General features: G+C 40.3%; 1 protein-coding gene across 1 annotated transcript; it reads left to right on the top strand.

Annotated features, from left to right (window-relative positions):
• Window positions 1-44248: 44248 nt before the first annotated feature.
• LOC149142231 (ABC transporter C family member 14-like) lies at window positions 44249-101101 on the top strand. Its single transcript, XM_089452916.1, is given in 13 exon segments — window positions 44249-44295; window positions 45853-45946; window positions 46178-48320; window positions 54891-55211; window positions 55330-55416; window positions 55717-56373; window positions 56523-56687; window positions 58097-58391; window positions 98725-98939; window positions 99126-99431; window positions 99832-99895; window positions 100023-100262; window positions 100353-101101. Coding segments are annotated over 11 exon segments (4590 nt in total). The 5' UTR covers window positions 44249-44295; window positions 45853-45946; window positions 46178-46181; the 3' UTR covers window positions 100454-101101.
• Window positions 101102-144179: the final 43078 nt, after the last annotated feature.

Raw genomic sequence — 144179 nt, 5'->3', positions numbered from 1 at the left:
ATTCATGGCCGGTTTCCCTAGTAAAACGGGCCTAACTCCTTTACCTGTAAGAGAAAAAGAAGATAGGAGTGAGGGTACTACTTTGGCTGAGTTAAGAAAAGAAATAACAGACCATAGCAAGTCCAAAGCTAAAACAAAGAAGCCAGAGAGGTCTGCAACAGTCAAAGACACACCTGAAGCTAAAACAAAGAAGACTCCTAAGTTAGCAGTTGAAAAAGCTCCTGAAGCATCAATAATCAAAACTTCAAAGTCATCCAAAGTATCTGAAAAGGAAGCTTCTAAGTTATCTCTTAAAGAAACACCAGAATCATCTAAACAGAAGACTCACAAAGGAAAAGATGAATTTGAGTCTAGTAAAGTGGAAAGGGTTTCAAGAGTAAGAACTAGAGGACAGCTAAATAAAGAAAAGGGAAAGTTAGCTCCTGTGGAAGAAAGTCCTGTGTCTAGGGGTAGTTTAAATGATTTGTTGGAAGCTATTGAATTAGAACAAGAGCACCCAATTCAAGTTGAACCCCTTGAAATTGAACAAGATCAATTGGTATCGCCAATGCATATTGATTTAACACTGTCTTCTCCTGAAAGTTCAAAGAAGTCAAAGGCTTCTAAAAAATTAAAGTTTGAAGAACCAGGGGTAGAGTATGCTTTTAAACCCCGTAGACCAATGACTAGGAGGCAAATGAAGGAAGCAGAAAAGGTTCAAAAAGAGAAAGTCTCTTCAGACTTGCCTAGGACAGAGGCACTTGAAATTTTCTCTGAAATGGTCCAAGCAGCTAAAAACAAGAGTAAGGACAAAAAGGTGGTTATAAGTCAAAGTGGCAATGTGATTGCCATCAAAAAACAAGCTGGAGTAAGTAAGGAGATACCTCAGGTCTCAAATGTTTTTAAAGAGAAGGCAGTAAGGTATACCAATTATAGGAAAGCTGTGATGAAAGGTAAAGCAAGAATGATCAGTCAAGCTAGTTCGGTGTCTGATGCCTATGTATGGACAGTACCAGCTTTAAAACAAGCAAAAACTATGAAACAAGTGAATATAAGTCTGAAAGCAGAGAATAAGAAGTTGAAGAAGGAGGTCATCAGTCTGAGAGAAAAGCTAGACAGGCTAGCTAAATGATTCAAGAAGGATTGTGTATTCTCAAATTTTGATATATTTTGGGTCATTATCTTGTCAAAAGTTTTTGAGACTTTTTGTGTCTTTTTGCTTGTATGGAATGACTGAAGAATTATAAATTTGAAGTGATACTGTTTTGAGGTTCATAAAATTGATTTTAATGACCTACAGCAGTTTCGTAGCGCGCTACGAAACTGCTGTAGATGACTGGTTATGATTAAAGCTTGAAATGGAATGCTGAGGTCAGCATATATTTTAACAAATGGTCAAATACTAAGCCTGGGGAGTATAGAAGATCAGTCAGATATTTTGTTAAAGAGGCCAAGGGTAAATATTAAAAAAAAGGGCGAAGTTTTGTTTTTTGCTAAAAAGTCACTTTATCTCCGAGAATTTAGGGTTTGGATAGAGCTGCTGAGGTGTAAGATAATACACTTGTCTAGCTCTGGGATGGCTGGTTCATGAATTCTTTTCAATCAGACGAGGTTATCCAAGGTGTAAGAGGCTCAAATATGGATCATTAATATGTGGACACCGAGGGGGGCAACAACCAAGAATATAGGCTTCATTTTCTTTTCGGTTGTTTGAATCATCTCTGCATCAAGAATCCGAAGCTGTATATACATTGAACATGCTTCTAGTTTGGATATGGTTGTTATGGCAATGATACAGGTGGTGAGCTTTGAAGAACATAGCAGGGTATACAAGGAAGGAGACTTAAAGGGCCAGTATGATGGAATCCCCTGTTTTCGTACCATCATAACTTTTGTAATTAATCAGTTGGTTTATGTCATAGTTAAGGTCATTTATGTAAAAAACACGAGCTCCCTTCATGCTCGTTGAGGAGCCTCGTACAGTAGTTTTTGATAGGCTATATATAGGAAGAATTGATATGTAAAAAAGGTTGGATACTTAATAGAAAAAGTGTGTTGTTTTGGGCCACTGTAAGACCTTTTTTGACAGTAATAGTAAAAACAGAGTTATACTCTTCTCAAGATTCTCGAAGTGTTATCATGGTCAAATGAAGTAATGATGGTTTATGTTTTATGTTATTTTATGGTTTTGTTGTATGCAATCACTCAGAACTCATGATTATATGCTCTGATTTCCTGTGTATACAGCCGACTATATGTGGTGGAATTTGTTTGACTTGTGATGTTTAGAGCCTTGATTTCTATGAGATCACTGTGTTTTTTCTTGTTCACTGGATATTGTAGACTCCATAGCCCAATGGGATTCATTTTGGTGTGTTTCCAACCATTTATGTTTTCATAAAAAGACAAAGAGTTAACCCTCTAGTGTGTGAAGAATTTCATTAAGAGTTTTGAGAGAGCCCTCTCTGATCAAAGAGGCTGATCTTTGGTCTAAAGATAGGTTGAAATAGTTACATGAGATCATGCTTAGTTGCAACCCTCTGTGATGGTTTTGTGATAACACCATACACTGACAGGGTGTTATGCAATGCGCTTGGTCCCTCTTTGGCTTGCGCTAGGTGAATTTGAGCGAACTTCCGTGAGGGTTTGAAGATTCCTTATCCATTGGAAGCCTATAGAAGTTTCTTAATGCCACCTACTCCTTTGAGTTCGCATTTGGATGAGGAATGGAAATAGGAAACATCAATCCCCTATCCCTTCTTCCATGGAACTGATTTCTAAATTTAGAAAGGCATTCATTATCACCATTGATGGCATAACCTCCTTCACTCACCTATATTTTTGAAACCCAACTAACATCGGTTCCACCTACAATAAACACATACCCTGTGCTGCTCCTCCTATTATCTCTATCACCTGCCATATCTGCATCAACATATCCCTATAAAACAATGTTTAAACTACCAAAGCATAATGCCTGATTTGTGGTACCTCTCAAATACCTGAGAATCCACTTCTCTTCCATCCAATGTTCTTTTCATGGATTGTTCATATACTTGCTTACAACTCCCACTGCATGTGCAATATCAAGCCTTGTGTAGACCATTGCATACATTAAGCTTCCAATTGCTGATGCATATGGAACTTTAGACAAATATTCCATCTCTTCTTGACTCTTGGAACACATCTCCTTACTTAGCTTGAAATGGATAGCCAAAGGTGTACTAACTAGTTTTGCATTCTGCATATTAAATATTTCGAACAACTTTTGTATGTACTCACTCTGAGACAATGTTAATTTGTGATTTTTCTTGTCTCTAGTTATTCTCATACCAAGAATTTGTTTTGCAACACCCAAATCCTTCATTGCAAATGAATTTGCCAATTTCTCCTGGAGAACATTTATTTCCTGCATGTTAGACCCCGCAACAAGCATGGCATCTACATACAATAGCAATATAATATAGCTGCCATCATTTTTCCTTTTGACATGAAAACAATGATCAGAGTGACATCTAGTATAACCTTGTTTGGACATAAACCTTTCAAATTTTAGATACCAATTCCTTGGAGCTTGTCTTAGGCCATACAAGATGTTCTTCAACCCACACACTAATTTCTCCTTCCCTTTGACCCCATACCCTTGCGGTTGTTGCATATAGGTCTCTTCCTCGAAATCCCCATTTAGAAAGGTCATCTTTACATCTAACTACTCAAGATGCAAATCTTCTACTACCACTAAACTTAAAATAGTTCTAATAGAAGTCATTTTAACAACAAGACAAAATATTTCATCAAAGTCTATACCTATCTTCTGTGCAAACCCCTTCACCACAAGTCTAGCTTTATACCTTTTTCTACCTCCATCTTCTTCCTTCAACCTATAAACCCATTTATTCTGCAATGTTGTTTTACTTGCGGGCGACTTGACTAAGTCCCAAGTCTAGTTATGTACCAAGGAGTCCATCTCTTCTTTCATGGATAGCTCCCACTTCTTCCTTATTTCTACATGCATTGCTTCTTCATAACGCTCTGGTTCACCAGAGTCAGTCAAAAATACATTATGTAATGCAGGAGAGTATCGTTCAAGGGATATACTTATCCTGGTAGATCTTCTAACACCACTTTCAGGTGTTTTAGGTGCATGTTGTTGTTGTTGTGGTTGTTGATCATTATGATTTTCAGACACCTTTACTTTTTCTGTGATCTCATCAAGCACTGTATATTCTTTGTTTTCATTTTCCTATTTCTTTTCCTGCATTTGATCCTTATAAAAGACCCTTTCATTGAATATGACATCTCTACTCCTAATGATTTTGTTATTTTCATAATCATATAAGTGATAACCAAAATCATTAACACCATATCCAATAAATGTACATTTCTTTGATTTTTCCTCAAGCTTTGTTCTATTTTCTTTATTAATGTGGACAAAGGCTTCACAACCGAAAGTATTTAAAAATGAATAGTTTACCTTTTTATTTGTCCATGTCTCCTCTGGAATACCACCATCCAAGGAACTTGAAGGCCCTCTGTTTATTAGATAAACAACCGTATCTACACCATTTGCCCAAAATTGTAAAGGCAATCCTACATGCAATCTCATGCATCTTGCACGCTCCATGATTGTCATGTTCATCCTTTTTGACACATCATTTTCTTGTTGTGTTTGTTGGGCATGGAACCCCCCACAGTAGGTTTTGGGGTTCAAAGCCCAAGTTTTGGTCAAAGATGTTGTAAAACTCCGCGAATTGCGAGCGCGGAGCGTGAAGTGTACAATTGGGTCATATGGTTGTCTTCCGTAAGAATTTTATTGTAATTTAGTGTAAAGTCGACCTACCCATGGTTCGCGGACCATGCGATTGTATAAATAGAGCAAGGCTCTAAGATGTACAGATAGTTAAGGAATGATGGATAGATGAATAGCGAAGGAATGGTTCAAGCTTAGAATAGAGTTCTAAGTGTCTTTGGTTGTAGTAGTAGGAAGAGGCTCTACAGTTGAGTGCGCAGAGGCCTAGTAGAGTCTGCAACTGAGTGCGCAGACCCCTACAGCTGAGTGCGCAAGATGGTGTCACATTTGAAGCAAGATTGAAGATTAATAAAAGAGAAGTTGATTCATATTCCTTTGTATTTGTTGTGCATTATCTCTTTATGGTTGTAATCATTTATGTATTACGCGCACTCTTATGATTGATGAATATGTTGTAATAACCATAAATCTTACACACACAAGTTAAGTAATTGGTTAAATAACCAGGATATTGGGTATTATATGGGTCACACCCTGAGTAGGGTTGCGCGAAAGTCACACTGCAGATCGCGAAGGGATCACAAGTGTGCATAGCGACAAGTCAGATCGCAGACCTCCAGAAGCCCATCAGACATCCCTAGGGTGTGGAAACCTGGTTCTAGCACCCTCCCATAATACTTTGGGTGAGACCTCAGTCCGCGCTCAGCGGACTGTTTCCGAAAGGGCCAGTAGTACCAGGATTTGCTTGGCTAAATCACCTCTGAACCTGGGTCAGGGCCCACAAAGCCAAAAAATGGTTCCATTGTCGAGACCAGGATCTGCATAAAGGATGTCTAATTTCGTGCCACTGGAACCCTACAAAGAAATAAATTGAAGAGTGGTTGGACAATAACATTCACGAGTTCGCGGTGCAGGAAAACAGAAATCCACGAGTATCTAAGGAGCAATGGATGGATCGTTAGTTGTACACTGAAATCCATGAAATTTTCTTTGCATCTTTTGCATCTAAGTTGTATGAGTGGATCACAAAGCTTGCAGACAGCTAAGGAAGGTGTAGGCTCGACAAACCAATAGTGTGGACTCTGGAACTATTGCACGGGCTAGAAGCCTCAGAAGATAAGATAGTGCGAGTTGTGGACCACTGGCTCGACCGAATAATAGGAGGATTTATCACTGAGTTCACGGTAGACACGATCGTCAACTACAGCGAGGCAGAGAAATGTTTTCTCAAGGGACCACGAGATCTACAGAAGCGGAAGCAGTGAAGAATTAGAAAACCATCCCTTAATTTCACCCTCGCGGGAGAGCAAGGACGAGCTTGCGAAGGTTTCTCTGAGAAGCGCGGTCAGTTTGACAAGGTAGTGAATTCTGCGTTTACCACCTCCTCCTACACTGCCACCCACTTCACCTGCCTCACCTCCATCTGCACCCACTCCACCTTCGCCACCTTCGCAGTTCAGTATGGCAAGTGCGATCAAACTGCCGGTGTTCAGAGGAGTAGGAAATGAAGACCTGGACCAATTCTGGTTCGTGGTAAGAGCAGTATGGGAAGCACAGGGCATTGTGGATGATAATATTAAAAAGGCTACGTTGGTGAGCGCATTGTAGGATCGTGCATTAACGTGGTATATCAAGCATTCTAATTACTACCTGAATTCAGGAATTGCAGAGGTCCAGACCGCGTTGAACAGGGAGTTTAGCAGGCCAAAGTCAGAGATGCAATCAATCGCCGCGTTTAAAGAGAACACAATGCTCCTAGGCAAGACCCCCTTGGGATCTGGACCAAAGGCTGAAAAGTATGATCCGCAAAGCCAATATGACGTTAACTGATGCACAGCATTGCGCATGGTTTGTGGCCTCACTTACGCCACACTTAAGGAGGGCGCTATCACAGCAAAACTTTCCACCTAGGCCGAAGCATTGGAGATGGCAATGAGGTTGCATGAGACCCCTATATAAGACCTGAGATTGGGATTCCAACAGATCCACGTGCAGCTACAAAATCTATGTCTGGAAATGCAGAGTTTGAAACTGGATAGGGCACCTCGGCCAGAGGCGCGCAAGGAAGTATAGTGCATAAAATGCAAAGGCCAGGGCCACGACAAAGATCACTGTCCATTGTTCACGAACTACTTGGTAGGAGGAAGGCAAATACCATTAAGACTGGAGGCACAGGCGGGGCCGAGCATGGCGTCTGCGTTATGGTGCGTGATGTGCCAGATAGGAGGAAAACTTACCACAGATAATTGTCATATGTTGCAGAAGTATATGCAGATGTCCCAGTAGTTGTTTTGTAATTTGTGTAGGTCAGTAGGCCATGACGAACGCACCTGCCGAAGCTATGAACTAATGATGGATCGTACTCCTGCCTATAGGGTGCATGCCCCAAATGCAGGGATGGTGCATTATGGGTTTCAGGGGTGCGGTCGGGGTCGAGGTGGAATGGGGCCAGGAAGGGGTTGTGGACAACTAATCTGTTACAATTGCGGCGGGCCGGGGCATTATGCCCGCGATTGTATGAACTCGACTAGGATATCATGTTGGTATTACAATCATTTTGATCATGAGGTAGAAGATTTCCCTTCGCTGATAGTGAAGATGCACGAAAAGGGGGTACTCTAGCCCTCTCCAACCTAGAATTTACAAATGATGAGGTCTGAACCGTGCGAAGAAGACCCAAAGGTAAACATGATGCTCAGGAGCGGTATGACAATGGGATATGATAAAGGGAAGTAGCTAGAAGAAAGCGCATGAGTTCACAAGGCTTCTACAAAGGAACCTGAGTTTGATTTAGAACACGCGAAGGAGACATCCATGGAAGCTAAGAAGAGCTTCACGGAGGCCTCCACTTCAGGTAGTAAGAATCAACTAGAACCGGGGATGGATCCTTCAATGCTCACTACCTTTCTGGAGACATGCATGAAATTTTTGCACGACAACAAGGTAGTCAAAAGGCTATAGGAACTTATCACTAGGTGCACTGGGTCAGGAGAACTGCACGTGCTCCGAAAACTGGGAAAGCATGCATTGCGCACAGGAAGGGAGAGGAGGTTGACTGCGTAAATAGGCGAGTACGAAATGGATCAGGTAAACCTGGACCTGGGTTCGGACGTGAATGTACTACTAAAGAAAATGTGGGAATGCATGGACAGACCCATGTTGCAATGGTCCCCTATTCAGTTATGGATGGTGAACCAACAAAAGATTTTGCCCATGGGAGGATTGCAAGGAGTGACAGTTGATATTGAAAGTGCAAGCGCGCAGGCAGATTTTGAAGTGATAGAGATTTTCGATGACAACAATCCCTATCCCACGCTACTAGGGATAGACTGGGATACCGATATGAATGGAGTCATAAATCTAAAGAAGCACAAAATGATCTTTGAGAAAAAGTCGCTACGCGTAAAAGTACCACTGGATCTATCCGAAGGAGTGCGACACACTGAACCGGTGCACGATGACGATAGTGATGACGATCTCGACTGTATCTACAAGATAACTGCACAAGGAGAGCATTGGGTGAATCCAACTGCAGATGGAAGGATTTCGTGGGAGTGTGAAATCTCCTGCACTTCGAATTCAGAGGAATAGATAGAGCGATGGAAGAATTAGCTGCACGAAGTAACAACACTGAATTGCAACATGATGGTTAGATCATTGCGTTGCGTAAAGAAAAAAGGCAAGGGAGTTGCTGACATATGATGGATTGTCAGTAGTGGATGAATTTTTGAGCAAATTCGAAAGTGCAGTACTAGAGCAACAGTGGTTCAATGCGCTGAAGTGGGCACTACGTGTAACACCTGCATGATGGTGGGGTACGCGTCAAGGAACTTTTGAACACTGGCGTGGATGCAGAAGGATGATGCGCCTACATTTTGGAAAACCCTTGCTTCGAATGAAAACCAACCAGATGGAGTGGAACAACTTGCCCGCCCATCGAGTACAGACATATGTTGTACAACCAGCACAAGCGCACAGCATAGAGAATTGGAAAAAACCACAACAGTAAGAAGGGTGGCACGCGTTACCAATTCTCCATGACAAGGCATTTAATAGGGTGCGCGGAGTACTGAACAAGGTTTACCAGATGAAACAAACTGATTCGGACCTGCGCGTGCCATCAGTTCGATGGGCCTATAGAACAATGTGCAAAAACCTGAGTGCGTAAATGATTCCAAAGGTGAGAAACAGAGTAGAACCCGAGATTTCTGGAGGGAATACCAAAAGGAATCCACAAGTAGTAGCCCCCGTAGTTAAGATAGCTCGGGAAGACCAGGACAAAGAAATCACACAGCTACGTGAGGACGAACATATAAGGATTCGATAAGCCATTCAATGAGGGAACCTTAGACTTCGTGAACTCGAAGAAGATCAGGTACAATTGAGGAAGAAAAGAATGTGGATGGACGTTGAGCTAAGAATACTGGAAAACGAGGTCACGCAAGCTTGTCTCGTTCATAAACCAAGGATGACAAGGCGAGATACGGATGATCATACCACTGCGTTAGACGATTGTCACTGAGAATTTATGACTCTGCTACCATGGCTGAGACCGCACCTTACCAAACACAGTAACAAGGGGAGCACACCAAATAAGGTAGAATGCGTTGCGCCAACGGCCGCGAGGGAAATCAAGGAGTGTCCACAAACTAGACTGGAAGGCAAATTAGAGTCTCGCACAGATGGTGCGACCACCTGACTGGTCGTAGGGAGCATAGTCTCAGCGCTCCAGACAGTTGAAAGAGAGCACGAGACTCTAAATGAGTCTGTTTGGGAACTGCGTGGTGAGGGAAGTGCGTGCAGAATCTGCATGGTACAAGGTTCACGCCTGCACACGAGGGGCTACACTACCACACGGGTCAACTAGGAAGTAACCGTTGACGTCACTGTTCATGACAAGATGTCCAATTTAAGGCAAAAGGGAGCGAGCGGCGGGTAATTAAGACACGAATTAAGAGCTAGATTTGGGACGATCTATCGATAAGAATGCATTAATGACTTAGAAGTGGGTGGAACGGTCAAATTCAAATTCAAAAGACGCTATAAAACTCCAAGGACTAACTACAAGACAACACTTGGTTATTTGGGATTTGAGTAGTTGCAGATTATTGAGCGCCAAGCACTCTTACTATCTTCGAGTACGTGATAGAACATATCTCGTGCAACCACGATGACTGCTACCAAGCCAGGTGTGAAATTTGCCGAAGATATTGTTGAGGAGCACGGAGATGCGGATGTTGCACCAGAAGTTCCAAAATCACCATGGATGCCGCGGCCAAAGAAAGATAAACAGACTATGGGACTAGTCCGCGTGTCCCCAAGAAACCTGTGGTTCGGCAAGATATCAATGGAAGAAAAAGGCAAGGCCATCACCATTGAATCGAACGAAGAGGAGGAGGATTTACAAGCTCTAATTGATCAAATAGAGGTGCAAGATGACGTGGAGGAGGACATCCCACCAATGCCTTCTGCAATGAAGTTACCCACGTACGTCCCTCCGTGGAAAGGGAAAGTTAGGGTGCCCAAAGACCTGGAGGCCACGAAGAGTGCGCTCCAGACCCCGCTCCTCCCCGATGGAATTACTTTTGAAGGTCCACTCCTAGGCCGAGTGCCTACCCTGAAATTCGAAGATTGGGACCTCACAGATAGTGAGAAGTTCCCGCACCTAGCAACGGAGAGCTTGATGAAGAAAAATTCGAAGGGGCTAGTAATCACGCTGGAGCCGTGAAACTGGTTGCACGGTATGGAGAAGACCGAGTTCCTTCATCTACGATGGATATCCCACTTTCACCGCCCGCCCATCACCATTTTCTTCATCAGGCAGTTGTTGTGCTTGGTGCGTGATGGGCATTTATGGCTAGAGGAGCCTATTCCCATCACGGCAAAGCTTATTCACCAGATTTCTTGACTTCCCTGTAAGGGAATGGACCCCGCGATAGTGGTGGGAAAAAGTAGCGATTTGGCTCTAGCAGAAGCAATGAAAGAAGAAGCAAGGCTATGCAATTGCAAGTTTCAAGGACAAAGACGTGCATGTAGCCACCCAGCTCCTGGCCTGCAAATTAATGCGGAAGTATCGCGTCGATGAAGTAGCAGCACTTGTGGTGTTGCTGGACGAACAGTGCGTTGAGGGGGTTCAATTCAACTGGGTGAAGTTCCTTTGTGAGGAATTTTTTACAAACTGCAAGGAGGCCCTAGAGCAGGGTAAGACCTTCCACTATGTGTGGTTGCTCTTATCCATCCTGTTGATAGCGGGTGAACTATCGGAAGATAGCCAGTTCCCGGATATCGACCAGGACATACCTGAGGCTGCCAAGTATGCTTCTCTCTGGGCCACTAAGGATGCAAAGTGGATTCGTGCCACCAAGGTTTTTTGGGTGCTGATGGAGGTGAGCATCCGAATGTGGATCAATAGAAGAACATGGTTGTCTCCCACAATGTATTCCACTCTGCAAAGCTTTGCAGAGTTTAAAGCAGACATGCACAACATTTATGTCTGGTTGCGGAAGGATCCGGTAAAGGCAGGAACGAAGCTCCCATTCATTGCTACTGATGATGCCATCTTCACAGCGTTGGAAACATGGCCTCCAAAGTGGCGCACCTCGAACTTGGCAGGAATGGAAAGGGCCACAGCTTAGCAAAGGAAGGACGCAGTTGGCCGAAAAGAGGCGCTAAGAAAAAGTAGTAGCAGAGGTAGCTGCACAGAAGAAGCCGACCGATGAAGCAGCAGCAGCACAGACAGCAGAAACAACAACAGTGCCAACAAAAGATGCCGAGGAGGGCCATGAAAGGTCCACAAGGCAGGGGGCTGAGGACATAGACCTGGCCGAAGAGTGCGCGAACCCAGTAACCACCTTGCAACAGTTGAAACTATCGCGCATCCCTGAGAAACCGGTCCACAAAAAGAAGGTTAAGCCATCGAAGATGGCTATTGACCCAATCACGCTTACAGAAGGTGATCTTTTTAACATCAGCAAAATGGTTCGCGATGTCACTAAGGATGCGCTCCAAGAGGTGATGATGAAGCAGAAAACTGTGTTGGGGGTGCTAAGCGCGCAACTACAGGGACTACAGGTGAAAACCCCACAAACAGGAATGATGGCCCCATATGTCGCAATAGGTACATTAGAGGCGGAACAGATGTTGTGCACCTGACTGACAAACAATTTTTTTTCCCTGAGGGTGTGTTAGCAGCATCGATCGAGGTTGACCGAGTTGTGATGGGTAGGATGAAGGGACTGGGCTTAAACTTGGCTTCCCTTCCGCGAGAAACCCTGTACCAGTTACAGGATGGGATCACAGCCAAGCTCCACGCTAGAGAAGGTCGCGCGCTACAGGTATTGAGCGAACAAAAGATCAATATGGAACAGCTCAGCCAGCAGCGTGATGAATTGGTTGCACAGACTCAAGGACTAGAGCAGGCAGTATACAATGCTTATAGAAACGTCTCAGAATCGGTCGTCTCGGCAGATCTACCAGTAGCGGAGCGGATCCACCGATTGGCGATTGGATTCTACGAGGCTAAGGAGGAAGCAGCGAGGGTACAGCTGGACCTCAACCTTCAAATTTTTGAGCTATGATTAAAGGTGCAGTCCTCTACACCCCCGGAAGTTAGGGAACAATGCACTGGTGTTATTCAAAAAGGGCTGGAAGAAATAGGATAGGAAGTACATAACTGCACCGCTATGTTGGAGGAATCCTCCGTGGTCCTTACTTCATTACAGGAGGACCCTAACATACAACGCTTGGAAACAGAGGCGCGGGAGCTTCAGGTGTAGTATGACAGTGTGTACGATATGATGCCGATAATTGTCTTGCCCAGCAGCTTGCGAAGCTACAGTAGGCAAAGGCGTTGAAGGAACAGGTGGATGCTGCGTGGCAGAAAGAGGTGGTCCTTAAAGCGCACATCCAGCCTTGGATTGATGAGGCCTTCCTCATCACTACAGACATCGAAGTAAAGCTTGCACAGATGAAGGTGATGCATGCCTTAAGACAGGCATTTTCCCTTGACAGTGAGACTTCGGCTGAGAGGGTGGAGAAGATCCAGTAGACTACCGATCAGTGCGTTGCGGACCTCTGGGAAGCGAAGGAACAGTTGGAGGGGCTCCGTGCCAAGATCGTCACACCAGTAGAGTGACTCGAGACGAGTCATGATGATTGTGTTGGGGGCCTGTTGGGCATGGAACCCCCCCATAGCAGGTTTTGGGGCTCAAAGCCCAAGTTTTGGTCAAAGATGTTGTAAAACTCCACGAATTGCAGGCGCGAAGTGCGAAGTGTAAAATTGAGTCATCGGGTTGTCTGTCGTAAGCATTGTATTGTAATTTATTATAAAGTTGGCCTACCCATGGTTCGCAAACCATGGGATTATATAGATAGAGCGAGGCTCTAAGCTGTAAAGATAGTTAAGGAATGATGGATAGATGAATAGCTAAGGAATGGTTTGAGCTTAGAGTAGAGTTCTAAGTGTCTTGGGTTGTAGTAGTAGGAAGAGGCTCTACAGCTGAGTGCTCGGACCCCTACAGCTAAGTGCGCACGGTGGTGTCGAGTTTGTAAGCAATATTGAAGATTAATAAAAGAGAAGTTGATTCATATTCATGTGTATTTTTTGTGCACTATCTCTTTATGGTTGTAATCGTTTATGTATTGCGCGCATTGTTATGATTGATGAATATGTTGTAATAACCATAAATCTTACACACACAAGTTAAGTAATCGGTTAAATAACCAGGATATTGGGTATTATACGGGTCGCGCCCTGAGTAGGGTTGCGCAGAAGCTACACCACAGGTCGTGAAGGGATCACAAGTGCGCGTAGCGACAGGTCAGATCGCAGAACTCCAAAAGCCCATCAGACATCCCTAGGGTGCGGAAACCTGGTTCTAGCACCCTCCCAAACTACTTCGAGTGAGACCTCAGTCCGCCCTCCGCGGACTATTGCTGAAAGCACCAATAGTACCGAGATTTGCTTGGCTAAATCACCTCTGAACTTGGGTCAGGCCCCACTAAACCAACAGTGTTCCTAGAACTGTCTTCTCACTGTGAATTCCATGCTCTGAACAACAATTATCAAACTCTTTGCTGCAATATTATCCTCTATTGTTTGATCTAAGATACTTCAACTTATTTCTTGTCTTATTCTCAACTGAAGCTTTCCATTTCTTGAAAGTATCAAATACATCATATTTATTTCGAATACAATTAGTCCAGTTTTTCTCTGGTTGCATCATCAATAAAAGTAACATGACAATGAGAGCCACTGAGAGATTATACCTTAGTAGGTCCCCATACATCTGTATGCACAAGCTCTAATATTTTGCTCTTCTTTTCTTTCCCAACTCTGAGGAATTTTACTCTCTTATGTCTTCCATAAACACAATTCTCCCAAAATTCCAAATCAACATGCTTCAAACCTCGCAACAAATTTCTTGAGTGAAGAATCTGCATCACCTTCTCACTCATGTTCCCCAGCCTATGATGCCACATTGTTGTATCTTCTCCTATGGAGGTTAAAACATTAACAGAATTAGAAATACCATTGCATAAATGCAATGTACCAACCTTTTATCCTTTTGCTATTACTAGGGCTCCTTTAGTGACCTTCCAGGTTTTATCTATAAAAGTAGTTACACAACCTTCACCTCCCAACTGCCCTGTTGAAATTAGATTTTTCTTCAGATATGGAACATGCCCTATCTCCTTCAATAGCCATTGGTTTCCATTATAGTGTTATGAAAACTTTACCCATTCCAATGATTTTACAGGGTTTATCATCACCCAGACGAACCTATTCAAAATGTCTTTGAACATAATGTTACAGATCCATTTGGGCACCTCAACCCCAACTTGTAGATCGATACTATTAGGGCCCATCAACCCCTAGTGCAGTTGTTACATGCCCTAAAGAAGTTAGTCATCAGAATGCCTCACTTCCAAAGAAGTTCCATCACTGAAAACATCCAAAAACTATCTCTAAGAAGATCAGTGCATGTAGGCCTTCATTAGGGTGCACTGCAATGCAAGCCATACACTAACAAGGTGCTATGCAGTGCACTTGGTCCCTCTTTGACCCGCGCTGGGTGAATTTGAGTGAACTTCCGTGAGGGTTTGAAGATTCTTTATCCATTGGAAGCCTCTAGAAGTTTCTCAATGCCACCTACTCCTTTGAGTTCACATTTGGATGAGGAAGGGAATTAGGAAACATCAATCCCCTATCCCTTCTTCCATGGAACTGATTTCTAAATTTAGAAAGGCATTCATTATCACCATTGATGGCATAACCTCCTTCACTCATCTATATAAATCACTCATCTAAGAGATCAGGGGCTGGAAAATATTTAGTTGTAAGGAGATGCTAGTGATATGAGATTAGAATTGATTGCAAGTATTGTAATAGTGTTGAAGTGTCTTACTTGTCATGAGGTGAAGAGGGATTGAATTGGAAGAATGCCACTGGATCGAGCACATATGGATTGTAATCCTTCCTCTTATCAATAAAGTTTTCAAAACTTTTTCCTTATGCTTGTGTTATATGTAATGCTTTCATATGTATATCATGTTCTTGATTCCATGTTATTTATAAGCAATAGATCATTATCATTTGCCTTGATGGGTTTTTGTTTCTGTGTTTGTGCAGGTACTTTCCAAGCAGCTTAAGTACGGAAAGGAGAAGTAAGATCGGTCAAGGGAGACAAGGAGCTAGCGAAAGCTACAAGTAGGTTTCTCTTCTCTCTTATTTTATCTATTGATTATAGAAAAGGTAGAGATTACTTTGTCTGTTGTTTCTAAACTTGCTACTAGATCTAGAGGGTTAGGCGTTTGTCCAAGAACATTAAATATTCCCGAAACAAATTGGCGACTCCGCTGGGGATAATTCATCCATCTTAATAGCTTATTAACCTCTTAAGACATTTCTACATATTGTACTTGTGGTCGTTGATTGAATTTCAGTCTTCTTTCATTGAAAATTGAGTCGAAATTGTGTCAAAATTGCCTTCAGAATGGCTTACTATCATCAGCGCAGTCCAATGAAGGACACAGTGCACTGCAGTGCACTTCCTGCATAGATCCAGCGTTATTCAACACACTATCTCTAACTGCTGCCTGTGCTGATCCGTTGAGGGTCAGTTTCCCATCTAGGAACTGAAAGTTTTTTCCAATTTTCTCTCGTTTGAATGAATTGTTGAATGTCAATGATGTTTTGTCCCTGAAAATAGTCTTTTCATCTCCTTAGCCAACCCTACTTTGATTGGATTGATTAATGTTTCTTTAATGTTTTCTTTATCATTATCAGTCTATAGTCAAAGTTAGTTTTTGGTCGATTGATCTTTATTCAAAAGAAGGTGTCGTAAAGTCGTCTTTTCCTTCAAATATTGAATTGTCATAAAGTCTTCATTCATAAAAGATCGATTGATTTGTATGTGCATATGGTTTGTCTTTTCGTTGAAAGTGTCGTAATTCTTCATTTCTTTGAAATCAAAAGTGTCACAAATTCTTCCTTTCCCTGAAAAGAAATTGTCGCAAAATCGTCATTTTTATGAAAATAGACATTTGATCTATTATGCATATTTCCTTTTTGTTCATCATAACATTAAGGGATTTGAAAAGAAAAACATGCATTGTGGATATTAAAGTTTTTGAATGCTTGAAAGGAATAGTTTAGGGAATTGCATCTAGTTTGTGCTCTTTGTTGATTGATCAAAAAGTACTTGTTTGCTCTATCCCTAGTAGCTAGGAATTTCATTGTTAAATTGAATGGAAAGAATGCTTATCATATTAGTTTCATTTTAGGAATTGCAAACATAAATCATGTGGTGAACCTTGAAAGGGAAATTCTAAAGAAGATCAACTTAAAATTTATCTGAATTTACCTAATGGAGCATTGTCACCTAACGAAAAACATTTAGAGGTCTAGGCTAGAAACGTGTTCCGGTGTCATAAAACAAAGCAGTTGTCACTAACTTGTCTACAATACATCACGAGTGCGATACCTCATTCCATGTATGTGAGTATATCGTAGCTCGTCCACGTACCTTTGGGTATATAGGGTGGTGTTAGAGTACGTAAAGTATATGGGAATGCTCTCACTTTTGCGGTTTTGCATTAGACAACACTTATACAGACTGGGCCTCCACGTACCTTCGGGTATATATGGGAGGAAAACTCTATGTTTTTATCGATCCTTAGGTAACTAAGTCGGCTGCCTTGTAAACTATGATACACTGAACACAGCATTTGAGGAGATTACATGCCCGTACTTCTTGGTTCGCTAGGAGGTATTCTGCAGTTCACAGTTGCTTGGTAAACCTTTTGCCTAGATCATCCCTCTTTTGTTTTGTTATGTTACTTTGATTAAAATAAAATTAATTGACCACGGATAACATCCTCCTCACTCGCTCCTTAGTTGATCTTAGGTTGAAACATATGGCGACAAATCCAGAGTCCACCAATCAAGGAATTCCTTTTGATGGGAATCCTAGTCCTTTTCATCCTTTCAGAAATATTGGTGCTCCTTATATGGCTACATTGTCCTTTCTGAGATTTACCATTGGTGTGCTAGTATGGTTGTTTTCAACCTCCTTGGTTTAAAATGTCGTGATTTCTCCACAATCGAGTACACCTCCAACTGGAAAAAATCAACCTCCAGTTGATCCTAAAGTTGACCCTTTGCCTTCTTTCTCGTTTGTTTCTTCCTCCCCTTCTTCCTCTTCACCTGGTGAAAGTATTGGTACTAGTAACCAGGTGGCTAAGAAGAAGAAGAAAGGGAAGAAGAAGAAGAAGAAGCAAATTCAGCAGAGGGGAAACCAAACAACCATTGTTTTGAATGCAACATCTGATGAGAAACCATCCATCAAGCCTCACAAAGTTCGATATCCATGAAAACTTTGTGCGGGAGACCATATTCTTCGAAATTGTCCTGATATTCCTCAGATATTAGAAGAATGGTCTTCTCGTTCGCATCATCCTGTGTCATCAAATTTTAGAGATCATGTTGGTGACACACCATCAACTCGTGGCAGTAAAGTTCATGGAAACAAGGGTAAAGTTAAGTTTCCCTGTAGGTTATGTGAAGGGAATCACCCCATTCACCTTTGTCCCTATCTAGATGAAGCCAAAAAAGTGTTGGATAACCGTCCTACTTCACCACAGCGACTTCCATCTGGCTACAGGAAACTATCCCTAAATCCTTTACTAGTTGATGAATTAACTGACCAAAATCAACCATCGGTCGAAACCACTCTCTCTAAAAGTGAATCCTATGAGTCTATACCCGACCCAAATCAACAGGTCAAGGTAACAGTTGACTCGATTTCACCTTCAGTAAATCGTACCCTTCCCGAAGAGAGTGAATACGATACCACTCAAGTTCTTTTTGTTTCTTCAAATTCAAATGAGCTTGGGGGTAATCCGCCTGTTCCATCAAGACAGGAGGAAAATCATCCCACTCTTGTAACTCCAGGGGTTAATTCTCCCATTTCTACGATACCCCCTCCAAGTAGTCTGGTCACTTCTTTTGATTGGAATCGACTGGCTAGATTCTTTCTTCCTTCTTATGTGCCTTTCCATATCATAGTACAAGTTTGTAATATGATTGTATCTGGCACTATTATAGATGAAGGTGCATCAGTGACTATCCTTTCCTCAACTTCTTGGCATGTGCTTGGTTCACCACCGATTGTGCCTGTTACATAGAATCTGTTGGGTTTTAACATAGGAACTAATCAACCATTAGGGATGCTCCCTCAATTACCTATTACTTTGGGAGGAAAAATCGTTTATTTAAACATGATGGTAGTCCCAAGCCCTTTAGATTTCGATTTACTTCTTGGGCGCGACTATGTTTATGGCATGGGAGCTATTGTTTCCACACTCTTTCAAGTGATGTTTGTTTCCGCATGAAGGCAGAATTGTCACCGTTGACCAACTTTCATTTCCTTGTCCAAATATGGCTTCCAGTCAACCATATTCCCTAATTGGTCCTTTTGTACCAATGGTATCATCCTCGCCACAGATTAATTATGTGGCAGCCTGTTCCATACCTACATCAACTAATGATCAACTCAGTGATGTTGTACATCATGTAATGAGGGAATTGGAACCAGATCTCTCCTTCATGACCTCTTATGAGTTGTGAAACAAGGAATATGAGGATAGTTCCTTGTCTTGTGTCAACCTCGTTAAAAAGTGAAACAAGGAGTATGAGGATAGTTGTTTTACTGTGTCAACCTCGTTAAAAAATGAAACAGGTCCATGAGGATAGTTCCTGGTCTTGTGTTGACCTCGTTAAAAAATGAAACAAGGGTCTTGAGGATAGTTCTTTGTCTTGTGTCAACCTCATTAAAAATTGAAACAAGGAGTATGAGGATAGTTCTTTTACTGTGTCAACCTCGTTAAAAAATGAAACAGGTTCATGAGGATAGTTCCTTGTCTTGTGTTAACCTTGTTAAAAAATGAAACCAAGGAATATGAGCATAGTTCCTTGTCTTGTGTCAAGCTCATTAAAAAATGAAACAAGGAATCTGAGCAGCATTCCTTGTCTTGTGTCAAGCTCATTAAAAAATGAAACAAGGCCCCAAGTTCCAAGTCGAGTCTTTGATTAGATATTGTAAAATCCCAATTGAGTCTTTCACTTGATCTCGTAAAAGAACCTTCATTCCATCCACCTGATAGCCATGAGTAGTCTACTTAGGTGAATGTAATGAAGCTTGGGGGGCATGCACCTAATGGTAAATTTAAGTTTCCTTGTAGGTTATGTGAAGGGAATCACCCCATTCACCTTTGTATCTATCTAGACGAAGCCAAAGAGGTGTTGGATAACTTTCCTATTTCATTGCAACGACTTCCATCTGGTTACAGGAGACTCTCCTTTTCATCATGTTGGGGGCATGTCAACCAATTTCAAGCATAGTTTTTCGTTTCGAGCTTGTCTAAAAATGAAACTAAATTCAAGCATAGTTTTTCGTTTTAAGCTTGTGTAAAAATGAAATTGAATTCAAACCATAGCTTTTTTTTCTAGCTTGTGTAAACATGAAACTGAACCCAAGCATAGTTCCCTATGGTTCAATCTTGTGTAAAAATGAACCCATTTCCATTTTCTAACCGTCGTGATTGCCATTTTATCAACCATTTTCATCCGATGAGCCTTAGTTGTTTTCATCCCATCGCCACCATCCCTTTGGTCGATCATACGCTTTCACTTGGTTGTTTTACCCTTTTTGAGGAACAGCTGCAATGTGTGCTCTTATTAGCCAACCTCTTCACATAAATCAACATTTTTTGAGAAGTTCCAGCATCACCGGAACCTGTTGCTATCCTAGACACCACTCGTTCCTCAAAATATAGTCCTCTTTAATCTCTTTTCAGAGTCTCTAAATATGAAATGATTGTCGATAACTTGTCTATTCCAACTCATTAAAGGATTGGAAATGATATCTCTCTTGTATTATTTTATGCTTTTTTGGACTTGAGAGATTATTTTACGAAAAATAACTTATGGAGTTTCCTTTTCGTCCCTTTTCAAATTCTCTAAACATGAAAAGGACCGAGTTGTCTTTGCCGTTAAACTCGTTAAAAACATCAAATAGCGACAAACTTGTCCATCTAGACAAGGTCGAGTTTCACCTTCGCTAAACTCGTTAAAGCATCAAATAGCGATGGATTCACTCGAAGTGTGAAATTATACAACAAGAATATGTTATCCTCCTCAAGCTTGATAAAAATAAAGAGGTATTGGTGAGAAATGACTGGGGAAAATGGAAAAAGCTGAGAAAACTTTATGGTAGCAAGTCGCTCTTGAACATGACACTTTCACTTCATCTCCATGACTATTTGGGTTGGGTTATCTGCTTGACAGTTATCATACTCATGGTCTATCACACCATCCATCACTTTTGTTTTGGGTCAATGCTGCCAATTCATTCAAACTATTTGGGTTGGGTTATTTGCTTGATGGTTATCATACCTATGGTCTATCACACCATCTATTACTTTGATTTTGGGTCAATGCTACCAATTCATTCAGTGTTGCCAATATGTTTAAGAGAAGTCATTTAGTTCAGACTTCATCCTTTGCAATACCGTAAACCTTCATTTTCATGACCACCATTCCTGAACTTTGTGTCGTTAGTCGATTTTTCATCTCCAAAATCATTTATCTCGTTTTGTCTCGTAGATGTGGGATACATCAAGGCCCTCCTACAATGAGTTTCATCTTGTCAACATCAGCACATCATCCAAGAAGTTGACTTAGAAACACCCCTTTAGTACCGTGAAGCTTGCGTACATCAATGGCAGGTTTTTCACTTTCGGCGACAGGTTGACATCACTGGCCTTCAACCGAAAGACTTTATATGGTGTTCGACATCAAATCATTTATTCACACCATGCGAAATGTATTGTATTACCTTGAGGGTCATTATCATTATCGGTGATTCCTCTCGCGTCTATTAACGGCTTACATCATTGGCTGGTAATCAGACAATGTCTTCCCATGTTCGACTTCAAAACATCTTTTCACATGGTTAGACTTGTACTTAAGCAAAAAGATTGAACGAGATTCAAGACCCCAGATCTAGTTTCATCCATCCAGGCTGCGATATTTTCAGGAGTACTAAATCAAATGTACAATGGCCTTACATTCATGGTCAACTATTCATGGGTCTATATCTGTAGATGACTATATTTTTTACATGTAATGAAAGTCTATAAGCTGAACATGGGTATGCCTTCCCTTAGCTAGTTCATGAGAAAGATTAAATTATCATGATATATGTATTGTAATTGATTCAGGTCACTTTCCGTTTCGAAACCTCCTCTCCTCGTGATAAATCGTTTCACCCGACATATATATTTACGACTTCATGCTTTAGGGGGCAACTGTTACAGATTCATTTGGGCACATCAACCCTAACTTGCAGATCAATGCTATTAGGGCCCATCAACCCCTAGTGCAGTTGTTACATGCCCTCAAGAAGTTAGTCATCAGAATGCCTCACTTCCAAAGAAGTTCCATCACTGAAAACATCCAAAAACTACCTCTAAGAAGATCAGCACAGGTAGGCCTTCATTAGGGTGCGTTGCAATGCAAACCATACACTGACAGGGTGTTATGTAGTGCACTTGGTCCCTCTTTGGCTTGCGCTAGGTGAATTTGAGCGAACTTCCGTGAGGGTTTGAAGATTCCTTATCCATTGGAAGCCTATAGAAGTTTCTTAATGCCACCTACTCCTTTGAGTTCGCATTTGGATGAGGAAGGGAAATAGGAAACATCAATCCCCTATCCCTTCTTCCATGGATCTGATTTCTAAATTTAGAAAGGCATTCATTATCACCATTGATGGCATAACCTCCTTCACTCACCTATATAAAGATCACTCATCTAAGAGATCAAGGGCTGGAAAATATTGAGTTGTAAGGAGATGTTGGTGATATGAGATTAGAATTGATTTCAAGTATTGTAATAGTGTTGAAGTGTCTTGTTTGTCATTATGTGAAGAGGGATTGAATTGGAATAGTGCCACTAGATTGAGCACATATGGGTTGTAATCCTTCCTCTTATCAATAAAGTTCTCAAAAAAATTTCCTTATGCTTGTGTTATATGTTAATGCTTTCATATATATATCATGTTCTCGATTCCATGTTATTTATAAGCAATAGATCATTATCATTTGCCTTGATGGGTTTTTGTTTCTATGTTTGTGCAGGTACTTTCCAAGCGACTTAAGTACGGAAAGGAGCAGCAAGATCGGTCAAGGAAGACAAGGAGCTAGCAAAAACTACAAGTAGGTTTCTCTTCTCTCTTGTTTTATCTATTGATAATAGAAAATGTAGAGATTACTTTGTCTGTTGTTTCTAGACCTGATACTAGATCTAGAGGGTTAGGTGTTTGTCCAAGAAAACTAAATATTCCCAAAACACATAATCATGAAAATGTTTCCTATCAGATGTGGCATGGAATGAGGCCCCTGAATCTACCACTCAAGGAACAATAATATTTTCTAAATAAATAATCAAACCATCTTGCAACACATCACCTGTGAAATTTGCTTCAGGATTATTTTCTTGTTGTGTGTATCCTTCTTTTCCCTTCTGAGACTTACAATGTTTCTTCAGGTATCCTTTCTTCCCACATTTCTAACATATTGTCCCCGATCTAGACTTGTATCTACCTTTCCTTGACTTACTGTGATATCCTGGGCTCTTTCCTCTTTCCATTTTTCTTCCCCTAGTCTCTGTAGTCAAAGCATTATCTGATGTCTCGCCAGAGATTTTATGTCACATTTTCTCGCTAAGGATGGCACTGATAACATCATCAAACTTTAAAGTACTAGATCCAAATACAGAGTTACTAATGGCCATAACTAAACCATTCCAACTTTCTAGCAATGAGCACAGAAATAACACATCCCTAACTTCATCATCAAAATTTACCCCTATACAACTTAACTGACTGGTAACCATATTAAATTCATTTAAATGATCAGCAACAGATCCACCTTCTGACATCTTCATATTAAATAAATGCTTCATAAGAAATATCTTATTTGAGGCCGAGGGTTTTTCATGTAGTTTAGCCAATGCCAACATTAAGCCCTATGTTGTTGTTTCCTTTGAAATATTAAAGGCTATCGATGTCGCCAGACACAATCGTATTGTTCCAAGTGCCTTTCTGTCGAGAATCTCCCATTCTATGTATGTCATACTCGCTGTGTTCTTCGTTTTTCCGCTCAATGGTAGGTATAGATCTTTTTTATACAAATAATCTTCCATCTACATCTTCCACAACTAACAATTTTGGCCATTAAATTTTTCAAACTTATACCTACCATTATCCGCCATTACTCCCACTCGAACCAGGAACCCTTCTCTTCTACGAGTTTAACAACCAAATAGACCTTCGACTTTGATACCCGTTGTTAGAAAATTATATATTATAGGTCAATGGAACATATAAAATATTGCATAAACACAAACATAAAAAATGCATAAAACAAGAGAGACACATATATATGTGGTTCACCCAATTTGGGCTACGTCCACAGAGAAACAATCAGTCATTTCTTTATATCATGGAAAATTTTAGGGGCGACTTTTCGCCCTTGGGCTAAATTAAGGGGTTTTATATTTTTATTGGGCGAATATTTTGTATCATAGTACATTGTTACAAATCGCCTTAAATTTATTTTATAAAAAAAATAGGTATGGAGGTTAGCCCACCTTATTTTAAGGGAGAGGGTAAAAAAGGTAAATTCAGCCCTTGAAATTAGGAGTTACAATCTTCCGTTCGCCATCATTTTCAAGAAATGTATTTATGATAGTTATAAATAAAAATATAAATACAGTGGAGGTATGGTAAATAAATAAAAGCCCTTTTTATACTTACTCCAAAGGTATGGTAAATAAATAAAACCTCTTTTTATATTTAGTCCATATTCGTCTTTCTATTTAAGAATGCTCAAAAACGAAGTTTCATTTAAGTGAATCCTATGGGCCAAATACCATATTTATAAAAGAGGTATGGTAAATTAATAAAAATATAAATAAACGAGAGGTATGGTCAATAAGTAAAACGTTTTTTTATATTTACTCCATATGTCACCTTATATTTATGAACACACAAGTGTGTAAATAAATAAAAATATAAATAAAGTGGAGGTATGGTAAATAAATAAAACCTCTTTTTATACTTCAAAGGTATGGTAAATAAATAAAAATATAAATAAACTATAGGCATGGTAAATAAATAAAACCTCTTTCTATATTTAGTCCATAACCCTCTTTCTATTTAAGAAGGCTCAAAAAAGAGTCTTTATTTAATGGAATCCTATGGGCCAAATACCATAACCCTCTTTCTATTTAAGAAGGCTCAAAAAAGAGTCTTTATTTAATGGAATCCTATGGGCCAAATACCATATTTATAAAAGAGGTATGGTAAATTAATAAAAATATAAATAAACGAGAGGTATGGTAAATAAATAAAACATTTTTTTATATTTACTCCATAAGCCACCTTATATTTACGAACACTAAAAAAAATGTGTTATATTTAGGTGAAGCCTATGGGCCAAATTATTATTAATACCATGCAAAAAAACATTATTAACCCTAATATTAGTATTAATAAAAATAAAGATGGCACATGGTATTGACCCATGGTATTCACATGGAATGCAGCCTATTTAAAGAGAGGAATTAAATTAGCATATATCCATCTTTACTCAAGGAGGAATTAAATTAGCATATATCCATCTTTACTCTGGATCAAATATCATGATATGCAAACTAACATAGAGTGAAAAAATATTTAATTCCTCTCGGGGCTTGGTAGATCAAGAGGAAAAATGGATCTTGTAATTTAATGTCACTTAAACATTTTAACTTGGTTAGAATAAAAAAAAAAAAAAAAAACAATTATTAATTTTATTAATTTTTATAAATTATTAATAGTAGTTTTTAAGCTCCAGGTTTATGATAACCCATGGTAATACCATGGTATTCATGTGAGCATAGACTATTTAAAGGGGAAATTCTTTCAGCTTAGATCCATCTTAATTCCGGGTCTACCAAGTGCTGGGAGGGATAAATAAATTTAACCCCTCTAAGAGTGGTAGATGTGGAGTTAAGATGGATATAGGTTGGTTTTATGATAATGAAGATATTAAATAGACTTAGGAAATTATATTGTGGTAGATGTGGAGTTAAGATGGATATAGGTTGGTTTTATGATAATGAAGATACTAAATAGACTTAGGAAATTATATTGTAAAAAAAATCTTAAGGTGAATGGTTAAAGCTACATTTAGTCACTTCACAAAATTTAGTAAAAAATATCGATATCTGCATTAATATTGGTTTTTCTGATTTAACAAAAAAAATTCAAAACAATGAAATCTTAACTCTTTCCGCATCACCCTCACAGAAGAGAGATAGTAGTTTCCCAGATTTCCCATCATTTTTCAAACATTCTCAATATGATATCTTCATGCAAAGGTTAAGGTATTGATCTTGGATTAGTTGTTTAAAAAATATGTTGGTTTGTACAACCTTTCATCTTCTCTGCTATTCTTGGTTTGTCGTAATGATCTGTAGGGGTTGGGTCAGTGCAGCATATTGTCCTAAAAGACAGAGATTGTGCACCAAAAAGGAAATTAATCCACATGTTACAACGATGTTAAAAATGGTATGAAGGTAGTGAATTATGGTAATAAGAAATTTAGATTGGGAGAGACGTAATTAAATTTTATTATTTAATTAAATATTTCCACTTAAAATAATAATAAATCTACATTTATATATTTATATATTGATTGGAAGGCTTCTGACAATAATCACTTCTTTCCATTAGATCTCCTTCAGGCCTTTGGGATACCTACTACTTCATTATATTATATAGTTGGGGCTTGCTACTTGTTGGCTTGTTGGGGTAAACAAACTTGATGTGTTTTTTTTATATCGCAGCTCGAGTCTATGGAATAAGAAAAAAATTTGATAGCTTGGCAAAAGTGGTAGAGAAAACATTAATCTCTCCTACCATGACAAACATGGCCACTAAAACTTGCAACATTATTTGTAGGAAGTGAAAATTATGTTTCTTTTTTCCAAACATGTATGTTAGTATATTGCAGTTTAATGAATATATTTTATTATTATCATATATGGTTTCATACTTTAACAAAACAGTCACCAAGACTTCACAATGTTTTATTATTAAATGAAAGATTTTCCAAGATCTTACAAGATTTTGTAATTCAATGAAAGATTCGCCATGACTTTACAAGATAATGTAATCTGGTGAGAAATTCGCCAATATATATATATATATATATATATATATATATATATATATAGTGATAAAATCTCCTCCCATTTTTCTTATGTATCATGGAGATTTGCCCATTTATTATACATATAAATTTAGGGTGGTTCTTAAAATTTTCCTTGCTTTATATTATCTAGAAAAATGAAGAGATACAACCTACAACAGCTCTGTTGTAATTTCCTCTTCGCTCTCACACAGCCTCCTCTCTCTTTCTCGCTTATAATACACATATAAATAACTGCAATATAATTCCCTTATATAAATCGAGGGGTTGTCTTCTAGGGAACAAACCCTAAATTAAACATAACTTCTAGTGTCACATCATCCACCTAATGAACGACTTAGATTGACTAATAAATTACAATATTTTACAAGGAAACTTTTCATTTTGAGGGCGTTGCCCTCGAACCCCCGCCACGAGGGACTCATAAAATCGTCGTGGCCCCCCTAGACCCAATGCGGCGATACCTCTAAATAAAGAAGACAATCATGCTCCACACCCAACAAGTGGATGCTCTTAGGGTTATTATCACAGAACTCAAGCTCTTTAAGGATGTTGCTCCAGATCAAGATCGAATCTTAAAATATTTTGTTATGAAACCAACTCACAAAAAGATAGAAAAGATAGATCAACGACTTCAAAGTCAGCCTCTTCGAGGGGGAAACCTCTTTTACATTACACAAATGAACGATTCTTGGATGATACAAATGATAAGGCCTCCTTTCTATATATAGGAGTCTAAGGGGTCATAATATAATCAAAGCCGACATAACAATAATAATATAAGGGCACAAAAATAACAATAGTGGGCTTCTATGGGGCACAGTAAATAACAATATGGGGACTACATGGGCACAACAATATAATAAGGGGGTTGCACTAATAAAAATAAGGGGTTACACTAGTATTATAGGGACCTAACATGCCCCTCTCCTTTAAAAAGTGTTGTCCTGAATGCTTGAGTAGTTTTGGATGCTTCTGTATAAAATTCTTGTCCTACCATGTGGAATCTTCAGCGGGTAAGTTCTTACACTTGATGAGATACTCTGAAATTGATCGATTTCATAGCTGTCGGGTTCTTGTTTCCGTGATTGCATCAAGTTCCAATATGATTTTTCCTTCCTTGTCAAGTTCTAACAATATTGTTTGAACTGGGAGCTTGTCACCTATAACCTTCCTTAAGCATGAAACATGGAAAATTGAGGGCACTTGGGAAGATGCAGGAAGCTCCAATTTGTATGCCATAGTACCAATCTTTTGCAACACCTTGTAAGGACTGTAGAATTTTGGTGATAATTTATTATCCTTCTTAGCTTGCTTGAGGGACATTTGTTTGTATGGTTGTATTCAGAAAAATACCTAGTCACCTATATCAAAACTTCTTTCACTGCGATGTTGTTCTACCTGTTGTTTCATTCGATTCTGCGTGAAAGTGAGGTTATCATTTTTCTTCTTGATATGTCATTCTATCTTGAGAGTTTTAGGAGTGGTAATTCTTGCCAATGCATTACAAGATATGTCAGATTCATTTCTTCTTTCTCTGGGGTTGGTTCCTAGTGCATATCCTCTTCTTTTAACGTTTCTTGATCCTTTTCTTCCTCCTCTTCACAATTAATGTAAAATAATTTCTTCTCAACACACTTATGATGTTTAGTGTATTTGCTATCACAACTGTAACAAAAGTCAGTTTCTCCTTTTTCTTCCAATTTTTGTGGTGTCAACCTTGTAGGTTGTGGAAGGCTAGGAGCAACAACACTTCCATCTTTATAATTGTGAGTGATAAGATTTTTTGTTGCCATAATTTTTCTTTCAATTTTTCTTGCCAACCTGAATGCCTTCTTCAATGAATTAGGTTCTCAAAGACGAACCTCATGTTGAATTTTATCCTTGAAAGTCCCTATGAAGACATCAATCCTCTGCTTCTATGGAATATCATTTACCCTTATATTCAATTTTTGGAAGTCCTCAATATGCTCTGCCATTGAACCCTTTTGTTTGAGATTTATCAATTGGCTAAAGAAGGTGTTGCTCTGTGTATCCTCATAATGTGCTATTATTTCCCCCGTGAAAATTGACCAGGTGACAAGTCGTTTATGAGAAAAAAGTCCTTCATACCGTAAAATTTGATTCAATTCTAAATATAAAGATGCAATACGTACCTTTTGTAACAGTTGCACATCATGTAGATCAAAGTATTTCTCCATCTGTAGAATTCATGTTATGGGATCCTTGCCATAAAACTTCCTCATATTGATCTTTGGAATATGGTGGGTCTTCAATCGAATGTTAGATTCTATGAAATCATGATTAACATTCATTTTTTTCTCATCATGAGTTTCCTCTACTACCTTTTCGTCATTAGGAGGCCTTTCTTGTAGCAGCTTTGTCCCACCTTCCTTCAAACCTTCCATGTCTTTCTTCAAATCTTCCATGCATTTCTTAAAATATGCTTCCCTACCATCAATATTAGCTTCCATGGCACATATAAAGCTATTTATCTCAGCTTTGATCTCATTCCTCAAATCATCCATCCAATTTTGCTTACTAGGTGATTCAATTTTCTTGATTCGAGTCATTCTTTTTATTGCTTTTAGAATCTCGATCTTGAATCTGTTGTATCTCTAAAATTTTGGATCTCCAAGATTTGAAATTGCAACCTGAAATAGCCCTCTGTGTCCTCTTTCTAAATCCACCAGTCTGATCGAAATTGGATTCTCCAAGAAAGAGTTATGCCCAATCTCCCAAGATGACCTAATTATATACTTTTTTAGTAGAACTAACTTGTATGAAGTACAATGTGTCACTGTTTCGACCTTAGGACCTGAAACCGATACACAGAAAACTACAGGCTATTCTCTTTTTTTAATTTTTTATGAAATTTTAATTTGATGCTCAGAGAGAAAGTTATGACGATTTTCCCCAAGTCACCTGTTTGGGATGTAATCCGGGAGCCTTCAAAAACCCTAAATGTCTTCGACCATATATTCGAACATATAGCTACACAAGATCTGAAATTTGGGCCCGCAATTCACCAATATTTCGGCTCAAATGAGTTTTAATTTTAGAGTCTGAACCTTCATAGAAAAAAATTATAGTGAAACAACCACGATGACCTGTTTGAGATGGAATTCTGGAGCTTGCAAAAAACCTAACTTCCTCAGATCATATCTCTGAAAATATAGCAAGACAAGATCTGAAATTTAGACTCGAGATTCAGAAAGATTTTGGTTCAAGCGAGTTTTTTTTAGCTTCTGAAACTTCGTAGAAAAAAGGTTATAGCGAAAATGCCACGATGACCTGTTTGGAGCAGTGAAACCCTAGAATCCAAAGCTCTGATACCAAATGTTATGAAACTAGCTCACAAAAAGATAGAAAAGATAGATCAATGACTTCAAAGTCAGCCTCTTTGAGGGGGCAACCTCCTTTACATTACACAAATGAAAAATTATTGGATGATACAAATGACAAGACCTCCTTTCTATATATAGGAGTCTAAGGGGTCATAATATAATCAGAGCCGACATAACAATAATAATGTAAGGGCACAACAATAACAATAGTGGGCTTCTATGGGGTACAATAATAACAATATGGGGACTACATGGGCACAACAATATAATAAGGGGGTTGCACTAATAGCAATAAGGGGTTACACTAGTAGTATAAGGAAACAATCAGTCATTCCTTTATATTATCTAGCAAAATGAAGAGATACAACCTATAGCAGGTCTACTGTAATTTCCTCTTTGCTCTCACACAATCTCCTCTCTCTTTCTCGCTCAAAATACACATATACATAGTTGCAATATAATTCCCTTATATAAATTGAGGGGTTGTCTTCTAGGGAAACAAACCTTAAATTAAACATAACTTCTACTGTCACATCATCCACCTACTGAACAATTTAGGTTGACTACGAAATTACAATATTTTACAAGGAATTTATTTTCATTTTCTTTTAGCTTCAAGGGCGCTGCCCCTGAACCCCTGCCAGGGGGGCTCATAAAATTATCGTTTCCCCCCTGGACCCAATGCGGCAATACCTCTAAATAAAGAAGATAATCAGGCTCCACACACAACAGGTGGATGCTCTTAGGATTATTATCACAGACCTCAATCTCAATAAGGATGTTGCTCTAGATCAAGATCAACTCTTGGAAGATTCTAACAAGTGTGATATTGGCCTCAATATGCCAACAATCAAAAGTGATTAATTGGCATGCTAATGCTTGCTACTGGTGTCTTTTCTACTTTTTTTCTATTCATGTCATCCCTCTGAATCAATTTACTGTCCCTGTGTTTATGTGTTGGTTTCGAAACTGTAATGGGTCTCTAGCCTGGTATTAATCTATAGTATGTAAAGGGTCTTTGGTCAAATTGTCCATCAAACAGCTATAGAAAATGAAAATGTAATCACTCATGTATTTGTTGTGACCAGGCACAAATTTAATATATATATATATATATATATATATAGATATATATGACATAGTTAACATTGAAATATTTTGCTTAATAGTGGCATTGGAATATTTTATTTATGGACCACATTGATATATGAAAATATTGTTTTGTTATCAATATATTTATACATTTAAATCAATATTACTCAACTTTGCATATTGAAATATTTTCTTTATGACTCATTATTTTTTTTAATATTATTAATATTTTTAAATGTCATATATCAATTTTATATTAAAAATTGAATTAATTACACATTCAGAATTGAATTCTGAATTAATTGGCGTTTATGATGATAACATGTGACTAAGACCAATATGGTTTATTGTAATATCCTTAATTTTGATTTTTCATTTGCGGGGATTGATGGATCTTATTGGGGAGGTGTTAAGCATAACACAATTTTTTTATTTGGGCATTCAAGACATTTTTGGCGCATGGGACTTAGGAGAAATGGAAAATTATAGCTTTAGTGGAATGTGAGGGGCACAAGAGAAGGAAATTCGACCCAATGGAGCAATTCATACTAGTGAGAAGAGAGAAGAAAGGAAGGGATGCAAATTAATGGAAGGTGGGGACCACCAAGGGAGAGAGAGCCAACAATTATAAATAGAGCTTGGAGGCCTCCATTTGGTATCTCTGATCATTTGACAATTCAACATTAGTCCTCTTGAATTGATTAGCCAAGACAATCGTGTTGTTCAACACAAGAAATTTCCGAGTTGGAATTCCACCCTCATTTCGAAGAACTTCCAGTGTCTCCCTAATGAGGAAATTTGGGGAGCTCTATTCAAAGTTTCCATTCAATGTATTTGCAAGTTATTTTAGCTGGTACATTTTTCTTCCAGGGCGCAAAAGTGGTTCAAATTGCTTGTGGGGAGATCAATTACAGAGGAGCAGAACCGAAGGATTTGAAGGGGGTTTTCCCCCAATTTAGACATAGATTTTGTGGTGATTAGCAGGGATGAGTTGAGAGAATTCTTGGGGCCGAAATTCTACCTTTTTGGAAGTGCATAGGAGCTGGAGGAATAGAGGTTGAGGAGATATAACGTCAGAGATTGAAGGTATTCCTCAAGGGAGAATTTAGCAAAAGTTGGGAGAGATTTCCATTGATGGATTTTAGATTAGTTTAGGAGTATTAGTTTTGTGGGGCATTTTCTGGCCAAATTGGGCAATTTGCACTTGTTGGGGGTCACCGGGGATCAGCGGATTCAACCCAAACGCTTTTTGGGTTTTTGTGGGTTTATTGAGAGGAGTCTCCGACTAATTTTACAGAATTTTTTGGGCGATATTCGAGCCTGAAATTATAATTCTTATATCATGGCGAATTGCTAGTTAGCTGAGGAATTTGCACCATTTTGTGGGTTCGACTTTGGCTTGGAGATAGGCCAAACCTTTTCTGGGTATTTTCGAGTTTGAGGAGAGGAGCTTGTGGCTGCAATTTCAGAGCATTCCAAGAATTATTTTGAGCAGGATGACCAGTTCCATTCAACATTCTACAATGGAGTTTTTGGGCAAGTTCAAGCTATAGATTTGGGCCAAGCCAATTCCAGCACTTGATCCTACACATTTTAACCTAGGGTTTGCGTTGCTTTTTGTAGCAAGCCCATGTTTTATGGATTTCAACCTCTTGTACTTGATTTTCCATGCATAATTAATAAAATGGTTCAAGACTGTTGCCCAAGTTCTAGGGTTTTCTGATTTGTGCTCTTGTTCATATTTTTATTGTTGAGTTAACAAGTCAAGAAAATTGGTAGTTTGACAAATATTTTGAAAATTAGAACACGTGTGAGTAAGAGTCGACCAATCCAAGAAAAAATGTTTTTCATCTTCAACCCCCTTAGTGTCGCAAATGTGACAAACTCTTTCGTCCTAAGGTGTTTTGAGAATAGAACAACGCAGCTCATTTTATTAGAAATAAGAAGTAAATGAAATTTTTTCATTTTTAATTATTCTTCTCTTTAGCCATTGAACTTTTATCTCTCTCTCTCTCTCTCTCTCTCTCTCTCTCTCGCTATATATATATATATATATATATATATATATATATATATATCATTTATTTATGTTTTATATTGAAATATTTTTTAAAAGTTTTAGAATTATACTTCTTCCTCAATGAGTATATATATACACTCCTAATCACTTTACTTTTTTGAAGTTGATATAATATTATGTTACTCAATATAGACATCAAAATATTTTATTGCTCTAAGCTCTACAACTTAGTAAGGTGGAGATGTAGTGTGCCTAGATGAATGTAAACATTTGAATGTAAAAATAATAAAATTCAATTTGTGATATTGTAATTTTGTTTTTATTAATTAAATTACCATTAGTTTATATATATATATATATAGCCTTTAAGTGTGACTTTTTGGAGTTTTTTGCGGATTTCTAGCCAAAAATTAGATGAAAAGAATTGTGGCCAAATTTTGATTTGTGTTACTTAAACTGGTTTTTTGATTGTATATGTGGATTCAACAGCCTCAAAAACCATTAGGGCACTTTGATTTTAAAGATTTCACCTGTCAAACTTGTGATTTCAATGAATCCATGTCAAGTTCTAGACAAATTATATCGGAAAATAAACTGGAAGAGCATAACCATATTTAAATTTAATTAACCAGTGTAGATCATCTTAACTCCAAATCTATCAAGAGCCAAGAGGGATAAAATCTCTTTTAGCTCTAAAAGAGGTTTGCACCTCAAGAGAATTGATCACTCTCGATACTTAGTGGCACTTGGTAGATTTGGAGTTAGATATATTTAGGTTGATTTAATTATTAGTTATAATTAATTTTAATTATGATGATAATTATTAACTTTTTTATTTTACTTTTATTTTTATGCAATTTGTCAAAATATTTACATAACATAATAGGAAAAAACATTACAACATCTGGTAGATTTGGAGTTAGATATATTTAGGTTGATTTAATTAGTAGTTATAATTAATTATAATAATGATGATAATTATTAATTTATTTATTTTACCTTAATTTTTATGTAATCGGTCAAAATCTTTACATAATGTAATAGGACAAAACATTGCAACATTCCAGTTGGCTATCACCTATTAAATCCATCTTAACCCCAGATTTACCAAGCACGTAGAGGGATCAAATCTATTTTCACTCTGAAAGAGATTTGCATACCAAAAGATTTCTACATGAATATCATGGGTTCTCGATAGGATGGGTCATTTTTATTTTAATTTTGTTATTTTAATTTTACTTTCATCTTTTTGTTTTATTTTGACCAAGTTAAAATGTTTACATCACATTACATTAATATTTTTATTTAATTTAATTAATATTTTTGTTTTTATGTAATTTGACTTAGTCAAAACATTAAACATTGCATTACAACATCTTTACCATACTAGGCTCGAAAGCCCCTTCACGGCAATTAGACGTTGTTATAATCATAATTCATTTCACAATCAAAATATTTTATAAATATTCTATTTTAATTTAATTTAATAACATTATTTTAATTAAATCTAAAAGTAATGTTAAAATTACTTTTGAGATATATCTAAACCTTATATATTTAATACTAGAATTGTTTCTATGGATATTCCATAGAGATTAAATCAAGGTTTTAATAAAATTAAAAACGAGAATACTTTTTTATATAGATACGTGAAATTTATATAATAGAAATAATATTATTAAGAACTAGCATAGATCTAGCTTAATTAAGGATCTACCAAGCTATGAGAGGAGAGGAATCAAATCATCAAATCTCTAGGTGCAAATCTTTACTCAAGTTTTGCATTAAAAGAAAAAAATTGCATCTTGAGATATTTGATCTTCTCCATGTTTGGTAGAGCTAGAGTTAAAATGGATCTATGCTAGTTTCTAGGTGAGAGTCACCACATATCCTTTATACGGATGCAATATCAATAATAAACTTAGCACATTAAAAGCTAAGTTGTGTGAGTGGTGAGAGAGATCAAATCTTTGCACCACTTGGTAGATCTGGAGTTAAGATGGATATAGTCTTATTTAATTATTAGTTATAATTATGATGAAGATCATTAGTTTTGTTATTTTATTATTATGTAATTTGACTTAGTCAAAATCTGTACATAACATAATAAGATAGGACATCACAACATCCCATCCATGCTAGGTGCCTCTAGGTGCAATAAACACATAAAAAAATTAAAATACTTACAATATAAGGTATTCACCCCACTTTACCATAGATATCATTCACTTATAGTTAGACTTTGTTAAAATACTATGGGTCAATATCATGGATTATCAATACCACATGCCCCAAGATAGTAACTAATTTAACAATCAAAATATTTTATAAATATTTTATTTTAATTTAATTTATTAACACTCTTTTAATTAAATCTAAAAGCAAAAAAATTATAATTACTTTTGAGATATATCTAAGCCTTATATCTTCAGTACTCAAAATATATTGTGCATATTCCATAAAGATTAAATCAAGGTTTTAATAAAATAAAAAATGAATATATATATATATATATATATATATATATATATATATATATATATATATATATATATATATATATATATATATAATTTTTTTTCCTTGAAGAAAAAAATGACTTTATTCAACTTGAAAACCAAGTAATAAAATTACATTATGTAGATGCCCAAAAGCATTTTCATCATATTAGCCTTTCGATCACTCCCATTTTCATGTATTAGCCTTGCAGCTGATGCACAAAAGCAACAAAAGGAATTACAAAGATTTTACAAGATTATGTGCGATAAAAATTACTTAATTTTCTTTTTATTCCTTTCCCATTTCGCTGATGCACAAAAGCAACAAAAGAAATTACAAAGATTTTACAAGATTATGTGTGATAAAAATTACTTCAACACCTTCCATCATAATCCTTGATTTGGAGCAGTTGCTACTATTGCTAGTTTTGATTTTGACAGCATAAATGCCATGGATCTCACTTTCTCAATCCAAAAATTAAGTGTGTAATCATCTCAAGACTCACACAACTTAGTAAACTTTTTTTTTAATTAAAAGCATTATAAAACACCAATAAATCCACTTTTACTGTGCTAAAGTTTATTGTTAATATTGCAACTTATCTAAAAGGAGATGTGGTGAAATATTTCACTCACTCTTAGCCAAAACCAACATAGATCCATCTTAACGAAGGATCTACCAAGCCATGAGAGTAGAGGAATCAAATCTCTAGATGCAAAACTTTACTCAAGCTTTGCACTCAAAAATAAGTTTACGTCTTGAGAGATTTGATCCCTCTAAGTGCTTGGTAGATCTAGAGTTAAGATGGATCTATGTTGATTTCTGGCTAAGAGTGAGAGTGAAATATTTCACCACATCTCCTTTAGAGAAGTTGCAATATCAAGAATAAACTTTAGCACAGTAAAAGTGGAATTATTGGTGTTTTATAATGCTTTTAATTAAAAGAAAGTGTCAGCTAAGTTGTGTGAATCCTGAGAACACGACACACTTTAACTTAACCTTTGTGTTGAGAAACCACGACCACTACACGCTTAATGTCACGCGCCTACACCTGCGGTAGTCTTTCAACTGCTTATAGCGAGGTGCGGCACTACCAATCGTTTTCTTTTCACCAATACTTGCGATTGTAGACTACGCCTAACATTCCATACTTAGTTTTATTTTTGTTACCTATTATTAATGTGTTCCTTTATACAAGTGAAAGCCCATAACATAATTTCACATAAACAACATTATACAAGAGAAATGCACAACAATATAAAGGGAGGGGCAACTCCCTACAATATGAGTATGCCCGAAACAATATATTATACAATCTTCAATGTTACAAAGCTTTACAAGTTAAATCTTGGGAAACCCCAAATTTACACTTAGCCAATTTTCAACTTCGGCAAACTCGGTTTCCCAGCTCGTCGGCGCCTCCGCACGGTTGCCGCACGACTCACCAACCCTTCGTTCACCTCGTCGCACGATCGTGTTGTTTGCCCAACTTGGGTGCGCCTCCAAGTCGCCACAAACGGGCGCCTCTGCACAAGTCACACCTCCATTCACAATCTCAACACTTCGCCAAAAGTTACATCGTGCACACTTGCACAATGGGTGGGCACTCACCTGAGTCACCCAAGAACCCATGCCAAGTCGTCGCACAAACCGGGCGCCACACCCGTGCACGCCTTTCTCCAATCGGCGGGCGACCCTGCCCGCGCCCTTCACCCAAAACCAAGAAACGCGACTTAGCTTCGTGCGGCCTCGCCCAAGAACAGGCACATCACCAAATTGCGCCTTCCTTCTTGCATCCATGCACTTAGACCTGCGCCTTTCTCCTTTTCATGAGCGAAGATGCTTGATCGATGAGCGATGGTGAAATGACTCCATTGCAAGACTTGTTTATATGGGTGGCAGGGCGGGTTAGCCTACCCAGCCGACTCGTCCTCCACGCCTCAACGCACCCCTACTCCATCGCAATACCATGTCGGCTTGTCTTCAAGTATGGGTCGGCCTCCATAAGTCTTAAAGCATGCCTCCACGCATATATAGCCAGCTCGCCCTCCTCTCTATACACACGCATTATAACATAATGCCATCACATAAGTCTAAGATCTCTCCTCGTTCAAACCGTGCTGTTTGTTCAACCCCCCAACTGCGCGCCCTTCGCGGTTTCACTTCGGGCGGAACGCGTTCAAGACTGTAGGTCCTTACATCCTCCTCCACCTAAAGTCGTTGTCGTCCTCGACAACATGCCATCCTGGTAGCCATCCACCAAGATCATCAATATCTGTCTCATCCATGATGTCAACTCCTCCACATACTGCAAACATCCCTGCAAAATATGTAAAACCACTGTCTCCATCATGTCTCGTCCCAGCGACCATCTGTCACCAAGATCACCATACCAAGGTATACACCCCACTGGTATGTCATACATCGGAAATCATCTCAATCCATGATCATCGATCACCCTGTCACAATCTCCACAAGTTGCTCCCCATCATGGAAGGTTGGTCCTTCCATCCAAGCTACATGCTTCCTGCAACCTGTCGTGTCGACCTCATCATGTGTCGTCCTCATGTGAACTACTGCCATGATACTCCAACAAATGCTAACACATCTCTGTACATGCCGGCCCCCATGTCTGAACTGGTCGGGTGATCAGTCCAACTATCACGCTCAAACCATGAGTATGCACTTCCTCATGCCACCATCAGTTGTTTGTTAGAACATCCCGTCACATCCTCAACTCGATCAAGAATCCATCTCCATATAAGTGTAAGCCATGCTCAGGTCCATGAAGTAGTCCTCATCTCATCTGCAACATGTTGTCCATGATGTTTGGTACCAATGTGCTACCTGAAATCAACCACATCTGTCCCAACATCATCATCCATATGTGTATCTCCTTAATATGAAGAGACCATCTCATCAAATTCCGACTTGATGTGCCACATCCAGGTCCATGAAGCAACCTCCATCATATCTATATGTGCCATGCCTCAAGTCTGTTATAGAAACAAGTATACACCTGTCTCATCTAACCATGTGCTGTCCATGATCATAGATCAATCAGCTCCCGTGTGTCAAAATTGGTTAAGTCTCGGCTCAACCCATGCCAAAGTGTTGCCACTAAGGCATCATCATCATTGTAACTCCATCACTCCAAAGTGTCTCGTACCGATCATCCACATAAAGTCACTGTTTCAAGCCACACCCATACATGTACTTGAAAGTATGCACCCCATCTTGCATCAAAGTCTCTGACCTCAGCTCCTCAATGCATCAGATCCTATAAGTCCACCATATATGAAGTCCCTAAAAGTCACAACCTCATGTCATCATGAGCTCCAGGAGTCATCTCCAACCAACACTCTAGCAAGCATACAAGTCTCAGCCCAAAGGTCTCTGCAAGATGCCTCAGCTCTTCATGTAGTAGGAATGCTCCATACTCTGCTCACAACTCCATCCAAGTCCATGGCCTTGTTGTACAACAGTGCACAACCTCTCCATTGGCTCATAAATAATAAGTCTCCATGTCACACCAGCAAATCTACCTGCACAACTTCCTTGCCTTGGCACTCCTCATTGGATGCCCATAAGTGACACCTCTACAAGTGCTGCTGCATAATGTCCTTGCATAAGACTATCATGCTCCATGTCTCCAACCTGATGTCCATGGCTAAGTTGCCCATGTAGTCCAACTAAGTAGACCCATCACAACAATCGGTCATCTTCATCCAAGTCTGCAATCTTCGATCTAGTGAACTCAGTCACCCAACCATATTGTCATCACGAGTCCCTTCCATCATAGCTCCCCACTAAAGGTTCCACCAAGACTTGCTCTTGGTCTCGGCCATGAGAAGTCCATCCAAGTATACTCAAGAGTGTGCCCTCCAATCTGTCTATGAGTCATGCCGGGCACTTAGCCAATTCTCCATGTGGCTAAAGCATGACCCAATCCTCCACAACGATCATCATGTTCCTCCCTTGTCACGGGCCTTTGTACCTTCTACCATAAGGTCACAATCAACCTCAACAAGTCCCGCAACAATCAACAATCCTTGCTTCTCCATACAAGGTCTCATCATAGACATCCATGGTAAGATGCTCCCTTACATCGGCAAACTACTTTTGCCCTTCCCTGCATATGGTTCATCTACCAAATGCTCAAGTGAAACACAAGTATTAATAGTACTTACATCATCATCATGAGGTTCCTCCATAGGAGTGTCCTCATCCATCCATGTCTACAAACCGCACGATCCTGGTTCAACTTGATCAATCTCAAGTTCATCCTCCATCATGGTCACATCTGCAACATCCTCAAACATCACGACTTCCTCTTCCTTGTCAGCACAATCTGCAACTTCATCTTGCTCCATTGTCCAACCAAGTTGAAGAAGTTCGTCTTCGACATTCCTTTCCAAGACTTCAAGTTCCTTTCAAATCCAGGGGTTCTCTTCTTTCAACTGCTTCAACCTGTATAAGGTAAGCAAGAGCTTCCCTTTGCATTCTTCTAAACCTGACATGCCTTTTCGTTCAACTTGGTCCAAGAACTAAGCTTCACCTCTGCTAAACCTATTTCACCATTCACCTGAATCACCCTGATATTCCACCTGTCACCTGCAAAACTTGAACTCCCTTTCAAGTCTTCGGTCTTCATAGAATCAACTCCTTAATTCAGTTCACCAAGTTTCCTGCAAAACTTGGACCAGCTCCAACCGAGCTCTGATATCACTTGTCACGAAGTGCAGGTGTATATCAGCTTCAACGCTTCAACACCAGCACTAGATCTGATACCAACTGTCACACCCCTACACCTGCGGTAGTCTTTCAACCGCTTATAGCGAGGTGTGGCACTACCAATCGTTTTCTTTTCACCAATACTTACGATTGTAGACTACGCCTAACATTCCATACTTAGTTTTATTTTCATTACCAAGTATTATTAATGTGTTCCTTTATACAAGTGAAAGCCCATAACATTCACATAAACAACATTATACAAGAGAAATGCACAACAGTATAAAGGGAGGGGCAACTCCCTACAATATGAGTCTACCCAAATCAATATATTATACAATCTTCAATGTTACAAAGCTTTACAAGTTAAATCTTGGGAAACCCCAAATTTACACTTAGCTAATTTTCAACTTTGGCAAACTCGGTTGCCCAGCTTGTCGGCGCCTTTGCACGGTCGCTGCACGACTCACCAACCCTTCGTTCACCTCGTCGCACGATCGTGTTGTTTGCCCAACTTGGGCGCACCTCCAAGTCGCCACACACGGGCGCCTCTACACGAGTCGCACCTCCATTCACAATCTCAACACTTCACCAAAAGTTACACCGTGCACACTTGCACGACGGGCGGGCGCTCACCCGAGTCACCCAAGAACCTATGCCAAGTCGTCGCACAAACCGGGCGCCACACCCGTGCACGCCTTTCTCCAATTAGTGGGCGACCCTGCCCGCGCCCTTCACCCAAAACCAAGAAACACAACTTAACTTCGTGCAGCCTTGCCCAAGAACGGGCGCATCACCAAACTGTGCCTTTCTTCTTGCGTCCACGCACTTAGACCTGCGCCTTTCTCCTTTTCATGAGCGAAGATGCTTGATCGATGAGCGATGGTGAAATGACTCCATCGCAAAACTTGTTTATATGGGTGGCAGGGCAGGTTAGCCTACCCAGCCGACTCGTCCTCCATGCCTCAACGCACCCCTACTCCGTCGCAATACCATGTCGGCTTGTCTTCAAGTATGGGTCGGCCTCCATAAGTCTTAAATCATGCCTCCACGCATATATAACCAACTCACCCTCCTCTCTATGCACACGCATTATAACATAATGCCATCGCATAAGTCTGAGCTCGCTCCTCGTTCAGACCGTGCTGTTCGTTCAACCCCCCAACCGCGCACCCTTCGCGATTGCACTTCGGGCAAAACGCGTTCAGGACTACAGGTCCTTACACTTAACCTCGACCTAGGGCATCTAAGCCCCTTTAGCTTGAGAAACCATGACTTAGGGCATCTAAGCCTTGATCACACCAAGCTGGTGCCACACCAACCCTTAACATTAGTGGATTTGTGCCCAGTGAGTTTGAACATGTGACTTTCACATCAGGGAGGGTCCACACCCTGTAGGAAATGGTTTTAATTAAAATTAACCAATTATGCATATACATTATTTTTTTATTATAACTGACATTATTTTTTATTTACAAAGTATTTTATTTCAGGCTTTTGTGATCCATATTATGAATGTTGAGAGATTTTTTTAGTAAAAATCACATAAAAAAAAAAAAACTTTATTTTTTATTTACAAAATATTTTATTTCTGAATTCAGTTTTTTGTTTTCCATATTATGAATGTTGAGAGATCTTTCCCTAAATATCACATAAAGAATTATCGTTAATTAATAAACATTTTTTAATTAAAATGAAGCAATATATGGAAATTAGTTGTAAATAAAGAATTCAATTAATTTTATTATTATTATTTTAATCAAAATGAAGGTCAGTAATAATAAAGTCAAATTTAGTAATTCTAAACAATAAAATTGAAAAATAGTAATAAGAAAATGAAAAAAATAAAATAAAAAATAAATAAATTAAAAACAAAATAACAATAATAAAGTCAAATTTAATTATTCTAAACAATAAAACTAAAAATAGCAATAAAAAAATGGAAAAACAAAATAAATAAAATATAAATCAAAATAATAGATTAACTCAATTTTATTATTTAAATCCAAAAAATAAAATAATATGGTTAAAAAATAAAAAATAAAAAAATACCAACAATGCCATTAAAATAAATAAATAAATAATATAAAAACTTATGAACAAGTACAATATATCTTAATATTTCAACTCATCTTGATATTATAATAATTCAAAAAAAATCTATTTTTTTTAAACAAATAATAAAATTGTAAATAAATAATTTAGAAATATTTAACCATAAAATTTAAAATATTTTTAAAATCCAATAAACCAAGTTTGCTTTTCATTATTAACCATATAACATTATATTTTATTTAAAAAAATATTAAATTCAAAATATTACGTTGTTTACAATATATTTTAAAATATATATTAATTACAATATATTTTAATATATATATTATTTTGCGCAGGGGGCATTTTAGTGACAGTAAATGAATGCATTGTTAAAACACTCTTTGCGATAAATCACTAGTTCAAATCCCATAAGTGGTTACTTACTCTCTATATATATATTATTTTAATAAAATAATAAATATATATATTATTGAGTATATCTCAAAATACATTAGATTAATAATATTACCTAAAATATTTACATTTAATATTACCATATAAATGTCTATATTATTGGGTATATCTCAAAATATATTAAATTAAATAATATTACCTAAAATATTTAGATTTAATAATACCATTGGGCTGTTAAGATTGTTGACTGCAAATAAAATTAGCGGCAACAATTCAATGTATTTACTGTTATTAGAGATCATTGAATTCCAAGCAATCATTTCACTCGGTCATAGAAAACAGGCTCTTTGCGTTGATACTGCTGAAGTGGAATGTCCTGGGCTTTGTGCGATTCCAGTGAAATAACCTCACCTGGTACCATGAAACTTCCCCAATACGTACTTTGATCTTTCTTCCTGGCCGTGGACGAGTTTTTTTGACCAACTTATAGTACTTTGAAGATTTGGTGATGGTTAGATTTCCAAAATGCCAGCTATCTGAGAAGGTTGGAAAATAGAATCTTTCACTTCAGTCCGATTTTCTTCCATTTTATAATGGAAAAAGAGGTCAAACGAGGCGTTTTCACAATTTTAAAATAAGATATGGTTGAGGTAGAATTTCATCTGCAAACGCAACTCAGATTTGGAAAATCCAAACAATCAGAGAAAGTCCAAACAGAAGCATCTAAGGAGAAGGGGACCCCAAAAAGAACACAAATACTTCACTGGTGAAGAGGATCACTTCAAATGCTCTGAATCCATAATACAGAGAGAGCTTTTCATGTGATGTATAAGCTGAGCATGCATTGAATATTCTAATACTTAAATAAATGAAAGATTAAGTCACAATATATTAAAATGATTTGAGTTTGCAGTACGTCACGGCTTACGACTGGAGAACTGCCTTGCACTCTTGAAATTATTTGGTGGGGTTTAACATGGAGAAACGTCATCATGCTTGGTCAGACCGGTTGGCTTATTGTGGGAGTCTACTGATTCTCTAGCTTTGGTCACATATGCTTTTCATAATGATTGATACTAATATATAGAGCAAGACATGAGAGGCTTGAAATATGGAAAATTTGTAGGAAAATCAATAAAATGCATTTTTATTTTATTTTACTTGGTAGCCAAGGCCAAATCATGAATTCGGACTTCAAGCAATTTAGGGTCCAACCTACCTTTCATTCGTTGTACGTATTTGACGGTGATAAAGGAGCACATGTATAGAAATTTGGTTTCGCTAACATGTGACTAATCACGACGGCAAAAGTCAACTTTCCTATGAAAATATATATTGGTCTCTATATGATTTTAATGCGCGTGTGCACTCATTAATACTAATAATTTTTCATTAGTTTTCAGGTTAAACATTTTCGATTTGTTTTTTTGCAACAATCGTATCCTTCATGTACCAATAAGTTTCCAAGATATCCATTGGAAGTTTCCAAGATACCCATTTGGCCAATGGATTGGTGCTGAAGAATACGCCTTGAAACCCCTCCATATTCTTACCGAGAAGAGAAGGACAAAGAGAAGTGTGGTAAGAAGCTGCAATTGAAAGTGAAAGTAAGTGGAATCGGAAAGAGCAGGCCACCTTCATAAAATATGCCATTTGAAATCTAACACCTGTCACGTCTTGTTTTCAGTGTTGTTTGGAATATAATAAATATATGCTCTATACTCCATTCCTCAGTCACTCTGCCATACAGAAGCTTACAGAACTTAATTTGGTCTCAATTTAGTCTCAAGCTTCAAAGATAACTACTGCTGTTGAAAGGTTGTACCTGCCTATGAAATCACACCCACAGTTCATAGATTTATGAATTATATTTCTGCACAGTGCAAGGTAGCTTGGTCAAATCCAACACCCCATAGCCCATTTTATGTGATAAAATTTCCTCAGAGTTTGTTCTTTCTTCTCTTAATATATTTTCGCGTACTTCTCCTCATCTCCTCTGTTTTTGTTTTGGATTTGATGAGGTTTGTTTAACACTAGAAAGAATGAAGACTAATGCATAAGAATACTTGTAACATATTTTTTTCGACTTGCTCCAAAGGCCAAGCTACCGACAGTGCTTTCAAGGAACTTTGAAAAATAAGTAATCTTTCCAAGGCATTGGTTCTCTTTTATAAATGTGATCTAAAATAATGCAACAGTCGTAAATTTTGATGCATTCTTCTCGGCAATGTTTCCTTTGTCCATGGTTTGTGATAAAAGCGAATAATTGTTAGTAAGAACAATTCCACATAGTTTGTTATGTGGGATCCCATTTTTGGGTACTACCTGCATTAATATCGTTCCATTTTGGGTGAACGGTTTTCCACTTTGTTTTGAGTTTCTTTATTGCATTTCATTGGAGATACATTAAGTGCATCTCTTCAATATTCGTTTTCATTGATGGCACCTCTTTACAGTTTTTAGTCACCCATTTAGGTTTTTTGGTCACATTTCTGAACATTAACATAATTTCTTTCGCATTATTTGGGAAAACCCAATTCTGTGAAGGGCTGTGTAAGATTTTCATTGTATTATAGGCTATTAAATTTCTTTATTTCCATATTCCCAATGTTTAACCATGAGATGTGAAGTATTTTGCTGTTCTGATACAATGAGTAAAAGTATGTATCTTCAAACTGTTTCTTTATTTTGACAACCATCCACTGTCAGAAGCCGAATGTCCTCTGGATTTAAAAATTTAAATCTCTACATAGGGAAAATTAATATGAGTGCTGGTCCGAATAGGCGTATGTGTAGCCATCCACTTATATGATCAATTCCACTTCAATCTTTTTGCTTTCCCAGTTATTGTAATTTCTCATGCTGAAATGTCAGCGAAAGATGATGGCCTTGCTAAATTTAAAAATGGCGTATCAGAAAGTTTTGTCTTAGCATGGCCCAAGCCACTGCCACTGGTCTGAGGCGTTTTGAAATATTCTTTACTTACAAGAAAATATCCTGCTTACTCTGTTTTGTTTTCTTTATGCCGCTGCAAGCACTTGTCAGATCAGAACTTCAAGACAAAACTCTCCTTGAACATCACAGATTTGCTGGTAGTAATTATGTTTCAGACAGATTGATTATTGACTAATACCAAGCACGCTTTTGTTGATGTGAATTTGCAGATATAGTCATTAATTAAACGCATACGTGATTCCACAGACATCTATTATAACGTGGAGTCTGCACTAACTTATGCAGAGCAACGAGTTACAAGAGGTGCATAGCCTCCTTCCTCTGAAATATTCCTCGCTTTAAATAATAAATATAAGTTCTTTTCAGTTTTATTGTTGTTCGTTTAGAAAATGCATCACCCCCTTTATGCTAATCCGAAAGGCCAGAAGGATTCATATCAGCGCCATCAGTTACAGTACTGCAGTACACCATGGTCTCCACATGCATGCCAACAAACAAAAATATCTCTGGCTAAACACAAGACTTTTGCTGCAGGGAAATGACCAGATCAGAAAGCTTCTTTTCATCAGCCTCAATGGTATGGATCAGCTCAGATTCTTGTGGTGGTTATCAAAAATCACCGGGCAACGAGTATTTTCTTTCCAAATTTTTTGGGTGGCTCAGATATGTGCTGCTGGCTCCATGTCCCCAACGTGAAATTGTCATCCTCGTCAACATTGGTTTCTTATTGCTTTATCTGGCATTCTTAGTGAAGAAATTACTGTGTTCACGAAAGATATCATCAGAGGAAAAATCACTCCCTAAAAACACCAATCTCCAGGGCCAGAGCCAGAGCCTCAAAGTTAGTCTCAAATTCAGAGCAACTTTAGTTGTCACAGGAATTGTAAGTTTATTGCATGTTGGTCTCTGCATTTGGAGATTTGGAAGACTAGGCCTTAGAACAAAATGGGCTATGCTTGAGGTAATATACACACTAGTCCAAGCACTTTCATGGATTGTATTTGGGGCAATAGTTGGACATGAGAAGAAATTCAAAGCTACAGCACATCCAAAGTCTCTATGTCTCTGGTGGCTTATCAATTTCATTCTGAATACGCTATTCTTGATCTCTGCAATCATCAGGTTCACGTCCACAACTCCTAATCCAGATAGTATTCTCCCTCTTGATGATCTTTTTGCATTGATAACGTTCCCTGCCAGTGGATTTCTGCTGGCATTAGCCCTCAAAGGGACTACAGGCATCACCATTGTTGAAGAAACAGAAGAAAAATTACGCGAACCTCTTCTGGATGGTAGCACTCTGAATCCTGGCACTGAGAAACAATTAATAACCCCTTATGCTACAGCAGGTATTCTGTCAAGGGCTACATGGTTATGGCTGAATCCTGTATTGAACAAAGGTTACAGAAATGCTTTGCAATTGACAGATGTTCCTGCACTGGCACCTGGTGATAGCGCTGAAAATATGTTTGAACTTTTTAAATCAAACTGGTCTAATGACATAGTGGAACACCAACACCCTGTACACCTTACATTGCTTCGATGCTTTTGGCCAAATCTTGCACTTACTGCATCCCTGGCCATTGCAAAACTGTGTGTGATGTATATTGGCCCAGTTTTGATACAAAAATTTGTTGATTTTACATCTGGAGATCAGAGCTTTCCTTATGAAGGCTATGTGCTTGTATTGATACTATTTTCAGCAAAATCCATTGAGGTTCTTTGTTCCCATCAGTATAACTTTCAATGTCAGAAGTTGGGGATGCTGATAAGGTCTACTCTGATCACAACTTTATACAGAAAGGGTTTAAGATTGTCAAGCTCCGCTAGGCAAGCTCATGGTGTTGGACAGATTGTAAATTACATGGTTGTGGATGCTCAACAGCTTTCGGATATGATGTTGCAGCTTCATTACATCTGGATGATGCCTCTACAAGTTGGGGTTGCTTTATCAATCCTGTTTGGAGTTTTGGGCATTTCTATGTTGTCTGGTTTTGTTTGCATGGCACTGATAATGGGCATTGTAGCTTGGGTATCCAAGAGAAATAGGAGATATCAGTTCCAATTAATGAAAATGCGTGATCTTCGTATGAAGGCAACTGATGAATTTTTGAATTATATGAGGGTTATCAAACTTCAGGCATGGGAAGACCATTTCCAAACACGTGTAGAGTCTTTTAGGAATTCCGAATATGAATGGCTCTGCAAATTTATGTATTCTGTTTCAGTGAATATAATTACTCTATGGAGCACGCCTTCACTTGTTTCAGTAGTGACATTCACTACATGCATTTTTGTAGGAGAAAAACTTACAGCAGGGAAGGTGTTCACTGCAACATCTATTTTCAAAATTCTTCAAGAACCCATTAGGAACTTTCCTCAAGCCTTAATAGCTATCTCACAGGCAATGGTGTCCTTGGATAGGCTTGACAGGTATATGACCAGCAAGGAGCTTGATCCTGAGGCAGTTGAAAGGTTACCGCCAGGCAAGGAGATTGCTGTTGCAGTGGAAAATGGTACTTTCTTTTGGGATGAAGAGGAATCCAAATCCACTCTTCAGAATATCAACCTTGAGGTTCAAAGTGGATCTTTGGTGGCAATTGTTGGCACAGTCGGATCCGGGAAGTCCTCTTTACTGTCATCCATTCTTGGGGAGATGCCAAAACTCTCTGGCGAGGTATAACTACTATTCCTACTATAATATTTACTTGCATCTCCATCTTCCTCTTTAGTCTCCACTACATTAAAAATATGTATTTATAACTTGATAACACTATCAAGATAATTGTTACAGAATTTGTTAGAGTTTCGTAGTCAAACTCAGGCCAGCAGAGAAAACAAGCCAAACTGACTTGCTGGCAAGTCAAACTTGCTTCTTGGCGAGTACAAAATTGCCATTCTTATGAGAAAAAATTAGCCTAGTTTGCCTGAGTTTTTCCTGTGTTTGAGCTGATCACTTACTCTCCAGCCTCACCCAAGTTTTCATGGAGCCAAGTTTTGTAACTATAAGAACCAAAACATGGGAAGGCTCCTCCTGCCAGAGAAATGTGGGATTGCAATAGGTACAAATCAAGGACAAATGGATATTGAAAAGAAGAAACTTGTACCCATCAGAAGTTTTGATTTCGAAGGACTCATATGACCAGTTGTTCTTAGTACAGTAAACTTAATTCATTGCAAGATAACCGGATGAAAGAAACAGTAGTCAAAAGTAACAGAACAGTAGCTGACTCGAAAACTGTCCCTTCAGAGGTATAACAGACTTTTTTTCTGTTAATTAATGATTCATTGATTCATCAAACATTATTTGTTCTCTTAGATTTCTTTCCCCCATTCAGACTAAATAGGTCTATTAGATTGAACAATAGTTCTCACCAATTTTGTCAGAAATCACTTAAATCTGGGATCTCTGTCTCTTCAACAGAAACACAATAAGGCTCCACATGGTAGTATAGTGTGAAATCAATATATGTAAGTGGCCTTGTTAAAGAAGGTCCAGTAGTTAGTGGTTGAGGCCTCATTAATGGAAGTCCATTAGGTGGTTAGGGTTTTCGTCAATTAGAAACTATATATATATCAGTGTTGAAAATATCGGTATCGGCAAAATATCGGCAAGGGTCCAGAAAATATCTTATCGGCAATATCGGCAAAAATATCGGCAAAATATCGGCAAATATCGGCAAGCATAAAAAATATTTTTTTCAAATTTTTAAATATAGCCGATATTTTGCCGATATTTTCAAAATATCGCGATATTTTGCCGATATTTTCCGATATTTGCCGATATTTTGAAAATATCGCGATATTTTCAAAATAGAAAATATCGCGATATTTTCTCGGCGATATATCGTTTTGCCGAAAATATCGCGATATTTTCGAATATCGCCGATATATCGCCGATATTATCAACAGTGATATATATATATATATATATATAGTAGTAGAAGCTATGTAATGGGTTATCAAGTGAATACTGTAGTATTTGGAGCTCTTCTCATGTTGGAGATTGCCTCCTAGAAAAGGCAAGTGAACATTGCATCTAGTTGGGAATATCAATAAAGGATTTCTTATAGTGTTATTTTCCAATTTTAGTTCTATTATTTGCTTTGCACAGCTGTATTCCATCTATCTTATTTAATTGCTTCCTGCATTTATATTATGCCTGTTTTGCTCTAAATATTCTATATCAACTAACAAGAAACACCACAAGTGGTCTTAGAGCACTTTCTCATGACAACACATGCTCCAGCTTTAGAAAAACATTATCTAGGTTAGAGATGTGTTTCAACATCTTTAAATAACACAAATATCTATCATTCAATGGGAAAACCTATAGTTGGGGAAGAATACATGTAGAAAATAATAGAGGCATCACCTTGTTGAACACCTTTGTAACATCTGTTGGCACCCCTTTGAGTAGCACTGCATCAAATAACATCTGTATATGGAATTATTTTCCATGTTCCTTCAGGTATATCAAAATTCCCCTATGTACACTTGAAACCAACCTTACATAACCCTATTAGTCATCCTATTGCCATAGTACATGGAGAATAACACTTGTGGAGATCACTCTCACATACTAGGGAATTGGGTAGTATGACTAAGGGTATAATCTATCCTCGTTAGTTGGTGCCATGAAAGGTTCTGTTGAGCACTATTGATGGAAAACCTAGGTATATTAAGAGCTATAGAACTTGACACTCCTCTATCTTAGGACCCTACAAATCCTAGCCTCTTTCTACAAACCATAGCTTTTGCAACACATGTAACAAAGTCCCTATACATTTCTTAGTATCAAGAGTTTTGAAATTTCATCAATGCAGTAATACTCCCCTCAAATTGAAAAAATGTCTAGGGCCTGCCAATACCATTACAGGAGACCTAGCTCAACAAAATCCTTGTCCAACATCGATTGCTGTGGTGTCTCTTTACAGTAACTAATTTTTCCTTTCTTGTGGACCCACTCAACCATTAGTTGTGGACCCTCTTAACAAATTTCTTTTGGTACGCTGATTATATTGGGCTAAGATTTGGCTAACCTCTTTGATGGACCCAATGGTCCCATGACAAACACCCGTAGCATGTCAGCCATGAGGAAGTACAGAAAATAGTTGAGTCTTTCACCTAGTCAATTAGCAAAATGGAAACCAATGTCTTCCCTCACATTTCACATATCCCTCATTTTCAAGCCAATGACCCCTTTTCAAAAGCTTTTCCATACAATGGTAGTTGATTATTTCTGTAGTGGTTGCTTTGATATCTTTGAGCATGTAGGAATTGCCATTCTCTTGGAAACTCATGTATAATTCCAGGAAATCCATGGTGATAGGGCCTAGTGTTCTTACCCATTCATCACCCAAAAAAAAATCACAGCCACCCATTTCAATGGCAAGCATGTGGCATCCTTGTGAGGGAAGACATACTGGTTTCCGAACAATTCCTTGTAATCAAGGAGGAAGAGGTGAGAATAATACTAGGTGACAAGTGGCAAGTGGAAATATATCATAGTGTATTTGTAAAGTTCTAATTGTAACTCCCGTGTTTAAGAGACAAACAACCACCAATGACCCCATTGATTTCTCCTTCAATTACTCCATTGATTGACTTCATTATATTTTGGATTTTATAGAATACAATATATCTACATTTGTGGCATTCCTCTCTTGTAGTCTGCCTCCTGTTTTTTAAATGCCACTTATAATACTTCAAGGAAAAGGCACAATTAGTTACATGTGTTATAATCATCTTATTTTCGTAAGTCTTCTCATCTTTGTTTGTAAGAACATGTAAGATATTGGGCCAAATCTTGCCATCTTCTAGCAACATTTTGATCGATTGTCAAATGATTAGCACAACCTAATGTGCATCTTTGACCCATCTAAGCTAATGTGAGTTGGGATGAGTTGAGGTTGGGAACTTAAGTTCCTTTTCCAATCGAAGCAAGAGAAGGTCATTTTCGTTGCGATTATCAATGACCATATATGCTAGTTTGTGCTTGATTTGACAGTTCTATGTGAAAAGAGCTTCCTTGTTGCTGGCAAGGCTATCTCTGGGCATTAGCATTAAGTGTGGAATGTAGTTGGGATTGTTAACATCAACATCTAAGTCTCCAACCTCTCAATAATGCTTAGAAAGGAAGTATTTTTCCTTTTGGAGCTCTTTGGCCAAAATGTTTGACATTCCTCATTGGAATGGATTATGGGCAAGCTTTCTATTATAGGTGCCATATTTCTTCTTCCCACAGTGGGTAGAGGATACGGAATTGGTTTCTCCTTTGTTCTACCCAATATTGTTGGGCTGAGTAATTAGTAGAAAGAAAATGAGGACGAAATTCCCTTCATCTAAAAGAATTGAATGGTCTTATGTAACTTGGCTTCAATCTTGGATCCAATTTTGTAATGTTCCTAAACAGGAATATAAGTGATATATAAAGCATGCAAACAATCCAATGATCAGAAAAACGAAATAGACACACCCATGGAAACACTAGAAATAGAGAACTACTGAGCCATTTTATTACTTCTTCGAGAGAAAAATACAATAGTAAATAGAATGGTGCACCTAGGCTTGTCTCAATGCACAAGCATGACAAAACCTAGGTGAGAAAATGTTGAACTGAAGGCTGCTCCAACTGCTGCACCAAACTGAACTGCGCTGCCCAAAAAACTGCTCTGTCTGTTGACTTCGAAGGGCTGGAATCCCTGCTTCCCGTGCTCAAAAAATTATGATATTTCAACTCCTTACTCCATGGCCTAAACCAAGAAAAACCCACGAAGGAATTGAGCTAGTTTAGACTTCTGAAATTCGACCCCCAAGGAGCCCAACCTCAGCTGCAACTGCAAAACTCGGCCTGCTGGATTGAGGCTGTAAAACCTCCTGGAAAGTGCCCCAAAACTCTGAGATGATCCCTCCTACAAATATCATGACTTCCCGGATGAGCTTCTGGGTTGTAGCTCTTGCCCTCAAGATCCATGAAATTTCTGAACTAGCCCTTTGCACTGTCTCCCAGGCCTGGAATTCGAACTGCTGGGTTGCTGGCTTCTCTGGCTCCAAAACTCACACTGAATGTTGGCCCAATACTGTCCTTCAGGTTCCTTGGCTCCTCCAGCAATTGGTTGATCCAAGGTGGCTCTATCTCCCTCTGCGTTGTTCTCATTGTGACCCAGAAATACGCACTTCTTGAATGTAGCTGAGTGACCGTGCTGTGGATACTCCCCGGAACTCCTGAAAATGCTTGTGGAACTGCCTTCCTAGGGTGGCACTCAAAGTCCCTTAAAGGTAATGTTGAATCTTCGGCTTGAGAGATTCGTGGCTGAACAGCCAATTGACTCGGCTAAGCAACTCGAGCAAACAATAAAGTAAATTCAATATACAAGGATGAATGAATGAACCAAATGAGAGCCTCCTCCTCCTTATGACTTTGTGGGCCTTCCTTGCCTCATGTGGGCCCTTCCAATCAGCTATTTGAATTCCCTCCAAGCCATTCGAATGGCCTAGTTCGAATTCCCACGTGGGTGGCCCCCACCTTCCACTAGCAATCTAATTTAGCCACAATCTATCCTAAGTCCCTAAGTCGAAATTGCTGGGTCCTTTTCCTTGGCCAAAAATGTGCAAAATTGTGTAGATATGAACCTGTTACAAATGTATTTGGGAAGGGACATGACAAATTTGCATAATATGCTCCGAGGAGGAAATAGAAGAAACTCTAACTTATTTCTAATACTAGGGAACAACTCACAAAAGAATTTGATGTAGAGGGTATATTTTGGGCCCTTTGAGGCTCTACCTTGAGTTGGGAAAGAGATCCATATCTGGCTCTCCATTCCTATAAAGATCTGGCCTCCTTGGGTTATTTTGGTCAAAGGAAATATTGAGACTTTGAGGCCACATTTTTTCTTCATTTTTCCATTATCTCCATTAATTGACTCCCTCCTTTATAGTTACCCTTGAATGCTCCCCCCCACCTCTCCCCCAAGGAGAGGAATAATGAATCAATCAACGAGGGCATTTAATGGCAGTACATTCTAATCACTTGGTTTTCTCCCTCACAATGTCTTAGATCTAAGCTAGCATTTTATGCTAAGCATTTTTTGCAATTTAACAATCTGATTGTTTGTCCAACTACATATGAAGGCACTAGTCCCATGGACTCAAGATTCCCCTCATCAACTAAGACCGTGCTCCCACCATTTACGTGTCAAGATATGTATCATTAGATTCCCTGAGAGGACAAGATTTGTTGACACTCCTTCTAGGAGGTGGAGACTAAAGAGCACTTCATGTTTCAAGTGCCCCATCTACTAAGAGATTCGAGGGATATTGCATTGCTTCTATGGCGACTCTAGCAAGTCCCTTGCAACCTTTCTTTAAAACCCAAAACATAGATGCTTATCCTGATAATGCAAGATGTAGTTAGTAGTTACTAATAGACAAGTTTCCCTACAAGGACCTTCAAGGCCTACTTGGTTGACAACTCCACCTCTCAACCATCAAAGGCATGAAGAGACTGGATACAGGTTGTCGCTAGCATGGACAACAATAGATTATTGAAACGGAGACCATCAACATGAGATATCATGAGACCACTTCATCCCACTGCTCTCCACAGTCTTGGTTGATTTCTAGAGGACTTGTCATGGTGCAGTGCTATCATTGGGTTGTTTTAACTTTTCTTCTCCTAGAGAATTATCTATTTCACTTTGTAAGATTACCCTTTAGGTTCCCTCCATGTTTCTATTTTAGATTTCTGTCTACTCTTTCTCGTGCTTTTCTTTTTTTCCATAAACTCAGATTTTAGAAATGCTTAGGGGATGCTCTACTTCTGTTCCAAATGTTGTTATTCCTAGTCTTATTGACCTATTTTGGTTATTAATCAACATTAATATAATTTCATTTCATTTTGAGTTCATTTGTTTTTTTGATGTCCACTCATTAAACAGGTCTATTGGTTTGGACTGTAGTTCTCAGTTTTCTGTAATACTTTTCTTCAACCTATTATCTCTGTTGTTGAGTTTGCTGTTTCATAAATTTTGTCTATTGCACAATGCATATAACTCTTCAAAAGTGTCAACTGTCATCCAACTTATATTCACCTAAATCACATAACAGTGGATTCTTTTCTTATTCACAGTGAATAATTTCTTGCTTTGTTCAGGTTCTTCTCAAACTTATGTTTCAATCAATTTGCTCAGATGTTGTCATCTAATATTTGTTTGAACATTTCTTTTCATTACTTGTCATACAGGTAAAGGTGAGTGGTAGCACGGGGTATGTGGCGCAAACATCATGGATACAGAATGGGACAATAGAAGAAAACATTCTATTTGGATTGCCCATGGACTATTGCAAGTACCAGAATGCAATTCGAGTGTGTGCACTGCAAAAGGATTTAGAAATGATGGAATTTGGAGACCAGACTGAAATTGGGGAGCGAGGGATCAACCTTAGTGGTGGACAGAAACAGCAAATTCAACTGGCATGAGCTGTTTACCAGGATACAGATATTTATCTTCTTGATGACATTTTTAGTGCTGTGGATGCCCATACTGGTTCTGAAATTTATAAGGTAAGAACAATTAGATTGTCATGTATTACTGTCTATTTACCTGCCAGGTTGATTTACCATATAGAAGAATTCATTGGGAATATTGGAGATTCAATCTTTCTAATTATTCATTTCGCAGGAATGCATACGAGGTGCTCTAAGTGAAAAAACAATTTTACTGGTTACTCATCAAGTAGACTTCTTGCATGGGGTAGACCTAATTTTGGTAAGATTCAATGCTACCTTCTCTTATCCTGTAACTAATAAAACCACATGCAAATCTTCTATTATTTTACTGTTCAGTAGACATATATTATCTCAGAAAATTTGTTTGCTTCTCTGATTTTTAATTCTGATTATAACAAAGAATTCCCGAGAGCAATAGCTGTATACATCAGATTAGCATGACTGGCAGTCTGGCATTGGTGGATACACAACTGTTGCTAAATTGAGTAGTTTAACATGATGTAGCCAACCTCTCGAAGCTCAGCATGATCTGTTTCATTTATTCCTGATTTACAAACAGGTTATGCGAGATGGCATGATAGTGCAAAAAGGAAAGTATGATGAACTTTTGGAGTTGGGCACAGATTTTGGGTTACTAGTTGCAGCTCATGAGGATGCCATGGGATTAGTTGAAACAGGAAATGTATCTACAACTCATACTGCTGAAAAAGAGCTGGAAACCATTCCAGAAGGGCAAATCAACGAGCACAGAACTAAATCCAGAGACCTTGTCCAAACTGTGCCCAATCAATCACATACTCCTGTCTCAAACATCAAAAAAGGAACAGCAAAGCTTGTGGAAGAAGAAAAAAGAGAGACAGGGCATGTCAGCTGGAAGGTTTACTGGTTGTATACAACCAAAGCATACGGCTGGTACATTATTTTAGCATTGTTTACAGTTCACATGGTATGGCAAGCTATTCAAGTGGCCAGTGATTATTGGCTAGCACATGAAACGTCGGATGCAAACAGTAAATATTACCAACCAAAATTATTGATAGAAATATATGCCCCGCTTTCAGCAGGAATATGGTTCTGTATATTTTTGCGAACCATTTTAGTTACGAGATTTGGACTCAAAACCACACAAATATTTTATAAACAAATGCTCGGCAGCATTTTCCATGCACCCATGTCTTTTTTTGATACAACACCATCGGGAAGAATTCTCAGCCGGGTAAGCGTTTATCATGTGTTGATGATTTTGATTCATTCAAGTAGTTCGGGACTAGGAAAAATGTCCCAACTTCAGATTCAGCAATTAAAAATCAGAGATTTATCTAGTATCCAACCTGTCTCATTTTCTGTTTTGTTTTGTTGTTGCAGTCATCTACAGATCAAACTTCTCTTGATCTTTTCCTTCCTTTCTTTTTCGGGACATGCTTCTCAGCATACTTTACTACGATTACCATTATTGGTGTTACATGCCAAGTCGCTTGGCCAACTATTTTTGCGATAGTGCCACTGGCTTGGATAAATGTTTGGTACCAGGTAAGCACTGTATATTGTAACCGATTTAATTCTTCATAGAGGCTGCTTTAGTTTTTCACGCAGCAAGCCAAATTTTGGACTTGCATATTCTATATGCTGTTAATGGTGGCCGCAAAAGCAAGCTTACACCTCAAAGGAAAATTTTTATGGCTAATATTTGCTATGCAACTATTCCATTTCACACTATTCTAGAAACAAAGTTGCCAATTGAACATGATAAAATATTTGCCTCAGCTTCTAAAGAAAGGTTTGAACTTGTCAAAGATTTTGTAAATGACATCAACAGTTTGAAAACTTGCTATTAAACTCCAAATCATCAACCCTCATATTTGGAGAACAGTCAAAATTCATCATGATTTCTGTATTTAATAGAAAATAGGGTAACCAGTTCGTCGAACAAATTCTGACAATGAGCATAATAACGAAAGTATAATCAGACTATCCTAAAAACAAAGCTGCCAATTGAACACGATAACATTCGCTTCAGCTTCTAGAAACAGTTTGAAAATTTGTCAAAACAGTTTGAAAATTATTATTAAACTCCAAATCATCAAACTTAATATCTGCAGAGCAGTCAACATTCATCACGATTTCTATATTTAATGAAAAAAAAGGTTAACGTTTCGTCAAACAAATCCTAACAATGACGATAACAAAAAAATATAATCGGAGTGAAGAACTGCTAATCTTTGAGGAAATCAAATACCCAATGCAGAAATGCAACTCTGGTTGTGATCTTGTATTTTGATGAATGTAGTGCTATATGCACTTTTTGAGATCTTATTCTCTTGTTCATTCATGCATACTACTTCTTGGCTATGCTTCTTGGCTGTGACTGCTATCTTGGGTGTTTAAACAAAGCCATTCAATAAAGGACTTCCCCACAGTACCTAGTTCTCCAGAATATAAAAATAACCGTCCAGATAGTGGAAGCTTGTGGTTCCCGTAAATAATAGTTTATTTACTAAATCAATGTGCTCATTTATTTAGTAAGATCTCCGAGATGAATACATCAAACCCAAAATGGTGTAGAAGCCCTTCAATTCATTTTGAAAGGACTAGAGTTATATTATCAAATGTGATAAATAGGGACTTTAAACTCATTTTGAAATGACTCAAGGTATATTATCAAACGACAGAAATGGATCATTACAAAATGACATTAGTATTACCAACCTTATCCATTTGGTCTAGTTTGCATTTATTCCATAAGACAATTGGCATGGTTATATGCAATTTCCGTACTTTGCTTTTATTGCCGGTATTTTTCTCTGACTTTTTACTTTTCTGTTTTTTTAATAACTATTGAACATACGTATTTTCCTGTTTGTATTCTGTGACTATGATTTATACCAATAGATGATTCGTGGCCATTTATCTACCTTAATCAAATGATGTCCACTTTGCAGAGATTTTATATCGCCTCCTCTCGAGAGCTGACTCGCCTTGACCAGATCACTAAGGCTCCAGTGATTCACCATTTCAAGGAGTCCATTGCAGGAGTTGTTACGATCCGATCTTTTAAAAAGCAAGAAATCTTCTCACAAGTGAATATTGACCGTGTAAATGCTAACCTACGAATGGATTTCCATAACAATGCATCAAATGAGTGGCTTGGCTATCGCTTGGAGATGATTGGAACCACTGTTCTATGTGCATCTGCGTTGCTTTTGGTTTCTCTACCAAGTAAAATTATCAAACCAGGTAATGCTAAATATTTTCATTTAGTTATTTTGGTATGCAAACTACTTAAGCTCACTCTGATTTGCAGATTGATCATGCTTGTAATGACCCACCTACAACTATAAATAAAATACGAATATTAGCATACATATGAGACCTCCATACAATAGCTACGAATGCATGGACCCGCATGTATCACACTATATATAGGCTGGTTACTACAAGAAGAGATACAACTTAAGGCAATGAATTAATACCTCACCAGAATATCATATATATCAAATTAGGTAGGTAATACGTATACCACCTTAAATACACACACATATATATATATGATAAATCCTTAAACTAAAAGATGTTAATTTTAATTTACAAATTTAAATTTAAAAATTAAAATTAATAAAATAATAATATTAATTAATTAAAATTATAAATTAAATAAAACAAATTAATTTATTAAAATAATAATAATCTTTAATCAAATGAAATCTACGTATCCAAATAAAATCAACAAAATCAAATGAGATTTGATTTTATAAAAGTTTCACATAACAAAACAATGACACGGAGATGGGAGGAAGGCGGTGGACGAGGAATTAAAAGGAGGAAGGAAATCTTGAGGAAGGGGGAGGAAAACCATTTTTAACATAGAGGTACAGACATGAGAACAATTTTTAACACAGAGGTACAGCCATGAAGGAGTCTTGGGTCTTGATTGTACTGAATTTTTTGGGCACGGGGATCAGATTGCTTCGATTGGAAAGCATTCTGAAACTGAGTACCTAGGTTGTACCCAGTTTGGCAGGGAGGTTTTGGCCGTTTTGGTAACGCAACCAGACAAGAATTGCAGCAGAGCAGACAAGTTGGTTTTCATTAGATTAATTATTTAAATTCGGTATTTAAATTTCATATTCTGGTATTTTGAAATTAGGGCTCTTACAATGTTGTTCTCTGTCCTTGAACAGTCTATAAAGTGCCGCATTGCAAAGCAGGCAAAGTTTTATGTGCATTTATAACCTTTTAAGCATTTTTTTTTAAATAATTTTTTCCCATCACCAAAGTTTCTAGTTTTTTTTACCTTGTTCTTTTTCTATTTAAGAAATTTTATGCTTATCATATTGGAAGGTGTGTGAATTCGATCCTTTCTATCATGTCTCTTCCTAAATTAATTTGGAACAAGACTAATTACTACATTTTGGGGCTAATTTTGGAAATAGTGGGGCCCATTCGATTTTATTAGGAGATTAGACTAGGCAAAATTTATTTTTGTTGTGGTTAAATTACACATGGGGGCTACCCACACTAGGAAATATGCACTCCCTAGTTCAATTTGCATGGAGGTTGTTAAGTGAGGGCCCACGATGGAGATAAAATTCGAGGGAAAAGTGCTCCACGAAATCTATATAAGAAAGGCAACTCTCATCATTTCATTCATCTTTTGGCATATCAATTTCTCTTTGGTTGCTCAACCTACTTAGTCGAGTCACTTGTTGTTCAGCACGAGTTCGTCCAGTGAAGAGCTCACCCTTTCTTCGGGGGACTTCAAGTGCCACCCTAGGAAGGTTTTTCTTCATTCTTCCAAATGAAGGATTTCGTTGTGGTTTCTAGCAGTTGTATTCATCTTCTGGTGGTGCATATTACTGGAGGACGCAATGAAGAGTAGGCTGAGTTTGCTTGTGGTGGCTTGCCGTGGAGTTTGGCTAGAGATTTTCCAATGAGGAGGCCTAGGAGATTCGCTGTCATCTTGGAGGGTTTGGGAGCTGGAGGAGAGTGCTTCTTTGTAGTGTGATTTTCGCACTTCCTAGGCCAGTGCAAAGGCAGCACTTGGTGCACACGTGGGAGGTAGAGTATCAGCGTTTGAGGCTGAACTTTGTCGAGGAAGTTAAGGGAAGAATTTGTGGAGGCGATTGCTTCATTTTTAGATCTTGGGAGGAGGATTTCGTTGGTGTCCCTTGCAGGCCGTATTCTTAAGCAGTTTGGACTCTGGAGGGTGTGGGGCATATTGTAGGTTGATTTTGGAAGGTCAAAATCCAACCAAACCATTTCTGGGTTTTTTGGGTTTTGTGAGAGGAGTCTGTGGTTAAAATTTCAGAATTTTTCGGGTGATATTCAGGTATAAAATTCTCATTCTTATAACAGGGCGAATTGCTAGTCACTAGGGAATTTTGCACCATTTTATGGGTTCGACTTTGGCTTGGAGATATGCCAAAACCTTTTTGGGTTTTTCACAAGAACCTCATAAATAAATTTGCAGAATTTTCTGAACACTGGTGGTGGGGTTTTCTGCCATATCTTTGCAGTAGACAATGCATTTGTTGGGGCAACGCGGAGCAGCAGTTGGACAGTTTCTGGGTTATCATTGCTTCACCTGGGCATTTCTCTGCTTACCAAAAAAGGCAAGCCCAGGTGTATACCTTCCATATATTTGTACTCTTCCACTAGTTATAATAAAATTAATGGCAGAAGTGTCCTCAGACACGTAATTTTATTAATCAGAAAAAACAATTACATAATTGATTTGCAAGAGCTTACACCCGAACAACCAAACACTCTTGCAATGAGCTATTTATAAGCTCCATGTCCTAACTACCTCTAATTATGGATCACTTATTAAATAACAAGTGTCCATTTACAATAAATGCTATTCAAACCAACTAGCTAACTAATCTCCTAAAATAGAGCCTAAGATACGACACATTTGGAGAGTCATATCTAGTTACAACAATATGCTAATTCTAAAAGTCTCCATTAAATAATTAAACATTCTAGAATAATAATTATTAATTTAATATCTTAAATTAATAATTATTTTATTCTAATTTTATAACCTATGATAAAATTTGTATTTTTGGATCATCTAACATTCCCCCTATGATCCAAAGATACATTACAACAGATACCAAGTTCATCCCTGAACTTAGTAAATTTTATTCTGCCAAGCGGTTTCGTGAAAATGTCGGAGATCTGATCTTCGGAAGGACAATAAACTGGTTTGAGGACATCTTTGGCAATGAGAGACCTGATATGATGATACTTGGTGTCCACATGCTTTGTCTTTGAATGAAAAACTGGGTTCTTGGCAAGTTTGATGGATGACTGGCTGTCAATGAACAATGAGGTAGCTTCTCCCTGAGAAATGCCCAAGTCCTGCAAAATTCGGCGCAACCAAACAATTTCACATGCTGCTTCCCATGCTGAAATGTACTTTGCTTCTACTGAAGAAGTGGCCACTGTAGCTTGTTTTTTACAACTCCAAGATACTGCTGCTGACCCCATATTCATTAAATAACCTGATGTTGATGCTCGATCATCAATACTCCCAGCAAAGTCGGCATCAGAATATCCACCAAGTATAAAATTTTTAGTCTTTGTGTAAAGAAGACCAAAATCTTTTGTTGCTTGGATATATCGAAGAACTCTTTTGGCTGCATTCTAGTGGTTGTCTCGTGGTTCCTGCATAAAACGTGAAAGAATATTGACTGCATAAGATAGATCAGGACGAGTATTTGTCAAATAAATCAAGCTGCCAATCAACTGTCTATAAGTTGTACTGTCCACCATTTCCCCCCCTTCAAATTTTGAAAGTTTCAAGTTTTGCTCCAATGCAAGTGTTAATCGGATGGTGTTCCATTTAGCTGTTGGAGCAAAATTTTCTTCATAATCAATGCCTTCCTGCTGCACAAACCCCTTTGCGACAAGTCGTGCTTTATACTTTTCAAGTTCACCCTTTTGATTATACTTAATTCTGTAAACCCATTTGCATCCTATGGGTTTAACATTTGCTGGACAATCAACAAGTTTCCAAGTGTTGTTATCAATTACTGCTTGATATTCTTCAACCATAGCTTGTTGCCATTCTTTATGTTTTACTGCCTCTTTGTATGTGGAAGGTTCAGTAAAATCATTTGCGTTCAAGGCAAAATTGCCTTCACTTCTATGTGCCCTTCTGGTGCCAGTTTGATTTTGTTCATCAGGCTTTACATCTTTTAAAAGTTGAACTGCCCATTTCGGAAGTTGGTGCTCACTTGTTTGCGCTTCTGTAAAGTCCCCATCATTGTAAAGAGGATTAATATAAACTGATGTTCGTCGTTCAGGTGAAGAATGTGGAGACTCACTGTCTGAAGAACTGCTGCTGCTTGGAGATGCGGATGAACTGCTAGAAGACCCAGATGATGTTTTTGGATCATCTAACAAATAAAATGGCTCAGATGCTTCCATATTTCTGATTGTTCTGGGTGTTTACTAAATTGTTTAAAAAAAATTGTGTAAATTTGCTATTTGCTTGCATATCATTGTTTTTCCTGTATCAAAGCATGATCCTAGCCTAGCTGTGGGTAACCAGTAATATCATGGGAGATTTGGGCATGTATGCACATTGACGGGTTACACCATACACCACCCATGGCTCAAGGGAGATTCAGTATGCAGGAATTCTGGGGTGGAATCCACTGGAATGACGAGAGGTTGGCTCAATTGAGGAAGGTGTCAGACCAGATCCATCCTTGTCTTTACTGCAGAGACAGTAGAGGTGCACAAGCCGTGGGAGTATAGCCACCTACACCATGTGGGGAAATTCGACAGAATCTGGGCACTAGATCTCCTAAAAAGGAGCACACAGGACAGGGACAGTTAGAGGGTGAGACCAGGGGGCACTTTTGCTGGTGGAGACCTGAATTTAGATATTAGGAGCCTGAGGAGAAGGTTGAGCATGATGCTTAGAGCCCACATGATAGGGAAGAGCATATCGATCTACCTAGTGTGTTGCAGGAGTCACCATTATTTGAGACCTCTTTGATAGCCCCAATTGACACCTTGGTGGAGAGGATAGAGCCTACCCACACAGAGCCATCTGTTGAGGAGGAGCCACCCATGGATGAGATGTCGATAGTTGTTGAGGTATCAAGAGCTATGACTGAGTCTGCAGGTGATAGATACCCATGGCAGTTTCATCAGTTCCAGGCCAGCCTTCTAGCATTGAGAGAGAAGGTCACCACAATACGAGACGCCATTCTACAACAAAACAAGGAGCTGGAGGGCATGAGAGTGGATTTTGCCGAGTCAACGACCAAATTGACTTGTGTTGGGGAACAGTTGGATTCCCTAATGGTACCACTAGAGTGCAATTTAAAGCATCAGAGCAGCCCTCTTCAGACATACATAGATGGGTCTTGTAGCATCAGTAGTTTGCCTCTGCACATTGGAGAGAGAGAGGCAGAGCCACTTCGACATATTTTATGTGTTGACCAGGCCGATGAGATGAGGCGACATGAGTGGTGCAGGGTGCAGCATTCGTCGGATGGAGGTCTTGTCCTACATATGAGAGTTCGTACATTCAATCCCTCTCTTGGGGTTGTGTGGCAAGAGATCCTGAGTTGGTACCCAGTGCATTGGGCTATGGAGATGGTAGTGGACCGACATGAAGCTCAACAGGAGCTTTCATGCATTGGGGATACCGAAAGCCCAGACTGGCATTGGGATCTAGGTGGGACTACCTATCATTCCCCGGATATACCGGTTGACTGCAACCGTGGTGGTGTAGTTGGCCTAGTGGTTGAGCACACACATTTGCTAGGGGAGTTTTGGCCAGTACTAGCGGCCAACCAGTTTGTGGGTAGACTCCTTGGGTTGTCTTGGTATGATAGTTATGCATGGGATCACACGACGATCATCATACTCTGGTGTGAGTTTGTCGGAGGAGGTGGCATCGATAGGCCACCAAATAGTGCCTTGTATGGAGCTGGGGATTCTTCACATTTGTGTGGGGCACGGAGGACATGGAGGAGCAGAGCAGTGGTGGCATCGTCACTGGTACCTAGGGAGATTCACTTCTTGGGTCTCTCGGGGAGGATTTGGAGGGGAGATCCACTCATTGGAGACTATGGTGATACGACAGTGGAGGTGATGATACAAGTCAGGGGCAAGCCGACGCATATGGACACAACTTTAGGCCATCACATCCAGGAATGGGTAGGAGCATCTAGCGTGGAGCAGTGGTCTGCAGATGGGCATGGAGACGCATGGGGGTGTGTCATAGTATGTTGGACTACATTGTGGAGTAGGAGTGCCTCACATCGCATTGAGTACATGTGTGGAGTGACAGGTGCAGTGACATAGGTGGGACACAGGATGGTATAGTTGTAGCCGGGGGTATCTAGTGGTGTACCAGGACAGGTTGCGACGTATAGTGGCATGTCGAGGAGTGCGGCCATACTAGGTGGTATGCAATGGCAAATGATGTGGTGCAGCGGGTGCGTGGAGCGTTGCCTCCTAGGAGACTTATGGATAGGGGCACTACATGTACCATTGGATGCAGCCCACCAAGGATCGATGAGGACACTGTTCAGCATTTGGGGACACCATGTTTAGTGGAGTCAGGACTTTGAGGGGGTTATCAGCAAATCCGAGACAGAGACGCGGTCGTCAGTAGGATCACTCTCGAGCATTCTAACTGACTCTTGATCATACCCATCCTCCTCCGATGTTGTTTATAGTTGCAGAGTGTTTGTTTGTTTCCCTTTGACACTCTCCATTCAGGAAACAGGGCTTGGGAGGCTCACCCTAGGCAGTTGGATGAGACACCTCGTGTCATGAGTGAGGAGGAGACTCTCCAATTGAGACACTCGATAGGTGCACGAGTTGACAAATATAGGCTTAGGGATGGCATGGTTGATTGTCGAGGTAGCATATGTTCCACCCCTAGGCTCATACTTGGGGAGGTGACCGAGAGGGAGTTACATGGTGCTTTTTTAGTTGGACAGCTCGAGGCGTCAGGTGAGCATGAGGTGCGGAGGACGACAGTCCTTGTTGGCAAGATGAGGCCTAGGCTTCTTGCGGTACCCAGGCACATGATCAGGAGCTGGGATAGCAGATCTTGCTTTGTGATTTGGCAGGCACAGAGCAGCTGGATATTTGTGGCACAATTTCTTGATGCTCGGTGTCTACCTATTGGATACCTATAGGAGACATAGACGGGCCACATAGGGGTCCCAACAGCTAGCAGCATAACACAGCAACAGGCAGAGAGGATTTGGGGTTGTGGACCTCTAATATGGTTATGGGATCCAGGGATCTAGTGGATTGGTGGGATACTCCACTCCTTAGTGAGCCTGGTCAGAATAACAAGAAAACTAATTCATTCATAGGAAAACACATGGAGAGTCACCAAAGCCCTCACCATAGGGCGAGATAGATTGTTGCTCAAGATTGAGGCCAACCATGGGGCAATAGGTGCTGGCACTATTGAGGTGCTTTGGTAGGTTGGGCCTAACCTCGATCATCGCATAGATTGTGGTCGAGAGTTATGCAAGAGGAGGTTATGGTACGAGCATGCTAGATAATTAGTGATGACCAAGGTGTCACGGGGTCAACAGGATAGTTTCTTACTACGTTGGGCAGGGGGGCCTAGCATCACAATACTTAGCGGTTCAGCTACCCATAGGGGTGAGCTGGTCTCTACAAGAGAGGGTCATCCAAAATTTCCATCGGGTTTCTATGATTCACTGATGGCATGGGAGGCTTCATCAACATGGCAGGATGGCGAACAAGACGATTTCAGGAGGAGCTCATGCAGGAGAGGCTTCAATGCATGGGAATTGAATTGTATCTTCAGGGGCCCACAATCAGAGTGCATGGGGTGAACTATTTGGTAGGGTAGCTTCATGAGGATTTGGATGAAGTTTTACATCTTCAAGATGCTCTACTTATTGGCAGTAGACAGAGGGGTTCTAACGCCCCTATCTGGCACGATAGTGAGTGGAGCAAGGGGTGCTCCACGTTGATCAGGCTGGCTTGGGATCTTGGTATCGAGAGACTCCTTCTCTATAGGATAGTACAACGATTAGGGACAATCCAATGGCATATTTGGGACCTTGGTGAAGTTTGTAGCGACAGTGGGGATCCATAGCCAGAGAGGGTGCTTGTTCAGGCACTGCTTGAGGAAAAACAATTTTTGGTGCATTGGAGGAGCTTGCCAGATGAGGATGCTACTTGGGAGGGTGAGCACATACTTGAGCATCCAGCATTGAAGTTTCTTGGGGACAAGCAACATTTAGGAGGGGAGGACTGTCATGTCCCTTCCTAAATTAATTTGGAACAAGACTAACTATTGCATTTTGGGGCCAATTTTGGAGATAGTGGGGCCCATTCGATTTTATTAGGAGATTAGACTAGGGAAAAGTTATTTTTGTTGTGGTTAAATTACACATGGGGGCTACCCACACTAGGGAAATACACACTCCCTAGTTCGATTTGCATGGAGGTGGTTAAGTTTTGCATGGAGGTGGTTAAGTGAGGGCCCACGATGGAGGTAAAATTGGAGGGAAAAGTGCTCCACAAAATCTATATAAGGAAGGAAACTCTCCTCATTTCATTCATCTTTTGGCATATCGATTTCTGTTTGGTTGCTCGAGCTTCTTAGCCGAGTCACTTGTTGTTCAGCACGAGTTCTTCAAGCGAAGAGCTCACCATTTCTTCCGGGCACTTCGAGTGCCAACCTAGGAAGGTTTTTCTTCATTCTTCCAGAGGAGGGATTTCGTTGTGATTTCCAGCAATTGCATTCATCTTCTGGTGGTGTGTATTACTGGAGGATGTAGTGAAGAGGAGGTCGAGTTTGCTTGTGGTGGCTTGTCGTGGAGTTTGGTTGGGAGATTTTCCGGAGCGAAGGCCTAAAAGATTTTCTGTCATCTTGGAGAGCTTGGTAGTTGGAGGAGAGCGCTTCTTTGCAGTGTGAATTTCGCACTTCCCGGGCCAGCGCAGAGGCAGCACTTGGTGCACACGTGGGAGGTAGAGTATCAGTCTTTGAGGCTAAACTTTGCTGAGGAAGTTAAGGGAAGCATTTGTGGAGAAGATTGCTTCATTTTCATAGCTTGGGAGGAGGATTTTGTTGGTGTCCCTTGCAGGCCGTATTCTTGAGCAGTTTGGAGGGCGTGGGGCATATTGGAGGTCGATTTTGGAAGGTCAAAATACGGCCAAACCATTTCTGGGTTTTTCTGGGTTTTGTGAAAGGAGACTATGATTAAAATTTCAGAATTTTCCGGATGATATTCAGGTACGAAATCCCCAATTTTTATGACAGAGCGAATTGCTAGTAGTTGGGGAATTTGCACCATTTTATGGGTTCGACTTTGGCTTGGAGATAGGCCAAACCATTTCTGGGCTTTTTTGGGTTTTTGACAAAGACCTTAGAAATAAATTTGCAGAATTTTCTAAGCATCGGTGTTGGGGTTTTCAGCCTTATCTTTGCAGCAGACAATGCATTTGCTGGGGCAGCGCGGAGCAACAGTTGGACAGTTTCTAGGTTATCATTGCTTTACCTGGGCATTGCCCCCCTTGCCAAAAAAGGCAAGCCCAAGTGTATTCCTTCCATATATTTGTACACTTCCACCAGTTATAATAAAATGGCTCAACAACCTCAACTGCTTCCATATTTCTGATTTGTCTGGGTGCTTACTAAATAGTTTAAAATTTTCTGTGGTGTAAATTTGCGATTTGCTTGCATATCATTGTTTTTCCTATTTGGAACATTAGACTTTCAAGGAATATAAAAGATGATATCATTATCTAAGATTAGCTTTTCTGTTGCCTATTGTATCATAGTTTTAAAACTTGGTCAAACTGGCCAAATTAATAGGCCACCAAGTCAACTTGGCCTTCAACTCAGCTCATGGGTAACTTGATACCAAACCAGCCCAAACGATTCGAGTCAATCCTAGTTGAAAATTGAGTCATTGAATCCGAGTTAATAGGTCGCTGAATCAAACTCCAAGTCCGAGTTTCAAAACTATGATTGATATAAGTAGATAAGATAATTGTATTATTGTCCAACAAATGCCGACAAAAATAGAAAAACTACTATGATTTGGAACCTATATATAGCGTACAACAATCTTTTTTTATGGCACATATTCTAATTGAACTCTAGAGATTATTCCATGCAATTCATATATCCTTTCTCAATGAAAATCTTTAAAGATCCTAGAACAACCTTTTTCCTACGAGAAGTGAATAGTGTCCAATTTGATTTCTTTCGCTCCACATAGATTTATGACTTTAGAAGGGATCTCAAAAGTATTTTAATTGGGACCAAATATATATCTTCTTCACAAAATTTATTATTTGAAAATGCATGTATATATTTTGTTTCCCAGAAAATTTATTCTCAGCTTAAAAAGCATCACTTCCTCTTGTAGATAGTTGTGTATACCCCCCGAAAACTTGAGAAGTCCATTTAGGCTCTTGGGAGAGACACACAACATGATGTTTGTCTTCCTGAACTCAATGGTGTATTCTTATACACTCTACCCTTGCCTCTACTAGAAGCAATGCCATTGGATCCATTGGTCCTCTATATACTTGATAGGGTAAAATTGGGACTTAATGAAAATTTTGAAGTCTTTACCCTTAGTGCTAGAAGATCACACTCTAGCCTAAGTGTTTCCATATGGATTTCCCACTAAGTCAAAGCATATCACTCTAACTTGAGTGTAGCAAATGATAATTTCCACTCTTCACCTATATAGTGAACACTAAAATAAACTTCTGATTACTACAACCAGTGATTCAATTTTAATGCATTGATCTCACCTTGGTATGGCTTTATGTCCACCTTCGCGTCCATCTTGAATAGGAACAATTATCAATCAAATTAGCAATGTTGCTAAGGTAATGGCAACTTGCTAGTTGGGCACACGCAAGGCAGGGACCCATTGTCACCTTGGTCCAAGTCCCCGCTATTTAAACCTAACATCTCCTAAACAACTAAGGGAGGAGTCCCTAAATTATCCCCAAATATTCCGGTATAAGACCAGTGCCTTGTGTGGAGTCAAATGGGGTGGAGGTGTTCACTTTGTACTCGCTGCCTAGCTATAAAATCGTCATTGTAGTAGCAGAATTCTAAACAAAAAATTATTAGTTGTCAAAACTCAATAAACATATAGCATGCAACCTTTGTATTTTGGTCTACTCCTAAGTTGCATGAAACTAGAAACATTTGGAAGTTTCCGAAACAAGGATAACTTGAAATGTGAGACCCCCAAAATGGAAACATCAGGAAAAACATCATATATATGTATAGACTTATGTATGTACGTACACAATTTTTCTTACAAATAAGTTAATAACCAAATAGCCAACTAGAGGTAAGATTTGAATCCTTCAACCCTCGACTAGAGTTACAAGTTTGAACCTTCTAGAATCTTCTTCAAAGTCCACACATGGCTGTCCCCATATGCATGAGCAATAACGGTTGACATGGCATCTGCTCATACCATGATAGTCAACATGGTAGGTCAACTCGATCAATCGCATCACAATATCGCGTCGGCATATTTCAATGGAGCGGGGCCGATAAAACAACGACAGTGATAGTTGAACCCGATAAGATTATAGGCAATATTCTATATATTTTGAAATCCAGAAAGCGGCAATTTCCTTTGTATTTCGCATTTCCGCCAAATGAATGGATTACAAAGGAAATTCCTCCGATGCGATATCACAGACCCGATGGAACTTATAGATGCGGCATTATAATATTTGAAGTCTGTCCAAAGCCATTTTTCGGGGATTTTTCAATGTTTAATGTATTTTTAAATATAAAAGCAAACTATGAAAACCAACGGGATTTCGGGAGAGCCAAAGACGGTAAATGGTTTGGGCCGGGCTCCGCACAATCCCATACAATGGCTGCCACGTGTCTAGGCTGAGGAGAGAGAAAACCACCCTCATTGGGCGGTTAACCCCCATACAAAAGGGCCACCCAAAATGAACCACAGTCGTTGGATCTGGATCCCCCAGATCAACGGTGGAGATGCAATGTCGGTATACAGGCGGACCCGATAGGAGTATAAGGCAGATTGATGGATATTTGAAGTCCGATAAACAGTGTTTGGCGGACTTTTCCTGTGTTTGAACGTATTTCTCTGTGTAAATAGAGAACGACGATTTCAAAGGATTTCAAAGGCCCGATGACCCATTCTGTTATAGTACAGGTGGCCACCATCCCTAAAAGCGTTTAGCAATGATTTCTAATGCTCAAAGGGGGATCTGAGCGGACAGAGGTCGGGAAGCTAGAGAGCCCGAGAAGAGGAAACGAATCGGCAATGCCGAATAGCTTTAAAGCCACAGATTGATAGAAAACAGACAGGCAGTGCTGAGACAGAGAAAAGACAGAGACAAAGAGTGATAGAGAGAGTCTTTGTACTTAGAGAAGCTTGAGGGGTTCAAACAAAACTCTTGTTGTTGTATCTGTTGTGTGTTGATACTAAAATTGAGCTCATACTTATGTAAAACGTTGTTTTTGAAGACATTATAGAGAGGTCACCACTGAAGGCTGGACCAGGAGACTTAGCCTAGGAGTGTTGGGTGAACTCCTTATTAAACTTGTTGTGTTTATGTGTGTTGTCTATTATGTTCTTTAACTGCTTCATTGTCTATGTATTTCGCAATCTTATCGATCCATTGCACAAAGTAACATAGGCAAATCCATGCACATGAGTCTGTAATACCTTAATAATTGTCTAAGATCTCACAATCAGATCAAGTGGTATCAAAGCTTTAGGTTTGCTAAGGTTAGAAAAGCTTGTGCTGGATTGTTGAATGCTAACTAGATCAAAGCTCAAATTAGGAGAAGGAGAACTGGTTGAGACTAACCCAGAAATAGGAAGAATCTATCCTAGGAGGAAAATGGCAGAAGAAATTCCCTTGGAATCAGACTCTCATTTCATGGACAGTTTCATGACCATGAGAGCCATGGTAGAAGATGTATCGAGAATTTAAGAAAGGTCGAAACGAAGATACTTCAACCTCCAAACAAGACAAAGGAACAGAGGAACCTCTTCTAGATGGCCATTCAGAAGGAAAAGGGAAGGGAAAAGAGCCTCCTCTATCAACACCTCCTTCTAGCCCTTTGATTAAATTAGATGTAAAATTTGATTTGCCAATATATGATGGAGAGTTAAATGCAGAAAAGCTAGATAACTGGATTAGACAGATTGATGTATATTGCAGGGTGCAAAACATTGATTCAGAAAGGAGAAAGATTCAACTGGCCAACCTTCGCCTTCGAGGAACTGCCCTAGTGTGGTGGGAAGGCAGGACACAAGCTAACTTGAAGAAGCATGGTAAAAAAATTTCTACCTGAAATGAATTTGTTTCTGCCATTCAAAAACAATTCTATCCACTAGCTTATATGCAACAAGCAATGATGAGTTGGAAAACTCTTCGCCAATTAAAGGGGCAAAGTGTACAAAGCTATACCCAGGAATTTAGAAAAAGAGCTTTAATTCTAGGCATTTCTCTAGACTCACTTGAAGCTTTGTTGAAGTATATAGGTGGTATACATAGCTATTTGAGGCACACCATTCTCATGTTTAACCCTACTAGCATAGATGAGGTATCAGTTCAGGCTACACGTCTGGAGGCTAGAGGCAAGAATGTGAACCCAGAGATTGAGGGATCATCAAAACCCACTACAAACAAGAACAAGGAAAAGAGGAAGCATAAATGGAAAGAGAGGAAGGAAAACACTGTACAAAAAGACAAACCTTCATGCACTCACTGCAAGAAGGATGGACATGATGATGAACATTGCTAGTCTTTGCATTCGGAGCTGAAACCCAAGAAGTTCGATGGCAAGAAGAAGAAGGCTACTGCTACTTTTCAGAAAGATTTGGGTTCAGACTCAGGTGACAAAACAACAGTCACAACCACAGGTATAAAAGGTAAAAATTCTGAAGCATCTACTAGTAATTCTACACAATCTATTGATAATGAAGAAAATGAGAGGAAAATACATGAGCTTTTTCATATTAGAGTTATTTCCAAGCATCAAAAGATTGACACTTTATTTGATAGTGGTTCACAAGTAAACTTGATTTCTGAAGCAATTGTAAAAAAGTTGGGACTACTAACCGCACCTCACAAGAAGCCATATCCATTAGGTTGGATATGTGATAAAGCAAAGCTACAAGTGACTAGATAATGTAAACTTAAGTTTGCTTTTGGGTCAACTTTTGTAGATGAGGTCGAGTTAGATATAGTTCCCTTGGATATATGTGGTATTGTTTTAGGAAGTGCTTACTTGTATGATAGAAAAGCCATTCTCTATAGAACTGAAAATAAATATCAACTCACAAAAGATGGAATAGAATATATTGTAAGAGTTCATCAACTCAAAAATAACTACACTCTCATTAGCTCAAGGCAGATGAAAAGAATTGTAAATTCATGAAAGCAATTTTTACTAATGGTTGTAAAGGAAAAGACCCTTGATAAAACCAATGCATTTGAAGGCTGTGATGCTAAACAGAAAGTTGATTTAGAAAAAGTTGTTTCAGAATATGATATCCTATTTCAAGAATCTAAAGGTCTGCCACCCAAAAGGGAAAGTGTACATGATATTCATTTGCAGCAAGATGCTCCATTGCCTAACATCAGAATGTACAGGTTATCCGCTTTAGAGAATGTAGAGATCAAGAAGCAGGTACAGGAGCTGCTCGAAAAAGGGTTCATAAGGCCAAGCACCTCACCATGTGGATCTCCAATTGTCCTGGTGAGAAAGAAAGATGGCTGGTGGAGGATGTGCATTGATTACAGAGCACTGAATAAAATAACGATCAAGAATCGTTATCCTCTTCCTCGCATAGATGATCTATTAGATCATCTGAAAGAAGTTGTTTACTTTTCCAAGTTAGACTTGCGTAGTGGCTACCATCAGGTCAGATTTGCAGAACAAGATGCATGGAAGACTGCTTTCAAAACAAAGCAAGGGCTGTATGAATGGCTAGTTATGCCTTTTGGCTTAACTAATGCTCTTGCCATTTCATGAGAGTTATGAATGATGTACTCGGGCCTTTTATTGATGATTTTGTAATTGTATATTTAGATGACACTCTTATTTTCAGTAAAACATGGGAAGAACATTTAAAGCACGTAAAGCAGACTCTAGATGTTTTGAAAAAAGAAAATCTCTATGTTAAGTTATCAAAATGTGAATTTGGAAAAACATCTTTGAATTATTTGGGTCATATTGTGGGGGGTGGTGAATTGAAGATAGATCCCTCTAAGGTTGAAGTCATTGTGAACTGGCCTAAACCCAAATCTACTACAAAAGTTAGGAGCTTCCTAGGAGCAACACAATATTGGAGAAATTTTATTGCTAACTTATCCTTGATTGCAACTCCGTTACATGCTTTAACAGGATTGAACAAGGTGTTTCAGGGGGGAGGCAAACAACAAAAAACCTTCGACACCTTGAAAGAAAAGATTAGTACAACACTAGTACTAGCATTACCAGATCTTCAAAGACCATTTGAGATTGAAACAGATGCCAGTGACTATGCCATGGGAGCAGTGTTGATGCAACATGGTAAACCCATATGTTATCATTCTGAGACATTTAATTCTGCAGTAGTTAATTATCCCACATATGATAAAGAATTGTATGCATTAGTACAAAGTGTGAAAAAGTGGAAACATTACCTAATGGGCAAAGAAACAGTTATACATACTGATCATTAACCACTTCAATATTTACACTCACAAACTAAATTGCAGCAATCATGACACTATAGGTGGATGGGCTTTCTACAACAGTTTCATCTTGTCATCAGATATAAGAAAGGCATACACAATAAGGTTGCAGATATGTTATCCAGACCAATTTTAAATTCATCTACCATACCTAAGCATAACTCAGTTTTGCATGCAAGCTACATTGAACAATATGCTCAAGATGTAGATTTTAAAGATGTATATGCAACTTTAAGTCATGGAAAACAAGTAGAAGAATTGGATTATCATGTTAAGGACCAACTCTTGTATCATTTGGGAAAGTTATGCATTCCTCAAACTGAAAGAGTTAACATAATCCGAGAAGCACATACTTCTCTAATATCAGGTCATTTTGGTGTAAGTAAAACAGTTGCACAGCTACAAAGGTTTTGTTATTGGCCAAAAATGCATGAAACAATTTCTAGATATATTAAAGGGTGTACCATGTGTGCTAAAAGCAAGCCTAGCAATAGAAAACTAGGCTTGTACACTCCACTTCCAGTTCCTTCTCATCCTTGGGAAAGTGTTTCCATGGACTTTGTTGGGGGACTGCCAAAATCTAGAAAAGGTCATGACTATTTATATGTTATTATGGATAGGTTCAGCAAAATGTGTATTTTAATACCTTGTAATAAGCAGATTACAACTGAACAAATAGCAAAGTTGTTCTTTCAGCATGTATGGGTTCATTTTGGGTTACCCACTTCTATTGTCTCTGATCGAGATTCCCGATTTGTTGGGAAGTTTTGGTCAAGTCTATGGGAGTTAATGGACACCAGATTGAAGAAGAGCACAACATTTCATCCACAAACAGATGGCCAAACAGAGGTGGTCAACAAGACAGTGATCCAGTTGCTCAGGGGCTATTGCAGCAAGCATCCCAAGCTTTGGGATGAACATTTATGTTATGTGCAACATGCTTACAACCGTGCTAAACATTCTTCTACACAAAGATCTCCTTTTGAGACTTGTTTTGGTTTTATACCAAGGTCTCCCTTGGATTTTGTCTTTAGTAAAGACATAGCAATTGATGGACACAGTGATGTGGACAAAGCAACCAAGTTCATTGAACAGATCCAAGAAATTCACCAGGTAGTGCAGGAACAGCTGGAAAAGAGCCAAGCCAAGTACAAGGCAAGGCATGATAAGCATCGAATTGAGCATAGCTTCCAAGTTGGTGATCAAGTCTGGCTATACATCAGCAAAGATAGAATGCAAGGTGAAGGTAAGAAGCTGAAGCCAATAAGGTATGGGCCTTTCAAGATACTTGAGAAAATTGGTGAGAATGCTTTTCGCCTTGATTTGCCAACTTACATGCACATCTATTCAGTAGTTAATGCAAAGAACTTGAGACTATATGAACCTTCATTGATTGAAGATCCCGAAGAGCAAAGTCAGTTGCAACTTGTCTTCTATTGACGATCTGTTGCCTGAATATCTCAATGAGTTGCAGGAAGATACAGTTCTGGATAGGAAGGTGAAAACTACGCGCAGAGGGATGTTGAGTACCTCAGAATCGGACTCAAAGGTTCAAAACCAAGCAGTGCAAGATGGATAGAGATTAGGAAAGTGAGGAAGCTGTATCCTTACTTGATTGATGCTTAAAAACCAACTTTTGGTGGTCCAAAAACCTTTCTCAGTGGAAAGACGTGATCCAAATGGATCCTAAAAACCTCTAAGGCTTCAAACATTCAAACTATCGCATAAGAAGAACCTGTTAAAAAGTCGGATAACACTATCGGGAGGCAAAAACATAGAGAAAACATTGAAAAACAGGCTTATCGACGATCAAAGCAACTTTGAATCAAAGCTATCGGATCTGGCTGATCAACGGTCCAAATCCGATCGGTGAATCGCAATCGGCAGTGGCAAAGGGAGGCTATTGGTGGAGACCACAAGGAATACGCGACAGGGATCGGTGGGGTCAATGAGGACCGTTGATCAAGCATGCAGATCGACGGCCCAAGTTGCATCGCAGTATCGCTATCGACAAATACAAAGAAACGCTTACAACGATCGAGGTATGTGCGATATGTGATTGCGATCAATCGCATCGCAATATCATGTCGGCACATTTCAATGGAGCGGGGCCGATAATAACGATGAAAGCGACAGCCAGACCCGATAAGATTATAGGCGATATTCTATATATTTTGAAATCGAAAAGCGGCAATTTCCTTTGTATTTCACATTTCCACCAAATGAATGGATTACAAAGGAAATGCGCCTAATGCGATATTACGGACCCGATGGAACTTATAGATGCGGCATTATAATATTTCAAGTCTGTCCAAAGCCATTTTTCGGGGTTTTTCAGTGTTTAATGTATTTTTAAATATAAAAGGAAACCATGAAAACCAGTGGGATTTTGGGAGAGCCAAAGGTGGTAAATGGTTTGGGCCAAGCTCCGCCCAATCCCATACAATGGTTGCCACGTGTCCAGGCTGAGGAGAGAGAAAACCACCCTCATCAAGCGGTTAACCCCCGTACGAAAGGGCCACCCGAAATGAACCACAGTTGTTGGATCTGGATCCCCCAGATCAACGATGAAGATGCGATGTCAGTATACAAGCGGACCCGATAGGAGTATAAGGCGGATTTATGGATATTTGAAGTCCGATAAACAGTGTTTGGCGGACATTTCCTGTGTTTGAACATATTTCTCTATGTAAACAGAGAACAACGATTTCGAAGGATTTCAAAGGCCTGATGACCCATTCCATTACAGTACAGGTGGCCACCATCCTTGAAAGCATTTAGCAATTATTGCTAACGCTCTGAGGGGTATCTGAGCGGAAAAAGGTTGGGAAGCCAGAGAGCTCGAGAAGAAGAAACGAACAGGCAGCGCCAATTGGCTTTAAAGCCACAGATTGACAGAAAACAGACAGGTAGTGCTGAGACAGAGCAAAGACAGAGACAGAGAGTGATAGAGAAAGTCTGTGTACTCAGAGAGGCTTGAGGGGTTCAAGCAAAACTCTTGTTGTTGTATCTGTTGTGCGTTGAGACTCAAATTGAGCTTATACTTATGTAAAAATCTGTTTTTGAAGACATAATAAAGAGGTCACCACTGAAGGCTGGACCAGGAGACGTAGCCCAGGAGTGTTGGGTGAACTCCTCATTAAACTTGTTGTGTTTATGTGTGTTGTCTATTATGTTCTTTAACTGCTTCATTGTCTATGTATTTCACAATCTTATTGATCCATTGCACAAAGTAACATAGGCAAATCCATGCACATGAGTCTGTAATACCTTAATAATTGTCTAAGATCTCACAATCAGATTAGTTAGGGCTTGTAGAGATTGCGTCAAGGGCTTCATACTAGGGCTCCTTTACCTTCTGCATTTTAGGGCTTCCTCTCTTAGATTTCTCTTCCACTAAAACCCAAAACAATTGGAGAGAAATCAAGAGTGAAGTGTGTGTAAAATGACTCTCAAGTCATCTCCTTTTATACTAAAACATTGAGCACATGTGGGGTTTATTTATTTGTTGTCCGACCTTGACGAATTGTCTTGTAACACAAATAAATTTATAACTCCATGAATACTTATCGGAATCGGATGATCTTTAGACCATTCCTACACCTCTCGATGAGAGGGATCCAAGAAAAATATCAGCTACCATAAATAAGATGACCCACATGGAGTTTGGCCCTAGTTTCCAATTTTAACAGGGGATGTAGGGTACGTGGGTTTTTTTTAGGGGGGATGGGTTCCCGTGCAAAATAATTCAATACTAATTCCATACCCTCGTAAATGAACAAAATCCAATGGAATCATTGCAATCCTCCCAATCTTGAAATACTGAAAAAAAATCAAGTCTATTGGGTTTTGAGTGAGATCTAAACATCTACTTTCTCCATATAAAATTCAATGAGGTTAGAACCACTCTCAAACATTCTGAGTCATTTCATGGTAGTGTTAAAAATTTAAGTAAAATGATGAAAATGAAAGATAAAGGAGAATGTCATTTTCATTTTAAGAATTTAACATTACCATGAATTGCATAGCAATACTAAGGCAATGGTCTTGAATATTAGGTTGCCCTACTCAAGAATTCTTGTTTAAAAAAAAAGAAATTTCATTAGGAACATCTTTGGTCAAGTTGTATAGAACCGGGCGATTTGGTACAAAACTAGCCAGCTTAGTGAAAAAAGTCTGGTTGGCTCGGTTTCATTAAGGAACCGGCTGGTACAGGTACCAACCAACCATTTCCCATTGCATACCTCAAAACAGACTGGTTTGACCACCAAATCAGTTGGACTGGCCAGTTCCACCGGTTCCGATAACACTGGATAGGAGTTAATTTGATAACAAAATTTGATCCAATAAAAGATATAACAACAAAACTATATTGAGGACTAGCAAAGAAAATACTCAATAGATCAAGGAGATAAGCTTGAAAGTGCCACAAATTGAGAATATAATCTTCTTACCACAATAGGAAATAAATTAGAAGTGTTATACATGTTCTATGTGGATGTAAGGAGGTAAACTTATTGTTCAAACCTATAAATTTTGTAACTCTGAATATTGCACCAGGACAGTGAGCAAAAGGCCACATTAGGGGACTGGAACTAGCTCTTGATGGGCCTGAAACTCAAGAAACTTGGTTGGAAGTGTTATTATTATGAAAATCAGGTATTATTATGTGTTTTAGGGTGATTATTTTGTTATTTCTTGGATTTTTCTCTAAACTCATTTCTTTGGGGAAAGTGGAAATGTTGATTCTGTTGGTTCTATTGATTATTCTTTTGTTGGAGAATCTTTTCTTGCAATGATGCCTGACTCTTAGTGACGTTGAGTTCTGATTCTTTGAATTTATTGACTAGGAATGAATTGGGTCGTTCGATGATCCTGGTTCTTCCTTCTAGGGCTTGTGTTTGGCTTCAACCTTTCTTATTAGTCCCAAAAGATTGGTCCTTCTTGCTATCATTCAACTTTCGTCCATACTTTTTGCTTTGGCCTTCGCTTGATCAAGTGTGTTAAGCTTTGATTCACTGGGAAGAAGTTGAAATAACCATTGAAAGCATAAAAATAATAGGTAACTATGGTATCTAGAGTAGGATGATGTGATGTTGGAATCTCGTTTAGTGTCCTATCAAATCTCTTATTAAATTCTTCAACAGTTTCATTGTTGAGACGTTACATGTTAGTAAGAGCATTTAAAAGTAAATGAACATTTTCTTTTCAACTCGTTTTTCAAAGATTTTTTTCTGACAAGATTCTAAAGAGTTAAAACAATTATCGTGCAAACTCATAAACCATTCTTATGCAACTTGTGTAGTGATCTAGGGCAATGTTTCTTTTGGGTTACTTAAGGAATTATGGCTTCCATCAGAATTCTTTCCGTTATTCAACCATGAAATAGGTAATAACAATGCAATTGAGCTAAATTATAGTTCTAATAATCTTGACTAATCACTCACCAATAAGAAATATAGTATAATATACCTTATCCAGGATATTCAATACCTTATCTAGGGTTTCCACTGAAATTTCTTTGTTCATTCAATGATAGAACCAACAATTCATTTAATAACACAATATTAGAGGAATTCTCATTCATCAACCACCGTAACACTGTTCATTCATCTACAATGTCATTTTTCTAGAGGAGACAATGAATTCACAGGAAACAACCAATAATTAGTTACACATCCATATATCAATGACTTGATCTCGTCTAATAGACTGAATGAAATACCCTCAACTTTGAAGTTGTCGCAGGGGGGAGCTAATGCCAACTTGTGAATTCCTTCTATAACCACTCCCGCACTTGCCTCAAGAATTTGGCCGAACCAATTCAGGACAGATCGTAGGTATTGGAGGGCTTCAATTATGTTTCAAAGGCTTCAGACTATTCAGATCCATAAGTATCTTCGCATCCCATAAATCTCATACCAGAGAGCGATTTGGTAGTCTTCCTCAGAGCCTGCACTTTTGTTACAATGCTCACGCTTAGTTACCAAACATTGGAACACGAGAATAACAAGTAATTGTATGCTTCCGTATGCTCGGTTAACTAGCAATGCCAAGAGTCCCACTCTACTTTAGAATGAATACGGATCACAGCCTTAATGATTCAAAGCTTGCCACAAATATAAACCTTAGATTCCTAGTGTGCTCTGCTCCTGCGGGAGGGTTTCAGCTTGCTGAGAGAGCTCTGTTCTTGCACAAATTCGGCCTTAAGAAATGTCACCGCCCAATAGGATTGATCCACAAGAAATTTGTTCTTCTCATGATTCTCGCTCTTCCCAAACTCAGAAAATTCGGTCAGTTTCAACGATTTTTTACTGAGATTAGGCCACTAGAGATCTATCCAGAAATTATCCTTTGAGGAATTTGTTCGACCTTCAACTTCCCTTGAGATACATTGCCAGACTAGGTTAATAATTTTTTCCTATGCCAGAAAAAGTAGAGAAATAGGAAAATAAACAAAAAAAAATAGCATTATCAGCTAGGGTGGAATCTTTCACCACCAAAATTGATAGAAGAAAAGGGGTCTTAAAACCCTCGAAGCGTCAGGCTAAAAAAAAACCAAAGATAGTGATTCAATACAATGATGATCCAAATGAATTCAACCCTTTTGTATTTATAGATTTCCTAGAGGGGATTCTCGCTTTAATTGATTGAGTAAAATTCACAACAAACCCCAACTTTGGGTTTCTTTTCCCAAGTACCCCAAAAATTTCCCAAACATTGGGTATTTTGGGGTCTTCCCCTTTATCAAGGACTGTAGCCTATAGGGATCAATAGGCTATTTCTAGCCTTAAGCGATTAATTTCTCAGGAACATTACAGTGCCCCTTCCCAACATTTCTTGTCCTCAAGCAATTACAAATTCTATTGTTGTGTTTCTAAAACAGGAATCTAGCCTACTTTACTCTCCAAATCCTCTAACTTGGTCTCGAGTATAACCTCCTTTTCATTTGATTTTTTCAATGAAATTTCATTTTCCTGCAAATTTACAATAGTCATATGTAATTTTTGCTCATGTTCTTCATCCTGTGTTTCTATAGCAGTAGATTGATCCAGTTTACCCTTAAGATTATTCAAGTCAATAGTGAGTATTTCCACCCATTCTGATTCTTTCTTCCAGCCACTTTCTTTCTATGATATTGGAACATAAAGCTCATTTTTCATGCTTGAATACTTTCCTGTCAAACTGTTATTTTCTTCCATCACAAAGGAAATTTTTGATTGATGTAGTTGTCTTTCCTCAGAGAGTTGTTCAGTCACATCATCTACACCTTTTAAAGAAGAAGCAACTTGTTCCGAAAGTGACTATTTCTCATTCTGGACTTGATGGAAAGTTTCTGTAAATCATCTATCTGGCTCATGAGGCTACCAAATTCTTCATTTAACTTTGAATTTTTCTCAGCCAAGATTGCACATTCTGCTTATGATTTTTGCACCTTCTCTTCTGTAGTCAACAGTTGCGCTTGAAGGTCTCGTAATCTTGCCTCCATCAACGACAACTTGGCAGTCAATTCTTGCAGCTCAACCGCACTCACTAAAGCTAATGCAAATGCTTGTGCAGCTTGGTCTCAGGGGTTTTTTCGTCTAGACTTCAAGAGTATTCAATTTCTCACGAAATCTCTTGGCTTCCAAATATGCACGCATATAGTTTTCCTGTGCTTCTTGCAACTTCACTTGTATTTCCTTGCCCTGAGATTCCAATAATTGTTCAAGATCCAAGCTCCTAGTTAATGCTAACCTTATATTACTTTCCATGTATGCCAATTGCTCCTCAACTTCCTTCATCTTGGCTTGAAGCTCAACTTCTCTCAAGTTAGCACTCTTTAGATTCAGTTCAAGTGCAACAAATTTATCCTATACTTCCTTAAAATTGACTTGCAAATCCTCAACTAAGTCCTCGACCTCGAGTAGCCTTTTAGATGAGCTAGTAGCTTTTTCCTTTTCTAAGTTCAAGGTTTCCTCTAGCTCTCGTTCCTTCTCTCTGGATGTAACTTCTATCGCTTCAAGCTCCCTCACTCTTGATAATGTGTCCTCCAACTTCACTCTGATTTCAGATCCCTGCTCAGGGAGTTGTTTTGCTTCAGTTTCAATTTCAATACACCTTGTTTTTGCCAAACTTAGTTGTTCTTTGAGCTCACGGGTCCTTTGCTCTTCCATTTCCAAATGTTTCATCTCTACCAGTGATTCTCTTCCAATTTCCAAGTAAACTAGATTACTCCCATCAAGGTAGGGAGTTACCACCTACCAGGGGGCAGTTAGCAATGCCACAAAGGCAGAAATACCATGGAATAAACAAAATCAAGAGTAGCCATGGTCGTTCACACCAAGGATCCAAGAGTCACTTTCAGAAATTAACACACACCCACATGGCTTTACAGGTCTATAAGGCATATCCTATGGGCTTATGCAGCGTGGCCAAAACGTTCTGAGTACCCTTGCTAAAAGAGGGGTATCATCTAGCTCTAATTGTGGGACGAGTGCTCTTCTGGGAGCGCTTGAGAACCTCAGAATCTCTAATCCATCACTCAAAGACTTGCATCCATGACACCAAAAAAAGTATCAAATTCTACGAAAACAAATAAACAAAAATAAAACAAAACAAACTAATCTAGCATGTAATGCAATAACATCAATGACTCAAACCACACAAGTATGCAAAGAGATAAAAACACCTACTCTACCAGAGGATGCCCCGAAGGCATCAAATATTACCTAAAAAGAATAGTTTTAAGGGTTGCCCATTTACAGGAAAGGATAGCTTCTCACGGTCCAGATGGCACAGATGGAAAGAGTTAGTACCTATAATCTCATTAATCATATAAGGTCCTAACCATAAGCTTTCAAACTTACCATGATTACCTAGTTTTTCACCTCTTTTGTTCCACAAGAGGACTAATTTCCCTTTTCGAAAGTTTCACTGCTGAGCCATCTTGTCGAATTTTTTTAGTGTTTATTTGACAATGCCATAGGAATTTGTAGAATTTCTTGAAACTCTACAACTACTTAGATGAATCTACTGAAAATAAAATCACTAGTATGGTAATATACAATGCCCCTAGACATTAGGACTCACCCAAGGCCTCACCATCAAGCCGCACTCTAGCTTTGGGGTTATGCTTGGAGCAAAAAACTCAATTAGTTATTAAGTCCTCATAAGGATATGATAATTAACCAAGTGAAAAAAACCTCCCAAAGTAAACTCACTTGATGACAACGTCCCAAGTTACCTAGGCCTGTTACATGACTTAACTCCTCATACTCGTATCACCTTTACATTGTCCCCGCAGGGCTTGTGGAATTTGAGTACAATAGAAAAAGATGAGAAGAAGAATTAGAGTTGAAAAACTCTAGTGATATGATGATCTATGATGGTACATGAAGTCTCTAATACATCCTTGGGCATGGAGTCTTCAAAAAATCTTCAAGTGCTACTCCTATGGTCAACAAGACCCAAACAAGGTCAAGGGTTTGGGATGAAACTTCAAACAAAGGAGCTTGACCAAGTGAGGGAGAAGAAGGGGTCAAGGCGATAAAATTTGACTTTAATGTTTAATGCAATGATCCTTGATGAAGCCACTAACCAAAGGCAAGCTAGCGAAATGGTTTTCAAGCTAGGGCTTGGGATCTCTCGAGATTCCATCGTCGAAATGACCTCAAATTTGGAGGACCTCTTGAGGACTCACCAACATAGCTCTCTACAAAGTTTCATCAACTTTTGATGGCTAAAAAATGTTTTGTTTGATGCCCTAGTTGACCTACTAGGGTTAGGGCATAGAAAGAGAAGAAAGGAGGTGAGAATGATTTTCATTTTATGATCACCTAGGACTAGACCAGTGCCTAGCCTATTGGGAGAACGGAGTGAATGAGATTCAATGTTTAGATATCATTATACCCAATCAAGGAGTTCCCCAACAACTTCGCATGGCCCTAGAGGCAACAACTAGGTCACTAGGAAAATTTACACTTCTTCGATGCTGCAATTGATGACTTATCAAGGTAACTATGAACATTCATATACCCCTAGGATATTTATTCACTATACTTTGCATGAAACATATGAAAAAGTCCTCACAAAGACAAGATTAACAAATTCACATTTCATTAAGGTAGCTTCACCAATTTCATGAGTGAAAATTTTCATACATTACATAAGTGACAAAACATGAGACATAAACCATGAAAATACACTTACAAGTATAGCGAAAATCTTCCAATCATCAATAGACAAGAAAATCAAAGCTCCAAGATCAAACACAAGCTCTTCCAAACATTGAAATGCATCAAGATCCAAATTTGTCCATCAATAAGGCTAGCAAAATTCTCAACAAGAGATACAAGTCGAAACCCAAGTGATGATCAAATGAAATGATCATCACATCAATATATATCCTCCCTAAGGGGTTCGATTTGCCTAATAAGGCCTCATAATGCCCCAACTAATAAAATAATGTGCAAAATGCAAAAATAACAATCCTTAGCGACAAGCCCACCAAGATATCTCCATAATACAAAAATAAGCCTCCCAAAAGGGAAATAAATAAGTACAATTGGTCAAAGGGCCATTGAAGAGGCCTAATGGAGTCTAATGTGTGCCAAAGTGGAAGGATGGGCTCCAAACATAGTGATCAAGGGGTTGGCCCCTTGATAGGCAAGCAAATGACCTGTTGTGCCCCCAAATGGTTGTGGGGGCATAATAACATCCTCATGGGCCGCCAAATGAATCAAACAAGCATGTATCCCATCTGTACGGGCTGGAAGAACGATGCAAGCCCTCCCATTGTCTCCCATGATGAGACACATCCTCATCTGGGCCTTGGATCAATAGTCAAGCGTGTAGTGCAGGATTGGAGCCGTTTGGGTAAGGTGGTCTAGGTACATCATCATCGTCCAATAGGTGGAACACGAGCAAGTCATGAGTGACGCTGAAGGATCCCATGGAGTCGCAATCTGCTCTTTGCTATGGTGGAGACCCGTGGCTCTCAACACTCATCCTACAAATGCCAATATGGCCCACTAGAAGGCTTGAACCCCGTATAGGGAGACCAAAACCCAGATGAAGACCCACCTACAATCCTGTATAAGATCCAATGTGTCCCCTCACCTTCCAGTACAACCAATCATTAATGCAATTGAGTAAATGAGCTTACAAATCATGGAACTAAGTGGACACTTCATAGTGGCATGCCCTTCCATAATGGGCTTCAAAACGAGGAAGTGTCTCCAAGTTCAAGAAGAAGGTTAACCAAAGATCCTATTAGGTGGTTTCAGCCCTTTAGGGGGTGGCATGTCCATGGTACATCCGTCAAATGGCAAGTGGTATGTGAAATAATGATGGAATGGAGTGGGGCATTAGGGGAAGGCTCCAAGCCACATGCCACAGTAAAAGGGTAGCTAAATAAGTGAAGCCCACCCTTGGGTATATGAATGTAGGAGGGACCAATCGTGGTATATGAGTTACCCCGACCATTGTTTTTCCACCCTTCTACATATGCCTTTTTCCTTTCATAATTTTTTCTTTTGTAACTACTCGAGGCTCTAAGGAATGGGAGCATGATACGTAAGATATAGCAATAAATACCCCCTTTAAGGTGGGGCAGTTCATCGCCCACCAAGGGTTGGATCTATGTTGCAAGAAACGTAGGGCAAGGGGGCGTTTCTGTACGGAAACGAGTACGAGACGCTGAAACGCGTGTGGTACGGCCCTGAAACGCGTTTCAGGCCGTACTGCCATGTTTCACGAAACTGAAACGTGGCCAGTATGGCCTGAAACGCTTTTCAGGGCCATACGACTCACTTTTCAACTTTTTACTTGTGTTTTTTTTTTTTATTTAATTTGTTTTCTAATTTATTTTTAGGTTATCCTAGTGACTTCTAGTTGCTTCTAGATGCTTGTCTAAAGTTATGAAAGTGAACTTTTGCCCTAGTGTTGATATGCAGTTCATCAGGAAGTTTGAGGCATATGCAGTTCATGGTAATGTTAATGAAAAATAAAGGAGAATATCACTTTTACTTAAATTTTTAACATTACCATGAAATGACTCAGGATGTTTGAGAGTGGTTTCGCCCTCATTGATTTCATATGGAGAAAGTAGAATTTTAGATCTCACTCAAAATCCAGCAGACTTATCCGTTTTTTAGGATTTCAGGATTGGGGGGATTGCAATGTTTCCATTGGATTTTATCATGTACCACGGTATGGAACTTGTATTTAATCAAGAGAACCAAGCTCTCTATGCAGGTGAGACTCCCAATAATCAAGAGCATGTAGGGTACTAGGGTATGAAACTTATATTTAATCAAGAGCACTAAGGTCATTCGACTATGTAGGAGGAGACTCCCAATCAAGCACGAGACAAGAAATTAGAAATTTCTCGTGGCTGATTTTGGATATTTCTATTTTCATTATGTGATCATTCATGAGTAAATGTGATGTAAATTTAGAGACTTATAGTTTATGCATTGACAATTGACAATTTTATCATAATGTAATAAATTAGAATGTATCATATATGCTTTATGATTGCACATATTTCTTAAATGTCCTAATATATATATATATATATATATATATATATTCGCATTTCCCCGTTTCCAAAATTTGGGAAGGTCACGTTTCGTATCAGTTCCCATTTCGGAAACTCGTACCCATTTCCCCGTTTTGTGCAACCTAGGTTGGGATAATCATGGGTTCCCTAATGATGTAAGGGGCCAATATGAGGGGCCCTAGGAACCAGGGTGATGGCCATAATTGCGCCGAGAGGCACTCTACAGCCCAGTATAGGGTAGATGTGTAGGCGTAATGTCAACATTTTTACATGTCAGCTCAATATGTTGAATTTATAAAAGGTAAAATATTTGTAAACATTGCTCAATTAAATAATGATAAAATGTTAAAACTAATATAGAACCCAGTGTGGGCTAGATATTGCAGTGTCCGTAAAATGTTAAGAGTAATAAAAATAATAAAATTCAACTTTTTTATGTTGTAATTTTGTTTTTATTCATAAAATTATGAATAGCTTTTTGGATAAAAAAAAATCATAATATACATATCACATTAAAATATATAACATATAAATAGTAGCTATAAGTTAAGATCCATTTACCTTATAAATTAAAATAATAATTATCTAACCATAGGTAAATCTAATTAATAAGCATATAAAAACATTAATACTTACAATAAACTTCCAATATAATAATACTTTTAACCATGGATATTCATCCCTGCTTTACCATAGATATTATGAACTTGTAAATAGGCTTTTTTACAATACCATGGGCCAATACCATATCTCACCAATACCACATGCCCAAAAATCATCTCTCATTTGACAATCAAGATATTTTATAATTATTTTCGAGATATATCTAAACCTTCTATCACATTAAATTATATAAAATATAAATAATAGCTATAAATTAAGATCCATTTCACCATATAAATTAAAATAATAATTTTCTAACCATATTCGACTTTCATTAATAAGCACATAAAATCTTAATACTTACAATATAATAAGATTTTTAATCATGGATATTCACACTCATTTTCCTATGGATTTTATTAACTTGTAAATAGGATTTGTTATAATATTGTAGGCTAATACCGTGGCTCATCAATACCATATGCCCAAAAACCATCTCTCATTTCCCAATCAAAATATATTATATATATATATAATTTAATTTTATTACATTTTTGCATGAAGAGGCACTCTCCAACCCAGTTTGGAAGAGATGTTGTAATGTCCTGTTATGTTATGTTATCAAAACATTTTGACTTGGTTAAATTACATAAGAATAAAAATAAAAGTAAAAAAATAAAATTATTAATTAAAACATTTTGGCTAAGCGAAATTACACAAAAATAAAAATTAAATTAAAATAAATAAATAAACTAATAAAATGATTAATTATAGTTTTTAATTATTAATAGTTAAACGAGCTTAAATCCATCTTAACTATGGATCTATCAAGCTCTAAGAGGGACCAAATTCTTGAGGTGCAAACCTTCCTCAAGTTTTACACTCAAAAAGAGGTTTGCACCTTGGGAGATTTGATCCCTCTCGGCGCTTGATAGGGCCAAAGTTAAGATAGATCTAGGTTGTTGATAGGGATAGAGCTCATGTTTGGTTTTTGCCCACATGCTGAATTTGCATGTCCTAGCCATCTTTTGCATTTTATGGTTCATTTCCTATTGAGAGTAGCCAAATTATGCTTTTTCTTTTCTTTTAGCTGCATCAACCTTTGGGGCATTGTTCCAGGCCCGACCCAAGGTATGGACAAGGAGAGGGGGAGGCTAACTCCTTGTGGACCCAATGGACAAATGTGGACCTCGATGAGAAATATGGTGAATAGCGTTATAATGACCCAAGGGGAGTGATGTATATGGTGTTGGGAAGAGCGACCACGCAACCAAAATTGGGGTTTCTCATGTCGTGCCACCCCTAAAGCTAGTAGCCAATAAAGGAGATCCCACAAGACTAGGATACAAGGTTAACCATCAAATCAGACAAAGAAGACAAGAGTACAAACCAAGCCCACTCTTTCCGCCAAATACGCCCACTAATTGTTGAGATTTGCAACAATAAATGCTAAAAATAGCACTGCTATAAATAGCCAGGCTATAAATAGCAATTCAGCCATTGGAGATCTTAGCAACAATGGGTGAAAAGTGAAAGTGCTAAAAATAGCTTTTCTAAAAATAGCATTTCAGGATCCCTTCTTATTTTAGTCAGTCCTTGGACTAAACATAGGAAGTAAAATTCGAATTTGATATCAACAGCAGTTTGGAAATTAATTAATTAATTCATCTTGAGTTAATTAGTTAAAAAAAATCAAACTTGAAGTCTATGTGAGGACATGCAACAGTTTCTCCTTTGATTGAGGAATTTAACCTTCAATTAAAGAGATAAGGATGAGTTGTAATATTGAGTTGTAATTAGTTGACTTAGTTTAACTTAGTCAAGTCCAATTAGATTAATTTAACAGTTTGTTAAATTAATGAGAGTTCAGTTAGTTAATGCTTGCATACATGTAACTATTGTAATTCAGATAAATGAAGATTCACTCATGGATAACTCATGCATGTCAGTGCAGTCAGAGACCCAGTTGAGATCAGATGGAGGGATAGTGTACTATCAGTTGCTAGGATATTCCTTGGTGAATATTCCTTGCATGCAGAAGGAATATTATTCCTTATGGATTGTGCAGTTGGACCTGAGGTTACAGTGAGTGTGATGAGGCCAATTCACACATGTGATATCATTGGATCCCAATCAAAACTGCGCAAGGAAATAGGAGGCTTGGAGGGCTTGAGGAAGATATATTATATGTCTATTGAGTCTGTGAGCTGTATTGTTTGAGTGCAGAGAGATCAGGATAGCTTGAGAGCTAATTCTTTTTGTAACTTGAACAAGATTTCCACTTGTATGATAATACAGAGTTGAGGTTTTAGGTTGGTGCTTTCCCTAGTGATATAGCTTCTGTGTTATGGTTGATTACTTCTCATTCTCAATTATATCTGTTCATTCTTGATGATGCTCATGTTCGATTAAGCTTCCGCTAAATTGTTTGTAGAAGTAGATCAAGTGTTTTGCTTTAGTACATTGCATTACCAAGTGATCTATAGTGGTAAATTCTACATGGTATCAGAGCTAGTTGATTTGTAGAAAAATTCTACATGGTATCGGAGCAAAGGTGATCAAGTCAGAACAGTATACAAGCAGGAGAAGTACGAAGTTTGGTTTCTGAATATTAAATTGAGTTCTTATCACATCTATTTCACCGATGGCGTTCAGTGGCTTAAGACTCGAATATGCCCTTGATGGCAGTTCGAATTATATAGCCTGGAAGGATCGCATGGAGGCAGTATTAGAAGATAACGGCCTAAAGGACTTCATTGATCAAGAAGTCCAAAAGCCGACTGATGCTACTCAATTGGCGGAATGGAAAAAGTGTGTGGCTAGAGCAAGGAGAATCCTCCTAGAGGGAGTTCGAGATCACATTGTCTCGAGCCTCCATGGGAAGGAGACTCCATTTTCGATGTGGAAAACATTGAAAGATCTTTATCAGAATAGCAACGATCAGAGGAAGCTGGCGCTGAAGGACAAACTTTGCAAGATCAAGTGCGAAAAGGGCGACACAATCTCTACGTTCTTGAACAAGCTCACCACCTGCAGGGATGAGCTTGCAAGTGTAGGGGTCGTGACTACTGATGACGACATGGTGAGTCTAGCACTCCTCGGTCTTCCTAAGAGCTGGCATAGCTACCAGGACTCGGTTAATGGAAGAGAGAAACTGCCAGATTGGGAACGACTTTGGTCGGACCTAATGCAGGAGGAGATAAGGTGGAGCACCAGGGATGGATCTTCATCAAAACAAGATGATGAAGAAAATCTAGCTTTAGCGAGTAAAGCTAAGAAAGGGAAAGGGAAGGCATCCCAATCCAAATCTTCTCATGGTGGGAAGAAGGTTGACAAGTCGAAGGTGCGATGCTTTCATTGTCATGAAGTGGGCCATTATGCTATGAATTGTCCACAGAAGAAATCCAAGAAGGGTTCCTCAAAGGGATCTGATGGTGATGCACTAGCTTCACAATTTGAGCTGGATTTCTCGCTTATCACATGCATGGTTTCATCCATGGTGGGATGTGTTTGGTACCTGGACAGTGGAGCTTCTTTCCACATGTCGGGTGACAAGAATATTTTCAGTACATTGGAGGAGAAGGATCTCCAGATGCGGATCGAGATGGGCGATGATGGAAAATACTATGTCTCCGGTGAAGGTACAGTTGTGTTTCATAGGGAGCATGGTGCTCCTCTCACCCTATCTGCTGTTAAATATGTACCAGGTTTGAAAAAGAATCTTGTGTTTGTTGCTATGCTAGAAGATAAAGGCTATGATGTAGTCTTTAGTAAAGGAAAAGTGTTCCTGAGGCATATCGGCACCAGACAGACCAAGCGAATAGGGATTCGAGTAAAGAATCTCTACAAGCTGGAGGTAGATGACTATGCTGCACTGAGTTCCAAAGCAGAGGTGGTGCAAAGCCAAGATGTTGGCGAGCTATGGCATAGGAGACTGGGCCACTTGCATCACGGGGCCTTGAAGATCATGCAACAAATTTCTACCGGCTTACCCAAGGGAAAAATGGAGCAAACAAACACATGCAAAGGATGCACCCTGGGAAAGTATGCGAAAGCTTCCTTTCAGGATCGAGATAGTAGAGTTGGAGCAATCCTGGAGCAAGTTCACTCAAATGTATGTGGACCATTCTCTATAGCCTCCACCGCTAAACAAAGGTACTATGTTATTTTTATTGATGATTTTTCTCGTAGATGTTGGATCTACTTTATGCAGAAGAAGGATCAGACCTTGAAGTTTTGTGAGTTTAAATCCTCGGCAGAGAAAGAATCTGGGAAGAAAGTAAAAGCCCTGCGTAGCGACAATGGTGGAGAGTATATGTCCCAGCAATTTAAAGACTTCTATGCAGTAGAAGGAATTAAAAGGAAACTGACGGCACCCCATAACCCACAACAGAATGGGGTGGCCGAAAGGAAGAACAGATCTATTATGGGAGCAACTCGAGCGATGTTGCATGACCAAGGCTTACCACTTCATCTGTGGGCGGAGGCATGCAATACAACAGTGTTCCTTCAGAACAAAAGTCCTCATCATGTTAAGGGAATGAAGACACCCATGGAAGCTTTTTCAAGGAAGCGACCAGATATGAGTCACTTCCGCATCTTTGGATCACCAATTTTCTGTCATGTGACCAAAGATGCTCAGAAGAAGCTAGACCCAATAGCTGAGTTGGGGATACTTGTGGGGTACACAAATACACCCCACAACTGTCGTGTGTTTCTGCCTGCCAGTCAGAGGGCCGTAGTGCGGAGGGATCTGAAGTTTGACGAGTAGAGAGCGATGCGAGTGTCACTTGAGAGGAAGCTCAAGTTGCATGGCGATGAGGAACTTTTGGTTCCAAAGAAGGAGGAGCCTCCTGATGATGTGGATCAGCCACATGCAGAGGATCCAATAGTGGAGACCACCACTCCTGGAGAGTCTTCCAGAGACGGGCGGAAAAGCTCACGGGAAGCTGACAAATTGATGTAGGATGCAAGAGAGAATGTGGGGCAGCCATCCTCTCATCACAGACAGAGGAGATCTCCCGAGAGATACACTGGCTACATGGCCCTGGTTGGGGAGTGTGTAGCAACCAAACCTTCTTCTTTTCAGGAGGCAGTGCAACAACCAGTCTGGGTTGATGCAATGGTAGAAGAGTATGATTCTATCATGCAGAACAGTGTGTGGGATGTTGTCCCTAGACCTGCGAACAAATCAATGGTTAGTTCCCGATGGCTTTACAAGGTAAAGCAGGCAGCTGATGGCAGTGTTGAGAAACACAAGGCAAGGTTTGTTGCCCGAGGTTTCTCACAGGTTGAGGGGATCGACTACGATGAGACCTTTGCTCCTATAGCAAGGTACTCATCTATCAGATCGATGCTAGCTCTATCAGCTCAGATGGGTTGGAAGATCCATCAGATGGATGTGAAGACGACGTTCCTCAATGGGAAGATTGAGGAAGAGGTATACATTGAGCAACCCAAAGGATTTGAGACCTTCGATCGCGAGTTGCATGTCTGTCGACTCAAGCGAGCAATGTATGGCTAAAGCAAGCACCCCGTGCTTGGCATACCAGGACCGACAGCTATTTCACCGGGTTGGGTTTCACCAAGAGTGAAGCAGAGGCGAACCTATACCACATCATGGTAGATGGTAAGCCCTTGATTATTTTACTTTATGTCGATGATCTGATTTTGACAGGTGATGAGCAGCTGATACAGTCTTGCAAGGAGGACCTTGCAAGAGAGTTTGAGATGAAGGACATGGGCCTCATGCACTACTTTCTAGGCATGGAAGTGTGGCAGAAAAATGGAGAAGTATTTGTGTCTCAAGGCAAGTATGCCAATGAGATACTCAAGCGCTTTCACATGAAGAAGTGCAAACCCATGTAGACTCCTCTAGCTGGGAACTGGAGGAAGGAGGATGCTACTTCAGGTGAGGTAGTAGCTGCTACTATTTATTGGCAGCTGGTGAGTTCACTCATGTATTTGGTGAACACACGACCCGACTTATGCTTTGCGGTGAACCAGCTAAGTCAAGCTATGGTTCAGCCTACCAAGCTGTTTTGGAAGGCAACAAAGCATGTGCTGAGATATCTCAGAGGCACTACATAGTATGGATTATGGTACAGATGGACAGAGGGAGTGACACTGCAAGGCTTCACAGATGCAGATTGGGCAGGTAGTCCATCAGACCAAAAGAGCACTTCTGGAGGAATCTTTAACCTTGGTTCAGCTGCAGTTTCTTGGTATAGCAGGAAATAGAGATCAGTTGCACTTAGCTCAGCAGAGGCTGAATACATGGATACCAGTCAGGGAACATGCGAGGCCATTTGGATGTGGAAGATTCTAGTGGGATTATTTGGTCAGATGATGGATCCTACGGTGATATACTGTGATAATCAGAGTTGCATAAAACTCTCTGAGAATCCAATGTTCATGACAGGTCCAAGCATATAGATATCCGTTACCATCATCTATGGGACTGTGTGGTCAAGAGGATCGTGATGTTGTAGTATGTTTCGACCGAGGAGCAGGATGCAGATATTTTGACAAAGGCATTGTCAAAATGCAAGTTCGAGTTCCACAGAGACAGGATCGGGGTTGCTGATAATCCCTTTCTTGTTGAAAGGTAGTGTTGAGATTTGCAACAATAAATGCTAAAAATAGCACTGCTATAAATAGCAGTTCAGCCATTGGAGATCTTAGCAACAATGGGTGAAAAGTGAAAGTGCTAAAAATAGCTTTTCTAAAAATAGCATTTCGGGATCCCTTCTTATTTTAGTCAGTCCCTGGACTAAACATAGGAAGTAAAATTCGAATTTGATATCAACAGCAGTTTGGAAATTAATTAATTAATTCATCTTGAGTTAATTAGTTAAGAAAAATCAAACTTGAAGTCTATGTGAGGACATGCAATAGTTTCTCCTTTGATTGAGGAATTTAACCTTCAGTTAAAGAGATAAGGATGAGTTGTAATATTGAGTTGTAATTAGTTGACTTAGTTTAACTTAGTCAAGTCCAATTAGATTAATTTAACAATTTGTTAAATTAATGAGAGTTTAGTTAGTTAATGCTTGCATGCAACTACTGTAATTCAGATAACTGAAGGTTCACTCATGGATAACTCATGCATGTCAGTTCAGTCAAAGACCCAGTTGAGATCAGATGGAGGGACAGTGTACTATCAGTTGCTAGGATATTCCTTGCATGCAGAAGGAATATTATTCCTTATGGATTGTGCAGTTGGACCTAAGGTTACAGTGAGTGTGATGAGGCCAATTCACACATGTGATATCATTGGACCCCAATCAAAACTGCACAAGGAAATAGGAAGCTTGGAGGGCTTGAGCAAGATATATTCTATGTCTATTGAGTCTGTGAGCTGTATTGTTTGAGTGCAGAGAGATCAGGATAGCTTGAGAGCTAATTCTTTTTGTAACTTGAACAAGATTTCCACTTGTATGATAATATAGAGTTGGGGTTTCAGGCTGGTGCTTTCCCCAGTGATATATCTTTTGTGTTATGGTTGATTACTTCTCATTCTCAATTATATCTGTTCATGCTTGATGATGCTCATGTTCGATTAAGATTCCGCTAAATTGTTTGTAGAAGTAGATCAAGTGTTTTACTTTAGTACATTGCATTACCAGGTGATCTACAGTGGGAAATTCTACACTAATCCATGCCCAAAAGTGTCCATGATAAGTAAACAAAAATACCCAACTACACAATGAAAAGCCATACCTTCGGGGTTGGAAGGCTCACCTTCAAACATACGATCATAATAGATGGGCGAGGGAGCATATGGCTGGCTCAGGTGGTGGAGATAGTGGCACATCGAGTTATCTAGTGGCTACAAAGGTTTGTTGGCTTGTCGGCTGAGGACCATCTAGGAGAAAACATTTCTCCTATGGATACTACCCATGGGTGGTGGGTAACAATCTCCATCCATTATCCTCAAGACTTTCACAAGGGGTTGGGTTAAGCAAAGAATCTTAGGGACTTTCTCCCACAAATCCTATTTGAAGAGAGACACATTCACAGCCACGACATTTGGTTTTGTGCTATCTTTCCAAAATAGCCATTGTTGGCTACAGAACATCTGTCTCAAAGCTTGGTACTCATTCAAAAGGCTTTGGAGGGAAAGGAAATTAGTGATAAACCATGTGACAACAGACCAACTGAGCTCACTATCTATGAATTCTCTCATAAGACTCAACACCCAAGAATGGTTATAAATGCACTTGGTTATTTGTTTGCACTATGCAACAACATCTTGCACCCATGACAACTTCCCGAAGTCTTTCAAAATCAATTCTATGCAATGGGAAACACATGAGCTCCAAAGATGGTAGGATATTTTTTTGTTAGAATTCTTCCAGTTGTCACATAATTTGCAACATTGTCCGTGCTTACTTGGACAACAATTTTTTAGCCCAACTTCCTCTAGAACCTTTGACAACATTGAAAAATCAGATTTGCATCCTTTACATGTGAAGATGCATCAATGGACTTTAGGAACATGGTTCCTTTAGAGCAAGCAACAATAAAGTTGATGATTGTTCTACCCCTTTGATTTGTCCACCCATCTGACATAATTGTGCACCCAGTGGTCTTCCATGAGTTTTTAATGCTCTCCAACTATGCCTTGACACATTCAAACTCCTTATTAAATTTTTTCTCCCTAAGTGAATTATGAGAAGGTGTTTTGTTGCTAGGGCTAGCACATGCAATTGCATCTACCATGGGCTGAAAGAAATATGACTTTGCATAGTTAAATGGGAGGCTATCATGATACCAAAACCTCCTCATTGCCATATTTTCCTACTCCTCTCTTTTTTCATTGAAATTTTCCAACCTTGGTTAAGATCCAGACCTGTGCGAGGAAGGAAGAAAGGAGAGGTTATATGAAATGCATTTCTTAAAAAATTTGATGAGCCAATACCTATAGAAACATTTGTGTTTGAGATCCACCCTTGCTATAGTGTCACCCTTCATTCTTGCTCTCTTAGCATTATTTTCTTGAACGACATCCAAATTAGCTTGCATTTTGGCTGTGACTTTTGGAGGATAGTGATCACAAACTACCACATCTTTACACACTATTCTATCCAAGTGGTATTTCAATTTATCCATGCCCCCAAACACCACAGTTGGACAAAAATTGCATTTGAGTCTCGCGTCAAAACTGGGAAATTCATAGGAACCATATTCCCAAGCTTCATCAAGAGGCCTTCTAGACTTGGATTTAGGAGCCATGGAATTTATGGATCAAGATGACAATCTGATTTTCGAAAGAAAAATTATATTAAAATAAAATATAATTTTTTTAAACCGTTGAGGCCTACAACAAGAAATGCGAATTACAACAAAAAAAGTCCCCATAGAGGCCTATAACAGCCATAGTGTAGTTGCAGCAGCCAGACTACGGTTGTTGCAAGTCTCTGTGGGCCTGCGTCAGGGCCATAGAGGCCTGCAACAGGTCCTTTGCCTAGACGGGGAGATTGTTGCAGGCCTTTGCGGCCCTAAGACAAGCCCACGGGGGCCTGTCTCAGGCTTGTAGAAGCCTGTAATAGGCTTCTGCAGGGGCCTCCATTAACAAATTTAAAAAAAAATGCAAAATCAAATGAAGTACTATCAATTGATGCTTACCTAAAGGATCGATGCTGGATTGTGAAGGTTGGATGCTGCAGGAGAGCTTGATTCTAAGTGAAGTGAGTGTGAATAAGTAGAGAAGAGGTTGGCTTTAACAAGAAAAAAATACAGGAAGGAAAAAATTGGTATTGGGGACAGGGTCGAGTACCAGTCGAGTGTCCACGAGTTTCACCCAATGTTTTAAAAATCCGACTCCGACTCCGAATCGGCTGAGGGTCGACTCCAACTCCGACTCCGACTCGGTATCGACTCGGTCGGCTCGATTTCAATGACTAGGACGTCGTAAAAATTACATTAAATATTGTTTTTTTTATAAAAAAAACATAATCTTAAAGATTTTCATTCATGTTTCCAAACACACAACATTATAATATAGATAGAAGACGACATATGATCAAAGTAGGCTCATGAATATATCCATTATATCAAAATAGCACCCAGTGCACTGTCCAATACATACATGATGATGATATAGAGATCAAAACAAAAACACATAACCAAGGAGGCTAGAAATGGCATTATCCTCCAAAATAGATTGTAAGTCATCAAGGAACTAATACAAGGGTCCAAGAGTGTTCCTCACTCCAAGAAAGTCCCAAAGTGCATGTGTACATCTTCAAAAGGTGCATCCTCCACCATGATGTCATCTAGGAGAGACCCTATGTCACCCTTTTCAAGCATGTGAGTGACATGGCACCCCTAAGGGTAAGCATTCGCATTAAAGAGGGATGTGCTAGCCCTCCTAAGTCATCTCAATGATAACCATCCTCATCTGTGCTTTGGAAGAAGGCACCATCCACCAAAACAAGGTCAAGGCCAACCAGGGCGCATCTTTAGTCCATTTGGGCATATCATCAAATAGTCCAACGTCCAAGCTTTTAAGTTTAGTGTTTTAGCATTTGGAGGCTCATCAAGGGGTGTAGCGTCACGTGGAATCAACTCAAGGCTCGATGCTCATCTTTGGAGGGCCAAGGTTGGGGCCACAAAGCTAGGTTTGCTTTAAGAAAGGGGCAAAGAACCTATTGGAAGGTTTTGAAGAAGAATGAAGCTATCCCTTAAGGAATCTCTACTACATATGTGATACCACCTAAACAAACCTCTCAAGATAAAGCAAGATAAACTTATTTAGGGACAAAAAACCATTAAAGTATCATAGTGAAAACTTTGGAGTCCCCCAAAAGCAAAAAAATAAAAAAAAATCGTTGTTTTTTAGTTCATAGGTCGCTATCATCCAACTCGGCCGAGCCGGCTAGGTTAGTTATTACCGAGCTGGCCAAGTTGTTAGACAACTTGGCCTGCTCGGTAATAACCTGGTCGGCCGAACTAGTTCATTGGCCGAGTTGACCCGGTGAGGCCTTGACTCGGACCAACTCGGCCGAGTCGGTTCCGAGCCGGCTGAATCTTAAAACACTAGTTTCACCAAGTCTAGCAAGTATTGGTGAGTGGCAAGTATGTGGGCCACGTATGGCTGAGTCACTTGCTTTGTAGCATACTCAGCCATACTAGGCCCACTCAGCAAGTACTCGCCAAGTCATGCTACACTGGTATATACTACAGACTACTATGCTTACAAGCAGCTACAAATGTCCATGGTGAATTCTGAATTTTGCGAGATATATATATATATATATATATATATATATATATATATATATATAGTTTGTCCTCAACCTGCTGTCCCTTGAAAAATTTTGGAGTGTGCTCTAGTTGTCCCCACCATTTTCCCATCCCAAAAACCGATGTAGCATATGTGCTCATTGATCCTGAGGTATAGCTTTTGTTACAAGGCTACAATTCTTAAGGTTTTTGTATCTAGTCCCACCATGGTGCATGTTTTCTTCGTATTTGGAAACTACTCTATATTAAAAGGAAATACTCTACCACGTTGTAAATTCAAATTTGGTAGCAAGCTTGTTGTCTAACTTTCTCATCAGTTTGAGCTGTGACAAAAGAGTTTGCAAAAAGCTGTTTGCTGCTCCAGCATTTACTTTATTTAATCCTGTTTTTTTAAACAACTGAAGTTAATGGTTTTGATGTTTGACATTGCAGAACTTGTGGGATTATCATTGTCATATGGCCTGTCCCTCAATTCAGTGTTATTCTTTGTAGTCTGGCTCTCTTGCCTAGTGGAGAATAAGATGGTTTCCGTTGAGAGAATCAGACAATTTACAACTATCCCATCTGAAGCAGCGTGGACAATTCCAGACTGTGTGCCATCTCCTAACTGGCCCCATAATGGGAATATTGAGTTGAGAGAGTTACAGGTAAGTGGGGAACTATGGTCATGTACTTCAAAATTCATGCCTTATTTCTTGCACAGCACTCATGTCACATGAAACAAGCACAATTGAAAAATAGATTTAAGAATGTGAAAAGACAACCTGAGAGGAGAGAAAGAAATGACAAAGACATTGCATGAAACAAGGCTAATCAGTTTTGGCTGTGGATAGGTTCGTTACCGTTCAAACACTCCTCTTGTTCTGAAGGGCATCAGTCTGAATATTAAAGCTGGGGAGAAGATTGGTGTAGTAGGTCGTACTGGAAGTGGGAAATCAACCCTGATTCAAGCTTTGTTTCGGCTTGTTGAGCCTGCTGGAGGCAAAATAATCATCGATGAAGTTGATATAACCAACTTGGGCCTTCATGATCTGCGATCTCGTTTTGGCATCATACCACAAGAACCTGTTCTTTTCGAGGGAACTGTTAGAAGTAACATCGATCCTCTTGGGCATTACACTGATGATGAAATTTGGAAGGTAAAGCAATCAATACCGAGTTCCATCTTTCCCTGTTGATCATATGCCATGTACCTCTCTCACAGTTAAAGCATACATATTTGGAAATGGATAATAGAAAGCAAATCTGTATCAAACATGTTTAGTTAGTCCTAATGCTCTTGAATTATTTCTGCAATTTGATAATAGACTAACATGAACTCCATTGAAGAGCTTTGATCCCTCCAATATCATATTTGGGAATTTTCAACATGTGGAGTAAAAAGGATATGCTTTTCCCAGAGCTAAATGGGGTGGTACAGCTACTTGTCTAATATACAAACACACATTGCCCTAATTTCAATTTGCACAACTTATTATGAATTTTCTTTCATTTTGACATAGACTATTCATGACAAAGCGATGCATTTGCGTCTTACAGAGCCTTGAAAGATGCCAGCTCAGCAATGTTGTTGCGTCAAAAAATGAAAAATTGGACTCTCTGGGTATGTTGCAACCAGAAAACAAGAAACTTTACTTGAAATTTGTTAATAATAATAATTGCATCTAGGATCTGTTTTTGTGATTTTTGGATGACTTTTAAGGCTATTGTTTGGGCTTTCCTTTCTGCAGTGGTCGACAGTGGAGACAATTGGAGTGTTGGGCAAAGGCAGCTTCTTTGTTTGGGCAGGATTATGCTGAAACGCAGCCGCATCCTCTTTCTAGATGAAGCAACAGCATCAGTAGATGCACAAACAGATGGTGTGATCCAGAAGATCATACGTGAGGACTTTACTGCTTGCACCATAATCAGCATTGCTCACAGAATACCCACAGTCATGGACTGTGATAAAGTTTTGGTTGTTGATGCAGGTGAGGCATCAATTCCGTAAGTGTACCCACTTCAACATCAAAATCAAGGGATCTGTGATTGACATGTTTTACATTTCTTTCATTGAACAGGAATTGCTAAGGAGTTTGACAAACCATCTAAGCTACTAGAACAACCATCATTATTCGGAGCATTAGTCCAGGAATATGCTACTCGATCATCAGATACATGAAACTTGAAAAATCAAATCAAGAATTCTTGTCCCTCAGAAGACTGGAGTTGTTATTTGAACAAGGCAATATAGATTAGATGACAGCTTGGAAAATCATAATCTTAAAGTTAGCTCACCATATTTCACTTTCTGGAATCATATTCCGCATATTCTGCTATTGGTGCTCACTGCTCAGCCTATATGAATCCAGTGGCCCTGGCGTTGATAGCTGTCAAAAATTGAATCAGATTTTAATGACTTGCATAATGCAATGTGTGCCTTGTTGTTTGGACCTTGAATAGCTATTGGGTGGCAGAGAAGCTGCCCAATGTGCTTTGACATTCATGTTGCTATTATTGAGCTAGAATCGAGTTAGTGATACATCATGTAATCAGCTCACATCAGGAAAGATGGCTATCTGTTAGTCATATATAGTTGGAAAGGCAAAATCCAACGTAAGGAAATATGCCTAGTTTCATAAAGAATATCTATTCTCGATATTGCATTATGCTAAAACAATAGTTTAATGATATTAAAGATGAAAAACAGATATCCGAACACCAGGAGCAGAATTGCTTTATTGATGGATAAAAAGATAGCTTGTACAACTGTTTGGTACATGAATTTTGAATATATCATTGACTGTATAACAGTGTTAATGATTCCTCAGTCTTCTTGTTCATATTATCTTTCCTTTTCCTATTTTCTTGTTCAGTATAATTTCAGATATAATATGCATAAATTTAAAAAAGAAAAAAAGAAAGGAGAGAAACCTGTATGGCCTTGTTTCATTATAGAAATATAGTGAAATCCTTAAAGATGGTTATCTTAGTGGATACGATAGCTTGCAATCATACTTAGGATGGGGAATATCACCTCCTAAACTTGGAATTAGGTGGCAAAAGCCCAATCCACATATACAAAATTGAGATAACTATTATTAAAAGTTGTATCACTGTCAGCTAAATACAACCTCCTTTTCACTTATGACCAGCTCTACAAAGGCCAAGGGGTTATCTCTAAACTATCTAATGATTATGAGATCCCAAGAAAGAAAATATTAAGATGATTAACCACAAATACAAAGATTCACTCTAATAATAAAAAAATTAACCTTGTTGCCGCCTCGCTTACACACCTAAGATAATGTAGGAAAAATCCTCAACCCCACTAAGTGTGACTATGGTGGCAAAGCTCTGAAAAGCGGCTGTCACCTAATCCCAACTCTCTGTATCTAAGCTCTCTCCTAGCTAAAGCCAAGGGGTGTGGACCTTAGGGGAGGTTTCCAAAGAAAGCTTGTTAAACTAACAAGTCTAGGAGATAATTTGTAAATGAGTTAGATCATCAACCATTCAATAACATGACATATGTAACTTGAACCAGTGAGCAAAGAATTTAGAAAGTATGCAATCATGAGCATGTAATCAAGATCAAATGTAAATTAACCAATATGACTCAATGATATATCTTGCAAGGCAAAATGTGAGTAGATCAGTGCCAAATATAATCTTGTAAGAAATGTAATGTATGCTCAAATAAACAAAATACTCGCATATATGAAAATGTCTTCAAGCTACAACAAGATCAAATGGAAAGAAAGCTGCAAAGAAAACGTTAGTGAATCAAACCAAAACTATAAAACAATGATACGATTTTGAAAGGAAAACACTTAAATAAAATTGGGAGCTTGCAAATAAAGATTACATGTACTTGAAAAAATAAAACGTGCTCACACACAACAATGATATAAATCCTTAAATTTTATCCAAACGAGCATAAATGAAGTACAAGAGTAAAATTTCAAGTAAATGAGACGTAAGTGCTTTCTAAGTCTATTGTGTGTATTTGAGAATGAAGTGTTTCAATGAGATCCCAAAGTAGAACAATTCAAGATTGTAAAGTGCTTGTGTGCTAAGGTGTTCTTGGTTGATTTTAGTTAATTCCTATTATACGGTTCAACATCCCTTCAATTCCTCAAAACTTGGTAAAGAGTGAGGTGAATCGTAATAAGGCTAGGATGAGGAGGCACTTGTCCTTCTTTAACGATAACCACCTAGACTTAAAGCAACCCACATGCCTTCGTTGCTACAAAGAGACTAAGCCACACAAGATAATTGCGAGGGGTCATGCGCTTTACCTTTGTTCAAGACTCAAGTTTATTGAATTGAATGACATTTAGGGAAGGTTTTCCTAAATTTCTATCAACCAAACTTATGGTTGGAGGTTAATTTTAGAAGTGCAAATGGTGATGCAAAGATGTGTCTTGCAAGTAAAAATAATGTCTCAAGTGTGAAATCCTTCCAAATGTTTGAAGTGAATATGTTCATTCACAATTAGGACAATAAAATACTTGCATAAACAATGGAAATGAAACCCAAATGATGTCAAAAGATAGCTGCAAATTAGATGTTAAAATCAGTGTTGTGAAAATCGCGATATTATTGTTTTATCGCAATTTTTTCCTGAAGCCGATATTATCGCGAGTAATAATCGCAGATTTTTTTATACCCGATAATTTCGAAAAAATCGCGATAATTTGTAAAAATCGCAATTTTTTCCCAATTTATCGCCGAGGGTCAGGGCAGCGCGGTTTTATAAGGGATGCTAAATGTTCGAAACGCAATTTTTTTTGAAAGAAACAAATAATTTTTGAGTGGGGTAGCTTAATGATCAATTCTAGGCCCTAGTATTTAAATGCTACTCAGGATGTTTGAGAGTGGTTCCGGCCTCATTGGATTTCATATGGAGAAAGTAGAATTTTAGATTTCATTCAAAATCCAGTAGACTTATTAGTTTTTCAGGATTTCAGGATTGGGAGATTGTAATGTTTCCAAGTGACACCACCTGCCTAGGCTACCCCTACCACCAGTAGAGGACGTGGTCTACCTCCTATGGCTCCTACTTCTAGTTCTTTAGCTTCTAGAGCACAACAGACTCCACTGCGAACTCCACCAACACCAGCATTTACATCTAGAGGGAAAGGGAAAGCTGTGGCATTTTCTCGCAAGAGGGGCAGAGGAAATCAATAGGATTAGACTTTAGTTATTTTCTTCATTTTATTGTATATGACATTATGACATGATGAGATACATTATTATATTTTTTGTTGATATTTTGAGGCTGAGTTGGGACTCAAGAGTCAGGACTTACTATTCAGGACATGATTCAATGTTATGTGTGATTTTAGCACTAGAAATGATATTAAACATCTTATATATTAGTTCTTTTATCATATTTATGTGTCAATGTATTTATTTTATGTTGTAGATGGTTTAGATATTAAAAAAATTGAAAAAAAATGAATATTTTTGTACCAAACGATTTTTCCCTGATTATTTCCCGATAATTACAATTTTTTTTCTGATTTTTTCCTCGCGCCGATATTATCTCGATAACGATTAATGCAACATTGGTTAAAATCATCAAATTAACATGAATATAGAGCAATGTTAGCATGTGAAAATGATAATGAATGAAAACTATGAAATAGGTGCATGAGAGGACATATATATCAGCAACTAAATAAATTATATCAGCTGCAAAAATCAGATCTAAAATGCTCAAATGAACAATGTAAAGAGAGAAGAAAAATCACTAAATTAGGCCAAGTAAGAGTGTTAATTGCTAGATCTATAGCATGCAAAAAAATGAGAATAGAAATGCTAGAAATTAAGCAAATTAAATCTACTTTAAGGAAAGAAACAAAACTCAAACAACAAGCATGCAAAGGATCATCTCCCAAAAAGAGGGGTGCGGTGCCAAGAGGATAATCCTCAAGACCCCTCAAAGAAAATTTATTTTTATTATTTAAAATGAAGCCATCTAATGGGAATGAGGGACTTAGGCTTTGAGAGGAGCTTACAAAGAGCTCAAAGAGAAAACACTACTCAAATAAACTTAACGAAAATAGAAGAAATACAAAGCCTATAGCAAAATACAACAAGAATGCCTCCAAGAGGCAACTTGCTTTTCCAAAAGAAATTTACTTGATGATTCCAATTTCCAATCTCAAGGAGAAATCCTTGCGCAAATGAGAAGAGGCAAGCATAGAAAAAGGAGGTTTGAAAGATGGAGAAGCTTCAATGATGTATCTTTACTCCTCAAGTCTTCCACATACAAATCCTTCAAGTGATCTTTCCCAAACAAGCCTTCAATCCTTCACTTGAATTGTGGAAGGCATGGAGCACAAGAGATTAGTTAATAGAAGAATATAATTCAAAAGAGACTAGTATACAATAAAACACACTTGCATGCAACAAAAGGAAATCGAATTTCTCCCTTTGCACAAGCAAGAGGTAATGAATCCGTCACAAGATCTCAAAGCTAGATTAAGCAAATATAGTGCATAAAATAGATCAAGAGTTGAATTTGAATTTATGATCTTAGCAAGCCACGGTAAAGAAAACCCCCTTCTTCAAATTCTTTTGATTAGATCCTTGAGAGTAGCTTGGTATGGGTCCTTCCACCTTTGTCTTTGAGAGTGGGTTAGTCTAGCCAAAGAGTTACCCCACGCTCAAGCTCCTTCAACAAATCGTTAGATTTCTACACACTTTAAAGGATGTTAGCACTCACAAGGGATTAAATTGTACAATGGAGGAGAAGGCTAGAGATTCAACCGAAAATCTTCTAGTGCTCCTCTTCCTAGAGTATTTCTTTAATCCAAAAATTATGCAAGGTAACTTACATACATTAATCCAAATAATGGCAATGTGAAAGCTAACACAATCTAGAATCCATGTAGAAAATAAAGCATAGAGAGTTGAAGTAATATCACCTTACAATCATAGAAGGAGAACACCAACACAAGATTGAACCCCCAAAGTCTTTTATATTAGCATGAAAGAAGTGATTACAAATTTCAAAAGAGTCTCCCCAAGCAAAATAGCTCGTTCCAGGATGTAATGTTCCAAAATAGGAAAAACAGTGATATGCAAGCAAATAACATTTTTTCTCCACAGAAATTTCAAAACAATTAGAACACACCCATAGCAATTAGAAATATGGAAGCAGTTGAGCCATTTTATTATAAACTGGTGCAAGAGTACAAAATATGGAAGGAATTAACCTGGACTTGCCTCAAAGGCAAGTGGAGCAAAGCCTAGATGAAGTAATGACAATCTGGAGCTATAATCAATTGATCAACTACTGCACTGCGCAGTCCCCAACAATTCTACACTGTCTGTTGCAAAGATATGGCTGAAAACCCCACCTCTGGTGCTCAGAAAATTTTGCAAAATTATTTCTAAGCTCATTGGGCAAAACCCACAAAAAACCAGAAATGGCTTGGCCCTGTTTTGACATTCCAAAATCGACCCCCAAAAGGCCTTACACCCTCAAAAACTGCTAAAACACATTGTCTATAAATACAACAACAAAATCCTCCCCAAACACTTCGGAAAGGTAGAAATCACCTCCACTAACACTTCCCTTATTTCTCCTAGCAAGGAATAACTCCAATGGCTGAGTCTCCACTACCCACGTGTGCCCAATCTCTTCCTTCTGCGTTGGGCCCATGAACTGTGAAATCCCCACTGAAGAAAGCTATTTCCTCCAGCCCAAAAACTCACCCAAATGGCAGCGAATCACCAGAGCTTCTCTCCCGAAATTTCTCCAAACAATAGCTTCTCTGAGGAATGCAAAATATCTCTACTCTATTTCTCCCACTGCGTCCTCCAGAAATACGCACCACCTGAAGACACTTAATAAAAACGCTTGAAAACACACTAAAAATCACCTACGGAAGTTTATGGATGAACCTCTCTAGGGTGGCACTCGAAGTTCCCTGAGGAAAGGGTGAATTCTGCACTTGGAAAACTCGTGCTAAACAGCAAGTGACTCAGTAAGTAGTGTGAGCAACTAAGAAGAAATTTGCTATGCCAAAGATGATCAAATGAAGAGTAGTGCCTTCCTTTTATAGATTTTGTGGAGCCTTTTTCCCTCCTTTTTGGGTCGCTCACTAAGCCTTTGATTTACCCTCTCATGCATTTCGAACCATTGGCTTAGGGAGTGCATATTTCCTTGTGTGGGTGGCCCTCACATGTTACTAACAAAACCCAAAATAACTGACTTCTAACTCCTAAGTCTTCTAATAAAAATCAAATGTGTCCCATCTCCTCCAAAATTGACCCCAAAATGTAGAAAGTAATCCCGTTCCAAAATAATTTAGGAAGGTACATTACAGTCCTTCCTTCCCAAATGTTGTTTGTCCCCAAGCAACTCCAATGTTGTATGCTCAAGTATGTGCTCACCCTCCCAAGTAGCATCCTCATCCGGAAAGCTCTTCCAATGCACCAAGTATTCTCTGATTATCTTGCTTTTGAGCTTCCTTTCCTTGGTCTCCAAGATGGCTTCTGGTTCCAAAACCAGATGCCCCTCATCATCAAGTGGAGGCAACTCCACAATTGTTGTAACTTGTTGCCCCAACACTCTCTTGAGGCATGAAACATGGAAAATATTGTGGATCTTGCTCCCTGGCAGTAGCTCCAACTCATAAGCTACCTCTCCAACCCTCCTGATCACCTTATAGGGCCCATATAATCGTGGTTGCACCTTTTCGACCCCCTTCTGTTTCATAGTGGACAGTCGGTACGGCTGCAATCGAAGGTACACCAAGCCCCCCTCCTCGAAATGCCTCTCAACCTGATGCCTGTCAGCATATATCTTTTGATGATTCTGAGTTGTCTGCAAATTATCCTTAAGAGCCTTGAGGACATTTTGGCTCTCCAGGATCCAATCTTTGGCCTTTGGGGCCCGAATGTCTCTGTTACACAGTAATTTGTGACTGTCTCCCTGTCAGTCTTCTTACTGTGTCATAAGTCCAATTCATCCATGCTCATGCTCTCTAATGTTTCCAAATGACCCACTTTGCCAAATTTTTTGCTATCATCGCGACTGTTGTCAAGATAAACGCGCTGACGGGTGCTCCATAACAGACGGAATGCGCTGCCAGTGTGGAAGCACACGGGTTTCCCGCGCTGGTCGAATTTCATGTGCCAACGCGTCTGTTATTCATACCTGATCATGCTGACATGACTTTATTTGTTATTCAGCTGCGATGTCAGCGCTCCAGTGCAGTTATGGACCCGCGCTGATCCAGTTTGGGCGAGTTTGTTCTAACAACCGCCCTTCCAGATGACTCCAGACCTGGTTGTTGGCCTTGTAAATGTCGCCCTCCCTTCTCTGGCATGTCTGTTTCGTCATTTGAGCCACCTTCCTTGGAGATAAGCTCATCCTCCCATCATTTGTGGAGACTCCTTCTCCTACTTAAGCCTCTACCATTGCCATGAGTAGCTAGTTTTGGAATTGATAGTGCTTAGAGTGTTGCTGCTAGTGTGTGAACTTGATAGGTAGTTGGTGTGACAAGTGTGGGATTGCTAGAGAGCTTAAGGAAGGTTGTGAAGTGTTTCTTTCTTGTGTAAACTTGTGTGAGAGAGAGTTTTTGTCTTGGGAGATCTACCTCCAAGGGTGAATGCTTGAGAGACTTGCTGGCTGGACCCTCTTGAGAAGGATTCGACGTCAGAACTTTGGTTGTACTCTTCTCTGTTATTTATTAATAATAGATGACTATCATTATGGTTCCACTCTCATTGTTTCATGTTTGATGTCGAGTTATATCTTTTCTGACTGATATATAATTGCATCTACTAGATTTTACGCTTGTTTTCATGTTGTTCTTTGCATGTGCAGGTATCTAATCACGAAGATCATGTGGATTGTGACCGGCCAAAGCAAAGGAACGAAGGCGACATCTCTTCGACGGACACTATCATTGGAATCCAAGTAGGTTCTCACCATCTACTTTTCATTTGCAATTAGGAACTTGCGTGATAGCATTGTGTGATTGTTGCTAGACCCGGTCCGGGCTAGTAGGGATTGTCTCTATCCGCAGAGAGGATTTACCTCCACAACAATTTGGCGACCATACTGGGGAATTTCTTTACCTTGTTGTTTGATTTGTAAACTTTGGACGGAGCCTGAAGCACGGCTAGGTAGCCTTCAAAACGCTATTGCTCCGCATTAGCGAAGTAGATCAAAGCCACTTCAGTCCATCTCCGGTTTGGTTTACAAACTGAACAGCTTGGAGCTAGCTTTTGTCTTTTTGTGTTCATGTTTTGTCCTTGAGTTTGATTTTTGCTCTCTTTTCAAAGATTGGGGATTAGTTCTCTGTTTTTGGATTTCCTGGTTTAGTCTGGGAGGTGCCTTGAATGTTTAAAGAGTGATTGCCTTGGTTTGGGAGCTTTTGGCTTGATTGTGCCTATTTTTTAGCTTCAGCGCAGTTTTTAATAAAACAGTCACGCTGCCATCGCATAGCTGTTTCTTTGATTTCGTGATCATCACGTTTATACACTGAACAGTCGCAACGGTTCTGAAAATCGGACCAGCGCGGTTAAGCCGTGTACTTCCGCGCTGACAGCGCTTTGTTGCTACGCGTGGTTTCTGATCAGCGCTTTGTTGTTGTGTATCACCCGCGCTGACACCTGTAGAATTGAATTTCTTCAATTCTTCCTCCTGAGCCTGTCGGTTTTGCTATCCCCTGCTCTTTTCACTTGGTTTATGACTTGATTTCTATTGTCTGAAGATTGAAGCACTTTCTTGAGAAGTCTTGTTGAGTGGATCTTGATTTTTGTGTCTTGTGACCTAGTTTTAATTCCAATTTCGTTGGATCAGCTTTGCTTGGTTACTCGCTCACAAAGGTCCGTTTACTGCTTGCTTTTGGTTTTGCAAAACCTTCCTCTTTGCTTGCTTTTGCTTGGTTGTTTAGGTGATTGTTATTGCACCAGTCTTGTATTGTTTCGATTACTTCTCACTACCCGGACACGGATCACAGTTGTTTGGTGTCAACCGGTTCTTTTCACATTTGTTTGTGGTTATTTCTCAAAAGTTTGTTTAGTGCACTTTGCCATTGAAAAGAAAACGAACAATCTCTTTTGCGTTGAATTAGTTAATTGAGATTAGAAGCTTTTCATTGATTAAGCAATTTAAAACAAAGAAAAGTTTCGTTTATTTGTCATTAGCTGCATTAGAGTAGCTCTTGTTTGTTTGTGGTCATTTTGTTTGAAAAATCCTTAACTCTCTCGTAGTTAGTATTCATCGAACGAAATGATATTCTTTGGCATATAGTTTGCATTCAGGAAATTGTGAGAGATTACATACGGTAGGACCTAGAAATTGAAACTTAATCGAAGATCAACCATAAAATGAACTGAATGAACTTAAAAACGCATTGGAACATAACGCTCACTGATTAGAGGTCTAGGCTAGAGACGTGCTCCGGCGTCGTTAAACCTAGTCACTATTGTTTCACACTACGGTTGGGTGATTCCTCCTTTTTTGACTCGATAGTGGTCTAGCACGGACTTGAGCTCCCACGTACCGTCGTTTATATAGGGGAGACCCCACTAGGTTATCATCCTTTATCCACAGGAAGTCGTGTCTGCCGCCTTACAAGTCGTAACGCACCGAACACAACATTCAGGAAGATTGACTGCCGTACGGGAAGTCCTTGGTTTTCATATGATTTCCAAGGTGTATATGTAGTTTTACGGATTTGTTTGGTAAACCCTTTGCCTAGTCTCTCCAGAGTAGTCACTTTTGATCCTTTTCGGACTCCTTAAAAGAAAAGGCTCACTTGAGCAGTTTGTCACTTCGGGCTCACAAAACATTCGAAGGTGACTAGAGTCACCATTTTGTCCTTTTCTCGACTCTTAAAACATGAAAAGGTCAAGTTGTGTCCTTGCGTCTTAAAATTCATTTGGCCACGATAAACATTACCTGGTTAGATCTTGTGTGCGTTAGTTTGAGCAGGGTCCTTTATCGTTAGATTCCCTTAGGTTTTGTTCGAAGTCTGTCATCCCGGCTGAACCGTCGACTCCCATTCCAAGTGAGCAAGGGTCTCCGTCCTCCACTGCTCCTGAGGTACCGGTTGTAAGTGATACTCTTCCTGTTATCCCGAGTATCCAACTGATCAACTCTCGCGCTCTGAACGACGAAGGTTACAAAATTCATTGGAACCCCATTTGGGAGCCTGATGAGGACGATATTCCTTTTACCCCCCCTGGTGTTTCGTCTCCAATGTCTACCTCTCACATGGATGAGACATCTCCTAGAGTGAGTGAGACACCTGTGTTGTCGAATATCGACACTCCTATCCCAGCTACTTCTCCGCTCCCCCCACGCTATCAGTCGTTGAGGGATAGGGTAAGTTCCAGGACCCCCGCTTCGACCATGTGGGATCCTCATATCACTCCCACCACGGGATCTTTTGTTTCACAAGTCCACACTACACCTGTCACTTCAGTTCCAACGAATCCAACTATTTGTGTAGCGCATTCAACTCCGGTTGTTAGTGCCGTAACAACGTCTTCAGCCTTGAACACTGGTGCTGGTCCCCCTCACGGTCAAGTCAGTAATGGCCAGCCGGCACTCTCGCCTAGAGTTGTCCACCCTGCACAAATTGCTCCACCCTCTTCTGGTCCCGTTCCAGGAGGGGGGCCATATGATTCCTATGGACAAGCTGTTCAAGATCCGAATGCGCAAGGTCCATTCTTTTATTACGATTCTACTGGTCAATACCTTCAACTTTCTCAACCCTTGACTACTCAACCTTTTGTTGAGGTTTCGGTACCATTATCCGTTGCTTGGAACGCCACCTCTTTCCATGGAGGCCAAGCAATGCATGCACAGCTCCAAGGACCGCCTAACCAAGGCCAGCCATCTTATGTGCAAACCCCCCAAGGGCAACAATATTATGACCAGTCTTACCCAGGACAATCAGGGGGCCCACAAGGACAACCCTATCAGGGACAACCTTCGGCCGCTGGTGGTCCATCTTTTACTTATCTGAATCAACCTTTTGGTTATCTGGGGCAACCTAGTACCTAGCAAGGTTACTCGTCTGGACAACCAGGACAACCTTACATCCAACAAGGCCAACCTGGTATCCAGCAGGGTTATCCCTCTGGACAAGCTGGACAAACTTATATTCCACAAGGTCAACTGGCAGTCCAACAGGGGTATCCTTCTGGGCAAGGGGGGCAGCCTCACATACAACAGGGCCAACCCACTGCTCAGCCTAGTCATCCTTCTGGGCAAGCGAGTCAGCTTTCTGCACAGCAAGGCCAACCCACTGCCCAGCTTAGTCATCCTTCTGGACAGGCTGGCCAACCTCAAGGTCAACCAGCCGTCCAGCCCACTCAACCATTTGTTCCGCAAGGACAACCCTTGGTTGCTCAAGGACAACCTGGTACCCAGCAAGCACATCCTTCTGGGCAAACAGGTCCGTCCCAAACCCAACCAGGCCAACCTTCCGGCCAGATGGTCCAAGCTCAACCTGTTCAAGGACATACTTCTGGGCCCCAGACTCAAATTGGTTATCAAATGCAAGGTGGGCCACGACCCCAACCTTCTTACCAAGCACAACCTTCTTATCAGGCTCAGTATGGAGCTCAACAAACGTATGGCTACCAGCAACCCCAGGGGCAAACTCAGTTTACCCCTTATCAAAATTATCAACAGATGCAAGTCACTCCTTACCAGAATTATTAGCAGCAGTACGTTGCACCTGCAGGTCAAGTTGCTAATCCATGGGGTGCTGGGGGGCAGACCCAGGGTCAACTGTCTGCATATGGACAGAATCCTTATAGACAAAATCCATATGGACAGAACCCCTATGGAAAAAATCCTTATGGGCAGAACCCTTATGGGCCAGGCCCGTCCGGACAAAGTCCTTGGGGGCAACCACCACCTGGTTGGAACCCTGCTACTACCTCTCTTCCACAGCCACAAATGTCCTTTAATCCTCAGTTGCCTTTCTTAGCGACGTTGGAACTTCCAGATGTGTCCAAGTTGACGAATGACCCCATTCTTCATAATCCATATTGGCCACCAATTCCAACTAAGATACCTGGTGATTGCTCGAAATTCGATGGCAAAGCTGGTGAGGATCCTCAAGCCCATGTCATGACCTATCACCTTTGGTGCTCATCCAACTCATGGCTTGATGACTCCATCCGGCTCCGCCTCTTCCAAAGGACTCTCACCGGCTCGGTCGCTGGCTATGGCATTCCTAACTCATTTTCAGTTACCCATTCGGTATGAGACAGGGACACATCTCCTTACATCTCTCAAACAGGACACGACCACGCATATATCCGATCATATACATGAATGGAGACGGCATCGTCGCTTGATCAAATTTTGGATTCCTGATCAGCTCCTGACTGATTGGTTCACGACTTCCTTTGTCCCTGCAATTGCACGAGACATCGCCATGGGAGCTTGTGTAACTGAAGAGCAAGCTATCACGCGTGCTCAGTACCTTGACTTAGTATACTCTCAGTCAGGTACTTTATATGATTATTTGCCAGACGCCCTGAGACCCGGAACATCCAAAGCTCCGCCAAAACCATCTGTTGACGGTGTTATTGGGAAGCAAAAACAAAATGCTTCTAATGGAAACACTTCTCAGGGTCAATCTAATTATGGAAGTACCTCTGAGGTAAACGCCGTTCAGTCCACCACGGCGGATAAATCCTCAAAAGGGAAAAAGAAAGGGAAAGCCAAGAATAAATCCAAACAACCCAAACAGGACTACCCTAAACCTCCACCCGAGGAAGGAGCCAAACGTAAACCTAAGTATCCTTGTCTTATCTGTGATGAGGATCACTATACTAAAGATTTCCCCAGGTGGTCCGAAGTTAGTCGATTATTGAAAGGTGCTCCTGGGACTCCTGCTATGCTTAAAGAACCTTTCCCTTCACAGTAAACTCAAATGGTGGCAGACCCATCGCAACCCTCTTCTTCATTCAGCTCTCAAGTCTTCATGGCTGGGATGATTTCCATCCATGTCACTACTCGAGCAAAAGAATATCCATCTCATGCCGGGAAAGAGCCGGAGGTCCCCTCCAACACTCCTCCGTCCAGTTCTAGTCCTCTCCACATCGAAAGACCTAGCACTGAGACGACGATCCGACCCCCTCCAAAAGGTGTACTCCAGAAGTCTTCTTACAACCCGAATGCTCGTGCTGCTCAGCACTACAACATTGTTGAGGACTTAGCCCAGGCTCCGTCTGCTATGTCCGCTCTAGAAGTCCTCCAGAGCTGCCCCTCCCAGAGGAAGTCCTTGCTATCGGCCATCGGTGGCATAGACCCGGCTGACTCGGATCTGATTTCTTTTAATCTCGAGGGCTATACGCTGAGACTGCCTCACCAAATCGCTTTCCTTATACAGGTCATCATCAATGGTAAAACGATTCATCGTACAGTCATTGATGAAGGTGCCTCAACTTGCATCATGTCTCTTGCTTGCTGGAAAGCTATTGGTTCTCCAACATTGAGCCAGTCTCCTACGACGTTAGAAGCCTTTGATGGAAGAGAGTCCCGTCCTTACGGTATCCTCCAATGCTTGCCCATCTCCTTGGAAGGGAAGACGGTAGAAGTGGAGGTCGAAGTTGTCAACGCTAATATTACCTACAACGTCCTCCTCAGACGTAGCTGGACATACGCCATGCAAGCCGTGGCTTCCTCCCTCTTCCGTGTAATTCGTTTCCCTCATCAAGGGAAGATTGTCACGGTGGACCAGCTCTCCTTCTTCGCCTCTTCTTCCGAAGGTAATGTGCCATTCGTGGAGCATACCTCCAAATCATTCGAGAATGTGGGAGCTGGGCTCTTTAAGGATCTCGCCCTAATGGGTGTCTTTCCACTCCCACCTCCGAATCTCGCCCCTATTAACATGATTTCCGTACGTTTTGATCTATGGGTCCTTCCTCCCGCTAATCAGATAGAATCCTAGGGTGAAATGATGCCATTGAGTCCTGCCGAGCTCAACTACATCAAAATCGTTGCTGCATCGGCTCCCCCTCCCAAACCTGCTCTTCCGAGTGGTGTTCCTGATTCATATGTTCATTTCCCTTGGCTTGGAGATGATGCTACTCCGGATCCATTAAAGGAAATATTTCCTTCCGATGAAGCCATCATAAAGACCATGTCTCTTGAGGAGCCCCCTTGGTCCGATCATCACCACCGTTCCTCGTTTCTCCCTGCCCATCAGGAAATGATCGCATGTCTCGAACGGTTTGTTGTTGGGAAAAGTATCTATTCAGAACGCCCCTATCCCACTCTAAGGTGTGACAATGCCTTAGCAACAAACAAGGAAAACTACTTTAGTATTCTTCTTTATGAAATGTAAACGAAGAGGAAGGATAAACTAACCTGTGTCTTGCGCTAGTTTGTTGATCCAATCGCTCCTCTCTTCAATAGCTTCCAGCTCCCTGCTCCCTTACCGGCCCAGCTTCACCAAATTCCTACAAGATCACAGAGGAGAGAAACTACACGAAGATATAGATTTACATTCATAAAAAGCTTAGGATCAGATTAAGCTAAACATGCAAATATAACAAAACATCATTGATACACAGCATGTAGGAGAAACTCAAATAGTTTTATTGATATGATAAGAAAGTCCAAGAGGAGATACAACCAAGTGAGTCCCGATCCAGCATCTACCTCCCAGCAAAGGAATCCCTTCCTCACCTCCAACAAAGCATAAATCACCCAATGTACTAATCCCAATCTCAAACCAACAACAATTCTCTGCAAAGTACAAAATTCTAGCCTCTGGATCTCTGGGATGAGGGATCCATATATAGATGTAAGCAGAGAGGATGAGTCAGCTTATGTTTTGACTTGTGGCCTCTCTCTGTCAGTCCTTACTTCCACTTGGAGACTGAGAGCCTCTTACTCATCACTGGTCGAATTCAGTGAGGCAAGTGTCATTAGAGAAGATTCTGGAAGCTTCCATTGTCTGTCCACCTCGTTGAATGACTCTGCCACTTGTCATTTCCCGCTCAACGCACCTGGGTAGTGCATTCAAGTGCGTTGCGACGCACCTAGCCAGTGCATTTGGGTGCTTTGCAACGCAGGCAGCTAGTGGAGCTTCTGAATTGATCCTGATTTGACTAGTTTTGAGCAGTTTCTGGTGGAGAACTTCTGGGAGAAGATGTCATTGGTTGACCTTGTTCCTTTAGGGGCAGGAACAACACTTTTAGGGACTTTGGATCCCTTGGATTATTGACATTTCATGCTTATAGCTGTAAGGCACAAAAATGTCTATAACAGTTGCCCCCTAAAGTATGAGGCCGTTTATCGGGTGAAATGCTTTATTAGGAGGATCCGAAGTTCTTTCAATGCTGGGAGGAGACCTGTAATAAGATACAATACAATACATTATTTTCATACTGTTTTCATGATCTAGCTGAGGCGGGAATTCCCATGCTCAGCTTTATAAATTCATTTTTATGTACATAGGACAGACAATTGTCTGATGGTAGACTAATGATTCTGATGAAATCATCATCTTTTTGGTAGGATGATTATCTGTTCTGCAATGCTGTACATGTCAATGTATTTATTTTTCTTGAATATATATCGCAGCCCGGATGGATGAAACTAGATCCGGGGTCTTCAATCTTGTCCGATCTTCACTCTGAGTACAAGTCGATCCATGTGAGAAATGTTTTGAAGTCGAACATGGAAAGACATCGCTTGATTACCAATCGATGATGTAAACTGTTAACAAGCACAAGAGGAATCACCGATAAGGATGATGACCCTCAAGGTACTGCAGTGCAATTCACGTGGTGTGAATAAAGGACTTGGCGTCGAACACCACGCAAAATATTTCGGTCAAAGGTCATTGATGTAAACCTGTCGCCGGAAGTGAGAAACTTGCCATTGAGGCATGCAAGCTTCAAAGTACTGAAGGGGGTGTTCCTAGATCAACTTCTTGGATAATGAGCTGATGTCGAAAAGCAGCGATCCGTCAAAGGAGGGCCTTGATGTATCCCACATCAATGAAACGGAACAGAGTAAATGATTTTGATGGAGGTGAAAACGATCTGATGATATATGGTTCAGGGTGGCGGTCATGAAAGAATGAAGTATAATGTATGGTAGTGGATGGGACACGGGTGACTTCTCTGGATGACTTCTCTTAAACATGTCGGCGACACTTATGTGATGGATCGGTAGCATTTACCCCAAAGGTGGATGGTATGGCGAGACCATGGTGATGTGACCGGTGAATGAAACAACCCAACCCGACTCAGGCACGGAGAGGAAGTGTCATGTTCAAGAGCGACTTGCTACCAATAAAGGTTCTTTGAGTTTCTTCCCAATTTTCCCCAGTCATTGCTGACCAGTACCTCTTTATTTTTGTCAAGCTTGAGGAGGATAACATATGCTTGTTCTATAATTTTCCCTTCGGGCAAACCCATCGCTATGTTTTAACGAGCCTAGCGATAGTGAAACTCGTTCTCGTCTAAAGACAAGTTTGTCGCTATTAATGTTTTTAACGAGTTTAAAGACAAAGATAACTCGGTCCTTTTCCTTTTTAGGGAGTCTGAAAAGGAACGTAAAGGTAACTCCAGAAGTCCTTTTTCATCATCTAATCCCTTAAGTCCGAAAAAGTATAAAACAATACAGAAGGGATGAAATTTCGATAGTTTTAACGAGCTGAACAAAACAAGCGCTCGATCTTTTTGTGCAATAATCCCTCAGGTCCAAAAAATATTAAAATCTAGAGGAGGGATAGCACTTCCGGTCGCTTTAACGAGCTGGAAGGCCAAAACTCGGCAATCTTTTCATATTTTACGAGTCAGATGAAAAGATCTTAAAGAAGACTCGTCTTTTGAGGAACGAGTGATAAAACGAGTAGCAGCTGATTCTAGGTAAGGGTTGGAATTTTCCAATCACGGCAGTGTCACAAGGATGGCTAGTGAAATCACCCTTCGCAGCTGTTCCTCAAAATGGGTAAACAATCATATGGAGGTGAAGGATCGGCCAATGGAAAAGTGGAGGTGACGGTGCAAACAAGACCAAGGCTTTAATGGCTGATAATGTTATATTCACGGTGGTTATTTAACGGAGGATAGTTCATTTTTTAACGAGCTTAAACGCGGATTGAAACACTTGCTTGGTCTTATGTTTATTTTTTAACGAGCATGAACTATGTGCTAAAATTGCTCGATGATAAGTTTGTATGCCCCCAGCATAATAATGCAAAACGAGGTGCATGCCCCCCAAGCTTCATTGCATTCAACTCGGTGGTTGGAATGAAGGTTTACCTTTGAGATTTGAAAAGGGGATTTGTTTCATTTTTTAATGAGGTTGACACAGTAAAAGAACTATCCTCATGACTCCTTGTTTCATTTTTTAACGAGGTTGACACGAGATAAGAACCGTCCTCGGAGTCCAAATCCATTAGATATAGAAGGTTTCATATTCCACTGAGGCCACTTCCGCCAGATTACTCGGAGGCAGTAGGGAAAAAGTACCCATTAAGGCAAGGTCTTTTAGGAGACCTACTCCGATGTTTTGGAGCGAATGATTGCTTCCATGGATCATTGGAATGCTTCCAGTAACTTGAGAACCATTGGGGAGGAAATTTTGTTGGTCGAAGATTGTGATCCCTCCTTGAAAGGGAAATGCAATCTTTCTAAAATAGGTCGACACAACAGCTGCCATGGCATATATCCATGGTCTTCCTAGTAGGATGTTGTAATCAAGATTCCCATCGATGACTTCAACATCTATTTCTACTGTTTTCCCCCCTAGTTCAACTTTCAAGTTATTTAGGATACCATATGGGGTATATGTCCTACCATCGAATGCTTTTAATGTTGTCGAGGATCGCGACAAGGTTGGAGATCCTAAAGTTTTCCAGCAACTCATCGACATAATACATGTAGATGCCTCCTCATCAATAATTGTTCGATGAACAGTTTTGTTGAGGGATTTTACTTGGACAAGGAAAGCTAGTTGAGCTGGTAACTGAGGATCGTATCCTTTGTGGTCGAAGGATACAAGATTTGAATCCTTAGGATCAACCCCACCAATGGCTGATAACAAAGCCTGCCTTTGGGATGGGCAATTTTGTAGTACTTCAAGAGTCGACATAGCGGATGGCGATTGGGCCAAATCTTCCACTATGTTATAATGCTGCGCCGCTCTAGCGCTAGGATTAAATGTTGACTTGTGTACTACTCCCTTTGGCGGTTTTATTGTTAATTCAGGAATGATGGGTGGTACAACTTCTGTCGAAGTTGTTGTCGAACTACTTGGTTGATCTTTATCCTTGTTGTTTGACAGCTGCAGATTCCCATAATCTTTGTTCCTTGTCGAAATCAAAGCATCATTCTGCTGTTTTGAAATCGACAACATTAGTACTTGAGACGGGGAAGCATTTCCACTCTCAACCAGATTTGCTCCTAGATTTGGAAACGGATCTGTTAACACTGCTGAGGTTTTCGAATTCTTAAAGAATTTTCTAAGCTCAGCTCTGTGTGGACAATCTAAAGTCCGATGATCCTCATCGCATATCATGCATGGATATTTTTGTTTCCTATTTCCAGGAGGGTTTGAATAAGACTTTTCAGGTGATGATTCATCCTGTTTCTTCTTCTTCCCTTTGCTCTTCTTCTTTCTTCCTGGTTGTTTGGTTTCTTTGCCCTTATCTGTCGATACGGCATTTACTTCCGAAGCAAGAAGTTCGTCTTTTTCATTTTGATCTGAAATCTTACGGGCCTTCTTAGATGTAGCCTTTGTCGATTTCGTGTCTGTTTTGCCAATCACGCCATCGCCAGCGTGAGAGTCATTGTTCGATTTAGTAGGAGGAGGAACTGAGAATTCTGGTCTAGGGGCATCAGGTGTTTTGTTGTAGAGCGTGCTGGACTGAGTATAGACCAAGTCCAGATATTGCGCACGAAAGATAACTTGATCTTCTGTTACGACCCCCCCCCTTTTCCACATCTTCCGTGATGGTAGGAAGTAAAGACTTGATAAACCATTCAGCTAATAGCTGATCGGGAACGTACGTTTTTACCATCCTGCGACGACGTCGCCACTCATGTATATGATCAGATATGTGAGTGGCCGTTGTCTGTTTGAAGTTGGTAAGGAGTTCTGTTCCTGTTTCATACCTTATCGGTAATTGAAAATGGGTTAAGAAGGTTGTGGCTAAGGTACTGAAGTTGTCGAACGAAGCTCTAGGAAATTCAATATACCATTTTGCCGCTGGACCCGTTAACGTCCTCTGAAAGAGGCGAAGCCTTATCGAATCATCATTCAGTGTGTTTGATGAACACCATAGATGAAATGTCATCACGTGATTCGATGGATCTTCACCCGGATTTCCATTAAATTTAGGAATATCTGATGGAAGTTTGTGTGGAATTGCTGGCCACCAAGGGGCGTAAGCAATTGGATCGTTTGTTAACCGGTGTAAATCAGGTAACTCTAAGGTTGCCACGAATGGTAATTGTTGATTCAGGTTAGGTGAAGCATACCCAGGATATGATGGAATCGCCTGAGCAGTCAACCTTTGCATACCAGCATAATGCAGTTGATGCTGGTATGACTGATACGGTTGGTGGGCATGACCATTGTAAAATGGTTGATTTTGATCGTTTTGAATGTACGGCTATCCACTGTTCGCAAAGATCTCCTGCTCAGAACCTTGGTATACTTGTTGGAATTGTGGTTGTTGGTATTGCACCAGCCACGGTTGTGAAGCCATGTTCTGTTGCGCTATACTAACCGTTGGACCAAGGTGTGGGGTAATTGTACCCGTCTGGACCTGTGTCGCCCCACTAGTTGGCGATTGTGGTTGAGTCACAGGGTCAAGGGGCTGTTGCATTACAACCTGAGAAATCTGAGGTTGGCATACAACAGGTGTTGTGGGGAAAAGTATCCGACTCGGATGACCCTATCCCTACTCTAAGGGTGACAGTCCTTAGCAACAACTGAAAGCAAAGCTTTGATTATTTTCCTTTATGAAAGTACAGAGAAGGAAGAAAAGATTGACCAACCGTTGTCTTTCGCTTTTGTCGATCCTATCCTCTTCTCTTTGTCTCTTGTTCCCAGCTCCCTGCTTCCTTTGCCGGTCCAGCTACACACAGATCCTGCACAAACACAAGAGAGAAACTACAAGAAACATGTACTCATAACTGATGCATGGATTAGAGTGAATCAGATATACAAGTAAATACAATACATCAATGCAATACAAGTATATAGGAGAACATTCAAAGCTTTATTGATAGAAGTAAAAGGGTTCTGAGAAGGTTACAACCATCAATGGCTCCAATCCAGCAGCACCTCCCCAGCAGTAAGAAATCTCCTCTTCACCTCTAGAAAGCAATCACCCAATAGCTCTAACTGTAAACCAACAGCACCTCCTTGCTTTACACAAAATTCCAGCCTCCTTAGACCTCATAGAAGAGCTCTATATATAGGAGAGAAGAAGAGAGGATGAGTCAGCTTGAGACTGACATGAAGCTGCCTTGTGTCCTCTCCCTCTTCAGTTAATCTTCAGTTCTTAAGTCCACTTGGAGATCCTTGCTTACACATGGAGATCAAGTACCTCTTACTCATCACAGGGCGAATCTCATGAACCAAGTGTCAGTTTGGAAGCTTCCTGGGCAGTTGACACCTTGCAGAATGACTGTGCCACTTGGCCAATCTCGCCCAGCGCAGGTAGCCTTCATTAGATTTGACTCTCAGCGCAGGTACAAGGAGGAGCAGTTGCATTCCAGCGCAGATGCTCAGTGGAGCAGCTGACATGATCCAAAATTAGCCTGTTTTGAAGTGTTTTCAGGTGGAGAACTGATTGGAAGTGCTGTGGTTTGCTGACCTTGTTCTTCTAGGGGTAAGAACAACATGTTTAGGGACTGAGGATCCCTGTAATTATCGACATTTCATGCTCCATGCTGCGAGTTACAAAAATGTCTATAACAGTTGCCCCCTAAAGTATGAGGCCGTTTATCGGGTGAAATTCTTTATCTAGAGGGTCCGAAGTTCATTCCAGTGCTGAGGGGGCGCCCTGTAATACAATACAATACAATACATTATTTTTCATTTTGTTTTCATGATCTAGCTGAGGCGGGCATTCCCATGCTCAGCTTTATAAATACATTCTGGTACATAGAACAGACGATCGTCTGATAGTAGACTGACAATTTTCTGCTGAAATTATCATCCTTTGAATAGGATGATCATCTGCTGCAATGATGTACATGACAAATGCCTTTATATTTCCTGAATATATATCGCAGCCCGGATGGATGAAACTAGATCCGGGGTCTTCAAACTCGTTCGATCTTCACTCTAAGTACAGGTCGATCCATGTGAGAATTGCGCTGAAGTCGAACATGGAAAGACATCGCTTGATTACCGGCCAATAATGAAAACCGTTAACAAGCGCGAGAGGAATCACCGATAATGATAATGACCCTCAAGGTACTGTAGTACAATTCACGTGGCGTGAATAAAGGACTTGGCGTCGAACGCCACGCAAAATCTTCTGGTCGAAGGTCATTGATGTATACCTATCGCCGGAAGTGAGAAACTTGCCATTGAGGCATGCAAGCTTCAAAGTACTGATGGGGTTGTTCCTAGATCAACTTCTTGGATAATGAGCTGAAGTCGACAAGAAGCGATCCGTCAAAGGAGGGCCTTAATGAATCCCACATCAATGACACGGAACGGAGCTAATGATTTTAGTGGAGGCGAAAACAAACTGTGACATATGATTCAGGGTGGCGATCATGAATGGATGAAGGATAATGTATGGCAGTGGATGGGACACGGTTGACATTTTCAGAATGACCTCTCTTGAACATATAACGACACTGATGCGATGGATCGGTAGCATTACCCCAAATGTGGATGGTTTGGCGAGGACCATGGTGATGAGACCGGTGAATGAAACAACCCAACCCGATGTGGTACGGAGGAAAAGTGTCATGTTCAAGAGCGACTTGCTACCATTAAACTTTGATGTTCTCCCAATTTTTCCCCAGTCATTTCTGACCAGTAGCTCTTTATTTTTGTCAAGCTTGAGGAGGATAACATATGCTTGTTCTATAACCTGCCCTTCGGGCAAGCCCATCGCTATGATTTAACGAGCCTAGCGATAGGGAAACTCGTTCTCGTCTAAAGACAAGTTTGTCGCTATTTAATCATTTTAACGAGTCTAACGACAAGGAAAACTCGGTCCTTTTCATTTTTAGAAAGTCTGAAAAGGTACAGAAAGTTAACTCCATAATTCCTTTTTCGTCAGCTAATCCCTTAAGTCCGAAAAAGTATAAAACAATACAGAAGGGATGAATTTTCGATTACTTTAACGAGCCGAACAAAACAAGCGCTCGATCTTTTTGTGCAATAATCCCTCAGGTCCAAAAAAGATTAAAATCTAGAGGAGGGATAGCTCTTCCGGTCATTTAACGAGCTGGAAGGCCAAAACTCGGCAAACTTTTCATATTTTACGAGTCAGTGAAAAGAGCTCAAAGAAGACTCGTCTTTTGAGGAACGAGTGATAAACAGGGATAGCAGCAGATTCCAGGTACAGGTTGGAATTTTCCAATCACGGCAGTGTCACAAGGATGGCTAGGTGAAATCACTCTTCGCAGCTGTTCCTCAAAATGGGTAAACACACATATGGGGGTGAACGACCGGCCAAATGAAATGGAGGTGATGGATGAAAACACGACCAAGGCTTTTAAGGCTGATAAATTTACGATCGCAATGGTTATTTACCGAGATAGGTTCATTTTTTAATGAGCTTGAACTCTGGTGGAAACTTTTGCTCACACTTTTCTATTTTTTAACGAGCATAAATTCCGTGGTAAAACTGCTCGATCTTGCGTTTTTTTTTTTTTTTTTTTTAACGAGCATGAACTATGTGCTAAAACTGCTCGATGATAAGTTTGCATGCCCCCAGCATAATAGTACAAAACGAGGTGCATGCCCCCCAAGCTTCATTGCATTCAACTTTGTTGTTTGGAATGAAGGTTTACCATTGAGATCTGGACAGGGGATTGTTTCATTTTTTAATGAGGTTGACATAGTAAAAGAACTATCCTCATTTACTCCCTATTTCATTTTTTAAACGAGGTTGACTTGAGAAAGGAACTATCCTCGATCTTTCAGATCCGCTAGAAACAGAAGGTTTCATATTCCATTGTGGTCATTTCCGCCAGATTATTTGAAGGCGGCAATGCGGAAGTACCCATTAAAGTAGGGTCTTTTAGGAAAATGACTCCGATATTTTGGAGAGAGTGATTCTTTCCCTGGATCATAGGAATGCTTCCCGTAGTAAATGGTGGCACAACTTTTGTCGAAGTTGTCGTCGAACTGCTTGGTTGATCATTTCCTTTACTGTTCGACGACTGCGGATTCCCGCAGTTTTTGCACTTTGTCGAAATCAAAGCATCATTTTGCTGTTCAGAGGTCGACACCATTAGTACCTGGCACCGGGAAGTATCTCCATTATCAACCAGATTTTGACTTGGATTGGGAAACGGATCAGTCAATACAGCCGGGGTTTGTGAATTCTTTAAGAATCTTTTAAACTCGGCTTTATATGGACAATCTTTTGTCCAATGATCCTCTTCACATATCTGACACCTAGAAGGTGGTTTCCCTTTCCCGGGAGAGTTTGAAGAATTTTTCTTAGGGGATGATCCACCTTGTTTATTCTTCCTCCCTTTGTCTTGATTCTTCTTGCTTCCTGGTTGATTGGAGTTTTTGCCTTTATCCGTAGATACAGCATTTACCTCCGAAGCAAGAATCTCTTGATTTGCTTTTTGATTCGAAGTCTTACGGGCTTTCTTATTTGAATCCCTTGTCGACTTAGCGTTTGCAGTTCCAATCACGCCATCACCGGCGTGAGAGTCACTATTCGATCCGGGAGGAGGAGGGATTGAAAATTCCGGTCTGGGGGCGTCAGGTATCTTATCATAGAGCGTGCCTGACTGAGTATATACTAAGTCCAAATATTGAGCACGAGCAATAACCTGCTCCTCTGTTACGACGCCTCCCTTGGCCACATCTTCTGTTATAGCAGGAAGAAGCGACTTTATAAACCACTCAGCTAATAGCTGATCTGGAACGTAGGTCTTTACCATTCTGCGACGACGACGCCACTCATGTATATGATCTGATATATGTGTGGCCGTTGTCTGCTTGAAATTGGTCAAGATCTCTGTTCCAGTTTCGTACCTTATAGGTAACTGAAAGTGTGTTAAGAAAGTCGTGGCTAGGGAACTAAAATTGTCGAAGGAGGCTCTAGGTAATTCAATATACCATTTAGCCGCCGGACCAGTCAATGTCCTCTGGAAAAGGCGAAGCCTTATCGAATCATCATTCAAGGTATTCGACGAACACCACAGATGGAATGTCATCACATGATTCGACGGGTCTTCGCCAGGATTTCCATTGAATTTAGGAATGTCCGAAGGAAGTTTGTGAGGAATCGCTGGCCACCAATGGGCATAGGCGATTAGATCGTTTGTTAATCGATGTAAATCTGGTAATTCTAGGGTCGCCACGAATGGCAACTGCTGATTCAGGTTTGGCGAGGCATACCCAGGATACGATGGAATCGCCTGAGCAGTAGGCCTTTGCATACCAGCATAATGCAACTGATGTTGATATGACTGATACGGCTGGTGGGCTTGGCCACTGTAAAGTGGTTGATTTAACCCGTTCTGAATATAGGGTTGCCCACTATTCGCAAAGATCTGTTGCTCAGACCCCTGGTGCACCTGTTGAAACTGAGGTTGTTGGTATTGCACCATCCATGGTTGTGAAGCCATGTTTTGCTGTGCGACACTAACCGACGGACCAAGTTGCGGGGTTATGGTTCCCGTTTGTATCTGTGTCGTCCCGGCAGTTGGCGATTGTGGTTGTGTTGCAGGGTCAATGGGCTGTTGCATTATAACTTGGGGTTGACATACAACAGGCATCGATTGAACTTGCGACACGGTTACAATTGCTGGCGTCGTCGGGATACTAGACATAGGTACACACTGTTGCATGGAATATACAACTCTTGGTTGTTGGGGTAACATAGGTACCCAACCACTCGTCATTACTTCAGTCAAACCTGAATGTTGTTGAAAATTGCCGTATGGGTATCCCCCCGGAAGGGGAAGTGAAAGGGCATATTGCCCCCCATACGGTAACAATCCGGAGCTCAAGGGTATAGATTGCCTTTGAGGACTGGATGGCCCAAACTGATTTCCAAAGGGATCAATTTGTCTAGTTTCAACATAAGAATTACCGGGTATTATACCGGAAGAACAAACTGGAACAGACCAAGTTGTCATAATAGTCCCTGGGTGGACTCCTTCTAGCTGATGAGAGCTAGTTGGGACAGCTGGTATGCCAGCAAACATCGTTGGGTTGACGGCAGGAACTTCTGCTGTCGCTGTGTCATTTGGCACAGTCCTAGATGTCGACGGTTGTTCAGACATTTTAAGTCTATCCAATAAACTGCCTAACGATTCTACAGGAACTTCCTGTGGCGATGGACAAACTTCTGATGCAGAAAGAAAAAGAGTGGTGCCTACTCCAAAATGAGTTGGAGTATTTGCTTGCTGGTCCTCTACGATTTCCTCTATTGCAATCAAACCAGGAGGAAGAGGAAGACCGTCAGGTCCGTAAAAGATTTCTGATGCCGAAGAAGGGGTTGCTTCGACAGCGACAGTTGTTTGAACAACAAGACTCTGTGGACCGGTTTCAAATGGAACTGGTTCAGTTATGCAAGCACTTGTCTTCAGACTAGGATCAGTACAACTGTCCCTCTGTTGCTGTTGAACTTCTTCACTAGAGGCAGGGATTCCAGAAATATCAGGAGTGACCAGAATCTCAGATGTCGTCGGAACTGTTGTTCTAACTTTAATGGGAGATTTTGACCCGGTCAAGCGAGTTCTCTTTGTCCGTACTACTCTCGATTCCGGAGACAAAGACGGTTGACTCGCGAGTCTCCTCGAACGACGGAGTTTTAATTGTCTTTCCTCCACGGTTGCGGATTACTTGATCAACTAAAATACAAAAAGGGGAATTATGTTTCCGTATTGAATGAATTTTATTAGACGCTTTTAGACACAACTTTGCTTTTTCATGTTTTAAGAGTCGAGAAAAAGCTAAAGATGACTCTAGTCGCCTTCGATGTATTAACGAGCCTGAAGTGACAAATGCTCGGTTGGACCTTTTCAGTTATAGAGTTTGAAAAGGGCCAAAAGAAACTGCTCTGGAGATCTAGGCAGAGGGTGTGCCAAACCTTTCGCGAAACCACAGAATACGTTTTACGGTACGGGTGGTCGATCTTCGTGAATGCTGTGTTCACTGCATCGCGATCAGTAGGGCGGCCGACACGGCTTCCTAAGGATAAAGGATAAATGCCTATAGGGGTCTCCCAATATACGCGACGGTACGCGGGAGCACAAGTCCGTATTAGTGCTATCGTCCCTCAGGAGGAATCACCCACCTTCGTAGAGATCGACAGTCACTACGTTTAACGACGCCGGAACACGTCTCTACCTAGACCTCTATTGTGAGCGTTATGTTACAATGCGTTTTTAGATTCATTCAATATATTTTAAGTTGATCTTGTTTAGCAGTTTGTCTTTCAGGATCACCACGAGATGTATTGGTACAAATTCCTAAATGCAGCTAAAATGATAAGCAAGCTTTACAATCTTTTTAGCTTTGAAAATCCTAACTACTGAGGGGAGAGAAAAACACTATCTTTCCACACAGAGCACAAAGCACAAACTAATGCACTTTCTCCTAGATCAATCACGCAAACTTATCAAAAATGCAAATGCAAGATGCATGTATTTCTTTTCTTTTCCCTTAATGTTGATGTAGACAAAAGGAAACTGTTGTATAATTTTTGAATTCAATTTGAAGCGTAAACAAACAAGTTTTGTCTAAAATGAAAAGACACCTTACAGGTACTTGTTTCAACACTAAAAATGTATTAATTCAAACCATAAAATGAAAAACAAACAAACTCAAACAGCCATGAACAGTAATAAAACTAGCTCTTAAGATCACAAAGACACTTTTACAGTTCAGGATCTAAGAGGCCACAGCTATACTGGTTTGATTTTCACAATGGGAGACTGTAACTGAAACAAGAAATACTGAAAGAACAATCACAGTTTCATCACACAACTGAGGCGGAATAATGTCAAGGAAAGTTGGTTTACAGCAAGTACAATGACCAGCAATCAGCAGCAAAAAATCAGTGAAAACAGGGCTAAGACACAGTGGAAAACCTCTGGAAGACACTGGCTAACAGGTCCAGCGCAGGCTCTGGTCTGTCAAATTGACTTCCAGCGCAGTTCCCGAAGGGAGTACCTGCGCTGTAATGCAGACTGCCTGTGGACAACCTGCTCTGGGACACGAGAGTTGCGTTTACAAGGATTTCCGGGTCATAAAAAGCTCAAAAATGCACTGTTTTTGCTGAAATAAAAAGCTATAGGTCAAGTACAAGCTAAGGGATGATCAAGAGGATGAAAAGCTATCACAAAGAGTACAAGAGTCTTTTGTAGATCAGCTCTTCAAATCATGAATCTGCTAAAAAATGAGCAAGAGTAGCAGCCCCTCTACTTCGCTTTTGATATAGTCAAAAGCTTTTCGATTCGGTACTCTTTGGTTCAGGAAATGAATAGCAAAGATACTACAAACACCAACAAGATACTAGGCTCCCCAGTGGAGTCGCCAGTTTGTTGTGGGGAAAAGTATCCGACTCGGATGACCCTATCCCTACTCTAAGGGTGACAGTCCTTAGCAACAACTGAAAGCAAAGCTTTGATTATTTTCCTTTATGAAAGTACAGAGAAGGAAGAAAAGATTGACCAACCGTTGTCTTTCGCTTTTGTCGATCCTATCCTCTTCTCTTTGTCTCTTGTTCCCAGCTCCCTGCTTCCTTTTCCGGTCCAGCTACACACAGATCCTGCACAAACACAAGAGAGAAACTACAAGAAACATGTACTCATAACTGATGCATGGATTAGAGTGAATCAGATATACAAGTAAATACAATACATCAATGCAATACAAGTATATAGGAGAACATTCAAAGCTTTATTGATAGAAGTAAAAGGGTTCTGAGAAGGTTACAACCATCAATGGCTCCAATCCAGCAGCACCTCCCCAGCAGCAAGAAATCTCCTCTTCACCTCTAGAAAGCAATCACCCAATAGCTCTAATTGTAAACCAACAGCACCTCCTTGCTTTACACAAAATTCCAGCCTCCTTAGACCTCATAGAAGAGCTCTATATATAGGAGAGAAGAGGAGAGGATGAGTCAGCTTGAGACTGACATGAAGCTGCCTTGTGTCCTCTCCCTCTTCAGTTAATCTTCAGTTCTTGAGTCCACTTGGAGATCCTTGCTTACACATGGAGATCAAGTACCTCTTACTCATCACAGGGCGAATCTCATGAACCAAGTGTCAGTTTGGAAGCTTCCTGGGCAGTTGACACCTTGCAGAATGACTGTGCCACTTGGCCAATCTCGCCCAGCGCAGGTAGCCTTCATTAGATTTGACTCTCAGCGCAGGTACAAGGAGGAGCAGTTGCATTCCAGCGTAGATGCTCAGTGGAGCAGCTGACATGATCCAAAATTAGCCTGTTTTGAAGTGTTTTCAGGTGGAGAACTGATTGGAAGTGCTGTGGTTTGCTGACCTTGTTCTTCTAGGGGTAAGAACAACATGTTTAGGGACTGAGGATCCCTGTAATTATCGACATTTCATGCTCCATGCTGCGAGGCACAAAAATGTCTATAACAACAGGCAGCGTTTGAACTTGTGACACCGTCACAATAGCTGGTGTAGTCGGGATGTTCGACATAGGTACACATTGTTGCATTGAATATACAACTCTTGGTTGTTGAGGTAGCATAGGTACCCAACCACTTGAGGTTATTCCAGTATAACCTGAATATTGTTGTGAACTACCGTATGGATATCCTCCCGGAGGGGGTAATGAAAGGGCATACCGCCCCCCATACGGTGGTAATCCAGAACTCAAGGGGATTGTCTGCCCTTGGGGACTGGATTGCCCAAATTGACCTCCAAATGGATCAATTTGGCGAGTCTCATCATAAGAGTTGCCGGATATTATTCCGGAGGAACAAACAGGAACGGACCATACTGTCGAAATAGCCCCTGGATGGACTCCTTCTAGCGGTTGTGAGCTAGTCGGGACAGATGGTACGCCGGCAAACATTGTCGGAGTGACGGCAGGGAGTTCTGCTGTCGCTGTGTCAGTCGACACAATACTAGATGTTGACGGTTGTTCAGACATTTTGAGTCTATCCAAAAGATTACCTAGCGATTCTACAGGAACTTCCACTTGTGGTAGACTAACTTCTGATGTCGAAGGAAATAGAGTGACCCCGACTCCAAAATGTGTTGGAGTACTTGCTTGCGGATCTTCTACAATTTCTTCTATCGCAATCAAACCAGGTGGAAGGGGAAGACCATCAGGTCCGTAAAATATTTCTGGTGCCGAAGAAGGGGTTGAATCGACAGCGACAAATGTTTGAGGAGCAAGACTCTCCGAACCGGTTGCAGATGGAATTGGTTTAGTAACACAAGTGTTTGCTCTCAGACTAGGATCAGTATCACTATCCCTCTGTGGCTGTTGAACTTCTTCTGTAGTGGCAGGGTTTCTAGAAATGTTTGGAGTAACCGGAATCTCGGATGTTGTTGGAACACTTGTTCTAACTTTAATAGGAGATTTCGAGCCGGTTAAACGAGTTCGCTTTGTCCGTACTGTTTTCGATTCTGGAGACAAAGACGGTTGACTCGTAAGCCTTCGCGAACGACGGGGTGTCAATTGACTTTCTTCCACGATTGCGGATTACTCGATCAACTAAAATACAAAAGGGGAAATATGTTTCCGAATTAAATTAATTTTAGACGCTTTAGACACAACTTGTTTTTTCAGTTTTTAAGAGTCGAGAAAAAACAAAAGATGGCTCTAGTCTCCTTCGATTTTTAATGAGCCTGAAGTGACAAGTGCTCAGATGGACCTTTTCCGTTAAGGAGTCTGAAAAGGAACGAAAGGGACTGCTCTGGAGATCTAGGTAGAGGGTGTGCCAAACCAATCGCAAAACCGCATAATACTTTTTAGGGTACGGGCGGTCAATCTTCCCGAATGCTGTGTTCAGTGCATTGCGATCAGTAGGGCGGCTGACACGGCTTCCTATGGATAAAGGTTTTATGCCTATAGGGGTCTCCCAATATATACTCGACAATACGTGGGAGCACAATCCGTACTGGCACTTATCGTCTCTCAGGGGGAATCACCCAACCATCAGTGAGGCCGACAGTCACCAAGTTTTACGACGCCGGAACACGTCTCTAGCCTAAACCTCTATGTTGTGCGTTAAGTTACAAAGCGTTGTTAAGTTCATTCAATTTATTTTAGGTTGATCTTTCTTAGAAGTTTGCCTTTTTGGATCACCACGAGATGTAGATATAATTCCTAAATGCAGTCTAAAGATGATAAGCAAGCTTTTATCTCTTTTCAACAATGAAAATCCTAGCTACAAGGGGAAAAGAAAGACACAATATTTTCTCAAAGAGCATAGAGCACACTGTAAATGCACTTTCCCTAAATCAAACCATACAAACTGTCAAAATGCAAATGCACTTGTGCATGTATTTGTTTTCACTTTCTTAATATTGATGCCTAAAAAGAAAGTTGTTGTACAAATTTGAATTCGATTTCAAGTGAAAAACACAAACAAGCTTCTTTTCAAAATCAAAAAGACGATTACGACACTTTATGATTTTGAAGTAAACACTTGTTTCGACACTAGAAATTCACAAATTCAATCCAAAAGACAAAAGTAAAAGCGCAATCAACTGTCAACAGCAAACACACTTACTCCTAAGATAAAAACAACACTTACGACAGGTCTAGATCTAAGGGCGACAGTATGACTAGTTTACTTTTGTAATGGGAAACTGCAAATGATGTAACAAATACACAAAAAAAAAATGCAGTTTCTTTTATACAACTGAGGCGGAATTAAGGCAAATAAAAGGGGTTTTTAGATAGGTACACACACTGATAACAGGCTGCAAAAATCAGAGATAAAACTGAACAAAAAGAAGCAAAGAACCTCAGCTGCACAGGGCAAGGGCTGATCAGCGCACCTGTTGTACAGAGAAACTGAATTGCAGCGCAGGTAGCCCTCTTGGGACCTGCATTGAAATGTAGAACCTCTTCATAGAGCCTGTGCTGAAGTAGAAACGAGAATTTTCTCTGGGTTCTGGGTCACGGTTTGTAGTTTAATCTATGGTTTTTGGCCGGATAAAAGCTATCAGTAAGGTACAATTAGAGGGATGATTTAAAGGAGGACTAAGAGCTATCAAAAAGGGCAATTAGAGCATTTGTGGATCAGCTGTTCAGATCATAAACAGGCCCAGTGAATGGACTAGAGTAGCAGATCTCTACTTTGCATTTGTAAATGGCAAATGCAGTTCGATTCGCCACTCCTAAGTTTATGAGAAGAACAACAACAGAAACACAAATAAACTAACTAGATACGATCCCCAGTGGAGTCGCCAATTTGTTGTTGGGAAAAGTATCTATTCATAACGCCCCTATCCCACTCTAAGGTGTGACAGTGCCTTAGCAACAAACAAGGAAAACTACTTGAGTATTCTTCTTTATGAAATGTAAACGAAGAGGAAGGATAAACTAACCTGTGTCTTGCGCTAGTTTGTTGATCCAATCGCTCCTCTCTTCAATAGCTTCCAGCTCCCTGCTCCCTTACCGGCCCAGCTTCACCAAATTCTTGCAAGATCACAGAGGAGAGAAACTAAACGAAGATATAGATTTACATTCATAAAAAGCTTAGGATCAGATTAAGCTAAACATGCAAATATAACAAAACATCATTGATACACAACATGTAGGAGAAACTCAAATAGTTTTATTGATATGATAAGAAAGTCCAAGAGGAGATACAACCAAGTGAGTCCCGATCCAACATCTACCTCCTAGCAAAGGAATCCCTTCCTCACCTCCAACAAAGCATAAATCACCCAATGTACTAATCCCAATCTCAAACCAACAGCAATTCTTTGCAGAGTACAAAATTCTAGCCTCTGGATCTCTGGGATGAGGGATCCATATATAGATGTAAGCAGAGAGGATGAGTCAGCTTATGTTTTGACTTGTGGCCTCTCTCTGTCAGTTCTTGCTTCCACTTGGAGACTGAGAGCCTCTTACTCATCACTGGTCGAATTCAGTGAGGCAAGCGTCGTTGGAGAAGATTCTGGAAGCTTCCATTGTCTCTCCACCTCATTGAATGACTCTGCCACTTGTCATTTCCCACTCAACGCACTTGGGTAGTGCATTCTAGTGCGTTGCAACGCACCTAGCCAGTGCATTTGGTTGCTTTGCAACGCAGGCAGCTAGTGGAGCTTCTGAATTGATCCTGATTTGACTAGTTTTGAGCAGTTTCTGGTGGAGAACTTCTGGGAGAAGCTGTCATTGGTTGACCTTGTTCCTTTAGGGGCAGGAACAACACTTTTAGGGACTTTGGATCCCTTGGATTATGGACATTTCATGCTTATAGCTGTAAGGCACAAAAATGTCTATAACACGGTTTGCTCCGTGTATCCCATTCCAGCCTCTTCAAACACCTATCCAAATTTACCAAGTGTCTTCTGAGGGCAATATGGGAAACATTACACAAACCCAACCCATCGACATCTCTGTGAAACCAGGGATTGTTGAGCACATTCATGTTGGAGTCACTTGCACTCCAGAGGAAGTTCAACTCTACATTGACCTATTTCGCGAATTTCGTGATGTCTTTGCTTGGTCCTACGAAGAGATGCCCGACATCGACCCTCGTATAGTGGTGCACGAGATACCTACGTATCCAGGTGCTAAGCCTGTTTTTCAGCGCCTACGCCCTGTGCACCCCCGAAAGGCCACAGCCATCAAAGCAGAAGTCGAAAGGCTTCTCAAGGCTGGTTTCATTTACCCCATTCCACTGACGGATTGGGTTTCTAATATAGTCCCTGTGAACAAAAAGCAGGGCACTATTCGAGTCTGTGTTGATTACCGTGATATCAATCGTGCCTGTCCTAAGGATAACTTCCCCACACCTTTCATCGATCAGCTTATTGATGAGTGTGCAGGAAGCGAAATCTACTCGTTTATGGACAGTTTTTCTGGATATAACCAGATCAACATTGCGCCCGCTGATCAACATAAGACAGCTTTTATCTGTCCTTGGGGCACTTTTTCCTATAATAAGCTCCCTTTTGGTTTAAAGAATGCCAGCGCTACCTTCCAACGTGCAATGTCCTATGCCTTTCATGACATTCGTCACATTGTACAGCTGTACCTGGATGATCTTCCAGCTCATTCAGTCAAGCGTCAGGACCATCCTTCCCATCTTCGCGAAATCTTTCTCTGCTGTCGACACTACCGCATTCGGCTCAATCGTCATAAATGTGTCTTCTGCGTTGAATCAGGCCGACTACTCGGGTTTGTCGTCTCCCGAGAAGGCATCCGTCTGGATCCCCTCAAAGTCGAGGCCATTCTGAATCTTCCTCCCCCTGCTTCTTTGCAGCAGTTGCAGAGCTTGCAGGGCAAAGAAAATTTCCTCAGACGATTCATTCCGAATTATGCCGAGGTAGCTAAGGGTTTTACACGATTACTAAAGCGAGACACACCCTTTCATTGGGATGCTACTGCCCAGGAGTCTTTCGAGCGTCTCAAGGGTCTCCTTGTTTCCGCTCCATTATTGAGACCTCCGAACTACCATCGTGATTATACTCTCTATCTGGCCGCCACAGATACCACTATCGGCATGGTTCTAGTGTAGGATGATGATGACGGCAATGAGCACATTATCTATTACCTCAGTTGCAACCTCCCGGATACGGAAACTCGCTACGCTTACATTGAGGAGTTGGCATTGGCCGCTGTGTGCGCCGTCCAACGTTTCCGGCATTATATCCTGTTGTGCACCACGACTGTGATTTCTGACTGCAACCCGATGACGTACATTTTGTCACGTCAGTTGCTGGGGGGCAAATACTCAAAATGGATCGTAATCCTCCAAGAGTTTGACTTGGAATTTACTGCTGCCAAGTCTAAGAAGTCTCTGGTCTTTGCTGAATTGCTCTGTTCTTTGCCATCTCCTTCTGCACCCTCTCTTTCAGAGGATCATATCCCAGACGAAACTCTTTTTCTGATCAGCACCCTCGATCCCTGGTACGGGGATATTATTGTTTATTTACAAACGTCCTCTTTCCGCCCCGCTGTATCCAAAGATTCTCAGCGGCGGATCCGCCATCAATCTCAACCATATCGGATCATAGGGGACACCCTGTACCGTCTCGGCGTTGACTCTGTTCTCCGCCGATGTCTTACCCTCGAGGAGGCTGAGAGAGTCCCGAATGACTGCTACTCTGGCGCCTGTGGTGGCCACATGTCAGGATATGCCACAGCTCAAAAAATCCTTCGCGCTGGTTATTTATGGCCCTCCATTTTTAAGGATTGCATTCTTGCTGTCCGCTCATGTCATGCATGCCAGATATACCAGAGGAAGATGCGTGCGCCACCGGCCCCGCTGCACCCTGTAGTGACCGTAAGCCCTTTTGCAAAATGGGGCATTGATTATACAACCTGTAAGCCTCGCTCGGCTGGGGGGCATGGGTTTATTATCGTTGCCGTTGATTACTTTACAAAATGGGCTGAGGCGATGCCCACATTAACTGAAGACGGTCATACAGCGGCGCAGTTTTTGTTCAATCATGTTATTACACGGTTCGAAGTTCCACAGGCCATCGTCACGGATCACGGAAAGCATTTTTGTAATCACATGATGACTGAACTGACAACCTAACTAGGCTTACGGCATGATAGTTGGACCCCGTACTATCCTCAGTCTAACGGCCAGGTTGAAGCCGTTAACAAGATTTTGGTTACGATGCTTCAACGTACTGTTGACATGCATAAGTCTAATTGGCATCTGATGTTGTTTTCCGACTTGTGGGCCTACCGAACCTCTGTGAAGGATGCCACCGATTTCACTCCATTCCAACTAGTTTACGGACTGGAGGCTATCCTTCCTATGGAATGCGAAATTCCTTCGTTGAAAATAGTCGTCAAGTTGCTTCCCAACACTACTACGCTAGAGGAACGGCTTCTTTATCTAGAACAGTTAGACGAGACCCGTCGCTTAGCCTCTCTAGCCATCGAAGCTCAAAAGAAGAGAGTCAAAACTCATTTTGACCATACCATTCATCCTCGTTCCTTTGTTGAGGGAGACCTTGTCCTGCTATACGACCAAGCCAATGACAAGCTGGGGGCAGGCAAACTCGAGCCCATGTGGCTAGGCCCCTATATTGTAAAAAGAGTATTGCAAAAAGGGGCGTACGAGCTAGTTGACTACGAAGTTATTCCTCTTGATAAGCCCCGCAATGGGCTGTACTTGAAAAAGTACTATGCATGATTCATGCACTTCGATTTATACATGCGTGTGTCTTAACAAGTGTGTGTGTATGTGTATGTTCGCATGTTTTTTGGCTTGGTGTGAAAAGCGTGATTGCTCCTTATTGTGTTTTTTCTTCTTGTGCAGATGTCAAGTGCACCCTATATTGGTTTCGCTGATGGTGCTTGCCGCAACACTCGCAATTTGTCCTCTGCGGCGTGGGTGATCTACGATCCTCACGGTGAGTTGATAGATCTTCAAGGTGTGTGTTTAGGTTGTACTACAAACAATGTCACTGAATATAGTGTTGTTATTGAATTATTAGCTGAGGCGATTAATCTCAATATTCGTACATTGGTTGTTAACCTAGACTCTCAACTTGTCGTCCATCAGCTCAATGGGCGATATTTCGTCAGAGACCGTCACATTTTAAGGTTGTACTTACGTGTTAAATTGTTAGAAAGGAATTTTGATTTTATCACATATCAGCATATTCCACGACAATTAAACACATTATCTGATGCATTGGCTAATCATGTATTAGATAGACATTTGCGTAATTTATAATCAAAACATCATACAAGCGAGCACATAAAAGCACAATAATGAAACCATAGGAATATGTATATATATATATCATGTGGCGCACCAAGGCGCTCAAAAAATAAGTGTATATGTCTAGATAAGGCCTGTGTTCTCGGTACATCTGAGACACATGTCTCTCAAAAAACCATCAGTAGGAAATAAAGTCCTAGATGTCTACTGTGGTGGGTTATGCTCTCTATAGTCTGCAGCTGCTCGCACCACCCACCTCAAAAGGCGGTGCATCCTGGGTTCTACCCCCACTGTATGGATCTGAGATGCTATGGGGACCTCCTCTATCCCCTGGTAATCTGGAATCCCTGCTAGTAAGCCCTCAAGGTTCCGTATCACAGTCTCCATCTTATCGACTCCTGGAGGAGCCAGGGCCAGAGCTCCGATGCCCTATGCATCCCTCCGCGCCTCTGGGGCCAAACCAAGGGGTCTTGCCGGTCCTACATCTGCATACCATAACATTCATCGTTAAGACATGTACATGAAAAATCAAAAACATTAACAAAAATAAAAAATCAAAAAGAGATCAAGTGGCTTACCACCATCGTCCCACTGCTCTCCAGCAGGCAGCGGCATGTCTGGGTCTCCACGGAAGTCTATGCCAGCATATGGCCAGTCCTCCACAAAAATAGTCTGCCGATCCAGTCACTCTCGGAAGTATACTCCCCATGCCATTGGTCGACCACCACCTCCTCGTGGCATGACATGGCCCCATCGACTGGCCCTCGTCTCTCGGGGGCCTCTGGGTGGATCCACAACCATGTCCTGTAGCTGTAATGCCGGTACCCGCTCCAGCATGAGCGGGACTAAAATCGACCCATAGCCAAACTGCTTCGACTCACCACGCCGACAGTTGGTCAGCTGTCTCTTCATACTGGTTGTTACCGCTACTGCCCAGTTGAATATAGTGGGATTTAAACATTCGAGAGCCAATAGAAGATGGGTCTTCGAAGCCTCGTGATTGGCCAAGGAGCCCGCTGCCCAAGTCACCATTAAGAGTATGGTTCGAAGGACGATGTCGTCCACCGTAGGAATAGCTACTTTCCCACTCCGCGTCTTGCGTGCCTGTGGGCACACCCGGGCCATCAGCATATCCAGAGTTTCACCACTAGGTCGCTGCCCCTCCAGAATGGGCATCTCACCTCGACGTGATAACCCGGTCAAAAAATAGATATCTGTATAGTCGAACTCAATGTCTCGGCCTCGAATCACAAATTTCCCATCAGTGGGATTCCAGGCTCTGATCAGGAACTCGAGAAGGTCAGGCTGTTCTCGCAGGCGCAGAGTTAGGAAGTATTTGAGCAACCCGCATGCCCGCATTGCATTACGGCACCCAACATCGGCAAATTCCGCTATATCATCATTATCATGAGCCCGCTCCTGCCAAACGAATGCCATTTTACCCTGCACGATCACAAAAATTCATTAGGGCCATGTCCATAAAGTTTTATACGTTTAATTTGTTAAAAAGCTTGTTTCGCGGCGTTAGCGTGACTGTTTTTAAAACAGTCGCCCTGATCATGCCCTTTGATATTTTTCCTAGGTCAGCGCGGATGTACATCACTCTTCTGCGCTGATCCGGGGGTGGTCTGTGTAAATGTTTTTCGATCAGCGCGGACCCGATAAGGAAATCCGTGCTGACCGAGAGCGAATTGAAGTTCAAAAAATTCACCCAAACTAGCACTTCCCACCGTTAGAATGCAGCTAAAATACTTCTAAATGGAGCGCAGAGGAGGGTGAACCTACCTGGAACAGACTTCAGGATGGTTGATGTGTGCACGGGATGGAATTTGGTTCGTCAACCTCGCAGCTCCACCACGTCCTCCACAGCTCCAAATGGTAACAATGGTAAAAAACTTTTTTTACCCCCCTATTTATGGTAAAATTTCATAATTAAGTATTATTTTTCATAAATGTGGGTTTTTTGTGATGATTTTTACCATGTGCTTGGTGCCAATATAGTTTTACTATGTTTTTATGCGTGTGGTCCTTATTATCTCGAACAGGTTTACACGTGCGGTGTTTCTTGTGCAGATTCTCATGCCGGTGGAATTACAATGGTTCTATACACACTTGGTCCCGGAACATCGTCTTTAAGCTCTTTTTCGATGTGAAATAAGAAAAGATGGCCGAGCCCCCCTCTCGGCTCGTTAAAAAGAATGAGAGGCGGTCGCCTTTAAAGCTCTTTTTTCGACCATTTAAACTAAAAAATATTGCCGGGTTTTTGTCGTTTCGAACCCATTGTTGGCTCCAAAACGACGTACATCTGACCAATTTTCTACTTTTTTGGGTCGAAGTCACTGCTTACGAAAAGTACTCCTCGATCATACTGGTCGGGCGGTTCTTTCGAGCATTGTTTTATACTTTTTCGGGCTTGAGAGACACAACTTTATGAAAAAGGACCCCCCTGGAGTTTGCTTTTCTGCTGTCTTTTCAGACTCTCTAAATAGGAAAAGACGCCGAGTTCTTCCTTTGTCAGACTCGTTAAAACTTAATGACATCGGATTCCGTCAAAATGATGCCTTCCAAGCATATCCTATCCCCGTCAAGCTTGTCATCAAAAAATAATCGGGGTACTCGCCAGAAATGGTGGGGAAAATGGATCCATAATTATTGTCGTGTCGGCAGTATGTCGCTCTTGAACATGGCACTTGTCTGCATTCGTGTCCGGGTGGGGACATCTCATCTTGTTTTACACTAGCCTCCGTGGGTTTGGGTTATCCTATTTGACCTCTCATCTGCTCATTGCCTTGTCACCATGACCTCTGCTCATTTGATGTCAGATACTGCCAAGTCCACTGTCGTGCCGCCGATATGTTCAAGAGAAGTTGACCTCTGCATAATTACAACCTCCCTCTGGTACCTCACATAATTCTGAATCACCACAACATTCTTCCTCTGTCTCGTGTCAATGATGTGGGAAACACTATGGCCCACCTTTGATCAAGGTCACTTCCTGTCGACTTCAGCTCATTATCCAGGAAGCTAATCTAGAGACTCCCTTTGGTGCCTTAGAGCCTGCATGCCTCAATGGCAGGTTCTTCGTGTTCAACGCGAGGTTTTCATCATTGGCCTCCGATCGAATGATTCTGCGGGTGTTCGACGCCAGCTCATTGATTCGCATGCCGTGGATTGTACCTATAGTACCTTGAGGACCATTGTCATTATTGGTGGTCCCTCTCGCGTCTGTTAACAGTTTTCATCATTGACTGGTAATCAGACGATGTTCTTGCATGTTCGACTTCAACTCCCATATTCACATGCTTGGACTTGTACTTTGTTTGGGTCGAGATGGAGCGCAAGACCCTGGATTTTGTCTATTGCAATCCAGGTTGCAATTTTGTGGAATATTATGATCATTACATGACTCATTGATGGATGGCTGCACCCATACCTGAGTCTTCATGGATGGCTGCGACCATACCTTTATTATCATCATGGTCTCTTTAGCTGGGTGGCTGCGTCCATACCACAGACCTCCTTCGTATGTCTTTTGGATAGCTGCGCCCATGCCTGGACTACATGTAATCGATTATCAGAGCTATCAGATGTACCTACGTGCAGGTTCTTCCTGGTGGTGTGCTAGTTCAGCAATTTTCATAAAGCATTTCACCCCTCCCACTCTCTCGGGCTTCATGCTTTAGGGGGCATCTGTTACACAGTAATTTGTCACTGTCTCCCTGTCAGTCTTCCTACTGTGTCATGAGTCCAATTCATCCATGCTCATGCTCTCTAATGTTTCCAAATGACCCACTTTGCCAAAGTTTTTGCTATCATCGCGACTGTTGTCAAGATAAACGCGCTGACGGGCGCTCCATAACAGACGGAATGCGCTGCCAGCGCGGAAGCACACGGGTTTCCCGCGCTGGTCGAATTTCATGTGCCAGCGCGTCTGTTATTCGTACCTGATCGTGCTGACATGACTTTCTTTGTTATTCAGTTGCGATGTCAGCGCTCCAGTGCAGTTATGGACCCGTGCTGATCCAGTTTGGGCGAGTTTGTTCTAACAGCCGGCCTTCCAGATGACTCCAGACCTGGTTTTTGGCCTTGTAAATGTCGCCCTCCCTTCTCTGGCATGTCTGTTTCGTCATTTGAGCCACCTTCCTTGGAGATAAGCTCATACTCCCATCATTTGTGGAGACTCCTTCTCCTATTTAAGCCTCTACCATTGCCATGAGCAGCTAGTTTTGGAATTGATAGTGCTTAGAGTGTTGCTGCTAGTGTGTGAACTTGATAGGTAGTTGGTGTGACAAGTGTGGGATTGCTAGAGAGCTTAAGGAAGGTTGTGAAGTGTTTCTTTCTTGTGTAAACTTGTGTGAGAGAGAGTTTTTGTCTTGGGAGATCTACCTCCAAGGGTGAATGCTTGAGAGACTTGCTGGCTGGACCCTCTTGAGAAGGATTCGACGTCAGAACTTTGGTTGTACTCTTCTCTGTTATTTATTAATAATAGATGACTATCATTATGGTTCCACTCTCATTGTTTCATGTTTGATGTTGAGTTATATCTTTTCTGACTGATATATAATTGCATCTACTAGATTTTACGCTTGTTTTCGTGTTGTTCTTTGCATGTGCAGGTATCTAATCATGGAGATCGTGTGGATCGTGACCGGCCAAAGCAAAGGAACGAAGGCGACATCTCTTCGACTGACACTAGCGTTGGAATCCAAGTAGGTTCTCACCATCTACTTTTCATTTGCAATTAGGAACTTGCGTGATTGTTGCTAGACCCGGTCTGGGCTAGTAGGGATCGTCTCTGTCCGCAGAGAGGATTTACCTCCACAACAGTCTCTAAAAACGATGTCAATGAAAGATAAAGCATCATAACCATATAAAGCATGGAAAGGAGTCATACCAATGGACATATGATGTGTGGTGTTGTAGCAATATTCTCCCAAGTGCAGCCATCGAATCCATGCCCTTTGCTGCCCTGTCACATAGTTCCTGATATAACCCGCTAGCCACTTGTTTACCCTCTGTCTGGTCATTGGTCTATGGATGGTAACTAGTGCTCAGGGTGAGATTTGTGCTCACTAACCTGAAAAGCTCCTTCCAGAATCCCCCCAGAAATTGGCTGTCTCGGTCACTGACTATAGTCTTAGGGAGTCCATGCAGGCGGAAGACCTCCCTAAAGAATAACATTGTCACCTGAGAAGTTGAATATCATGTCGGAATGGCAAAGAAATGTGCCAACTTGGTCAGTTGATCGACCACCATAAAAATGCAATCCTCCCCCTGCACCGAGGGAAGCCTCGCGATGAATTCCATAGAGATACTCTCCCATTTCCCCTCAGGAATGGGGAGAGACTGTAACATTCCTACTGGATGGGTCAACTCCCCCTTGTTCCTCTGAAAAGGCTCACACTCTTGTACATATCTCAATACGTCCCCCTTGAGGCCCTTCCAGGTGAAGCAGTCTCTTACTGCCATGTAGGTCTTTCTGAATCCCTGGTGCCCTGACAAAGGGGAACCATGAGCTGCATTAAGGATACGCTCTCTTAACTGTGATCCAGGAACCAAAAATATGCCCCCCTTATAGTATATAACCTTGTCCATCACCCTGTAGCGCTCATCTGTATAACTGCCCTCCAAGATCTCGCATGGCCGAAGATCCTTGGAGTACTCCATTAATAGTTGTGCCTTCCAGTCATGGCAAATGCTCATGAGTGAAAGTCATGCGGGTCTCCTGGATAGTGCATTGGCTACCACATTGTGCTACCCCCACACATACTCAATATCAAAATCATAGGCCTACACCTTACTGACCCATCTCTATTGTTATGCTCTTAGCCTGCAAAATAATACCCAGATACAGAATATGCGAAGAAAAGATACCCAGAACATAGAATATGCGAAGAAAAGATACCCAGAACACAGAATAGCAATGATTTTATTATTCAAAGAGCAATGTTCACATGCCTCTTCGAGGGGGCAACCTCCAATAGAGCAGAGCTCGATTACAAAATAAGACACGATGCTCCTCGCAGGGAGTCTCTATCCTTTATATATGACTCATACATGCAATACCACGGGTCAATACCGTGAGTTTTATTAATACCATCTATCTAATACTATGGCTACGGCCCATTTGCAACTAACTGTGGTCCCGTCATTAATTTTGGGTTAACCACTTACAAAATATATGGGCTTTATTGACTCTTTGACTATGACGTGATCCCAAGACATAAGTAAGGGGGTTAGGGTGGGACCCTAACATGCCCTCCCCCTTAAGACTAGCCTTGTCCTCAAGGCTGAAGCTGCGGAAACTGCTGAAGAATAGTAGATGGTTCCCAAGTTGCATCTTTCAGAGAGGTGTCTTTCCATTTGACGAGGACTTCCTTAATCATGCGGCCACGCAGGTGGTTGTCTCTTGTGGCGAGGACCTGTTCGGGTTGAAGCTAGATTGACCCTTCGTCGTCCAGTTCAGGTAGACTGGTTTGAACTCGGCAATTGTTCCCAATTACTTTCTTGAGGCATGATACATGGAAAACTGGATGGATTTTTGTAGTAGGTGGCAAAGCCAACTTGTAAGCCACTTCTCCAATGCGCTGAAGTACTTGGTAGGGTCCGTAGAATTTTGGAGATAGCTTCTGACACCCCTTGTCTTTGAGTGATATTTGCTTATATGGTTGCAGCTTCAAAAAGACTTGGTCCCCTTCTTGAAACTAGCGCTCTGAGCGATGCTGGTCGACCTGTTGCTTCATGCGGTTCTAAGCTTGATGAAGATTCTCTCTTAGATGGGCGAGCATGGTGGCGTGGTGTTGTAGGAGTTGATCCACTGCTTGTACTTTGGAGCATCCCTGGAGATAAGAAATAGGGGAAGGCCTAAGTTGACCATATACTGCTTCATAAGGAGTCATTTTAGTAGAGGCATGATAGTTGGTGTTATACCACCATTCCGCCAGAGGTAACCACTGTACCCAAAGGTGTTGCTTTTCTGAAGTGAAACACCTGAGGTAGGTTTCTAGACATTTGTTGACTGCTTCGGTTTGACCATCCATTTGCGGATGATAAGAAGTGCTGAGTTTTAGTTGAGTGCCCTGTAGCCTGAAGAGTTCTTGCCAAAAATTACTGGTGAATATCGGGTCGCGATCAGACACAATAGAAGTGGGCATGCCATGTAGTTTGAATATCTGATCCATGAAATTTTGCGCAACCAAAGTTGGTGTAAACGGGTGGGGTAGGGCACAAAAATGATCATACTTTGACAAGCAGTCCACCACCACCATGATGACTGACTTGTTCCCTGATTTTGGAAGACCTGTAATGAAATCCATGGAAACCTCCGTCCAAATTGATGTCGGAATGGGCAATGGTTGTAATGTGCCTGGTGTGTTGACGGTTTCTCCTTTGTGGCGTTGACAGACATGACATTCTGCGACAAAAGTAAGGATGTCCTTTTTCATGCCGGTCCAAAAAAATGATCTTCTAGTGCGAGCATAAGTTTTCTGAAAGCCGAATGTCCTGCAATGGGGGATGAGTGCAATTTGGCCAATATGCGACTTTTGAGGGTTGATGTTGGTGATATTACTACTCTGTCCCTGTAGCGAAGAATGTCATCCTGCCAGGGGTAGCCCTTGATGGAATTTGGATCGACCTACAATTGAGAAATGAGTTGGGATAGCCCTAGGTGTGAAAACCATTCTCTGCGAGCTTCTTCAATCCATTCTGGAATGGGGAGGGAAATTGCTAGTAGAGTACTTTCCTCCTCAAATTGGCGAGATAATGCATCTGCTACCCTATTGTCTTTCCCTTTCTTGTAAATGATCTCATAATCATATCCCAGCATTTTAGCTAGCAATTTATTTTGTTGTGGGGAAGATAGGCATT

This window comes from Pinus tabuliformis, chromosome X (genome assembly GCF_031772625.1).
Source record: "Pinus tabuliformis cultivar Carrire ecotype Pingquan chromosome X, CPIR1, whole genome shotgun sequence".
Lineage (NCBI taxonomy): Eukaryota > Viridiplantae > Streptophyta > Pinopsida > Pinales > Pinaceae > Pinus > Pinus tabuliformis.
The sequence above is the reverse complement of the archived record's forward strand: the minus strand, read 5'-3'. Positions and strand labels throughout refer to the sequence as shown.